Raw genomic sequence first — 132335 nt, 5'->3', positions numbered from 1 at the left:
TTTCAGGGGTCCTGGTTGTGTGATTCTTGTACTATCTTGGGTGATCACTCTATTCACTTTATGGCAAATGGTTGAGATGCATGAGATGGTTCCCGGAAAGAGGTTTGATAGGTACCATGAGCTAGGGCAACATGCCTTTGGTGAAAAGCTAGGGCTTTGGATTGTGGTGCCCCAACAGCTCATATGTGAAGTTGGTGTGGACATTGTGTATATGGTCACGGGTGGAAATTCGCTGCAGAAAGTTTACAAGACGGTGAAGAAAGACAAGGATCCGATCAAACTCACCTACTTCATCATGATCTTTGCCTCCTGTCACTTTGTGCTCGCCCATCTCCCCAACTTCAACTCCATCTCCGGCGTTTCGTTAGCTGCAGCGGTCATGTCATTAAGGTACATCATTAATTTAAAAAGTATTTCTTTAGCTGAATTTTCTGTCAAATAGTGTCACGTACGTGGTGAGCAAGTACTTTGGAATGCAAATCAGTATTCTCAACACGAATTTGTCTATCCTCCCATGTTCCGTGCATGTAATTGAGTATACAACAACGAAAGTAGAACTATGAGAAACACGGAGATTCTTAAACTCATTCTCTTTTGATTTTGATTTCAGTTACTCTACTATTGCATGGACTGCTTCCCTCCACAAGGGTGTTCAGCCGGACGTAGCATACGGGTATAAAGCCAGTAGCACTCCAGGAACAGTCTTCAACTTCTTCACTGCCTTGGGGGACGTAGCTTTTGCCTATGCAGGCCACAATGTGGTTTTGGAGATCCAAGCAACAATCCCTTCGACGCCCGAAAAGCCATCGAAGAAGCCTATGTGGAGAGGAGTTGTGTTGGCCTACCTCGTCGTGGCCTTGTGCTACTTTCCGGTGGCTCTCATTGGATATTACACTTTTGGGAACGCGGTGGAGGACAATATCCTCATCTCATTAGAGAAACCTGAGTGGCTCATCATAACTGCAAACATGTTTGTTGTCGTCCATGTCATTGGAAGTTATCAGGTAAATTTGTACTAGAAACTAGAATATTTGATCTTGGTAAATTTCAAATGGATTTTAATCAAATATTCTTGGTTTTGCTGTGTTACCATATTGCAATGCAGCTATATGCAATGCCAGTATTCGACATGATAGAGACCTTGTTGGTGAAGAAACTGCACTTCAGGCCTACCCTAATCCTCCGCTTTGTTTCCCGGAATATCTATGTCGGTAAGTAGTTCAGCTCCTCATCGAGTAGAGTGACCGCCATAACTTGACTCTTTTCTCTCCATGCACACCCTTGTCTATTTATTTATGATCTTTACATTGAACAAATTAAAGGAGAATAAACAAAAAAGATATACATGGCGTGCAGAAGGGGAAAATGGTGTTACGAATATCGTTTCCCAAACAATATTGAGTATATGCTTTGATCGTGTGTGATTGATTTCAGCCTTCACAATGTTTGTCGCCATTACTTTCCCCTTCTTCGGTGGTCTTCTAGGATTCTTTGGGGGATTTGCATTTTCCCCGACAACATACTTTGTAAGCCCTTAATCTCTTTCTTTGCAGTCAAATTTAAGTTTTACTTTTCATTTGTTCAAGCGATAGTGTAGTCTAATCTAAACTATTGATTCACTGATTCACGATCTCCATCTGATTTCATTCTTTAGCTCCCTTGCATTATGTGGCTTGCCATCAAGAAACCGCGCAGGTGGAGCCTATCTTGGATTATTAACTGGGTACGTGTGTTTGTTCATATTCTATTCTTACATGTTTTTTCGGAGTGCTAATAACATCATCTTTCCATAACCATCTTCATTTCTAAATCGGCTTCCTGAATTGCAGATTTGCATTACACTCGGCGCCATGCTGATGATTCTATCACCTATTGGAGGGTTGAGGAGTATCATAATTCAAGCCAGTACCTACAAATTCTACAAGTAACAAACTTGGCACAAGCATAAGTATTTTTCCCTGAAGTTCAATGCAGTAGATATGGAAATGCAAGCATATGTTACGAATAAGTACCATGAATGAAGACATACAATTCTAGGGCATGTAATTGTAACGAGGTGCCAACGGACTTAACCAGAAGAAAAACTTATGTAACAAGTCATCTCGGTGTGTATTTTTGTATTGTATGTCAGTATGTGTATGCATAAACTCAGAACCTTGATTCATTTATATTCAGCACCTATGAAATAGAGATATCACTTTAGTGGATTGCATATATTGCTGGACACTGGTGGGAAGAACAATGTTACATTGGCACACGACTCTAGTGACATCTTGAAATCTAATATATATAAACTTTCAGCAATATAAAACTAAAATCTATCCAAACCCTTAAATCCAAAAGCATGTGAAGATACTCGCATTTATCCGCCATTATGTTATCGAGTCTCTAAATCTTCTGCGATAGGCCTACGCTGTACTTTATTCTGTGCAACTAATAGCCGTGGTTATAACTAGTCAGGTTTTCTTGTAGCGTTCAATCAACAATGGCATCGTACAATATACACACATCAATTGAACTATCTTCTTTGCCCAAGAATAATTTCCGGCAAGACTGGAATGGCTTATTCGTTGGACAAAACTAGCAAACAAAAATTCTTCAATTCCTGCAAGACTGGAAGCCAGAGCCTTATCTGTTCTCTGCAGCAATGGGACTGGAAGCCAAAGCCTTATCTCTCTCTCTCTCTCTCTCTCTCTCTCTCTCTCTCTCTCTCTCTCTCTCTCTCCTGGATTTTGATTCATTTGGGTGACATACATTTGGAGGAAATATATGATTGTCTTCCAATTACCTCTTCAAGGAACGCAAAATGGTGTGGTACGTACTCTAAAACTTTCCACAAATGTCAACTCCATGATTGGAGCTGGTGTCTTAATTAAAGTCTTCCCTTTGCCATGTCCAATATCGGATCGTACGTTCAGCCCGCGTCCAATCTCGGATGGTACGTTCAGCAAGCACACTGCCTTAACCAACTATACAGATTTTTAATTGCTTGTTTCATTCATCTCTGGCGTCCTGAATGTGTTGTAAATTGTAATGGTGTTCTCATAGGTGATCACTTTATTCACGTAATGGAAAATTATTGAGATACATGAAATGGTTCCTGGAAAGCGGTTTGATAGGTACCAAGAACTAGGGCAACACACCTTGGCGTAAAGCTTGGCTTCTGAATTGTGGTGCTCAGCAGCGCGTATGCAAAGTTGGTGTCGACAGCTCTTGGTAAACTTGGTCATTCAATCGGATTTTTAACAAATCTTGTTGCAATGCAGTTACTTGCAATGCCAGTACTTGACATGATAGAAACCGCGGTGTTGGTAAAGAAACTGCAGTTCCAGCGCACAACTAAGCTTCGGTTCGTTACCAGGAATATATACGTTGGTAAGTTTGATAACGAACTGACCTCCACTCTTGGGACGGCGTTATGTGATTACTGAATGTATTACATCATTTGAATCGATGTTCTTCGTGTGTTATATTTCAGCGTTCACAATCGTCGTCGGAATGACCTTTCCCTTCTTCGGTGGCCTCATTGGATTCTTCGGAGGATTTGCTTTTTCCCACAGCATCACACTATGTAAGTCCTAAGTCCGTCTCTTATTTGCGGTCAAAATCTAAGTTTATATCTCATTCACTCAGTCTCCGTTTGATTTCGCTCTTCAAGCTCCCGTGTGTCTTATGGCTTGCCATCAAGAAACCGTGCAAGTTTAGCCTATCTTGGTTTACAAACTGGGCACATACGGAACTTCTTTCGTTCAATGGTGGTAAAACCAGACCTCCAGAATAATCGTTGTCCTCGATTTCAGATTTGCATTACACTCGGCGTCCTACCGATGATCCTATCGCCTATCGGAGGTTTACTGAATATCATACTTCAGGCCAAGGACTACCACTTCTACATAAACAAACTTTTGGCACACAAACCAGTAGAGTTCGTGAGGAATAAGTGTACCATGAAGGACGTATGAAAATCGGGTTTTCCATCCGTGTCTTTATTTGGTAGGGATTCTGGCCTTCGACAGCCAACCAAGTACTGGCAAAGTTGAATGTCGACGATCTCACCAAAATGCAGCATGACAGCGAAACAGGGCCCGAAAATTCAACCATAACCAAAGCAGTTGGGAGGAATAAGAATATTGCTGAAGAAAGAAAGTCACAAAATTTTGGGTTGCTTCAACGCTTCAACCTATTCAATAAGTCTGGTGGTTGGCCTGCTTCAACTAGAAGATAATGGTATCAACTTATTCATTTCTTTCCTAATAATTGATGCATATGCAGACATGGGTTATGTCAGTTAGGCCCAACAGTGTCCTTGCCCCTTGTTCAAATCCCTTCTCGTAAGTTAGAGTAGATTAGAACGTCATTTTGTGAAGTGAATTCAAGCAAACCTATGCAGAAACCAGCAAATTGTAACAAAAGACAACAAAACCTTATCCCACTAAGTGAGGTTGGCTGTATGAATCTTAAAATGCCATAGCGCTCAACAAATTGTAACAAACATTTGAATGAAAAGACTATGAAACTATGATTAAGAATACATGTTGCAAATATGCGACTTCGTAAATCCTAGAACACCACTACGCTCAACAAATTGTAACAAACATTTTAATTAAAGGACTATGAAACTGTGATTAAGAATACATGTTGCAAATTGTTACATATATAACCACTAATAAGAACAACCCAAATTGTTATTAAGCTTTGAGAAACAGCTCAAATCTTCAATTTCAAATCTCTAATTGGTGAAAAACAAAAACCCCAAAACCTAAAATCTGGGGTTTTATCTAGCTTTCTTTTCCAATTCGCCAGTCCTGGCTCTAAACAATTCGACCCAGAGATTCGAAATCCACAAAATGCTGACAGAAATGGCGGCCATCACTACCACAATCCAGGAACCCCAAACCCACCGCGGAATCAATCCGTCGGCGGCGCCGCTGATGTAAAAGGCCCCCATTCGGTACACGAAATACGGACCCACAAAGCCACGAACAATCGAATACAGAATGTAAAAAGGAGGAGACAAAAGATCATACACCTTAGCTGCAAACTTCAAGTCGCTTCTCCTGGCGTTGGCGAGCGTCCAGACGTTCTGGCAGAGGCTGGTGACCTCGGCGAGGATCAGGAGGCAGAGAATGGCGAATGCGCCGTGGGAGGCGACGTAGCGGCAGGTGAGGAAGACGAAGAGCGTGGCGAGGTGGTGGCCGATGAAGAGGACGTCGCTGGGGAAGAAGACGAGGTAGTGGAGGAGATCGGTGAGGAAGTAGGCGACGCTGTAATCGAGGACGGAGTTCTGGAAAAGGGTGTTGGGGGCGGCGAATCCGGTGGCGGGGTCGGAGAGGATGGCGTAGGCGGAGAGAAAGACGGCGGGGGTGCCGTGGGCGAGGGAGATTAGGCAGCTGGAGGCTTCGGGTCGGATCTTAGGGCTCCAAGTTCGGAAGACGATGAAGTAGGCAATGACGTAGACGATGGAGAACATGAGGAAGAAGATGGGGAGGCATGGGAGCTGGAGAGATGACGACGGCGACAGCGACGGCGATGGCGGGGAGTGGATTGGGTTTTGGGTTTCCATCTGAGATGGAAACGAAATCAAAGGGCTTTGACGAAGATTACGGGAATCGGAGAGAGGGTTTAATTTATAGAGAATTGTGTTGTTTGGGATGGAGAGTGGGACGACGACTGGTGTGGTGTGGGTGTGTGAGTGCGACTCTTGAGACTGACTGACTGCGTTCGAGTTGGACAAAGTTAATAAGAATTTGGTGCGGTGTTGAACCGCTAACTCTATTTTATTGTTTATTTGTACGAAGCGATTTCGTATTTTAGATACACTGAAAAATCTTGGAAATATGAACAGTAAGTTATATGTTCTTTCATAGGTAATAGGAATTTCGTGTTTTGGATACATTGAAAAATCTTCACAAGGACAGAGGAAAAAATTTAAAAAATTTAAAGTCGAAAGCTATATTTTGTAAACTTAACTCAAATTTTCCTCGGTGTATTTAAAAAGTTAGAACCAAGCTAGTGCTCAAACGAGACACCATGGCTATGCCTCTCCAATAGATACTGGCGATGTTAAAGACATATACTTGAATTATATTTTGTAGATCGGATGATGTAGTAATTGATGGTTGAATTCTTTGTTTAAATCATTACAAAATGTATCCAACCATCAAACGGTAGATCATGTGATCCAACCATTAAACGCCAGATCACGTGATCTATCATATTTAAATAGACGGTAATCATTACAGAATGGATCCAACCATCATTCGCCACATCATGTAACCTACAAAATTACCATTCTCCATACTCAAAAGTCAAATTCGATTTTCTTTGCAATTTTGCATTAGAGATGTTATTACTTGCACCACAACATCTGTAATCAAATACGTGTATTTTTGACTTGTAAATTTTGTCTTTGGAGATAGTTTTAAGTGCGAGGGACGAGCACCGGCCTCATGTGAACGGGAATTCAAATTCGGGTTCAATTTCTCTTACCAATGAGTCTTACACGTACCGCCGTGATCCGATCCTGCGAACGGTAGAATTCCGGTAGAATTCCTCGTTGAAACGGCCACCGGGAAAAAGAAAAAGGTTATATCTGGCCCTTGGATGGCATCAAAGGACGGATAGTAAAGTACCAAAAAAAGCATCAACGAGAAAAGTACGCAGACATTTCTTCTTTTTTATCCTCTTTTCATATCAAAATATTCTATTTCGTGCTTCTTTGGTTCGTCCATGAGTACAAAAGCAGCAAACGATTTAATCAATTTCTCCCTCTTCTATATCATTTACAGGACTCGGAGAAGCATTTACCGTACTTGGAGGAACACTAACAGGCTCTGCGTCTTCCTCCTCATCATCGTCTTTCATGTACAAGCCAAGTTGTTCCAACGGGTTACACCCTCCAAAGTTAAAGCCGCCTAAGCCATCCTGCGAGTGATCAGGGCTCGTTTCGTCTACAGAGCTGGGTAGCTGCTCTGCAGGGGCAGTTCTAAGCATCTCCAGATCTTTAAGAAACCGAGAGTTCTCGTTGATTTCAACAGTCTTTTCTATCTGTGCACAACGCAAACAATTTCCCAATAAAGATCCACAGATACTCGAGGGGTAGTATGTATGCAACATATGAGGACGTTTGGCAATTTACCTGCAGCAATGCCTGCCTTGCTGCTTCTCTCTCAAGCTCCCTCTTCCGTTTAGCCTCAGCTGCAGCTTCTGCTTCTGCTCGCCTTCGAGCATCCTCGGCAGCCTTAGCTTCCGCTTGTAACCGTGCTTTCTCTGCTCATATTTTGCAACAAAATACACAAACACATACGAACAGACATTTCAGTTTACTAAACTATAAGAGATGTTTGTGAACATGGTTTGCAATCAAAGGATCGTTGCAAAATTTTATGCCACCAAACCCATACAAAACATGCACACAACAAAGGAATTGATGCAAGCAGAAAAGTAAAACTTTAAGCGTAAGGATCTCCACCTTTCTTCCGTTGCAGTTCAAGTTCCTCCCTCTGGCGCCGCAATTTCTCAGGATCTCCTTTATCACCCTGATCTCAGCCAGATTAAATTGCACCGGATCACATCCAGAGTAGAAAATACTTGCAAAATGGTTTCATACAAACACAGTAAGTACACAAGTAGCGTGACTTTGCAACCCACCTGATTAAGTGTTTTCTCTCTTGCTCTTAAAATGGTATCAGCAAAACGATTCTTCAATACAGCAGCCCTGTACTGCTTCTCGGGGGAGACCGGCCTCTCTTGGGTAGCACTGTCTCCTACATTTTTTTTAAAGATGAGCTATGAGATGGTACCACAAAAGCATAGCTATTATTTTATTTTATTTTATTTTTAACTTTTTTTTCTTTTAAATGAGATTAACTCTTCGGCTTACCATGCTGGCAACAATCTGACTCAACAGGACTTGGCTTCTGCTGGGAACTTTGTTCAACTTGATCCAACCCACTATCAGACTCTGTAAGATCCCATGGATTTGAAAATTTAATCATCAACAAGTAATTCAAAATCCAAAAATACAATCACACCTCAGAGAAGTCTACACCATGTCACTAGTAGAGTACAACCAAGATGGTTACTAAAATGATTGAGAGTCCCAAACGGACTAAATTCAATCCCCATCATTAAGCTGAATATTGTAACAGATGATCGAATGGCAGCATATAAGAGGTCATGTTTATTATAGATAAAAAAAAAAAACCTTGTTTATTATAAATAATAGATGATCAGATGTCTCTTAAAAAATAGATGATCAGATATTATGCATCTGCAACACAAAACATGATACGCTCTTCCAAACCTCTATTTAAGCAGGAAGGTACTTCCTCTCTATTCATGATCCTGTTTTAATCAGATTTCTTGCCCAAGACATTGTCAAAAGATTCCCTATTATCTTCTATATCTACGTACTATATTTTCGACCCACCCTGTGTTTCCCATTTATGGACTGGAAACTGAATATCAAAAATACTTCATGCAACACCAAGAGAATGAAAACAGGAATGTGATTTTATTAAAAAAATTACTCACGATTTCCTTCGAGGGGATTATCAATTGTTGTCTTTACATCTAAACGAGCTCCAGAACTCACAGTTTCTGGTACCTGAAGAAGAATTAAGTATGATGTCAGGCCCGTCAGTCAAACCAATACCCAGTATCCATACACTATTGTACCACACAAACTCAATAGTTCACAAACCATCCATCATGAGAGGTGCAGAAAATTTGATTTGATGTATTTAACATAAAATTTCAGACAGCTTATGCGCATTTACCAGACTTGCGGCCTTCACATCATCACATTCACTCTCAGAAGAACTGCTAGAATCTGAATCTGTAAAACATACACAAGATACAAAATTATTTAGTGTTTTTGAAACTCAGGAAAAAAAAAATCACGACTCTTTTGCAAGCATGCAGAGTCTTTATTTAATTATTTATTTGTTGGCCTCAAGTGAAGTCAAAACTTGAACACTAAATAATTTAGTGCATGAATTGGAGAAACAAAATATTTGCTCCAACAAGCCCTACTCTATTTTTTTTTTTCCTCTCCATCTAATTAAAACTCAAAAATTATACAATTTAAAGCATGAAATTGGAGAAATAAAAAGTTGACAAACTCAACTTACCACTGGAGCTGCTTGAGCTAATGGCTTTACTACTTTTATGGCCAGTATCCATTTCTATCTCCACAGGAGGATAGCTTGAGACAGGAGGCTCATTTCCACCAATATCAACATCTTCATCAGCCGGATCATTCCCTACAAATGCATATAGTGAAAGGAGGAACCAAGTGTTTCAAACATTCTAAAACTGAAGTCGGCACTTATATATGCAAGTAGATAAAGAAGAATATGACCTTTACATGGCTGCATGGATGAATTGCTCAACCCTGATTCATTGACAAGCTGCATTATAGTGACAACAATGTATGTTTCAGGCATATATTAATCTACTTTGATTCCAGGAACAGGAAAAAGGTGAGGTCGAGCTAATACCTCCATTGAACAAGGTTCAGCCCTTGCATGGTTCTTTCGTTTCTCTTGCAAATACTCATTTAAAAGCCTCCGTAAGGTGAACAAAGTATCATCACTTAGAACATCGATATCAATCTCAATCTCATCCTCTCCAGAGTCCTTTCCATTTGAACTGTGCTCCTTCAAGAAATCAATGATGTGTAACGGCATCTCTCCAAGCAAAGACTCCAATTCTCTGCTCAGATTGAGCTTCTCCTCTGTTGTCATCACTCGCTTAGGAGGCTCAGACTTTACTTCATTGTGCACTGACGTGATAGTCCTCTTTTTTGAGGGGGGCAATGGTTTAGGAGTTTCCATGCCTTCGCGAGGACCAGATTTAGTTGGCGGTGGTTGGGAATCAGCCTTGGGCAGTTTTTTCTCGATGGTTTTCCACCTGACTTCAAAAAATTTACTAAGAGTATCAGCCATGGCATAGACCTTATTTTGTGGTGGATTGTAGGTCATAGCATTGGTGAAGGTCATCCTTACATCAGCAGCAAACTCCAACGGGGATGAATAAGATCCCGAAGCTATCTTGCTCTTTATTGTACCCAAGTCCATTGGATGTTTGATAACAGTGAAATAATCTGGAATGTTCAACTTCACCACATCAACAGGTTCTTTGAAAAGCCAACTGGATTGATGGGCCATCAACCGTTTCAACAGTGCCTCGCATTGTTTCATAAGAATCGCACTAGCAGTGCTAGAGTCAAACCTCCCAGAAGCTTCCGGATTCCGTGTCTGTGCTTTTGGAGCCCCAAGATTCAGTCTTTTCCCCGACACAGAAGTCAATGTCGACGACTTTCTAAAACTATCTACATGCGGCCCATTCTGGCCATTGCTGATGATATCACTAGAAGAGGACACTGCAACACCATTGGTTTTATGCATTTCAACTTTTTTCTGAAGTATTCGTATCTGTTCAAGTTCCATTCTCAACCTATGTATCAAATCCTTCCTCTCTGATGACACCATGTTTGACAAGGGAAGAATTTGTATGGGCACACGAAAACTGTCGCGGTTACTGGAATTCAAACTAATACTTTTCCTCGTTGGAGCACTTGAATCCTCCGAGCCAGTAACTTCTGCGTCGATTCTTCCTGAGCTACCCGAGCATTCACCAGCCTGCTCAAATGCACCACCATAGTACCCTCCCCTTCCCGGGTTCTTGTTCTTCTTGGCCATCACCAAAAATCCCAAACAATCTCCTAGCACTATTCTTTATACCAGAACAGTGATTTTCCAGTTAAACAAAATGGGGTCCGTTAGGTTGCTTAGGAAGGAGCAATAATTCAAGTTCGTCTCCAATTTAACCGCCAAAATGATTACTTTTCAATACGAAAAAACACATACGAATAACACAACTTAACAGAGCTTCATTTTAAATTACCTTAAAAAAATAAAAAATAGAAGATAAATCCGAAGAAGAAGAAGAAGCATTCATCAAAAAGTTTACAACAGTCTTGGGTAAGTTCCACAGCTCAATTTTACATCTAGAAGTGAAAATTCGACAAAATTGAATATAAACCCTAAAAACTTGAACAGCAACTAATTCGACAAAATTGAACTAGATAAAGCACAAATTCCCAAGAAAGAAAGTTATCCAAAACCCTAGAAGAAATACCTGTAGCTATCGCTGAGCTGCCTACTAGAGTTCCAGAGCTCTCTTGCGATCAAACAAGAAATCTTCTGCGCGATCACAAATCGAGGTCGAGAACTTCAGAGCAACGAGACCGAGAAACTGCGAGGGGTGGAGCGTGCAGAGTGAGGTAAAACCCTAGAGAGCCCGAATTGAACAGTGACCGGATCGCGACCCGTAAACGCCCGAGGCAACGAAGAAGAAGACGAGCTTGAAGAATGCAAGGTTTCTTTCTTTCCCGCAGAGCAAAGCGCACGAGTTAAGAAAATAATCGGACCAAAAAGAAAAGTTACAGAGAGAATATCGACTGCCCTGACTGTTAAGCCTTCTGATTTAATTATCGATTAAAACAGGTGTCGCCGTGTCGACCCTTGGATGAAACCTACTATTCAGAAATTTTGGGATTTCAGCCGTTAGATCTGATTAAGCGCGGTTTTTTTATTATAGCAAAATTATGTTTTAAATTACTCTACTCACTATAATCTATGGAAATAGGAAATATTGTACTTATTACTGATTGGTAAATGCAGTTACTTTTTTTTTTTTTTTTTTTTTTTTTTGGTCTAAAAAAATGATTAATTCGATAGAAAGTTACAGGCCAACACAAAGGAAGTCAAAATAATCCAAACACATTGGGAGAACAAATAGATAAAAGCCCAGTCCAATTAAATAAACAATAAACAGAAACCCAAATCCCTAATTTCCAATTGCAGAAAGCAGCGTCTGCTGCCGTCACTGCCACAAAAGTCTTGCCAGCAGCTACTGAAGCAGCAACACTAGAGAAAATGACTGAGTGGTGAAAACGAACAAGACATTGTAGCACAAAAGTACCAAACCCGCAACAAGAAGCACACCACATCCAAATTTCTTCACCAATGACCATAACCAAAAGATAGTCACCATATCCAAATCACATTCACGAATCCCTGCAAATATATACAAATACAGTAGCACATGAGTATAAGGTGAGGCTAAGGAGTATGTAAAATACCCTTACTTTGGCCGAAGTCGCCATACACTTGGCCTCGATGGAAATCTAGCAAGCTATTTGGGGAGGGGACAGGGAGGGAAGGAAATAAATCTGGTAATCATATTCTGCTCGGAGTTTGCAGATGAGAGCAAATGATGGGGTGGGGATGGTTATGGGGAAGGGAGGCAGAAGGGAAAAGTGAGGGAGATTAAGTCTTGGGTTTGGAAAAGAACATCCAGAGGAGAAGGAGGGGTGGAGAGGAACGAGATGAAGCTTAAAGGTGAGACAAACTCATGGAAAAAATTTCAGACAAAACTCAAGGAAACTGTGAAAAATTTTAGGGGAAATTGAAAAAGAGAGAAGAGGATAAGGAGAAAGGGAAATAGGAGAACAAGGAACTTAGACAATGACAGTCACCGGCACCCAAGCTAAAGGCTAGGACCGATGGCAAAGGAATTTGCAAGGTTGGGAAACCAGATAGAGTCTTATGTGTTTTCTGCTGGCCCTACACTTGATCTTAGCTGATCTTTTACTACATGGCCTGGTAAATGCAGTTACTTAATAAGCTTATCTCACGGAAACTTTATGCTACTATTTTTGTAATTTTATTCAATGATTTAAATTATTTTTATTTTAGTATATTGTTCATACATTATTTTTGTAAAAAATTAGATAAATATAAAATTATTAAGACATCCAATTACATTGAAAAAATAGACAAATACCTTTTTTCATATAAATACCAAGGGCTATCATTTAATACAATAGTTTAATTATTTCAGATTTGAATGATTTTTGTAAAAATGATCAATGCACATAGTTGCATTTTTGGAATGAGATGAACACAATATATCAAGTATAATAATGTAATTGATTAAAAAAAATTTTAAAAATTACTAATTATATTATGAAACTTAATATAATAGATCATGTTCTCGATACAAAGAAAAATTTCTCTTTTGAAAACTAGGAATTCACATTCGAGCCCATAGTAAATTAGTAAAAGTATCATCAGCTTTTAAAAGTTAAAACCCTTTCGATCAAGACCACCACTCAAACCCCTCTTGCCGCCATTCTCCTCCTACTCAAAGCCTCTTGCCGCAACTCTCCTCCGACTCAACCCCACTTGCCGCCCTTCCCCACCCGGCCGATACCTTACTGGCCGGCGAAATCACACAGTCCCCCAAGTTCCTACTTTACAGTTCTCTTCTTTTCTGTCTGACATTTGCATAGACAGTCTGATTACCCAGAAGCGCAAATCGTTCAAGGTAATCTTTCCTTTTTCTTTCTTTAGCCAAGATCACGTTCTGTTCACAGTTATCATACAAAGTTTGGTGAATTGTTTTCCTTTTTAATATTAAATCTCCAGTTTGTAGGTTGCGAGGGACATGATCCATGCTTCTTATCCTACTGTTTGCAAGGCTTTGTAAGAATTTGAGCTTGCAAATTATTGTGTTTTTGGTTCATTTCCCAACTACCCATGTATAGAAATTGATAACCCCTTATTGAAAAATTTGAACTTGAGTAGATTAGAATGGATGTTGAATGATAGATTTCAGAAATTGTTCAAAATTGGTTGAAGTTGAGGGCTTTATCTTAACAGATTGCATTTGCTTCTCTAGGAACTTTGGAGCCAGGGCGGTACGAAGGTCGTTGGGTTTTCACTCAAACTTTCCCCACAAGGTTTTTATCAGGCGGATTCGGATGGAGAGTAATAATCAGAACTGTAGCCTAAGAGGTGGCAAGGAGGATTCAAGAGGTGCCTTGGTTGTTCTTGAAGGCTTGGATCGTTGTGGGAAGACGACACAATCAACTAGACTAGTAAAAAACTTGGAGAGGTTAGGGCATTCAGCTGAGTTGTGGCGGTTTCCTGACAGAACTACAAGTGTTGGGAAAATGATATCTTCGTATCTTTCCAACGAATCTCAACTGGATGATCATACAATCCATCTACTCTTTAGTGCCAACCGTTGGGAGAAGAGGTTAGTTGTGCTATTCTTTGTTGTGAGGTTTCCTATATATTGCACTTCTTCTGATTGTTGTTTATGTTTCTAACTGATGCCAGGACAATACACATTGAGATATATATTTTATTTCTTTTGATGACTGAGTTGTGTGACAATCTGGTTTAATGACCTAATCTTTCCTTGTTCGAGTTTAGTTTCTGTTGAGTTTAGAAACCAATGTAACGGTAAAATACACAATGAACTCATAAGCAGCAAAAGTTACTTCAGTTGTATGGCTGATAGCGAGGAAACAAGTTATTGAGTTTTTAATTTCTGTATACATTTACAGGATTCTTCTAGTCTTCATGGGCATCCAAATGCACTGTTTTTCTAAGCCCCAGTGCTCATTTACATAAAATCTGTAATGACCTCAAGTATTTTGCATTTAGGTTTCTCAGGAACCTGGCTAAAATCGATCAAGATGAGAACAATGTTTGGTTACAATAAGTGTTGGGTATTATTTCGACCATGCAGACTTTAGTAAAGTTAGAAGTCTTTCCTTGTTATTTTTAACTTAGTTGGTGTTATGCAAAATGTGGAAGGAATAGTTTAAGAGGGGAAGGAACAGTCCATGTCCCATTTTGTATGACATAGTCGTTGGCTTTTTTAGTTTGTTTAATAATTATTTTGATTACTATAAGAGTGTCTGCACTTCAATTTTAGCTGAAGTTCATTCTTAGGGTGAAGAATGAGGTGGTCAAATCATTTTTCTAAGTAATCTATAATTTCCTTGTAGATCATTGATGGAGAGCAAATTGAAAAGTGGAACCACCCTTGTCGTTGACCGTTATTCCTATTCAGGGGTGGCATTTTCATCTGCCAAAGGACTTGATATTGAATGGTGTAAGGTGGGGAAATGCTTCATGTTTTACCCCTGATGATCTTTAAATTCTGTACATAAGGATATTAAAAAGATGAGGTTTCTTTTGCAGGCTCCGGAGATTGGGTTATTGGCTCCAGATCTTGTAGTGTACCTTGACATACCACCTGAGGTATGTAGTCATTTTCATTTTCACACTGAATTTTAGGTATGTCGGTTAATTTTCTGCTTGATTGCATATCTAATACTGAACATGGTTAAGGTGATTCCCTGCTACCTATGTGGTCTTACATATCTTCCGAGATACACAAACAGCCTCTCATAAGAAGTTTCCTAGGTATGCAAATTGATTTTGCAGTCAATAGGTTCTCAAAATAGATAATGGGTGTATATTTTTGGCCCTTCATGGCTAACTACTGATATCTTAGGGTCCTTATTCTATGCTGACATTTATTGTTGAGGAAAATAGAGCTGTTACATTTAGCCTGGCATGATGTTGACAAATTAGCCTGGATGGTTACTCTGCAAATCAGATCGACAGGGTGATTTTTCCCCTTTGTTGATATGAAGTATGAATTTATAATTGTCAGAAAGCTGCAGAAAGAGGAGGCTATGGAGGTGAGAGATACGAGCAGCTTGAGTTTCAGAAGAAGGTTGGTCAGAACTATCAGGTCCTCCGCAGTCCCACTTGGAAGGTAGTTTGTTGATTCATTCATTTAGTTCACTAAAGAACCTTGGATATTTGCTTCCGGTTGTGATGCTATCTTGACCATATCATCCTGGATGCAATTTTTTACTCAAACTTTTAATTTTTGTACTGTAAAGAATACATTGAATCAACGGATGTCCATTAAAAGAAGTATTTAGAGGAACAGAATGAACAGAAATGGAAAAAGATTTCACTCTCACCAAGAGCATAGGTGGGGTTGTGATGCCAAACGTATTCCTCCAATTTCATTTTCTCATGCCCAAGTTTTCTTCTGTTTTCCAACAAACACTGATGTGAAATCTGTTCCTAATATATAATATAGATCCTGGCTGGGCTATCATTATCTGATTATTGTTTACACATTTTATTTTGGAGTTACGCTGCAAGTTGGCAATTTTTTTGTATAGTACGGGGGCTCGTTGAAGCAGCGGTTCAAATACAACTAACCCTGCAACACTGCTAAATTGTTTGGTTTACAACTGTTATTCTCGAAGTATACTATTCCTAGGTGAGTTGAATTACGTGGATACTATGCCGAGGTTAAATTTGTTTTGGCTTGATGCAGATCATAGATGCTTGTTCATCCATGGAGGAAGTTGATGAACAGTTGCAAAACATGGTACTCAATTGTGTAAAAACATGCCAAGAAGGGAAACCCCTCTCTTGTCTCTGGTCTGGTTAGATTTTATCTTCTCCGGAAAGGGCAAGACGCATGTATCTGTGGAAGGTCAAATGCTGATTATTTCATCTCAGATTGTATGACTATTTTACTCTCGTGTTAAAAGAGTTGATTCAGTGTTGTTTACTCCATCAACAGCGAAAAGTGGGGTCTGTGGTAAAAGTCTTCCTTGGTTTCTCGGATTCAGTCCGTTGTTTGTGGTTGTCCATGACTATTAATGTATCGTAATTGTTTTTTTTTCACAAAAATAGACGAGATTGCGAGTTCTTTTGAATGAATTTGATTGTAGTCTTGGCAGTTCTACCTGCATATATTGCATCTGCATTTCCCTTTTTGTTTGGTTTTCCAGCCCTGCGTCAGGAATTTGCGAGGGTTGTAATTTGTAACCGAGGCTTGCAGGAGCAAGTTTTGCTGCGTTTGGTAAGCGGAAAGGAATTTCCGACGTCTTCTATCTGCGGAAGGGAAATGAAAGATCTTTTATTGTGTTCGGTAATTTGGGTAAAGTTTTTGCTCGCACGGCGTTTTTAATTGGGATTGTTAGGATTCATCTTTGGTCGAAATAAAGCTTCGGAAAATTCCAATTTGTGATAAATGGGTCGTAACTCTTTAAGTCCAAACAAAATGCAAAGCACAAAAAACCCTAATCTCAAACAGCGAAACGCCTGCCTTCACTGTTGTCGCTTCCTCCGCGAAGGAAGACATCGGCCCTAACTGAAAAGAGCGCCCGAACCAAAAATTATATTTGTGAATGTTGTGCATAATCAATCCACCAGGAACCACATCATCCATAGCCACACAAGCGAGGAAGGTTACAAAACATAACATGAGGAGGGGGAGGGCAAAGGGGTGTGTAAAACATCCTTGTTCCGACGTGAATTGTTCCACCCTTCGTCCAATTTTTCCGACAAGTCGGTTCAACAGTGGATTGTGAGTGTTGGGTCTGGTGTCAAGATAAAGCCCAACACTCCGAGATCTAATTCATGATTATGGGTTGGAAAAGATGAGGGGGAGCGAGGGAGAGGTAGGAAAGCATGGTGCGATGAGGAGGGAAATGGATCTGGCGGTGAGCGGCTATTGAGTGAAGAGAAGGGAGAAAGCTGAGACCAAGGCTCAAATGGCTGAGACAAATTAAGGTTCAGACAACTGCGACAAAGCTCAGAAGGAAGTATAGATGAAGAAATAGGGAGGAAGAGAAGAATAAAGCACAAAAATCAGGAGGCTGCCACCAACCCTAAAGCGAAAGGTTAGGGTTGATGGCTGTAGAAGCCTTTCGTAATACAAATTTTATAATCAAAATCAAAGAATGTATTAAATAAATAGACGGTTAACCGTGTTACTTGAAACTCAAGTTCGACGTAGTTCTATACGTTATATTTTTTATGAGGTATCTAAATACACTTTATAAATCATGTGCCAAGGTTTCATAGATCATACACCCTTGGAGGAATCTGTATACATTTAAGGCATCAGCTTGATGTTTAGGATTGGATTAGAATGGATAATTTACAACATGTAAAGTACATAACAACGTATATTTTAAGGGACTTAGAATGAGATTAGAATGAAAGTGATTAACTTATCGCTTTTAATCTATTTCAAGGGGATTGAACAGATAAGTTCTATAATAAGCAATCCATATTCTATCTTCAAGCTAAACACAATTTATTTATTTTTCATTTCTTTCTTTTACGTACCTTGAATTGAATATAGTGAATTGTTTGTTCTAATCCAATCCAATCCTAAAAACTAAACAAAACACTTCACTAATTAAGTGAATGGTGGTGCTATCCATACACCCCCTTTACCACTCACACACGCCTTTTAATTTCTGGCGGTTGGATCGAATGAAACAAAGATAAAAGGATTAGTTAAACTAACAAGGGATTCGTGGAAGGTAAAAATGAGTGTCAATAGCTCCACCGTAAATGAATACAAAGAAATAGTAGTCAATGTTCGATCAAGAGAGTGACTGTCAGATAGAGAGACATGCAAAAGGAGAGTTGACACATCAGGCAATCTCCTAGCTTGAATGATCAGAAAAAGTTTCAAGATAATGAGAAACTTCGTACAGTGAAAATGCAAGCTCCATCGACGGGCCAAAATTATGGAAAAACTGAACATAGTAATTAGGTGCATTTAAAAGTTCTGTAATACATGTTAAGGGTTTAATTAGGCGCTGTATCTTTTGGTAATTATTACACCTTCTCAAAGTACTTAAATTATGGATAATATATAGTTTTAAGAACACACACATTCAGAAGAGCACAAGTCGAGAGGAATGTTTGGAGCAACATATATGCAAGAACTTTTGGTAAATGAATGGCCTTCAAGTTTAATTATGATGTGATTCTGAAGGAAGAAAGCCAATGGCTGCAAGCAGCCTTGATGGTCAGTTATGGAGGGTGATGTACGTGCAGGAATGGAGAAAATATTGAGAAGTGATGATCACTAAAAATATCAAGCAAGAAAGAATAAAGGAAGAGAAAATGGGGCATATATTTCTGTGGATAATTCTTGCATTCTCTCTTGGGAATGAGCTCATTTTCTCACTTGCAAATAATGTATTTTCACTGTAAAAAATTTATAATCGGTACCATTCAATCTCTTAATCTTTCTTTGAACATCATCCCTACAAAAATCATTTGAATCGGTGATCGTTTAGTCATCCAAATGAATCAAACAACCCAATGGTTTATCATGAATATGCTACTTGGTACCTACAACTTTGAGTTGTTTGATACATTTGGACAATTAAACAATCGCTAATTCGAATGATTTTTTGTAAAGATGATCTTCAAATTTAAAATAGTGAACGATTCCGATAAAATTTCTACACTAAAGAGAAGTTATTTGTAAGTAGGGTAATGAACTTATTCCCTAAAGGGTGAAATACAAGTATTATCCTTTTGTTATTTGGAGATATTAGTGACTTTTTTTTTTGTAATCATTTTGTTTTTAACTAGTATTTAATTAGCTTTTAGTTTTTAACCTTTGTGTTTGAGATTTTGAAAAACTAAGTGGGAGAAAAATGGAGGAAGGATGCATGAATGATAGATGTTGAAGAAATGTATAAGAAAATTTACGCACAAAATTATTTAAAGTTGTTTTCACATTCAAAATTTTGTTTTCATTCATTCTTCTTTAGTTGTTCTTCAATCCCTCCCACCAACCTTCTTCATTCATCCATTCTCCTATATACTTTCTCCATATCTCAAACACAAAAACCTAAAAATAAAAAAAATAAAAAAGTATCCCTTAAGCAGACTGTATATCCCTGTTTTGTTTGTTTATCTAGCTAAGCAGATTGTATTATCCCCTTCGTTTCAAGTCAGTGTGTATTTTATAAATTTTTCATTTAATTAGTGCATGTTGATGAGGAAACTAGCTACTTACCCACCACAAATTGAAAAATTAATTACAAAAAGAATTGAAACTTCAGAGACAGATCGACAGGCAATATATATATTATTGGACAGCTATCAATCTCTGATGATATGAAGGTGTGCATTACTGCATAAGAAAAATATATATAAACATACCAGCGGGTTTTTTCATAGCTTGCTAGCTTCATGCATTACTGCATTATTAAGTATAGTCTCTTCTCTACATGTACGTACTCAAACCTTTGAGGATTTCATCAGCAGCTGCTTTACTGCTAAATCAAGAGTTCGTACTCCACTTCTCTATCAGAGATATATATATATATATATATATATATATGATGTCATCGCTGTTGCTTCGAGCTTACTAGTATGTACACTTTCAAGACTACTGTTCAACTCTTCTTCAGAGATCCAGAGATGCTAGCTACCTCCTCAGAAAAGATCAAAGCCTGTTACAATAATGAATGTACTTAATTATCGTTTAGCAACAAAGTTTAAACATTATTAACTATTACATGCCAGTGGGTAGCTAAACCCTGTTACATAATAATAACAATAATAATAATTATATAACAAGAAACGAAAACAATGTCTAGCTATTGCCAGTGGATAGTTAAATATATAAGAAAACAAACAGAAGGAAGAAGAAAATAGTCTATATCTACATAAGGTTGGATAGCTAGGAGATTTCGAGGATGTACAATTAGCCTTTTATGGTGAGTTCTCTATTGTCGTTTAATTTAGAGTTAAAAGAATAACACAGAAGATCTGATTTTTATATTCAATATTCTTCAAGTGCAAGCGCTCTTTCTTATTGTCATTTCTTCAAAAAGTCTCTATTTTTTTGTAGTGACTTACACGAGTCGGTCGTCTACTCTCTTTCGATCCATTGTCATCGAGCAGCTTCGCTTCCCTCCTCACTAGAACCTTCATTCGAGCAGTTTCGCTTCCATCTCCTTACTTTCAAAGTTTGTCTATATATATATATATATGTATGTATGTATGTATGTATGTATGTATGTATGTCTGCTAATTATGTTAAGTAACTAAAGTAGATATATTGTTGGTAGTCCACTCTATCTATCTATCTTATACAGTTTTAGCTGATATGATGTCCTTTTCTCAACCTTTGGCGCTTTTAAAACTATATAATTGAGATCACATCAAGTATACAGTATACGTAAAAATATTTTAACATTTATATTATCTATGTTTTTCCTTCCTGCTGGTTCCACGACTCCATATATTTCGGCCTTTTTCTTTTGAACCAATTATTTCACCTGAACAGGGCATGCATGCATGTAATATAAAGTGATGAATGAAAAGACTGATTTAATTATCAGATAAAACAACAAGCGGAAGATGGGAAGTTCAAATGAGTAATAATATTGCAAGGTAGTTGTTACCCTTCTTTTTATAGTAATCACATGCAACACTATATTTTTCTTCATAAGTTAAGTACTTATCAGACCAAAAGAACAAAAAAAATTGAGTGTTCCAAAGTACCCAGTATTTCAAATATTTTAATCGTAAAATTTAACGGTTAAAATATCTGAAATTCGGATACTCTGAAGCACCCAAAAAAGTCCCTCAAAGATCATAATAACTGGGGTTAGTTTAATGACACCAACGTAAGTTCTTCATTTCCCATCAGCAAACGAATGGGGATTTGATCTTGAATGGGGAAATTCTATTTTTATAACACCCAGCCAATCCCCCGCCCCCCAAACAAAACAAAAAAAAAACAAAACAAAACAAAAAAGAAAAAGAAAAAAGAGTTAAAAAAAAACAACAATGAGAAAAAAGAATAGAATTTTATGAGGAATAATTTGTATCCCGATGAAAAAAATGATAGTATACTCACCATCTAATACAACTTTTATGTAAAGAATAACTTACTGGAAACGAGATCCTTAGATTGTCGATGCATGTTTCAGATTAATTACACAATCTTATGTGGAAATTTTAAATTACATAGATACGCGTACGTGACTACCACATTTTTTATGCCCCGTTTCATGTCAGTCTCTTATTTGTATAACAGTATATGTACTCCTCCCAATTAGGTTTATTACGCAACACTAGTTTCTTATTACTTCTGTTAAATGCAAAACTAGGAACAGGAGTTATTCCTCTTATATATGTGCATATATATAAACTATTTTTTCAAGTATTGACAATAAATCATACATCTAGCTAGGGTTCAAAAGTTCAATTTATACTAATTGAATTTCCCATGATTAATTAGAGATGATATTTTCAGATATATATATATATATATGTGCATATATATTTTGTTAATCGCTTCGTTTTTCCTCCTATTGGTATATAAATGTGTTTTTTAATTTGTTTTTGGTATAAACATCATGTTCCTGGCTAAGAATATCCAAGACAACCAGCCAGATGGTTATTCATGGATGGATCCAATTAATTTAAAGGGTTAGATGTAGATGACTGTGACTAAAGGTGGCATTACTAGACAGGACGGAATGAATAGGGCAGTCGAGTTTCCTCTTTATTTACCTGCAGGTAAGAAGAAGAGCAGAAAAAAGGGCATTAGTATTGGTTCAAGCTTAATTGATTAACTAATACAAGAAATGCATAAGAGACATGGAGTTTAATTAACCTGGTGTTTAAATATTAGTTTTTGTTAATCTGAATAATTAGTGCACTGGAGGATCACAAATGCACCAATATTGTATTAAAAAAGCAGATAATTGTACAAAGAGCAATGTTAAGAAGCTCAAAAATGTAACTCTGTGTGGACTCTCAATCATCTTATGTTATTAGCACAATGTTTTATAATGTTGACATAAAAATGAAGATTAAACTGTTAAGCTAATTTTGTCTATTAACACCACAAAGATTGATAAAGTTTTTCCATTAATCCGTGTTTATCCTAATTGTGAACTTAATTAAGTATAACTGCACCAAACTCACTCAAATGTATATAATATACATGTATAGATATACAAACAAATGCAAATGTGTATACCTGAGATCTTCAGCCTTCCATTCCATCTACTGATAATCCATATAAATTTTAAACGGCTTCAAATCAACGACCTAGAGTTAGAGCAGCCTTGACGTCGAGCCTCCATGCAAATCCTCCACCGTCCATTCTCCACAAATCACAAGGCACAATTCGAGAGCACCTCTCCTTACCCACCGTGTACTGCAGCTTTACTTGGCACGTTAACGCTAAAGCATCCGCATACGGCAGCTTCTCTTTCACCACCAACAACACCGCTATCTCCGCCGCACACTTCTGCTGGCTCAGCATCTTCTTAAAAGCCTCGTTCAGCCACTGCACCCTGTTCTGACCGTCCGATATAAACCCCGGACACGTGTCCCTCTCCAGATCACTCCTCAGCCCCTCCACGTCCCTACTCCTAACACTTCCAAACGTACCGTGCGCATTCATGCATGTGCCTGTCACGCACTCCACCGTCACCCAAGACTCCACCGCCTCCATCTGCCGCATCCCCACCGTCGGATCTGATCCTCCTCCACCACCCATGTAATTCCTCAACCACATGGGAATTCCTAGGCGTAAGCCCTCATCTTCTTTTCCAGCAGGATAACTATTTTGATTATTTCTATCGTTATTACTGTCCGTCACCGTAGGATCTAAAGGACGCCGGGATCCACTGTCCGATGAGCTCTCTGTATCGTTCTTCTCCGGCAAGAGCTGCAGCGTCGTCACCACGCGCTTAGGATCCTTATCCTTCGCCCTACATACTTTATTCTTGGAAATCCTGACGTACTTTCTCTTTCTTCTTGCATTTGTCAAAACACTCAAACCCGAGTTTTTGTTACCAACCTCTCCGGCTCCGTTGGCCACCGGTTTCGGTGCAATCGGCCGGAATCTGAGCATGTTCCGGTTCATGCTTGCATGCTTATCCAGCTCACCCCCAGCGCATCTTAGCATGCGCCGCCCTTCTCCGCCTTCCATATCAACCGGCGCTACACCATCTTTCTCTCTCTTGCTTTCTTTCTCCCTCTCGTCGGAGTGGGAGCTCAAGCAGGTGATGATTCTATTAGTAAGCGTGAGAGGAAGCGCGTGTGAACAAACAGTGCACTTCCCCCACCTGCACCAGGAGAGATTTTTTAATGCTTCAGACATGAAATGTCATAATATAAATTGGTTAGAACGCATTTCAAATTATTAGAGAGACATGCTAAACATCAACTACGATAATATTTATATTAATTAACATTTTAAATAGTCCAACATGTGTGATTATCTCAAAAGACGTCAATATTAATTAAAGTAAGGTTAAGGTATTAAAACTTTTGTTTTTGGTCGATATGGGATATTCAACAAGCTCCTAATGTGAAATCCAATTAGTTAATCACACGTAAAAATTTCACACTCAGCAGCCACGTGGAGTAAGAGGACTCACTCAACGCATGGGGCCAAATGACCCACCATTATCGGGCAGAGCCAAGGAGATCCACTCATCATTTGGCAGTAAGGCCCACTCTCTTGCTCTAATATCAAGTCAAATTATTAGACAGACGGGCCAGAGATCGACATTCAACAACACTGATATTATTTTCAATTTGTTAATTACTACATGCACAATTCGACAAGTATGGATGTTACCATAAAAAGTTGGTCTTAGTAGAAATGGGGTTATTATATTCTTTCTTTATCTTGCCGCTGTGAAATAATCAATACCTAGCATGCTGAAACAATTCAATTATTGTATTATAATACTTAACGTAACACAACATATTCGTGACACAGTACATGCACAATTCGACAGGTATGAATGTTATCATAAAAAGTTGATATTAGTAGAAATGGGATTAGTATATTCTTTCTTTATCTTGCCGATGCGAAATAATCAATACCCACGGTGCTGAAACAATTCAACTATTGTATTATAATACTTAACGTAACACAACATGTTCGTGACACGTTAGGAAAGTTCTCCAAGACAAGGACGCGCGGGATTTCATTGGTTAAATCTTTTCCCCCAGTACGGCCCACTCGAATTCATTGTCCAACTGTCTTACCCAATGAGAGAGCGTTATGTGTCAGCCACTGCCGAAAGGAGATGAACACGTGGGGCAGATATCGGGGTTAGCGTAGTAATGTTACCTTTTGGGGAGGTTCGAGATTTCAAATACGTGGTCGCGTTTCATTTGGCACAGAACATCAAAATTCGGTTGCCAAACAGTAACGCTGAAAGTTTGTACGCGAGACACACCGCGTGAGGCGCACTCTCCCACGAACGCCTCCTCGCGCACGACTTCGAAGGGAAGGGGAACGACGCGAGCTTTGTGCGAGTGAAAGAGATAAATTTGGTGCTTTATGATATGGACGCGTGGTTGGTCGGATATGTAAGTGAATCTTAGGGCAAGATATTTGACGTCATACGAGAAAAGTGACATTTTCGTGTCCCAACTAATTAAAAAACGTTTGAAATTTTTTTCTTTTAACAATAAAAATAAAATAAAATATAAAATAAATAATATTATGATTAATTTTTTAATGTAAAAATATGATTTTTCGTAAAAATAAATAATACTACGAATTTTTTATTAAGGTTGTTTTTATTTTGTAGATTATTTTTCTATTTACAGAATGGAAAATTTTCTATTATGGAATGCCTTTCTTCACTCGCTGCCACGTAGTGAGGAGCTACTTTGGACCGGCAACCACATTGGACCGACAAAATACTTCTTCTTTTAACAACGTTAAAATGTTTGGCCAACTTTTGTTGTAAATCCACGAGTAATTATCTTTGGATTCCTTTCACTTAGTCTTTCTTATTAAATAATTTGGATTCTTAAAATTTGATGAAACAGTTAAAGTTATTATAACTTTTAAAGTGTATCCGTATTTTTAATTGTTGAAACAAATTTTAAGAGTCTGAATTGTTTGATGAGGAATATTAGGTGGAAAGGATCTAGACGTAAATCCATAGCATGATCTATTAGTTTTGAGTGAAGAGGTTTATTTAAATAAAAATTAATAAAAATAGTTTAAAAACTTTGAATTTTAACAATAAAAACAAAATAAACAGTAACATAAATAATACCAAAATTGATTTTTTATGTAAAAATATCACTTTTCGTTAAAGTCATCCTTTTATTTAATTGTACGACTCACCAATATATGAAAATAAATATAAATATATGGGTTAAGATGCTCTTCGGATTTTAACTATTCGGATCCTTTGGATTAAACAATCGTGACCGTTCGAAAGAAGATTGCGCGTCCAGGAATCAACAATAAGCAGCAACCCTCCACTGCGGAAACGGAGGGCCACACTGCAAAACTGGGTCAACGACGTCTCTCGGAGATGCCCGGCTGCTTTTCCGGCGAAGGTCGTCGTCTAGTACTGTCGCAAGATGGAGAAGCTCCGGAAACGGTACTAAACTGAGACCCAGCGAGCCAAGTCGATGCCCAAGTCCAAATTCATGTCAAACGGATAGATCTCCGCCAGCTGAGAAGAGGGAGAACGAAATGGGCATCTTTGTTAAGGTTGCTACATGCTGGTTGATCCACATGATTCGGACAAACAAGATGCGAAGAGGATCTTAACCCAACATGTATAACTTCAATGTTTCAATTAATTAATTAAAGACTTCTTGTTCTTATGCGACTCAAGGATAGAGCAAAATATTATGCTAAGAATGTAGGACAATATTTTGTGAATTATATTCAAATAGTATCCTTGCTTTTTTCAAAATAAAATATACATTTAAAATCTGAGAAAATTGTAGCAATAGTTCATCAATTTTAACCTAATTGGAGTAATGGTCGCTTAACTAAAAATTCATAACTGTTGATCTTTTAACTCCTCAAAACATGCAGCTGTGGTCATTTTCTTCAACTCCATTAGAATTTTGGTCAAAGTGAGTCACGTCCCACACACATGTAGCTGAATCGAGGGCAAATATAGAAAACCGAATGAGAAAAATTGTAGCAAATCTGCTTCAACTTTAACCTAACTGGAGAAATAGTCCCTCAACTTTAACCCAATTGGAATAATGGTCCCTCAACTTTAACTCAATTGTAGCAATAGTTATTCCAACATAACTCATTTTGATGGAATTCTGACGGAGTTAACGACAAGGATCATATCTATACATGTTTTAATGAGTTAAGAGACTAATGGTCATGGATATTTAATTGAGAGACTATAGCTCCAATTGGGTTAAAATTGATGTACCATTGCAATAATTTTTTCTTAAAATCTAAAACAAGCTTCATTATTTAATAGTTGCAAAGAGTGTATGTAAGCACTAGACATGGCAATGAAAATATAAGATTTGGAAGAAAAGGTTCATAACTATCATATCTACATGATACGTATTATTTTGTAATTGAAGGTTGAGGTTTGAGGGTTTACCACATTACATGTTTTTTGGAAGTGATTTTAAAATGAATGAAGAAGGGCATTTAGAAAAAAAATATTTTTTAGTTTCAAAAGCACTTAAAGTGCTTTTTATAAGGAGCATCAGTTATGTGCTTCTTCTAATAAGCACTTTAAGAGCTTTTTAATATTCACTTGCATTTTTATAAAAATGCTTTCAGACATTTTAAAAACAATTCCAAATAATACTCGTGCTTTATTTTATTTATTGTTCAAATAAAATTATATCTTCCGAGGTGGGGTCGGGTTGGGGCGGGGTGTGGGGTAAGGATCCTCTTCGGATTCTCTTTGTGAGGATCCTGGAGATCACTTCATCATGTTCGTTCATCGTACATCGTATAACTAGTTCTCATCACTATTTGTGTTCAATTTTAAATAAAAAAATTCAAATGATTTCTAACCGAAGGATGATAGGTGAACGAACTTGATGAAGTGACCCTCAGAATCCTCACAAAGAGAATCCGAATAGAATCCTATTCCAACACGGGAGGGTGGGGAGAGAGAGAGAGTATTGTATTGTATTTTATTTATGTAAGATTAATTTACTAAGTTGGAGAGATGCTTATGTTTGGTAGATCAGGGTGTATGGCATTACTTTATAAGCTATTGGAGGAATGCCTAGATGATTGTCCTTACAAGTGAAAAAAAATATCACTAAACAATAGTATTAAGCGACTACAAACTTATATATTGAACGCATAAGTTTGAATTACTCATTTTAAACTCAAATTTTCTGATCCACTATAAGAATTTGATTCTTATAAAACTAGAATCAAGTTCAATTACTAGTTAATAATAGGTGGGGTTCTAAATGAAAACTTCTCATAATAAGAAAATGAAGGTCGCAGGTCTGCTGTCCCTGAATTTTTTGTCTCTTCCGTTTTTTATCTAATTGCTTCACATGTGTCTTTCAACTTATTAAAAAGCTTGCACTTTTAAATTTATTAGTTTGTATTGGAAATTAAAAAAGAAAAAGGAGAAGTCGTCGGCGAGGGGGGTTCAACCATCAGAGACACATCCATTCTTATGTTTCGCCCAAACCCACAAACAACCCACCTCGCGACAACTTCTTCTTATCTTCGTCAACACTGACCAAGCCCCTCTCTCTGGGTTTCATATGGATTCAACCATCGAAGACACATCCGTTGCTCTTACAGAAACAAGATCGTTGTCTCTCCAACCTCATCAGCCCCAATTCTAATTGTCTGGCTCCGATTCAGATCGTAGCCTTCGCAGGCTATGAATCAATTCGCTTTCAATCATCGGCCGACTCAATTCCATTTCTAAAACGATGGAATTAATCCGCATGTATCGTTGCTCTCGATTTTTCGCATCTTAATTTTGTCCAGGTATAGACGCGCACACAGTTATAATGCTTGCGTTTTGTGAATAGAAGTTGTGTCTATATCATTGGCTGAAAATATTGCACTGTAGTCTCTGTGTCTGTGTGTTTGTGAGAGAGAGAGAGAAAGGATGTTTTGCCGACAGGGGTTAGGTGGGTGTGCACAAAGAATTTTTGGGAACTCTACTTTTAATGAAAACTTATGAAGTTAACAGTATTAACCCTTTGGTAGTTGAAAGACACTTGTTAAGCAATTTGAAAAAAAAAAACACGAAAGAGACACGAAGTTTGGAAAGCACACCTGCGACCGAAAATGCATGGCTCAACGAGAGGAGCCACGTTTTTCTTTCTCTCTGCATATTATTTCTTTGTTTGAACTTCTTTTCCTCTCATTTCTTTCCATCGTTTTAGTAGTTTGCTTTATTCAAAGATTAGATATATATAGAAACAAGAATTAATAAACATATACCTGATCTGTATTTTGTCCACTCCAGCTTTGCTTCTGGTTCACAGACCCAAACTAAGCGCCGCCTTGATGTCCAGCCTCCAAGCCAACCCGCACTCCATCCTCCACACATCGCACGGCACCATGTTCGAGCACTTCTCCTTCTGCCTCGTGTAGTACTGCAGCCTCACCCGGCAACTGAACGCTGGGTGAGTATACGGCAGGCTCTCTTTCGTAGCCAGGCACACCCCAGCCTCCGCCGGCGGCGACTGCCCCTCCACGTAGTTCACCATCCTCTTGTAGGCCTCGTTCACCCACTGCACTCTGTTAAAACCGTCAGATATAAACCCCGGACACGTGTCTTTATCCAAACTCTTCAGTTTCTCCACGTCCGTGCAACCTAAACCTCGTACAACCATGCACGTGTCTGTCACGCTTTCCACCGTCACCCACGAGTCCACCGCCGCCAGCCGAGGCACCACCGCCGTACTATCTGTGCCGGATCGTGTGTCCGCGTTCCAGACGGACCAGTTCATCTTAGGGTTTAGGGTCATCCACGTAGGCAACTCCCTGTTATCCGATGTTTTAACAACCGTAGGATCAACGGTAGTACACCAAGATCCACTACCTGAAAAATCTCTCGGGTCTGTTTTTTCCGGCATCAGCTGAAGAGTGACTACAGCCGTCGGATTATCTTCTGCGGAAGATTTACTGTTTATTATTTTTCTGGCGCTGTTATTATTTTTAGGGTTCTTTGCAACCCTAATGTACTTCCTCTTGACTCTTTTGCTTGCACTAAGAACGGTTTTACCATCCGCCGAAGTCGTACCGGAGGAAGAGCCGCCATCCGCCGGTTTCGGAGCGATCGGCCGGAATCTGATCATTGTGCGGTTGATTATCGCCTTATCCAGAGCACCAGTCTCACCATATGGCACGTGCCATCCATCTCTGGCGTCCATCCACCCTCCTCGCACGATCTTCCTCTCCTCTCCCGCGGATGCCAGATCTCTGTCTTTCGCTCTCCTCCTTTCTCTCAATATCTCTCTCTCCGGAGGGCAGAAGGGATAATCATAGCAGGAGCGTGGTGGCTGGGTGAGGAACCACCACGTGTCTAGGGCACCATTCCAACTGTGTTTTGACAACCCATTGGCTGATTCGTTTCCCCGTAGGGCCCGCCTAAAGTTTGGCGTATCTAGCAAGAAATTTTTATATGAAACGCATAATACGTGTGCTATATTATTCTACGCGTTGTAATAAATGTTGAACAGAAACGGTTGGTAATGTCTTATCTATAAGATACCTTAAAAACAAACACACATGTTAATACATACAATATAAAAAAACAAGTTAGAGATACTATATTTTTAAACTATATTATATAGACACATGACGAGCGGTTAATGGTTACATTTTTTTTAATGATTTAATAAAGAAGAAATACAACCAAACATCCATGATCAACAAAATAAAATTTAAGTAAATGATCTCAACAGTATCACCCCAATATATAATATACAGTGAAAACTTGCTCATATACAAGAAGAAAGACGATATGGAACAAATTTATAATCGCTATAGGTTCCTAATCCAAATTATATCATGTGTAAATTTATTTTTTTAACATAACAAGATATTATTAGATTGAAATTCCACGTGACGGTGAACTTGTTCATACATAAGCTTCTTTCGATACTCGTGGTGTAATTGATTTCTGAGTTCTGAAGTTGGACCCACATGTTGGCCAAGGAGGGACACGTGGAGTCAGGTTTGGAGAAAGTATAATTTTCTCGATTAAGGTTACACTATCCTTCTTGTTGTGTTTCTTTTGTGTCTCTTTTCTAATTGTTGAACACGTGTTCCACTAATTAACTAAGAAAGTAACACTGTTAATAAATAAAATAATAATAAAAACTAAAAATAGAAGACTGGGGAACATAGGAGCCATTCAAATCCCTCACACGACTCTGGTGGCCACCACACTTTTGTCATCCACTACCCCTTCTTTGTCTTCTAACCGAAGTCTAACCATCACATGACCCACCTTCAACCCCCATTCTGCTGTCTACCTTTTCTTCAACCCAACAAAATTCGTGAATCGTGTCCGTTCATTATATATTGTGCGATTAATTTTTGTCAAGTACTATTTGTGTTTAATTTTAAATAAATTAATTTAAAATAATTTCTAATTGTACGATGTAAGATGAAATGACAAGATTTATAAATCTTCGAAATTCTCACACAGAGAATCTGAATTCTTCTTCAACCACCACCACCTCCTCGTCCGTCTCCACCACATCTTCGTATATTTAAACTTAAGGATGTTAAGTTTCGATTTAAGGGGATGGACACATGCAATTAAAAAGGAGACACACAAAAATGATAACAACAGACCGGCGGCGCATTTTCTCCAACTGGAGTGGAAATTGGGGTTTCCTACTTTGTGATTGAGAAAGGTTGGGGAATGTGCACACGTGTACCAACCAGATTAGCCAAAACAAGTAAAATGGCCTTTCAGAATAGTTGAGGAATGTGGGTGGCACTATGGGCCGGCAGCGCGTGAGGTTGCAGCCTAAGATGTTGGTTAAATAGTGCGACTTGATTGGATGGGTGGTCGGAGTGGACCACATGCCTTTTCCATGAATTCATGATGTATCGACGCGTGTAATGTTATGAGAGGTGCCCCTATCTAAAGTCCCAGACAAACGCATCACCTTTTATATACCAAGTTTCAAAATTTTAGTAAAGGTTAGGAAGTTGCTATTCTTATACTTGTTTTTATTAAAGGATGTGATATTTACGTATTTTATTTTCTTCTTACACGTCTTTTTAATTTTCGATCGTAAATTAGATGAATTGAAAAAAAATTAACAAACAAAAATTATTAAAAAGCATGTAAAAAGTAAAATAAAATATATGGATAGCATAACGCTTTATTAATCAATGCACGTTCTTTTTGGTCGTATCGTCTTTTACTTTTCTACTAAGAATGAGTAGTTGTTTTTTTCTTGTTTGTTCGACTTCGAACTGCGAGCGAGTACATACAGAAATGCCACATGTCTTATAATTTAATGACATATTGTGTAATTTAACGTGTTTTACTTTTTTATTAGACCATCTCTAAAGGATATGTCAAATCCTAAGTAGAGTGCTATATAATTAAATTTGAAGTTAAGAGCAAACTCCAACCGATATGTCAATCCCATGTGGAATGACATATGAATTTTCATATGTCATTCATATGTCAAATTTGACATATGAGAAAATGTGATGTCAAATTATTTTTAATTATTTTATTGTGTGGGTCTCATTAATGCACAAATTATAAATCTTTGAAATTTATTTTAATTGATTTATTTTTAAAATGAATCCTACAAATATCATTTATAACAAAAAAAATATCAGTTGGAAGTAGAGAAAATCTAACATTGTCACGTTAGCCATCAAATTAACATTTGACTATCTTTTAACATCTCATTTGGAGATGCTCTTAACTACCTCAGTAACGAATAAGAAAACAATACAGAAAGTTTCCTTGTCTTACGATAATTGCAGTCAAAGTAACCCATTTTCCACATGATATTTCGCCACTTACAAACGAGGGTTTTTTTTTTTTTTTTTTTTTTAATATCTAAAATGGTCTCTAAGATTGGTTTAACTCTTCATTTTTGTTTCTGAGATTTCGAAATTGATAGAAGTGATTTTTGAATTTGTTCACCATTAATCATTTTAGTTATTCCGTAAAACAATTTCGTAAATAATGTTGCCATGTGGGTCATATGACCGATAAGGGCAATGATTCAATTGCAAGATTTATTTGATCTAAATACCACTTAACTTGATTATATTTAACAAACTCATCACTCAGTCAACAATCTCTTGCTTGTGAATAACCACAATCTCATCTCATCTCACACTAACTTTTGTTCAACATGATGCCAAACTTAATTTTTATCAGATACTATTTATGTTTAATTTTAAATAAATTAATTTAAAATGATTTCTAATTGCATAATATACGATGAACGAACACAATTTATAAATATCCGAAATCCTCATAAAAATAATCCAGCAAGAATCCGAATTCTTCTTCGACCACCACCACCGCCTCGTCTGTCTCCACCACATCCTCATATATTTAAACTTACGGACGTTGAGTTTCGATTTAAGTGGATGGACACATACAATTAAAAGGGACACACAAAAACGATAACAACAGACCGGCGGCGCATTTTATCCAACTGAAGTGGAAATTGGGGTTTCCTACTACTTGTGATTGAGAAAGGTTGGGGAATGTGCACACATGTACCAACCAGATTAGTCAAAACAAGTAAAATGGCCTTTCATAATAGTTGAGGAATGTGGGTGGCACTGTGGGCTGGCAGCGCGTGAGGTTGCGGCCCAAGATGTTGGTTAAACAATACAACTTGATTGGAGGGGTGGTCAGAGTGGACCACGTGCCTTTTCCAAGAATTCATGATGTGTCAACGCGTGTAATATTATGAGAGGTGACACTGTCTCAGTCTCAGACAAACGCAAGTTTCAAATTTTAGTAAATGTTAGGACATTGCTATTCTCATACTCGTTTTTATTACGTAATGCGTATTCTTTTATCGTCTCTTACTTTCGTACCAAGTATGAGTGGTTTTTTTTTCTTGTTTGTTCGAATTCGAACTGCGAAGGGGTATCTTCAAAAATGCCACATGTCATATAATTTAATGACGTATCGTGTAATTTAATGTGTTTTTCTCTCTTATTGACTCTCTCAGTATCGAATAAGAAAACAATACAGAAAGTTTCATTGTCTTACGATAACTGCAGTCAAAGTAACTGCGATTTGTTTAATTTCTCATTTTAGTCTCTAAGATTTTGAAATTCATAGAAGTGATTTTTGAATTTGTCGTCCATTAATCATTTTAATTGTTCCGTAAAAAAATCCAGTAAATAATGTTGCCATGTGGGTCCTATGACTGATAAGGGCAATGAGTCAATTGCAAGATATATTTGATTTAAATACCACTTAACTCAATTATGTTTGACAAACTCATCACCCAGTCATTAATCTCTTGCTTGTGAATAACCACCATCTCATCTCATCCCACACGAACTTTTGTTGAACATGGTGCCAAACTTTTGAATATTGAATTGGGATATATAAAGACTAAAGGCCTGACAGAGTTATGTGTGTCCGTGTCAATCCAATCACATCTTAAAACCCTAATCTCATTTAACCCATCAAACGGACCCTAACATCTTTGTAAGTAGGGAGCCCATTTTCGCCAAAGCATTGGTTTTATTGTTTTTTTGGGTATTATAACCGTTCTAGCTAATGTAGTTGCAACCACGTCTGTCGGCTGATTTTATTGTTAATTTTATGTTACATGTGGGACATGCTATGACCTTGATTTCCAATGCACTATTAGCTATCTAGAACGAAAGGGAGATGACCGGGGTAACACCGCCACTTAGTATCAAGGGACAAAGATACATTAATATCAAGATACAAATTTCGTGATGAGTGAGATACCATCAACGTCATCAAGGTAGATACGAAAAAAATTATTCAAAATTACATTTATGCCCATCATTTTTTTTTTTTCTGATATCTTTAATGAATTGTGAATAGAGGTCTACGCTCTTTCGGTTGACAAAATGAGTTTTGTTACTAAGAGAAAATTTGATCAAAATTCACATGCCCATGGAAAAAACATAAATATTCCATCTGTATGGAGTAGCTTTATTATATCTCTTAAAATGACACTCCTAGGGTCAACTCCATCACTAATTTCGGATTCGAGCCAATTTGACAAGGAAAGAAACGAAAGCCTATGATTACAATGTGAAAAAATTATTTCCAAAATAGGTCCTCGCCGGAAGCAAAACATTGAAGGAAACCAAAGTATGGCGGGTTGGCTTAGTTCACAACATCAAGAACCAGCTTGCGGGACTTGAGAACCGACCACTTTAAGCGCCGGTAGTATGCAGCTTGAAGTAGCGCCAGCGAGAGAACAAAGATCCATTTGAATCCCATCTGCATTTTCAAGACTCATCGTGTCAGGATATAAAATAGTTTCCGGCTTTCAACAATGTCAATAAGGGAGATTGCATAATGAAACTTACGAGTTTCCTCTCTTCCATTTCTGGTTCTGCAGCCCATGTCAAGAATGATACAACATCTTTCCCCATCTGCAACATAGCAATATTCGATTAGTTTGGGCAACCATTCAGAAAATAAGACTCACACGCTATATATACAGATACTTCTATCGTAAACCAACCTGAGCCTCAGTTGCAGGAGTACCATCTTCGTATTCAACAGCACCATCGTTAAGCATTTTAGGCATGGCAATTGCTCCACCAGGAAAGTATGGATTATAGTGCAGGCCCTCTCGGATCTACAAAGACCAGAGAAAATTTTGCAGTTGATAAGAATTACATGACATCACCGCCATTTCATAGAACCACAAATCCACGGACTCCATACACAAACATAATTCTCAGCAACATGGAGCTAAACACCAAATTGATGTTCACCGTTCAAATCTAATCTAATTACTCCCTCAAAGAAGAAAAAAAAAAAATCTAATGAATTACAACACTGACATTGATGCAAATACCAGACACTCACAGCCGAACAACAAATTAGCAATGACAACAGTACAACAGGGACCAGAGGGCCAACAAGCATACGAAATGGTATTTCCATTTTAGTCATAACTCAAAAATAGATGGGATAATAGTTGGGTCCGTAAAAGGCTAAATATACATTTTGCAATAGTAGTACAAAATCAGGATAGTGCAAATTCATATAAACATGTAAGCTTTCATGACATCCACAATTTTTTTCAGAATAAATATATGAATAAAAATTACCTGAACACCAGCTGGAGGATCACGGTAACCGGTGAGAAGGGCAAATACATAATTCTGACCATTGTGACGAGCCTGAAAGGACATGGGTGAGATATTTCCACGGGAGATAAAAAATACAAATCAATAAGAATTCATTAGCAGAAGACTGCAAGTACCTTTGTAATAAGACTCAAATCAGGAGGATATGCTCCACCATTAGCAAACCTAGCTGCCTGCTCATTTGCATATGGCTCCGGGAATCGATCACTAAGTTTACCAGGGCGAGTAAACATCTCACCCTCATCGTTAGGCCCATCAGTTACCTCAATTTCAGCTGCCATAGCCTTTGTCTCCTCTTCGGTATAAGCAACACCCACCAGATCACGGTAAGATATTAAAGACATGGAATGGCAGGATGCACAGACTTGTGTGTAAACCTGATGACCACGACGAATCCTGCAAGTAGAATTGAACTTGAACCATCAACAACCCACATTATGATACAACATTTCAGATAGAAAATAAGTATGGGATTCTTGCTTGGGGGAACAACAGAGTGCAGGGCCAGACATATAACCCAAAACATTTTGCAAAAACCAATGAAGCTCAATATATTATAAGATTTGACGCCATTAAGCTTCAGTTGCATCCTGTAAAAAACTTGTATTCACAAGAAATAAATAATTGAAAACACACACACACACACGTGTCATGGATTCTGTTTGAACTTACGAAGCATGATCATATGAGCTAAGGATTCCTGCGTGAGGCCAGGGGTAGTGTGGGCTGTCTAATCCATGTTCAGCCTCATCCGCAGATGCAACAGAAGTTGCAAAACTTAACAGTCCTGAAACACCTGCTCCAAGGAGCGCAAGTGCTCTGAGAGACCTTGTCCCCGCAGACCCAGCATCATCTTTCTTATGTGTTAGGGAAGCCAATAATGGAGAGGCCTGCAATCAAGTAGCATACAACAACCATTATTATGCTAATCTCGAATAGAAATTTACGATATTTCCACAAAAGAAAAGGTAAAGAGAGACTTAAATGATTGTTTTCTTTCTCTTCATTAAATGTGAATGTCATTTACTCTAAGAAGCAAACATGACTCACAAATGAAAAATCATAAGCCTAACTATATCTGGATGTTATCATAAAGTTCCAAGTAAGTAAACAAAAAGGACTGGAAATGTTGAATGCCCAAAAAGACAAACGAAAAGGGCACCGAGGCGGGACAAAGATTCTTACAGTAGATTGAGACTGAAGCTTCCTCCTCAATAACTGGCGGATCGCTCCTCCAGCCATTTCAGTCAATATTCCTGCCAGTTACCAAAACAAAAAAAAAAAAAAAAAATCGACTCATTGGTTAAAACAAAACATCCAATTGAGCAATGGGAGGCACAAAAGTTCTACTCTTTCTCAACTGCTCATCCATACTAGCACAATTACGACTACAAAAATAAGTCCAAAGCGCTACAACAACAAAAGCCTTGTCTCCCATTAACTGGGGTCAGCCGTATGAATGCTAGAACGTCACTGGGCTCGGTTTTGCCAATTCTAAGAGTTAATATGAATTAACACAACCGTAAGATCAATCACCGAAACAGAATCCCGGCGCAAAACGGAAATCAAATTTTCAATCGTAAGCTTATCTTACTGATACTCGTAATCGACTACCATTTCTCGATTGGAACAATCACAAAGTTAAAAGCTTTGACCGGCGCAACGATAACAAAGCATAAATACATACAGATACGAACCCTAAGTCGAGAGGAGAGCGCAGATCTGAGGAGGGTTGAGGGAAGCACAAAAATGAGAGAGAAAGAGAGGGAGAGATTGAAGGAACTCACAGTCGGACGGCGGTTGGATTCCGGGATGGGAAGGTCAAGGAGCCGCCGGAGCTCGGAGATCCAAAGGAAGAAGGAGAGGAAGAAGCAGCTGAAGACCTTAAGAAAATGGGGAACGACGCCTTTGTACCACACGCCCTCTCTCTCTCTCTCTCTCTCTCTCTCTAATCTCATTCGTTGTAGCGTGATTGGTTCTGGTGGGCTGATTGGCCCATTTGTGGGACCCAGCGGGTTCTGTTTTTGGGGTGGGCTTTTTTCGTAATCGTTGGTTAATTCCGCGCCACGGTTTCCTGTTTTTCGGCCGCAAGTCTTCGTTTCTCTTGAGAGACGGTCCTTTTCGAATTATAATTGGGATTGACATCTATTCCGGGTTTTTTGTTCGGAGTCCAGAATTCGCAAATTGAGAGATTCGGATTACTTAATTTCAATTTTATGCTCTTTATTAACCCATTTTACTGGTTATTTGTACAAGTATCTAAAAACTTGAACATCTCGTATCTCTTTCTCTCTGTTGAACAGTCCAAATTTCTCGATTTGCGGGCTCTAGAATCTCATTTCCTTATAATTGTACTATCATTTCCAAACGTTGGGCTTCGTCAATGTCGAATATGGACTTGAAGTTCGACTGGACCTATGCCTATGGTACAGAGTGGGCTTATTATGGATGGCCTGTTAGGGCTTTGGACGTTGCTTGTAAGAAATAAAACACAATGTAGACCAACCATGAGAAGAGAAAAACTTGTGTAGGGGTGCTTCCGTCCGTAGCCGTCTCACGTCAAAATATGAGATATAAATAGTTGGAATCGGAATAAAGGACCTGAATAAAGGATCTGAACCGTTAAAATTTGATTCAACGGCTCCAAATAAAGAGTCTCTCTAAAAGTTATAATAATTGTAACCGTTGGATTAAATTCCAACTGCTTAAATTCTTTAATCCTTAGACTCAGTTTATTTGGGTCCGAAAGGAAATCCAGTTCCTAAATAGTCAATAAAGAAATGACTTTTGTACACAAATTTACATTTATGCTCACTCTTATTTATTTATTTAAATTTTTTTAGATACATACGATGTTATTTATCTAAGAAATAGAAGAATAGGCTAATTTAATTCGAAAAATGAAAACCAGAAAGAAAGAAAAAACAGTTAGCCAAGGGGCCGCCAAGGCACATGAGAAAGTGAATGGAAACCATTGGCGCCCAACTCTTTTGCTCCTCAGAATCTTCGACGATTTTCTCCTCTTCCAATCACTCCTTTACTCTCTATAAATATTTTCCTGCGCATTCATGGCTTCCGATGAAAAATGACAAGATTTACGGCCCCAGATCAAACTCATCATTCTCCTTTTTCCGCGGCCAAATGGGTAGTTCTCACATCTTGCGCGGTTCTGCTCGGAGTGGCGCTCGCTGCAGATTTCCTCTGGGCTTCTTCTTCCTATTCTTCCTCTGCGTATTCCTTGATTGCTTCTAATTTGGTGCTTGATAAAGCTGGGACCTTTGTTGTACCAGATGCCACCGCCAATGAAGCTAATGTGGTGAGCCAATTGCATCAATGCCCATTTTTCTGATACCCATTTGGATTTTTTTTTTTTTTTTGTGTTTTTGAAGTTTGAATTGAATTTTCAGCCACATTGTTTCGAATTGAATCTGGGGTTTTGGGAATTTGGAAGAAAAAGATGGAAAATTTATGCTTGAGACATTTAATTTATGTTGTTTTGGAATTTGGGTAGTTGGTAAATATCTGAAATTTTACTGTTTCCCATATACAAATGGGTTTTCTGGTTTTGTATTTTGGTAGTTGCTGGATGGTTATGAATTTTTTACTCATATGCAGAAAGGAGTTGTGAAAGAAACAAAGGAACGTGCTCCGCAGAGGTTATTGTCTGGAACTTTTGCTGATATAGCTGCACCTGAATTACCATGGGAGCCTATGCCACCAGCACCCGTGCCTCGTCTAGACGGAGCTTCAGCTCAGATTAAGAATCTCTTTTACGTGTTTGCGGGATATGGAACTATTGACTATGTGAGGATCTTTATCTATCTTGCGCTTTTCTGTTCGAATGCCCGATGAATTTAAACCGATTCAATAGTGCAATGTGATGTTCCTTTCAAATTTTTGGTTTTGTTGTTCATGTTGTGTGCCTTGTCGTTATAGGTGCACTCTCATGTTGATATATTCAATTTCACTGACAACACATGGGTGGGAAGGTTGGATACTCCGAAAGAGATGGCGCATTCCCATTTGGGAGTGATCACTGATGGAAGATACATATATGTGGTATCAGGCCAATATGGTCCTCAATGCCGAGGGCCCACAGCTCGTGCATTTGTGCTGGACACGGAGACAAAGAAATGGAGCAGTTTGCCCCCATTACCTTCCCCTCGGTATATATATTTTGGTTAAGTCTTGTGTCAATCATGCTACGCCGTACTCGGTCAAAATACATTGGTTTATTGAGTCGGATGATATCTTCTTTTATCTGCATATGGTTAATTTAACAAGAGAATTTGCAGGTATGCTCCAGCAACTCAACTGTGGAGAGGCAGACTCCATGTGATGGGTGGCAGCAAGGAAAACCGCCATACACCCGGCACAGAGCACTGGAGTCTTGGTGTGAAGGATGGAAAAGCATTGGAGAAAGTGTGGCGGAAAGAAGTACCCATACCACGCGGGGGACCTCACAGGTTTCTTGAGTACCCCTGATATTTGGATTGCCATCAATTTTAATCACCTCAAAATTTTCCTCTCAGAAAAACTTGAATCCCGTGAGTTCGTTTTACTGTCTTCTAATCATGATAATCAATCTTCTAACAGGGCTTGTGTAGTGTACAATGATCGCCTTTTCGTAATTGGTGGTCAAGAGGGTGATTTTATGCCCAAGCCTGGGTCACCAATTTTCAAATGTTCACGCAGGCACGAGGTATTATCGCGTGTTCATTAGACCATCTACCGTCCTTGGATTTTATCAGCTAGCCATAATGTTCATGACTTAATCCATGCTACTATCCTCTTACAGCCTCGGTACTTAATGTTTCAGGTGGTTTACGGTGACGTTTATATGTTGGATGACGAAATGAAATGGAAAGTTTTACCTCCTATGCCAAAACCAGACTCTCACATAGAGAGCTCTTGGGTACTTGTCAACAATTCTATCATCATCACCGGCGGAACAACAGAAAAGAACCCGGTGACCAAAAGGATGATCCTCGTAGGCGAGGTCTTCCAATTTCGCTTAGACACCATGGTACTATTCTTCTCCCATCACTAGAAACTTTACATCACAAATCATTCATTGTGCTTCGGTCTACTTATATGTTGCAGACTTGGTCAGTGATCGGAAGGCTTCCCTACCGGATAAAAACCACGTGCACCGGTTTCTGGAACGGTTACTTGTATTTCACGTCTGGACAGCGGGACAGGGGACCGGATAATCCACAGCCTAGGCAGGTCCTTGGAGATATGTTTAGGGCCAAGTTGCGTTTGTAGTCCAATTTTGTCACCTCAACCATTCACACCTCCTTGGTTGCTAATCGGATCATTTTTGTCGATCTTTTTTTCTCTACCTAGATCGTTGTTCGATAGATGTTACTTTCGAACTTGTGTTCGCAATTATATACGAAAACTGTGAGTAATCAAATTTGCCTTTCATTTTTCATTCACTAGGTGAGTAGCTATGACAATCGCATTTACAGTGTATTGGCTATTTTTATATTTATTTTTTAGAGAAAATTGGAGTAATAGTCCCGAACTTTGATTCAATTTGAGCTTTGGCTTCTGAACTAAAAATTTGTGAGTACTAGTTCTTGAACTTGTTATAATGTGGAGCAATAGTATTTTTTTGCTAAGTTCGTTAGAACTTCTGTCTAAAATAAAGAGTTTAAAGGAGGCAAAACATTGATGAAAATTCTAAGAAAGTCAAAATGATCATTGCTCAACATTATTACAAGTTCACATAATCATAAAAAAAATTAATTCAGAAATTAAATTTCTAAAATTGAGAAATTAAAAGACCATGGCTCCAGTTACCTCTATTTTTTATTTTATTTTTATAATTATAGCGGTTTAGAGTTATTTTGCAAAGTGGACTGTGCAATGTTAGGACAAGAGAAGTTCGAGGACTTGGGTTCGTTTGACATTGTGTTTATTTTTATTTTATTTTATTTTTTTGGAAACAAGGGAAAACAGCCAAGGCAAAGAAGCCAAAAGAAAAACAAGAAAGCCCACAGAGAGGCAAACACCAAGGAGACATACAAGTAGTGAAAAGGGGTAGGACATTAAGACCCCTTCACCGAGTGGAAGCGTCACCCCAATCACCACCACAACAAACTTAATGTGGACATGGCAGACCATCATTGTTCAAAACAAAGATCAACGAAGATGGGGGCCGATCGACCCAAACAACATCACTTATCTTCGAAAAACCAACTGACGCAAGCTCATGCGCCACACCATTAGCTGATCTAGGCACCCAAGACCAGCGACAGTTCTGGAACTTCTCCCACCACCCCAACCCCCCCCCCCCCCCCCCCCAAAACCCAAGTTGCTTGACCCGAGCCAACAAAGGGTAAGACTCCCAACTGCCCATATCCAGAGAATCTGACATTGCGTTTATAGTTATGGACCTTATGACACTTTGCATAGGTTTATCAAGAGTTATATGTGTGCTATCTTAACGTGTTTGACTTGAGATTGGCTTTTTATTTAAAATGATCTTTGAGATTTGACATAACTTTCTACTTCAGTCCTGATAATGAATATTGATAGAAGTGGTTCATGAGTTTGTCCAAGGTGAATCATTTTGGTATTTCTATGAAAATCTATCAATATTCTCGTTAAGAGAGGAGTTGATTTGACAAAAAATACTCTTTAAAAGGTGGTCATGTGATTCACGTGACAATTAACGAGGATATTGACAAATTTTTCACGAAATGATCAAAATGATTTACGGTGGATAAACTCATGGACCGCTTTTATTGATTTTCATTGGCATGGATCAAAATGAAAAGTTATGTCAATCTCAAAAACTATTTTAGATAAAGCCCTTTAAAATTAGAACTTTTAAGTATTAGAGTATGCAATACTCGTGTGAAGTCCAATTATTACAAGACGCAAATGCTTGGTCACCTAAAAAGTGAATTTTAGAAGTGCTAATGGTATTTGAAGAACTTTTATTTAGGGAAGATAAAACATTTACCTCCTCTAATCATTTTAATTAATCAAGCTTAAATAAGACAATATTTAAGATCTTGAGACAAATAAATACAACAGTAAAATATCATAGAGATTGTTCAGTATGTTCGAAAACGAACACACGTTATATGTTATTATATAAAATTTCTTTAACTTTTATTAATATAATAGACGTACTCTTCTGTTTTCAAAATTTTCAAATAATAAAAATTAAATTGTTTGTTCATCAAATCGTCCTATGGCAAGTTCCCAGCTGTGAGTGTGAGACCACAAAACACCACCAAACGGTATCTTCGTTTCCCTCCAATCGGATTTACGGTGCCAAATTCCGTGCTCTTATCCCTCCAATTCCTCCTCAGTCCCTCTCTCTCTCTGTGAATTGTTCAAATCCCACCCCTCCGCCATGGAGCTCAGTCCTCGGCACCACCGGTGCATTTGCTTGGAGAGTGTTGGCTCGTCCTCCTCCTCTCACCGCCCTCTCCTTGTTTCAATTTCGCCTCGGAAGACCAGGCTCCTCAGGTCCGTACCTTCTTTCAGATCGATTCGCCAGAGAAATCTGTGCTCCGCCTCCAGCTCCGAGACGTTGGTTGGGTCGCGGAAGGAGGACGGCGGCAAGCACAGTCAGGTCGTGAGCAAGAAAGACGAGGAGGAAGACTTGAAATCTTGGATGCACAAGAACGGGCTGCCTCCTTGCAAGGTCGTGCTCAAGGAGAAACCTTCGTACGACGAGAAGCTCCGGCCCATTCACTACGTTGCTGCAAGCGAAGATCTTGAGGTGATGAGACTGAAATTTTTGAGATTGAAATTCTGTAATTTAATTCATAAAGTTCATTGGGTTTTAGTACTTTGAGTTTCTTGGGGATGGGTTTTGATTCTTGTGTTCTTTGAATTGTTGTAATTGCTAGGTTGGTGATGTCGCATTTTCGGTGCCGGATTCCTTAGTTGTGACTCTGAAGAGAGTGTTAGGGAACGAAACACTTGGTAATGTGCGTTGTTTATTGTTCGATTTCTCGACTTTTCTAATGAATGTTCGTAGTCAATGGGATACATAATGTGTATTTTGCTTGTTTTATTTTGCAGCTGAATTATTAACTACGAACAAATTATCGGAATTGGCATGCTTGGCATTGTATCTGATGTATGAGAAGAAACAAGGAAATAAGTCATTTTGGTATCCCTATATAAGAGAGCTTGATCGTCAGCGAGGGAGGGGTCAGTTAGCGGTGGAGTCACCCCTTTTATGGTCAGAAGCGGAACTGGCTTATCTTACAGGAAGCCCCACAAAGGTATCTTATGCTACAATCGCTGTACATGCTTCTGTTAAAGTTATGGAATTCTTCCGTAATTCAAAATGTTCTAGCTTACTTTCTTGTGGTGATGAATCAGGCCGACGTTCATGCAAGGGCCGAAGGAATTAAAAGGGAATATAATGAGCTTGACACGGTCTGGTTTATGGCTGGTTCCCTATTTCAGGTATTACTCAAGTGTCTTTGACTGACACTAGTGTTGTTGTAGCCAATGATATGGACTTAAATTTACTTCATTTTACAGCAATACCCATATGACATTCCTACGGAGGCCTTCCCATTTGAGATATTCAAACAAGCTTTTGTTGCAGTTCAGTCTTGTGTAGTGCATTTGCAGGTAAGTTCTTCATTCCATCGGTAATATATTTTCTTGTTACAATTAACTCACACAAAAATAAGAAAAAGGGTATAAATAGTTTCTTAAGGGCTACACATCCCTCTTGGTGCCGTGCATTTCTAAATCAAGCCCTCTGGATTTCTTACATATTTTTCCCCTTTCCAACGCAGAAAGTTAGTTTGGCTCAGAGATTTGCTTTGGTTCCTCTTGGGCCCCCATTGTTAGCTTATGGAAGCAACTGTAGGGCAATGTTGACAGCTATTGATGGCGCTGTTCAACTAGTGGTCGATAGGCCATATAAGGCAGGGGAGTCTATTGCTGTTTGGTATGTTATTTGAATTTTTCAAGATTATGTAGCTATAGTGTGGCCTTATCATGTTACTGCCATGTAGAAATCATTAAAATGTAATTTGGTGAAATATTGCAGGTGTGGACCACAGCCCAATTCAAAGTTGCTTATAAACTATGGTTTTATTGATGAAGATAATTCTTATGACCGTTTGGTGGTTGAGGTAAATTCTGGACAATTTCATAAGCTTGTCAGTTCTGTTTATGTCAAATGTGTGTTTGTTTGAAAGATCCCATATTTCCTATGTGTTCCAGGCAGCTTTGAATACCGAGGACCCACAATACCAAGATAAAAGAATGGTTGCACAACGAAATGGAAAACTATCAGTACAAACTTTTCAGGTGTGTACTTAAAACTATTTCCCTTAAGAAAGTTATAACATGATTTTCTGCATTAGTTCTTTTATCTGCCTCATTGCTTTCAGGTATACGTGGGAAAGGAAAAGGAAACGGTCTTCGATATACTTCCCTATCTGCGACTGGGCTATGTTTCAGATCCTTCAGAGATGCAGTCTGTTATCTCTTCTCAAGGTCCAATTTGTCCGGTAAGTTAACTTTTATGTCTTTTGTCTTTAATGAAGCAAAAGCTTTTATGGTGATAAATGACATGTCCTGCTGCTGGACATAATAAACTTCTAGGTGAGTCCTTGTATGGAACGAGCAGTGTTGGACCAACTGGCTGATTATTTTAGAACGCGGCTGGCTGGCTATCCAACTACATTGAGTGAAGATGAGTCTTTGGTAATCTTGGCTCTGTCAAATTTGTTGCGATACCAGGTTATTGCTAGGTGAATTCAAATTAATATTCTCACTCCTGTGCAGTTGGAAGACGCTAATTTGAATCCAAAGAAGCGAGTTGCTACACAGCTTATCAGACTAGAAAAGAAAATGCTCCATGCATGCCTGAAGGTGGTAGTTGATTTGATAGACCGGTTACCAGATGACACTATATCACCATGCCCAGCTCCTCATGCCCCTTCGTTGAAATAAAAAGGTGTGCACGTTGCTTAATGCTTATGTATTTGTCTTTTGCAACTATATTTGATATGGACGAACTGCGTGCAAAAACAACTAATTTCTTTTTTGTGAAAGACTATGGAACTTCTGTGCACTACGTGATTTAGTTCAAGTGGTAGAACATAATGCGGTTAAGTTGACGGAAATTTGTGAATGTGCTGGGATACGGGCAAAGAAAGAGAGTGCGTGGGAACAAATGTTACTAAGAATCTTAAAAGCAGTGGTATTTTTTCAAAAGATACATGGAAATTGAATGACTTTAGTTGAATTATGTTGGACCGAACAATCTGCAACCTAGCGTGAGGAACCTAAAAAACTATTCGAACTCTGTTTATCCGTATCTTTCTGCTCCACAACATATGATGTCTTGTTTCCTTGAGAGGTGATCATTACTTGTGTTAGTTTCCTCGACAAGATTTTACTGCGCTTGTCTGTTTAAATCCGTTGTCGTTAGGGGATTTCTGGAGTTTTAGGGCTTGTTTGGATGTGCTTTTAAAATAACTGAAAACGCTTTGAGAGTAAATATTTTCTGCAAGAAGCACATAACATTACTTGTGTTAGTTTCCTCGACAAGTTTTACTGCGTTTGTCTGTTTGAATCCGTTGTTGTTAGGGGATTTCTAGAGTTTTAGGGCTTGTTTGGATGTGCTTTTAAAATGACTGAAAGTGCTTTTAGAGTAAATATTTTCTGCAACAAGTACCAGTTATGTGCTTCTTGCAAGAAGCATTTTAAGTGTTTTTTCAGGATTTACTTGCATCTTTACTAATGATTGATTCTAAAAACATTTTCATTAAAAGCGCTTAAAATCCAAACGAGCTCGTAGCCTTATTGCGTTTGCTTTAACGTTAATTTCTGATTGCTAACAGAATAGAAACATTTCGTAGTTGAACAGATGCAGCCTACAAAGTTCCTTTCCAAAACCATTTATTTTTGCAGATAGATCAAAGGAAGTGGGCAACGGACAGGGCAACCAGGAGAACCGTAATATTTGTCTGTCCCTCCATCAGTCAGGCATCAACGAGGAGAGAATCAGGCATATTTGTATTCAGTAAGCTGTAAATTCCTTTCCACTTGCTTGTCAGCATACAATATGATCCCACCCGACAGTCCCCATCGTATATTCCCCCGAATTCATTTTCTTCCTACCTTCAGATGAATGCGGTGTCAACAGAGAACCGCCTTGTAAACGGGCAAAGAACGAAGGGAAACAAAAATGGAATGAAGGATCGATGCCTTGATGATTTTGGTAGTAGATGTAATCTTGGTCATTCTCTGTAAATGTGAATCGGGATGACCACCCTCTTGGTCCAGTCCAGTTGCGTTCAATGTACATTACTGAGTTCAGAATATGCATACCTTTCATGTAAAATATAAGGCTCGTTTAAATGTGCTTTTAAAATGACTAGAAGTGCTTTTAGAAAAAATGTTTTTTTGGTTTCAAAAGCACTTAAAATACTTTATGTGCTTCTTCCATGAAGCACTTTAAGTGCTTTTCCAGAATTTACTTGCATTTTTACTAAGAATTGGTTACAAAAATGCTTTGAGTCATTTTAAAAGCATATTCAAACAAGCACATAATCTGTTGATTCTCTTACCACTGCACATGCATAATTTCGGCCTTCGCTCAAAACTGATCAAAAGAAAAGTTAACATAAAGCATGTTCAAAATTGGTTCCATAAATAGACGGTAGCCAGAGACACCTCTGCCTCGTTTGGGAGAAAATGACTCAGAACCTTCCGTCTCTTTGCACAATAAGTAGCCAAAAAAAACAATTTCAGTGCTGCAGCATCTTTGTCCATCTCCATTCTCAACTTCAAGTCGATATGTTGAGTGATACTGCTTGATTCATATAATGAACTTCTGGGGGACGCCATCAAAATCATCGAAGTCAAATCTCTGCCGCTCTCTTCCAGTCTGAACATGTATGCAGGTATTAGTCTGATTAACCAACTACTAACTAGTTTAGTAACGCTACGGAAACAATTCACTCACCTTTGACATGAACAAAGGATCGGTTGAGATGTTTTCATCAATAGCAGTCAGCTTCCTTGACAGTGCCATTATCCTGGATGGAGAGGAGAGAAAAATAAAATGGTAAAAACGATGTGCCACCGCTTCTCCCACAGACAAAAGAAAAGAATAATGCAAAATTTTATTGATATCCAACCAATTTACCTCTGTATTGATGAATCAATATGTTCAATCATGTGACAGGTTTTATATTGCTCAGGATCCTCAAGAAATCTAACCATTCCATCCTTCTGGTTAATTGTAGCGAATATCTCACCATCTTCAATCTATACTTTGATAAAAGATAACATTAGTGTACAATACAAAGATTTGTGATTCCGATACTTTATTGCTAATACTTTTGATTTACCATTCGTAGCACATGCATTTCTGCTTCCTTAGCGCTGTTTAGTTGAACGCTGTTGGCTATGTCTTGAAGGGAAAGAGTCAAGTATGTTTGAGTCAGTCTCTGAATGTTTCGCTTATACATGGAAGATATAACCTGCTTCACCAGTCCAAGATTGTTGTCCTAGGGAAAAAAAAAAAAAAGAAAAAAAAAACACAATTCCAAAGCCTCGTTAAGAAGACTGAAGAATTCGAGTCAGAGACTCGCAGGTTACAGAGAGATCATGTTGCGTCATCTTTTTCTTTGACATCATGGATCCAACAAACAACCAAAGTGAAAAACAACAGGATGAAATCATCATAAAAAACTCACATTTTCATACTTTTCCCTGTATTTGTCAACCAAGGCCTCCAAATCTACAATTTTTCCACTGACATAGCAGTTTGCCAATTCAATGTAGGGCTGCTCGAAAGAAAGTTAAAAACCAAATAAAGTCATTAGAGTGGGTAAGTTTAAATGCTAGCCTACAATGGAATGAATGATTATATCAGGGTTTAAATAATAAAGTAATCCATTAAAGAAAATACATGTAGCAAAGAGCAGCGCTCAACTTTTGCATTACCTGAGAAAAGTTCTTTAGATTCCTCTGAGCTACTGAAGAGGTGTATTTAGGAAGACTGGTAGAGAACTGTCACCAGGAAAAGAACAATCATCAAATTATCCTCAAATAAATTTACAGCGCAAACAGATGAACTCGTCAAGTCAAAACGATGTCAAATTAAATCTAAAGGTAGATGGATCTATGAGAAGAAAAGGCATACATTCCAATTGTGAATGAGTGAAACTAATATATGCTTTTTGTACGCTTCGACAGCTATTGCATTAACAACAGTCATTGGAGATGTTACAACCTGGGAAATATGATTTGGGTTTAGAATGGACAAGTAAATCAAACTTCTTATAGAAGATAACTTAAATGTATAAGAAGGAAAACTGAATATAGATCACAGACATTGTGAAGAAGCTCCAACGCTTTGCGAAAACGCTTTTGTCCTATGCATATCATCCCCCTACAATGATGTCAAACATGAAATAGAGTCAGAAATATCCTGAGCAACACAAAATCCTCAAAGTGAAACATGACAACAAAGCAAGGACACTTCCATGAAGAAAATGAAAGTAATTTCCTCAAGGACTAAAAATAGGGGCTGGTTTGGTATTGTTGTGCTTTAAAACAAAAAAGTCTTTCTGCTGTGCTGTAAGAATAAGCAACAGCGTGTTTGGTAAACTTTTTTGTGAAAGTGCTTTTGAAAAAAAAAAAAGCAGTATTATGGTGTTTGATCAACTTTTAGGTAAAACAGACGTGAAAAAAAGCTGGTTTTCAAAGCTGGGTTTTGCAGCTTCATGTTTTTGGCTTTTTTTCACCCAAAACTGTGAAAAAAAGCTGAAGCTGAATGTTTATCAAACATAAAAAAGCTCCCAGCTTTTTTTGATAGCCAATTTTTTCGATTTCACCTCAGTACCAAACTAGGGCTTAGTGAAAGCAAACTGAAACAAAGATAACACTGCGTAGAAAGAGCAACCAACCCGTAATAGCAATAGAGAAAAAGATCCCTTGGCTGATCAACCTCAAATATGTCATCATCTAAAATAGAATATCCAGCTTTATAGGATTTTGACAACAAACAAAGAAGAAGAAACTCTGGATGCAAAGAAGTCAAGTGTTCTGAGGAGGCCTGAATTTTCCGAATGGCTGTCAGCATCGGTGCCACGCCTCGCAATGGTGCTTCAAGCAGCATAACTTGATCCTTGAACCTCTTGCAAACAGATATGACTACAAACCACACAAATCAACGGAAAGAGAAACAACAGGTGCAGTTTAACAGCATTTACGCAAGTCGAATAAATAAGTAAAGATGAATAGTGAATACATACATTTATCAGGCTGCAAACGAATCTGCTCTGCAGCACAGGAATTGATAAATCTGGCAATGGGCAAGACCAACGCACTCGCCTGCTCCTTTGAAATCGAACCAGATGAGCATGCCTCCCTGTCACCGCATTCACAAACCCATGACACAGTCAGTTTCACCGATTTTCAAATGCTGGTAACTAGTAACCACGCGGAATTATAAACAAATGAACCACACGCTATAAATGCTTTCGACAATCAAACTTGTGATCTCAAATGCAATTTCAAGCACTGACAGAATTCTTAATTCAGAGTTCGTAGAATTTATTAAAAGATGCATCTAAAATCGTTTACTCAATCACCAAACAGTGGATTAGGTCACAGTTCCCGCTCTCTCTCCCCCAATAACCAAACACATTGCACATGACGCTGTCTGACTGATCCTAGGGCATCCAATACCGAAAACGAAAAATACAAAGATAAAATTCGAAAACCAGAAGTGTTAAGAGTGACGAAGAGGCTCACAGGATGTAGAGGTATCCGAGAGAGTGCTTGGCAGGGTCGAGCTGGTCGAGAACGGGAAGCAACCGAGTCGACTCGGCGTAGAGCGACTCCTGCGCTTGCTTCAGAAGGGCGTGAAGGTGCGGGATGTCGTCTGAGCTCGAAAGCCCTTGGATGTTCGCCACCAGAGCTTGCACGGGTTCCATGGTTTCCGGTCGAGTTTCCGATTTCTGAGAACCCGGGAGCGGAGACGAGAGAGAAAGCTTCGGGAGCTCGCTCTGGGTTTGGGTGTGTGTGTTTTTGGTGTACGATTCGATTCGAAACACGATCAATGAAACACGGGGATCGATTCGCCCATTTAGCTGAGTTGAGCGGGGAAGGTTCGAGGAGTAAAACTCGGTTGTACAGAGGTCGGGTTTTATGACAAATGCTCCTGAAATTGAGTTACTCCGGTCTTTTGAAATTGAAATTATAAATGTAACATTTGAATATGATTGTCGCAAATTAATATGCTTATGTTAAAGTTTTGTCAAAAGTTTTGTTAATACGTTGATGTGGTAAATCTTGATTAGACTTGTAAGGGCTTTTTAATCAAAATGGTTATTAAGATTTGCATAACTTTTTACTTTACTCCTTAAATTTAAAATCAATAGAATTGGTTCATGAGTTTGTCTACAATCAATCATTTTGGTCTTTCCATGAAAATTCTCCTTAAAATAACAAAAATGCCCTTAATTTTTTTTGTCAAATTATTTTGGCCTACGGTTTATTAAATTGAGGATATATTTGTTATTTTGATCCTTGTTTAACATAATTTTTTACCGAATGACCAAAATGATTGATGGTGGACAATATCATGGACCACTTTTATTAATTTCAAATCTCAGGGACCAAAATGAGGAGTTATGCAAAGCTCAAAGATTATTTTGGTTAAAAAACCGACTTGTGAGTTCATATATGACACGTCAACACATGAATAGAAGTTTGACAGAACTTTAACAGAATGATTGCATTGATTGGCGCCACTCATATTCAAAAACTAGATTGCTTATCAACAGACAACCCGCATTGCCCTCTTCACGTTGGACAAAATATAGAAGTTCTCATCTATTTCTGCTTTCAAAATATCTTTGATATAATGAATATTCTTATTCAAGTTAGTCCTTCCTATCAAACAAGCCTTAGAGTCACGTTTTAAAGAAGTTATTCACAGACTATCGTAAAGTGAGACGCAAAATATAGTCAAGAGAGAAGGGAGGATTATCTCACTTTAATTGAGCCTATAAAAATCACCTTCCAAACTAAAGCCCATTCAATAGGCCTAGTAATTAAAAAATGCCCATTTGTTCGGGGCCTAAAAATCAAAGTAGGCCCAAAGTGAAGGGATATCTCTCTCTTTTTCTCTCACTGGAAGAACTGGATCCTTCTCTTCCCGCTGTCGCTCCTATTTCTCTCCTCATAGTTTTGCTCCCTCTCTCTCTGTCTTCGAATTTGAACCCCAATTCGAAATTCACTCCCAAATTGGTCGACGCCATTGACGACCACAGATATCAATTTCGAGTTTTTCTCATCTACTTGTTTGGTGACGAATACCGGAGAGTGAGAGAGAGAAATGGCGGACTATCACTTTGTGTACAAGGACTTGGAGGGAGCATCGACTCAGTGGGACGACATACAGAGAAAGCTCGGGAACCTTCCCGCGAAGCCACCGCCGTTCAAGCCGCCGAAGTTCACACCGGCTCAGGACGAAGCCTCCCTTCCCAAAGACAAGTCCTGGATCGATGAGAAATCCGAGCAGGACCTCGAAGACCTCGAGGACAATCCCGATCTCGACGACGATCGCTTCCTCGAAGAATACAGGTCCTCACAGTTCAATTTTTTTTTTCTTTTTTTTTACCTAATTACTGCTTTATTTACTTGAAATTGAGACCGTAAATGTGAAAAATTTGGCGGTTTGGACAGGAAGAAGAGGCTGGCGGAGCTGAGAGAAGCAGCCAAAGTTGCGAGGTTCGGATCGGTGGTGCCGATTTCGGGATCGGATTTCGTGCGGGAGGTGTCTCAGGCGCCGCCGGATGTTTGGGTGGTTGTGATTTTGTACAAAGAAGGAATCGCCGAGTGCGGGGTTTTGATGCAGTGTATGGAAGATTTGGCAACGAAATATCCCGCTACAAAATTCGTCAAGATAATATCGACGGACTGCATTCCGAACTACCCTGATCGGAATGTTCCGACTGTTTTAGTGTACAACAGTGGGAATGTCAAAGCTAACTACGTCGGCTTGCAGAGCTTTGGCCGCAGATGCACACCTGAAGGTATTTCATATTTCTTTTCTTTATACAAGTGATATTTACTTTAAACCAATCTAAACGGCGGGATAGAGTTCGGACTCTAGTGCATAGAGAAACATATTATGTAGTTACGCTCATGTCTGCAATGAAATTTTAAGCTTTTAACTCGATTAGGTTAACACAATGTGTTGTTTTGAACACGAATTACTGTGAGAAATGGATTCAAGTTGACATGGACTGTGAGGAAGTAGGCATTTTTGGTTTGAGTACTTGGCGCCAATTGAAATCCTTGGCGCAAAAGAGCGCAGTGGCGTTCTAGGATTCATACAGTCAACCCTGCCTAATGGGATAAGGCTTTGTGTTGTTCTAATCTACGGGGAGGGGGATTGGAACTTGGGTGACTGGAGCAGATACACTGGAAGTTGTGGCCTTTTGCTGTAATATGAGATCGTTTTGGTTTGGATCCCGTCCATGATTAGTATGCTGAGGCTCTTGATGTGAACCATTGTTCTATTGAAACGCTTAAAACTCATTTTAACGAATTTTTCTGTGCTGTGCTGAAATATCAGGTGTGGCATTACTTCTGTGCCAATCAGATCCTGTACTTAATGATGGCCTGAGTGGAAATGATCGGTCGAGGCAAGCTGTGATCGATGGAGTTCGCAGGAGGTTTATAGAGAAGGTTGTGACAGAGCATGAAGACATTGATGATGGGTCCTCGAGCGATTAGAACCCCGGTAACTTTATATTGGTTTCTGTAATAGTTTGGGTTTATAACTTTTTGCATTGGTTTCTGTAAGAGTTTTTGAGTTTACAAGTGAATCAGATGACACTCGTTTGTGCTTCTTTCTTGTTCGTGTACGGCGTGTATGGTTGCACTGTTTGTGAAAGGTTATGATTCTGATGTGTTAACTTGAGTGGAAGAATTGAATGAATTTGATTTTTAAGAATCGTTAAGCAGGTAGATTAAATCAAACTCATCCGACGACAGAGCACAAACCAAAGAATAAGCTTCAAAGAAACAACAAATTCGTGGCGAATAACTGAATCGTTTTTCATTAGAATTCGAAACTGCATCCGAAGAATCACCTGAAAACATTATTACTCGAAAAATGCCGGCCAATTTCCACAAGACAACTAAACTTTTGACAGCTCTAACAAAAAATTAAAATTCTGACCAGGCAATGATCATCAAACATAGTTATAGTAAAAGTGCTCCAAATAAGTCGTGAATCAAGCCCCATATATGGTAGCTATACACCAACAGCTTTCGAAACAGGAAATAAGCTCAAATACTTCTTCATGCGGTCACTTCCGCTCTATCTTTCTTCCTCCCCCTCCGTGGATCACCAGCATCCAGTTGTTGCTGTTCAGCCTTTTTCTGCGCACGGACCATGGCTCGTCTTGCACGGGGTCGCATTTCCCTTACATTCCGAGGGGGCATCAGGTATGGTTCAAGGGGCCTATCAGCAAAGGGATGTTCATCGCCAGCAAATATCCTCAACTTCCTATCTCTATCCTACATCCATTTGAAGCATCATTGAGAGAGAATTCAGTACGCCAGCAACAAATTCTATGATAAAAGTTAAATATAACAGACAAGAAAATCTACTACTATAAAACTCACATCGCGCAGTTTGTTCCTCGGCAGCATGCGCATAACAGCTTTGCGAATGACTTCTGTAGGATCTTTAGCAAACTGATCCTTCAAATTCCTTTGCTTGAGGTGACCCACATACCTATACAGGCCATAAATGATTCAGTACCAAAACCAACGGATATCACGGATATGACTTTATTTAGAGGGTCTCAGGAAACATCGGGAATCAATTCTACTGATATCCTTCACTCGTTCATAGAAAAACTGAGTAAATTCGATGATTCTCAGAACTGAATTAAAAAGGCTAAATTTTTTATTTCAAGGTTGTTTTGGTGATAAATTTACAACTACAATGAAGACATATATTTATCATATCGAAGGACAGATCGATCGACCGTGCACAAGAATTGAATGACGTTAATCCCATGAAGTCCCTCCATAGTTTTAGCAACTAAAAATTTTCACAATAAGTAATGGTAATGCTAAAACAATGGCACTTACCCAGTATGCCAATAATAAACCTTATCGGTCATTTTTCTCCCCGTGACACAAACATCCTTCGCGTTAAGCACGATGCACATATCGCCATCATCTCGGTTTGGAGCGTATGTTGGTTTATCCTTTCCTTGAATCACAGTAGATATTTGAGCTGCTAATCTTCCAAGAACCTAAAAATACGCTTACGTTATCATTATCCGCTGCAAAGGCTATTACTTCAAGTATTCGATTCAAATTCATTAAAAACTGAATGAAAAATTCACCAAAATTAATTCCGTAAACAAAAATACAACACTATCTCCCATTCCTACAAGTAATGCTACCGTAAAAATCGAAATAACTGTAAACATCAATCACCAACCTGGCCTTTCGCATCGAAAACTTTCCACCGCAGACCGTCAAGATCAATACGTCTCAGGCCAGCAAGAGCTCTCTGTATGAGCATCAAAGCACAAATTCCGTTAAACACAAGGTCTCTCTCAGGACATCCCACAAACAGTTGGTGGGCATTCATTGATATACTAATTCACACTCCCACGAGGTTATAAAATCAGCATATTAAGAAGAAATTAACAATTAAACACAACTTAAACACGATTAATCAACGTAATTAGAAGAAAACATTGCCTTCATGTTGCCACTAAATGCGGCAGCTGCTTGGCCCGCCATTTCTCTCTTTCGTTTTCTCCGATTCGGGCTTTTTTCAAACGCGAATCGTCCACCTGGGAAAGCAGATCAAAGATTTAAGCAAACAAGCAGAAAGCTCGAGAAGATTTAATCACTTCAAATTCTCAGAAGAAAGGAAAGAGACGGACCTGTAAAACCCTGCGGAGGTATAGGGTTTGGGCAAATGAATACAAGATGTTGGGTTGCTTCGACCGGGTTTTTCTCTATTGCTGCGGGAAGCCTCTGAAGTAGACCACGATTGCTGGAGATTAATATCAGCCGTTGGATTGATCTGACGGTTTATTATACATCCAGTTTAAAACATATGGACACTGTTACTCAGTACTACAGTCTAGTGATATTTCTCTTCACTTGGAAGTGATAGGTCTTATGTTCGAACATTATGGATGGTAAATTCGATACCAAATTAGGTTGCCCATTGTATGGCTTAACTGAATACCCTTTTTCCCTAGTATAAAAATATATTGATGTACTCAAAAAAAAAAAAAAAAAAAAAAAAAAAAAAATGGACACTGCATATGACCCAAAATGAAAGCCGGTATATTTTCGTGTCACGCATCTTTGTTTTTATTTGATTTATTCAATTTAATACAAATGTTTGTGTGAGGCTAAACAAGATTGAGATCCACTCCGGATCTCTGTGTTCGGAGTATGCGAACTTAAAGATCCAGATCATTCAATTTCAATCTTACTTTACAATAACCGAAAATGTTGAACGATTCAAATCTTTTTCTCTTTGAATGGTCTAGATTCCTTATTTCGGAAGCTTCGAACACAGATCGAGAGTGGATCTCATTACGTAAATGACGTTAAAAACCGGCTCCCCAAGATCTTTTTCAGATTGAGCACGGTTCGAACCGGTTCCATTTTTGTTACAATCATTCAAGATTTTTCTTAGCTGGGCACGGTTCAGGCCGGTTCGATTTGGGTTACAATCTTCAAGTAGTGATTTACAAAGTAAATTTGGATCTGAATTAAGATGAACAAATTCAAATAACTATTGAATTAACATTTATTTGTCAAAATCCGAAAAATTGGTGATGTTTACAGAATTGGAGATTCAACAAAACTAAGCTCAATGGTGGGTGCTCAGAGTCCACCAGAAAGCTTTAAAACTTGAACCAACAACTACTGTACCCTTTCTATCTAAAATTCTTCTAACGAAAACTTCGAAAAACACTAAATTTACAACTAAAAACTTGCTGCAAGGGGACTGTACGACTACGAAAACTTGCACCATCTACAATGTATGCAGGACTCCGTATGCTACGCACACAAGTACATAGTTTCCGAGGTGCCTTTGTTGTCCGTATCGTCGTCTCCCCACGTTTGGTCCCATTTCGGACGTCTTGAGATCAGTATATCACCATAGGCATCATGTTGCTTCACATTCACATACCCTTGAGTTTTCAACACCTGCAGAAAAAGAAAAGATGATGATGTGCTACGCATGGTTTTGCATCGGCATGTTTGGAAGTTACAATTTCGGTTCATGAATTCTAAAAGAACTGAAAAGAAGCTGGCTTGTGGACGTAGTTAAACGAAGATTCTAAACCATGTAGTACAGACAGATCATACCAGTAGCTCATAAAACAGCCTTGCACTTTCTTTCTTAGTTCTTCTATCCGAAACCTCCAACAAGTTCACTTTCTCCTCTCCTCGATTTTTACAGTTTGGAAAGTGTCTATGAAAGTACATTGCGACAATTCTGTATACACAAAGTTCAACATGTTGAAGAAAAATTTGTATAAGAATAATTTAACCCCGGGGGAAGGGGGCGATCCACCATACCTTGTTCTCGCTGACAATCCCTCTGCAACAAAAATAAGTTTCAAGATTCAATTATTGCAAAAAATATACAACTCAAACAGAAGTTTAGCTTAATGAAATCAATTTGAGGCTCTTACCCAGTTGTGGGTTAACTCCTTCGTACGAATCAATGTCCTGAGGCAAGATACAACTAAAAAAGTTAGGAAAAATAAGGAACAACGAAAGATACGAACTAGTTCTATTCAGGAACCAAATGAGATGCAACATAATAACGTGTAGCAGCATCAATATCCTACATACTTGTTTCCGCTCTTTTAATTTGGTATGTGCGAGCTTGTTACGAGCTCTAAAGATGTTTGTGGACAACAAATAGAAAGGTTTGGCTGTATGGCTATGCGGTATACTAGCACAACACAATAATCATTACTGTACCTCATTCAACAAATTGAAATCATGTTCCTGATCCCTGTCCATAAATCGTACTTCTTCTGCATATCCAGATGGTGCAGCTTGTTCACTGTCAAGGGGTGGCTCCTCTTTCTCTACCCTTCCAGATGTCTCAGGTGTTACGATATCCATATCAGTAGCATCAGGGCTCTTTGGACTCCCAAATGATTTCATTGCTTGTGAGCAAAGAATGGGTGTTTCTGGTGCAATTTCTATTTGCTCTGACCTAACAACACTTGGAGATTCAGGCGCATCTAACTTTTCTGGAGGGGCAACTGGTTTGGCAGGTACTGTAATCTTTAATTTCTTTTTGCAGAAGAGGGATACAAGTTCTTGCGAAACAGCAGCTGAAAATATATAGTTAGCAACGATTCGACAACTGGTGAACCGTAAAATAAATAATGATAGAAAATTACCAGGTATCAATGGCTCTGAGAAATCACAGCAAAGATTTACAATTCGACTGGCTTTCCAGACAGCAAGGGCAGTTTGAGGAACTTTTTTTCTTTTAGAAACCAAGTCACTTGGATCATTTATGCTTTTCCTGATTATCCTGTGAAAATTTTTGTTTCAAATTTACATTCCATGGTCAACTTATAATCCATTAAAACATAATTAAAGTCCAAAGCGTCCTGAACGATTTTATCATCAATGACAGCGCTGTCATATCATCCCTGACACATTGTTCTTCCTAACATTTGAGCAGACACCTTAGACAAAATACAAATGATTCATAGCCTGGGTTTCTATCAATATGTGAAACAGAAACACTTCAACTAACACATGTAAAGGGGAAGTAAACTGTCACGTACTCATTAGGCAGGACTGTCATATCATCCATGACACATTTTCTTTTCTTAGAAAATCGAGCGAACTCCTTAGAGGCTGGTGTACGAATAACCATAAACTTTGGTGCAATAACACCTGCATTAGGAGAAATTTATTTAGGACAAAAGAACACATGAAGGTTTTTGCAAAGTATAAGAAAGACCTTCGAAAAGTGACAGACTACGCCAAATAATGTCCAACTGTGTATGTTATGGTGCAAAAGCAGCCCTTTACCAGTACGAAAACAACTATAGGAATTGAAGGATTAAGAAGTTATAAGAAACATAACAGTAAATTCCTTTATTGACTGTGTTGTACCTGCATCGGGGATTTTGACACCAGGAGTTCCATCACATGAAACAGAGAGAGGATCTGGATCTTCTTGCATAATAATTTGACATTCTTTACTATCTGGTGAAATCATCTCGGGTAGTTTTTTTGGCTCTCCATCATTATGATTTGTTTCACCAGATGGACAAACAAGTTCTCGAGGTTGCTTCACCCCATTAAATGTATCAATGTCCATGTAGTCTTCTTGAGATACTGTACAACTCTGCAACTTTTCCATGCCAGCTTCTACAGTGATTAGATTATGGTCTTGTACTATACTCGGACATGTCTGACTTTCTGGTTGTACCGACTCTGGTTCCATAACCTCCTCACGATCAATCTGATGATCTTCACTGGATGTTCTAACATGGTGGGAAGGTTCTCTCTCAGTCCCATCGAATGTCTCAAGGTTCAAACCTTCATGAGACAACCTATGGTCTTCAAGTTTTTCTGCCGGGATTGCTTCTCCTCGAATAGCATCTCCAAGAAGTGCTATATCTGGAGCCCTTAACTGCTCTCCATGAGTTTCTTGACCTTCACCAGATGATTTAACTTGTCTTGGAGGTTCATCCTCAACTCTACAAAATCTTTCTAGGTCAACGCATTCTTCTTGAGAGAACCTATTCTCATGAAACTCCTCCATAACTGGTGCTGACTTGGCTCCACTACTCGATGCTCGTAGCTCCATGTCAAAGTCCAACCAGTGAGATGAAAGTACACTGAAATAAGATATACTTATCAAACATACGATTAAAAGATAATATTGCAAAACTAATCTAAAATTTCAGTATCGGAATGATTTTGCATACTCTTTGACTGGGGTGTCGCAGGCATCAAATTCCTCATAATCATACTGCACCAACACAAACACAAACACAGTCTTACATGCATGTTCGGAATACAAATTAATCAAGCCTATGAAAATGCGTATCAGGAAATTTTGCAATCATTAAGAACTAATTGTTATATAAGAAAATGAATAACATGAAAAAGATAAGCATTAGAATCTTTAAGTGACGTAAATCTTAGAGTGACGTACCATTCCTGAATAAAATTGTCCTCTTCCATATGCACTATCTGTTTCATATCATGCTGAATCAGGTAAACTTATACAAATAGACTAAGTAAAATAGTATTCGGGATCATATACACAATACCTTTAAGTGTGATATCTTCATGGGACACCACATTGCCTCTGTGAATTAAGGGAATCACACATGTTAAATATGAATACTAAATACAGGAATATCCTCACACAGTTTTATGAGTTACACAGCTTACCCACTGACATCTTCAAATTCAAGGATCCCCAGATCGAAAGCATCAAGTTCAAACCTATCAGGTAGGGTAACAGCGTAATAAGGTGCACGCAGCTTATCTGGGCCTGCATTCTTTTTTGTACTGACTACAAATTTGTTGATTTTAACCAGCACTTCATTGCAGTCATTATACAGATATTCAACTTTCTTGGAGTATATTCGAACAACGCCAAGAAGAAGGTAGGCCAGCACCCTGTAAGCAACAGCATCCCATTCATCCTGCAAAATTTTATCTGCAGCAACACAATACGGTTTAGGATATTTCCCAACACTAAACGGTCTAAACCTAATAAATTCGAAGCAAATGTCCTCAACCCATATGAATGTAACTCTTTAAAACGATATGAATACCATCTGGACAGCATCCGAAAAATAACACTCTAAATAAACATGATAAAGTTGAAATAAAACTTTACTTTAGAAAATGTAATCTGTTAATCATCCAAGTTCTGTTCCAAAACTCCAGATATCATATCCACTTCCCCCTGGCATTACAAAAACCCGAAAAACGCAAGTAAGAAGCAATTCGAATTTTTCTTTTCCCAATAAGTGAACCAATCCTACTCTTCTGTATATAAAATTTGGTTTTCTCTACTGATCCTAGTCACCCAATTTCTCTCACAACAAAAAAGCCAACAAAATCTTTTCTTTTCGAATTAAATTCAAATTTCAAATTTAAAAAAAAAAACACCTAAATGTCAAAAAAATTCCCAAATTTTCTGCCATCTTTTTACAATTTCTGCAACCAACAACAATTACTAGAGCAATAAAATTTTCCTAGATGGTTGATAACATTGGTTAATGGAAAACCCAGAAACAAGATAACAAAATTGATCAACGTCAATGCAAATATACATAATACAGCAACAAAATATGAGTACCCATGAACAGGAAACACCCTTTCAAGAACATAAATTAAATTAAATTTTCAAATTTCCAAATTTCCCTCATTTGTTATCAAATGCCAACCGAACGGAAAAAAGAAGAGAGAGAGGAAACGAAACGAAACGAACCGACGGAGGAGGAGATGTCGGTCTGGTTGACCTGCGACTTCTTGAGCTTTTTGAAAGAGTAGGCGGCAACCCAAATGGCGCCCAACGGCCCTTTTCTCGACAGCAAGCACTGCGAGTAGAACATCTTCGCGTTTGAAAAGCTTCAAGCTTTTCAGTCTCTGCGATTGGTTGTTGTACTCGCTTCTCTCTGGGAGTCGGAGAGAGAAAGGAGAAAGAAAACAGAGGAAAGCGGTTATGTCAGCAAACGGCTGACAAATTGTATGTACCGGACACGGGAGGGAGGAAGTTAAAAGGAGAAGAAACGGTCGAGTGGCGGTGTAGTGCGCCTTATAAGCCTCAGACCAAAAGAAAACAAAATTACTAAAAGCTTTTTGTATTTTTCAAAATTTAAATTTTAGATTTTACTAAAATCTTTTGTTTACATTTACCCATTTAGGTTATTGGACAAAAAATGGGTGTTTAGGATTCGTATTCGTGAAATCGTCGGTGCAGTAGTGGACGTAGCGTTATGGTTAAGACATATGTGTTTCAAAATGAGTTTGAATCTTTATGTTTCAAAATGAATGAGTTTGAATCTTTATGTTCATAATTTGAATTGATTTAAATAATTTGTATCTTGTACAAAATAAATAATTTACATTGGTAATTAGTTTGGTGGGATGCCAAATTTGGTAGGTGACAATCTAATTCCCATGTTTGGAGGGATGCCAAATTTATGTGATACACCATTACATTCCAAATACATAAATGATTTTCCTCAAAAAAAAAAAAAAAATTATAGAGTAAAGGCAAAAAAAAAAAAAAAAAAAAAAAACTTTTATAATCACTAAATCGTTTAATTTTCAATTAATACCCGCGTATGTATGCGTTGACAGGAGACTAGTAAATGATAGAATGAAAGGGAAATTAGATAAGACAATACCATATTTAGATTAAAAAAATTCAACGTAGATTCTTTTCTTTTTGGAGTAAAAAGGTGTAATAAGTGATAACACATTTTAAACAAAAAATGGAAATGATTTGAATTTGTAAATCCAAAGTTAAAACGTTATGCAAAAATGGGAAAAGACAAAACATTGCCAGGACCGAGACGATAAATAGATAAAGTTGTTTGAATTGAAAGATCCTGTTCGGATCTCTCTTCAAAATCTAAGATCAAATGATTCGAACTTTTAAAATTTAATCTAATAATTAAAAACAGATAAATTAGTAAACAAATATAATGATTATAATAATTTTTAACCATTAAATTTAATTTTAAAAAATCTCAATTACTTGATAATAATCTTTTCCATATTAACCGACAGAAAATGCCAACTCATGCACGTCGTGTCATTCCACCTTCAACTTTAACCAGACCAATCCAGAAAAGACTGCATCTTTGTGCGCTGACCTCGAATTTGAAAAGCAAACTTAAATGGCACAAGTAATTTATAAAAAGTACAGAAGAGGTTTTTTAGTGTACAGAAAATAAAAAAAATTTAATGTGTCAAAATACTGATCAGTATATTAAGTGTAATGATATAATTAATTGAAAACTTAATTTCCAACCAATTGTATTATAATACTTTGTGTACCAAACATGGTCTGACACACTGAAAATTTTCTGAAGAACTTACACATTTCATCAATTATAACGTGACATCACCCTTCATCATATTATAAGCACGGAAAGCCACAATGACAATTGTAAACACGAAACATCGCGAAAACATTAATATCTGTATCATGTAAGTACTTCGTTAACTATAACACACAATAGTCCCGCTGTGAAACGAGAATCTAAAGAACGACCGTTGAAAATGTGTCGACGCAACTGTTAGTCTGTTACTAACAAAATGTATTGACATCAATGCAGAACCAGCCTTCCTACAGATATTGCTGGGTGCAATGTACATAAAAATGCAAGCAAGGGAAACGTTTTACGACGGCAGATGATTCATTTGGAGGATGTCAATCAGCAACGCATGATCAGCTCTCAAGTTTTTAACGGAAAGTTGACAAAACCCCGAATAACTCCGGTCTGCAGACACAGCTGAGAAGAATCACATAGATTATCCGGGTTTAGAAACAATGCACTGACTGTATTGCTCGGTGAAAGCATCCATTTTTAGCTTCGATGTGGCAACTGAACTGCATCTGCGTTCATATTGCGCGTGTGCACCCTGTATTGTTACCATATCATGCTCAGGAGTTTCATTCTTCAACCTCCGATTCATCGCTGCTTGTATTTGGATCTTTCCCGGCATTCAATTTCTTTATCTTCTTTGCAAGAGCCTTATCAAAGTTACTACCTGACAGTGATAACAATTGGTTCAGCAGCAGCATCACTCCACAATCCTTCATTAGTGCATATCTTGGTTTGATCCTGTCTTCCAAACTGTAACCGAAATACTGAGGAAATTTAACCAGCTCTGATTTCGAATAATCCATGGTCAAAAAGAACTCCCATTTCGGTATCAGATTCTCTGCCAAGCTGAAAGTATACAAAGCTCCGTATCTTGAAAGCATGATCCCAATTTCACCCATACTGTATCCCCTCTCAACGAAAAATTGTGTTACAGGCTTCAAGTTGGCCTCAATACTAAGACCAAAAACCGTGGGAGATCGATGGAGCAGAACACCAACATCCACCCCCAATGAGACAATGTACTGAGCTGTTGGCCGTAACTTGTCCTCTACACTGTAACTTATAATATTCGGACAGCGCGTCAAAACCTTACCTATCATCTCAGCTGAAAGTCCCATTTCATATAGGAAATCTATAGTTGTCTTCACCTTCTGCCTACTGTAAGTGAGAAGCGCTGGAAAGCGGTAAATAACTTTTGCCCATTGTTTCTTGTCTACACCCAGGCCTTCTAAGAAACTCATGGTAGGTATAATATTCTCGGATAGACTGATTCCACACAACTGTGGCCTCTTGTTAAGGATCGATGGGATATCAGATTTTGGGACCCCAAGTTCGAGAAGAAACTCAACAATCGGTTTTATTTTCCCCTCCAAACTGTAATACGCAAAAGATGGAAATCTGCGTGCAATTCCCTTGATTTGATCAAGATCCATGCCAAGCTCTAAAAGGTAGACAATGTGAGGTGGGAGCGTCCCAGCTGTGCCTATCTCACTTACTCGAGAAATGGCCTTTAGCTTCTTCAAGTTCAAATCCACAGGCGGTTGAGATTTAGTAACTGGTACAATGGGCTTTTCTTTTACAGGTTCATCTGGAAAGCTTTCCACCACATCTACCAAAAACATTCCATGCTCCTCAAGAAGGGCTTCAAGGTAAGGGATTAGGGCCTCCCTAATCTCAAGAGTTGTTAGCTCTCGTCCTACAAGAATATTTGATCAAATAATTTAGAGTTTACAATATATAGGTAAGCTGGATCAAGGGAGAAGAAGTAACATGTTGAATTCGAACCTACTAGATACCGGGATTTATGCACAGAATGAAGTCTATCAACCAGGTGGTCAACGAAATGCTCTGATTTGTTTATGGTTCTCGCAGCAACTGTAGGGCTAAGCCCTTGTTTCTTTAGGAACAAGGTTAGGACAGCCCTAGCTTCTTCTTTTTCAGCTGCCAATAGAGCTGGAGATACCAATTTTAAGCTAAACGAGCCATCTACACCCGAGTCAGCTGTACAAATGTTGATATGTATTGGTTAAAAACAGAACTAGATAAATTGTGTGCAGAACTGGTTGCTTATATGGTTGTTACTACAAAAGCTGCATTAGAGGAGTGTATAATAAGTTGCTTACCAAACCTTGCTTGACAGAAAAAGAGTTTCTGAGGGAAAGCAAGTCTGGTCCTGGAGAAAAAGTAAATAAAATCAGTATCCATCATGACAATTATTTAAGAGAACAGAGAAAATAAACCAAAAAACACCATAACTCTGGCCGACCAAAATCTACTTAATCTAACAAATAACACCAAAATTCCCGCCTATCATGACCTGCTTAATCACATTGGATGCTTCCAGTACACAATCTGGAAATATCAAAATCTTCCACCATATACAAGTTGGTACTGAGCACCAATAACACATTAGTGTTAACTTATGACCAATATATCTTCATTTTTCTTCCTCTCTATCCTCAGCTTGCATTTCTACACCTCTTTCTACTGGTGCCAATATACTAACCATCCCCCAAGTCCTACTTTCAACTAAACAATTATCCCAATCTCCGTTATATAATCCACTTGAAAACGTCTCAGTCTGCAAGTAGGTAACTTTAATTTTTTACATCATCCTAGTTCCCTATTACAAAGGGTTTGAGACTTTGAGTTGACATATGAACAAAGATTAAGCTTTAGGACTCGTTTTATGACTATTTCGTTTTTAGTTTCTAGTTTCCCCATCACAAAATTATAGCAATTCACGATCACAATGAAATCTTTTACTCCTTAGTCTCCATTCAACCACATCTAAGTTGGTGGTGCACCAATTCACCAAGGCAACGAGCAATACATTACCAATAAACCTTTCACTTTTTTTCTCTTCCCCTTCTCTCCTCAGCTAGCATTATTACAACACTTCTTTTTACTGATGACAGAATCACTAACCATCCCTCTAATCCTCCTTTCAACCACACTAAAGGCAAACCCAAGCAAACAAGGCTCCCGCTTAGCAAGGGTAGGGAGAAACGTCTATCATATGCAGCCTTACCCTTACTTTGTAAAGAGGTTGTTTCCACGAATCGAACCCGGGCCTCCTTCAACCGCACTACTACGACAATAACCCATAACAAAATCCACTTAAAAATGTCTTAACATGCAATTAATCACTCTAACTTTCAATTTTTCCACCACCCCATTTCCCATTACAAGGCTTTGAATTCACATATTTAACAAACATTTAAGCTTTATTAACCTAAAGAAGATAAAAAAGTAAGCTTTAACCTCACAAAATTTAAGCATAAATAAGCTGAGGGAGAGTGGAGTGAAAACCTGGTGCTGATGAACGATACTTTCAGTGGAGCTGCGAAGTGGGCAAAGCGGATGGCGCAGAAAGCTTCCATTTTTCAACTTAAATCCAACAAAAAAATCACCAAAATTATTGAATTTAGAGGATTTGAGCTCAAGAGAAGAAGAGAGAGCGAGTGGATTTCTCGGCCTCTCTTGTTGTTTGGATATGCTGTGAGAGTAGTTTGTTGCCACGTGCAAAATCTGCTCTGATTTGCTTCCAAAACCTGATTATACAGTTAGTATTACGATCGTGATATTTCATTTCTCTTGAAAAATGAAGTGAAATATCTTAGGTTCAAATTTTATGGATGATAAATTCAATACTAAATTAGGTTGCCTATTATGTAGCTGAGCCTGAAACGAACTCTCTCTTCACTTGTTAAAAATATGAAGTATTCAAACAAAAAAAATAAAAATACCGAACCACCAATACGATGCCGTTCGAGTCTCATGTCAATGCGTGCAATATTCGAAGAACAATTCCGAATGTCTTTTCAGGTTCGGTAATTTATGCCGAACGCTTCGTTAGAGAGTTGGTAAGCTTCTTCTTTTTACTGTTTTACCCTTTAGAATTTGGATATTGATGCTTTCCCATTTCTCTTAAGGAAGGGCATATTAGTCAACATAGTGCACCCAGAGGTTGACTTAAGTTCTTAGGTCATCTCCAACTGAAGAAAAGCCAAAAGACCTCCTTTAACCTTATAGTCTTACAAGAAATTATATTTTAATGAACAGTACCATATCATATTTTATATCATCTCCAACCAAGATAGCCAAAGAACCATAGGCCAAACATAGTCATTTGACAAAAAATTATCTCCAACCGAAGTGACCAAAGGATCATACGCCAAACATAATTTATTATTTTAATTTAATTAATATGATTACTTAAATTAAACTACCATATTAAAATAAAGTTTTCGAACATATTTTGAGTGTCATTTGTCACCAAAGGAATAAGTCTCTGGATTTCTTATCTTTATATAATCTCAATAATTTTTTTAATAGGATTTTGAGTGACACATGTCGCCAACGTGAGTAATCTCCTGATTTATTTTCTTTATGTAATCTCAATAACTTTTCAGATAGGATTTCGAGTGACATGTGTCGCTAAAGTGAGTAACTCTCTAGATTTCTTATCTTTATGTAATCTTAATAATTTTTTGGATAAATTTTAGATAGGATTCTTATTTATGTGGTACTTCTTATCTTCAGCTTCCATTGTTAATAAATTGGCTAGATATTGGGGTAGAATTCACACACCTCCAAACACCTTCACTTGTTTGAGAATTACCATTGACACTATCTTCTAAGACCCATCTATAAGCCCTGCAAAGAGCTTCATTTTCTTTTCGGGTCCAAGCCCTTTCTTTCATTGCAGATGTGGCCATTTGAAAATTATTGCAAAAATTAAAGGAAATATTATTAGAAGAGGTAAGAGAATAGAATGTGAAGAATTGAAATAAAATGAGGTAAGATAGTATGAAATGGTGAAAAGTATGTGATAAATGGTGTAGGAATGGCTTAGGTATTTATCGGAAAAAAAATTTCGTCAAAAAAAAAAAATTCAAATTCCAAAGGTAACCTAACGGCAGATTGACGTCAGCTAGTCGTTGCTAGCTGGCGTCATGCTGACGCTAGGTAGCCGTTGGCATTCAAATGAGTTAAGCTTGAGGGCTGGCAAAATATCAAGCTTGACATTCTGGCACTAAAGGGTGGCAAAACGTCAAGTTTGACATTCTGGCGCTGGAGGGCTGGCTGCTTGGCCATCCATTTGGCCAATTCTCCCATTTTTGGCTGGGTGGGGACCACGAGCCCTTTGGTCTAGCCCTCGGTTGGAGACGATTTTCATGTCGAAACGAGCTATTTTTAGCCTTATTACCTTGTTAGCGGATCGGTGGGAGATGTCTTACTATATTATATGGCCCAAATCCCAGGCTTGGAGGCCCAAATCTCAGGCCTCACTGCGCGCGGGGGTTTAACAAAAATCTAAAACCCTAGAGAGCTCCACCCATGGCGATCTTTCTGAGACGCGCGCTCTCATTCCGGAACGTCCTTCTCCTCCGTAGCTCCGCGCTGCTCAGTCGCGAGCTCCGGCAATGCAACTCCGCGCCACCGCACAGGGTTTTATCTCTTCCCGCCCTTGAATTCGTCAGAGAAAGCCGCAGAGGCTTCGCCAAAGGCCGCAATAAAAGTACCTTCTCTCTCATTCTCTCTCTCTAAAATGTAACTTCTAAAATTGCACTCGTTTGATATGATATTTCAATTTTCTTGCACATATTCTGAAAAAGAAAAAGAAGATGAATCGGCTGCGAGTACAGTTGAAATTTTGCCAAACATGGGGCCGACGATCAAGGCAAATGCCACCTCGCATATGGAGGCGGCGATCGCAGCGCTAACGGCGGAATTAAGCAAACTGCGCACCGGAAGAGCATCTCCTGGTACACTTTCAGTCTCTCCGGTGCCAAATCGTTGTTCATTTGCTCAATTTTGGTTCTTATTGTTCTAAGTTGTCTGAAATGTTTATGCAGGGATGCTTGATCACATCATTGTGGAAACCGGCGGTGTGAAGTTGCCCTTGCATCAGATAGCCGCTGTTTCGGTCATTGATTCGAAAACTTTATCCATCAACCCTTTTGATCCTACGGTAATGAAGCAATGCAAGCGCGTTTCAGTAACATTGTGTTGTATTTGTATGTAGTCACTTTTGATTTTGGTAAATCTTAATTACATTTTCTGTTCTTCGGGTTGGATTAAGCGAGATCCTTACCATACCTATTGTCTGCAGTGATATATCTAAACTCAATTCTGGTAAAAATATTCCAATAACGTGACGATCTTGTGCAGGCCTTATCGAACTTGGAGACTGCCATTGTTGAATCTCCATTGGGGTTAAATCCTAAAGTTGATGGGGACCGACTGATTGCAGCTATTCCTCCGTAAGCAAGCATCTGATTGTCACTTATGCTGTCATGAATTTTTGGTTTTCATGGTTTTTTAGCTTCTTAGTTCTTAATAATAACTCGAAAATACTCGCCAAGCTAACTTGGATTCAGCCGTGTGTTTCATTACTTGACTAATTTTATATTTTTCTAATTTTTATGATGTCCAGATTGACGAAAGAGCATGTTCAGGTGACGTACAACTGCTTTTCCCCTCTTCGTTTTTGCCTTGTCTGATAATTACCATACCTTATCAGTGAATATATTCTACCAGGCTATTTGTAAAGTGGTTACCAAGTCCGCTGAAGATGGCAAACAAAGTATTCGAAGAGGTCGCCAAAAGGTAACAGAAGTCAATTTTGTTTTTTATAAGGTTCTAAAAGATGCTAGGCGCTAGTCAGGCACCGGGCTGGGGCCTAGCGTTTAAGCAGCTAGGTGGGCCTAAGCGGGGACCTAGGCGGACTAGGCAGATTTAAGTAGATTTGTTACTTATCTTATAAATAAGTGTCTGCTTATAGTTAAAAATATATAATTGCATTGGGATACATAACTTGCAAAACTATAGATTATAAAGTATGAGAACACAATGAATATATGAAGAACAATCTAAACATTCAACAGGTCTCTTACAATTTATGGAAAGAAAAAAAAATGCAAAATGAAAGTTATCTATTTTCTGTCTAAGTGAGAGTCTTTAGTCGTAAAAGCCATAAGGCCAGGTCATTGATTCTCATAATCGTTGCACGATATCCGTCTAACAAATTTACTAGACCATCTTCTGAACATTTACCGTCACTTGCTTCAATTGCAAGTTTATTTATGGTAAAACTCGAAATACTTTTTTTGTAAGATATGAGTCTTTATAACGATATCAATTTTACCAGTACTATTGGATGATAAGTTAAATCTTTAGTTTCCTGGTTTCTAGTCTCGTGGTCTCAGGAAGAAATGTATCATTAGTAGTACTGAAGACCAAAACAATGAGGGGTGTAGAACGATCCAACGTGCTTGATATGTGAGTACGGACTCTAAGTTTGGTGGCTTTGCACCACAACTAACTAGACTGTTGGTTTCTTTTACAGGCAATGGATACGATAAAAAAGTTGACCAAAAACTACCCAAAGGACGACTTAAAGAGATGGGAGAAAGAGGTGAGCTCTAACTTAAGAACTAACTGCTCTTAAATTAATATGAAGTTTCGCTACAATACTACACCAGAGTATGGCATACTCTGGCACCTAGAGCCGTTAGATCCAGTTAGGTTCAGTTCACAACTTGGATCTAACGGTTCTAAGTGCCCCAGTTGATACGATGCAAGTTTTTGTATTGCTCATTGGTTGTTTGGAATGGCTACATTTTGCAGGTTGACGAGTTGACTAAAAAGTTTGTCAAGACAGCAGAGGACTTGTGCAAGGCAAAGGAGAAAGAGATCAGATCTGGCTAAAAGGTGGTGTTTTGTCAGAGTGTATTTTGATTCTGGTTGGCGCTCGATCCCACTCCTTTCCGAAAGATGTCTATCGGAGTTCCCTTTTGTAAAAGAGTCCTTTAGTTTATCGTATTTATTTCAATTTCATTCTCCGTTCCAGAAATATTTATAGAGTGAGCTCACTTCGATTCAAATCAGCTAATGGCCCGCTTGGTAATCATTTCATTTCGTTTTAAATTTTTGGTTTTCGTTTTTAAAATTTGGAATCCATATGGCGAACAAAGCTAGCTATCGAATGCTCAATTTTCGTTGTCCCTTTAGACGATAACAGATTTACAACTGCGGGATAAAAACCTCTACAACGAAAAGAAACCGACTCTACTTCTAAATACTTCAAGACGAAGTATTCCCGGAAACCTCTCTATACACCATCCTACTTCATTGACGCTATTCTCGTCGGTCACCAACGTTCATGACGCTCCGATTACTGAAAGAGCCTCCTTGGTCACAAGCTTTATACCCCTCACCCAAAGCTCGGCGCTTTCACCGCCTTCACACACAAAATGCACCTCCTTGTTCTTGGTAGTCACCACCCTAAACACTCCGGGTTCATCTGCATCGCTCTTGCTCCTTCTATTCCTCCTAAAGGCTGGACTAGGCCCCACCTCCGCCTCCCGGCATATCACATTTCTCCGGTTTGATTTCCCCCAGCAGAGCACCCCTACAGTTCCCACCATCCTCATCTCTTTCCCATGAGGGCTGCCCTTCCCTCCCTTCGTATGCTTCTGGACACGCGCCCCACCTAGCACCAGCTTGCGAGCTAGCTCATCTAGTATCACCTGCTCTGCCTCATTTTTCAAACCACCGCCGCTTTTCCTCGCAAGAGAAAGCGGTGTTTCTCCTTTGGCATTCTTGATATCCAAGTTTGCCCCGTGAGATATCAAGAGTTCACACATGAGACCGTAACCTTCCCTAGCCGCTAACATGAGCGGAGTGTAACCATCTCCGTCAGGGACATTCACATCATATCCCCTACTTGTTAACAATTTGACTGCATCCACATCCCCACGGCGTGCTGCGCAATGCAGAGCATAGAACCCTCCAGCGTAACGATTGCCCTTTTCTAGTGCATATTCGAGCATTACCTTCTCAAATAGGTCACGGTTTTGGCTTATTTCTGATAGAGTAATTGCAGTCTCACCAGACTTGTTACACAGTTTTACATCAGCCCCTGCATAAACCAGAAACCTGAATGCTTCCACGTGCCCCTTCAAAGCAGTGATCATAACGGCCGTGAAACCTTTATCATCTTGATAATCGATGTCAAATTCTCCTGAACCAACTACGGCTTTCAAGGCCTCAATATCGCCGGCTTGAGCTGCAAACATTAGGGGAGAGAAAACAGAAAAGTTGCTGGATTTTGGCATCTTTCCGCCACTCATTATACACATCAACGCCTGCTGAAAACCAAGTGACCACCTAGCTGCCCTGGCAATCAAACTAACAGACTGACCAGCAGCATTAACCAAGCCAAAATCAGCACCAGCTGCCGCCAATACTCTGAGACATTCTTCATGCTTGTATTTTGCGCAGATCATTACAGCTGTCTCACCAGAATCAGTCTTGGAGTTCATATCACATCCAGATTCAGTTAAACATTGAACGATTGTTGGCAAACCAAGGCGGGCAGCCATGTGTATCGGATTAAACATGGTACCACCAGTTGCTTTAACGGGTGATTCTACATTGGCACCACAACTTAAGAGCACACGGACAGCTCCTGCATTACCGCATAGAATAGCGTGGTGCAGGAGAGTTCTTCCACAATGAGGGGTATCCGGAGAAAGGCCTTGGAGGAGCATGTGCAAGACAGAACCGCTTGCTTCAAAATACTCCACTGCACACCAGGTAATGGGATATGGCTCCGCCAACCCTGCCCCAACCCGAAACTCTTCCCCCGTAGTTGGGTCCCATGACCATGCTCCCAACCTCACATTGACATCCGTCCTCACACCGGCCTAATTTTTAAATTTTGAAACAAAGAACAAACGAAGGTTGTTAGTCATGTGGAGTGAAAAGTAAAAGGATACAAGGAGAGTAGTAATTACAGAAGATGAAACAGTAACAGTACTATTGTCCTGTCAGAAAAATATAATCAGAATCATTTTCTGTTTAGATCTTACTGCAATCATAGAGATGTGTACCACTCTATCCCTATGGAAGGGTACAAATCCAGCTGTCCAGGTTAATGCACCTCCTTAGAGGGGACCTACAGTTGGAATCTCAGTTGAAATTTACTTCTCTACTATTCCTAAATTATGGCTTTCGGGGTCGTATCTGATCAATCTAATGATACATTTTAGGCTTAAGAACGCAGGGTAATTGACAGTCAAATAACCGGGCTCCCCCCGAACTTGTACATATGTCTGCATCACCATTGATTTAAGCTAAGCAAAATTGTATGTGATGTGGGAATCACCTGTAGCAGCAAACGTACGATTGGGACCTGCCTACTCACAACTGCAGCCACAAATGCACTACAGTCAACATTAGTGTGAAGAGCGGGCTTAGACGATTGAAGCAGCATCCTATCAGCTGCACTTGCATCCACACCACACTGCAATTGAGCAAGACGAACAGTGTTATTGTGCTAATAAAACTCATTGAGTATCGTAACAGATATGATTCGATATTTGTTATCTTGAGCTTAAACAGGCAGATTATCATTTTTTACTGATGTCAAGTACAAGCAATTATTAACTGTTGAATCCTATTTTACTCTAATGCTATCTGCTGCGGGATTCAGAAAGTTGTTGAACAGATCTTACTGGAAAATGAATACGATGCTCTACCTTCATGAGAGTGTCCACCACATCAGCAAACCCCCTGCAGCTGGCTGTGACAATAGCATGCACAGCAATATGGGGCCGAATCAAATCAGAGGCCATAAGCCGCTCAATGAGCCTAGCATGTCCATGACAACTTGCCTCCAATAGAGCTTCCTCACAGGCTGGTTGAAATGCTCCAGCTTTCAGTAGGATCTCTAGAATCTCAAGGTGGCCCTCTCTCACCGCTGCTGTTGTCGTGAAGCCCCTGAAGAGTTTCTGATTTACATCAGCACCAATGCTCTGTAATTCAAGAAAACGCCAATCCTTAGTACGTTATAAAACCAGAAACAGTAGTAATTCCGCAAGCAGACATAATACTATTCAATCTACCACTTCTTTTCTTCACTTTAATTTCCAAACAAACTTTGTTAAGGCCAGGAAGAAAAGATTAAAGCTAGTACACTAGCAGGTACATTGTTTTTTTTCGTCGGAGACAAAAGGTCAGAAAACACATTCAGACGAAATGGGGCAACAAATATGACGTGATAGGCATAGAAGCATGGAACATTCAACAAGCAGTTCACTAATTTGGGGGAAGGGGGGATGTTTAATTTTAGCATAGCGTTATGTCCCTCAGGCTCAGAACATATAATTTGAGAGAAGTGATGTGGGATCTCCAGACCATTCATTAATGTAAGCTATCTTATAAAGGTATATGAGCTTGCTTGGAAGTGCTTTTAAAATGACTGAAAGCGGTTTTGGTGAAAATGTTTTTAAACTATTCCTTAGTAAAAATAAGTGTTATAACTAATATAGTTCTTTTGGGAAGAAGCACCAGATAACACTATGATTGGTTTAAAAAACATTGCTTTCAGTCATTTTGAAAGCACTTCCAAACAAGCCCTATATTTTCAGCAAAGCAAGGCCCAAAGTAAGAAAATCACAAACTTTCGGCTCCAAAAACTAGAGAACGAATAGTCACCTGCCCTCCAAACATCTAGGATCAGCAGTGATTTAAAGTTAAAATCCATAAAGTAGTACTAAAAAATAACATACAACAACAGCAACGAAGCCTTATCCCAATAAGTGGGATCGGCTGTATAAATCCTAAATACAAAAAATATGGTTTAGCAGTTATTTCTTGAGTTTCTTCCCTTTGGGCGAGCAATTAAGCATATCGAAAACAAAACGAGATGAATTTCTTCCGGCAATGTACTGAAAACAGAGTTACAGTTGAAACAAAAATTCAAAAATGCTGGATCATGAACTAATTTGAAAACGTAGATAACATTTCACTTTCTAAACACATAAAACATGCTTCGCAGATCATCAAAACTCGACAATGTGATTAAGCCGAAAACACTTCAATATTCTTTAATTAAGTACTAAACACCTTCAAAATCAGTTCTAATTCTATGCAAACAGAAATAGCTTCAAATCAAACAATATAATCGTAAAAAAAGCATAAACAGTTCAAAATAATTTAAATTAAGCACAACATGCTTTCAAATTCGGTGAAAGATCAACGATGTGAGCAAAAAACATTCAAATCTCAACTTCAAACACAGTGATTTGGCATCACACGGTTTAAAATCAAAGATTGAAGTACACATTACCAGTAATTTCTTCACCAAAGCGACGTTTCCAGTATGAACGGCGAGGAACAGAGCCGTGACGTCGGTTTTGAACTCCTCGTAGTCGACGCGGACTTCGCTCGGCGACTCGTCGCGCAGCAACAACTCACACTTCCTCGTTTTGAGGAGCACAGCGCCGACGAAGTTAACGTCCACGAACGGATCGGCGACGCACTCCAGCGCCGATTTCAGATCGCCGGAGAGCGAGGCTTCGAGCAGTCGCTGCGAAACCTCGGCCTCGTAGTCCACCGGGAACACCTGTTTGCCGGAGAATACCATTTCCGGCGAACACGTCGCGGAATTTGAGCTTGGAGAGTGGCGGTCTTCTTCTCTGGTGCTGCAAACTCGAATGAGAGCTCGCATGCGTTTAAATAAGACGCGAGTTTCGAGAGGGAGAGAGAAAGTGAACAGAAAACTTGAAATAAGTGAGCGCTAGAGGGAAAAGGTAGAGGCTGCAAATTTATCCGGACCGTTTTAACTTTAAATTTTTATTTAACCATGGTTAGGAAATGGGTTAAATTATTTAACTCAAGGGTCGTGGGGTCCGAAGACTACTGCAGTATTGTGAATCGGTCAATCTATTTGAATTAAGATTCATTTCGAATTTCTGTGTTCATACTTGAAAATATAATGATTTGAATAACTTAATTTTAATTTTACGGTCTCTATTAGTACATCCCATTAGTCTACTAAAAACTCAAAAATTTGAACGACTCGATTTCTATCTCTCTCTTGAATGATGAGGATATCTCGTTCCTCGGGTTCGGACACAAAAATCTAGAATGGCTCTCATTCCAATATTTTTGGACTTGGACTTGAGTTGGGAATGATTTTTATGGCACAGTTACAAAGTCACAATTGGTGACTTGTGCCTAAAAATTTCAACACATGTTTTCTTTTATAAGGTGGTTTCATTGGTAATAGTTGTCATGGTGACAGTGTATCTGTGTTATACAAAGTTGATTTTCTTAAATTGTGTCGGTGTTACTAGAAATAAAACTTTGATGCTTATACCCTAGTCAAGATATTGTAGGCATATCTTACAAAAGTAAGAGACTGTATATTTTGTTCTATTCAACCCCATAGTTATCCCACTATAGCTTGCTTACTTACAATGATTGAGAATATAGGGTAGGAATATCATTCTTTCACACATATCTAAGTGAATCTCACATTAAAATCCGCATTTCATTCTTAATAATTCAACCATGTATCCTTATAAAAAAAAAGACGTCTTTATGTTATACATGAAATATTGTGTAACATTCTCATATCACTCTTATACCTTAAAAATATAAGTAAATGTTCTTTACAGTGAGTAAGCAGCTCTGATCAAACAGCCTTATCGAAGATTTACTCATTACTTTAGGGTTGAAGGATACACTATTTGACTTTAATCATAACTAACACCATAGATACTAGATATGAAGGGCATATCCCATACATTTAATATCCATTAATATTATTCTCTTAAATTTATTAATAAACTTATATACTGTGAAGAAGACAAAATTCGCCGGTGTGGTCGCATGGCCTTGTACGAGTATCCGATGCAAAATTGAATATGTAAATATATACATGCCAAAAATATGAAATATAAAAATACAAGTCGGTGTCGTCTAATACGGGGACAAAGGCACACACAGTCCATACTAACACCGTTATGTACGGGACACGAAGAGATATTCATGTATATATACATTACAGGCAGCCCATGCAATGTCCAGAAGATCTTTAACAGCATCAGTACTCGACAGTCCATGGTCTTGGGTAGTCCTCATCCGAGTAGTTGACGAGCTGGTCAGAGGTCTTAATTTGGGAACCGGATCCCTTCTGGATCCAAAAAATCTAAGCCTAAGGATCAAATGATATGAGCTATTGAAATTTGATTCAACGGTTACAAACAAGGGGTTCTCTAAAAGTTATAATAATTGTAGCCGTTTGATCAAATTTTTTAGGTCCGAATCATTTGATCTTTGAGTTCAAATTTTTTAGGTCCGAAGGAGATCCGGTTCCTTTAATTTGACCTACCTGAAGCCATGTAGAAAAGAGAGTGAAAGCAAAAGGGCAGAATAAAGTTACCTCCTGCATGGTTCTGTATGTCTCCCATGCAGTCAATTCAATACGAGTACTGGAGAAGCCACCTATCTCAATTAAAATTGTCTCCCCCACCAAATTTTCCTCTCCTCTCTTCTCTTTGTACAGTAACAATTAAGTTATGTTAATATTTTGTGATGATTTTTTTATAGAAAAAAAAAACAAAAAAAATGAGAGAGGAGGAGAAAAAAGGTGATTTGGAGGAGTGATAATCCTAGTTCACCCCTCTCACTCTCTCTTTATGTTTGGAGTCGCATTTTCACTTTATTAACCTTGAAGACTCACCACCACATTTTTAAGAGATTTAGATTCACCCGTCAAATTTATTAGAATTATTCAGCGTAAATCTAACCGATATGTATATATCATGCATTAGAGATGAACTTAAACAAAATACGTTCATCTCCAGTGTAGTGTATTAGATCAGCGATATATGTACGTATAAAGGTCTTTTACATGCATGTACGTATAAAAGTCTTTTACATGCATGACGTGGAATTAAAACACCACAATAATAGTGACCCTGCTACATACAAGAGCCTCTTCATACATTAACGTAAATTGTACTCTTGTACAAGACTGACCATCCAATTAGTTAATTTAGAAAAACTACATTCTATGTCTACGTGGAAAAGCACTGTAAATTAATCCTGACAAACTAAAGTTGCTCTTTCTTTTTTGGGTCAATAAGGGACATGACAAAAGGTGAACCGAAAACTGCAAATTAAGAAAACTAAATAAGATAAAATTCTGTGAATATATATTTGATAATTTCGATGGAGGCATCTTTGATCTGATCCATGAGGGAGGAGGGTTTTTTTGTAGTTTCAACTATTATATGTATACACACGTGCGAAGCAACATGCAGTGTGTGTATTAGGTATGGGGTCTTGTTCACATTGAACTTCAACGACAAACTGTTTATTTTGTAAGTCTCGATTCATAGATCATTCTTGCAAAAATTCAATTCAATCCGAAATCATTTGCCTATTTAATTATCAAGATAAAAATTTCATTGTTTCTTATATAACAAAATATTCATTAATTTTTTTTAACTCAGTTAGATGTCTTAAATATTTCCGATTTGGTTAATATTTTGCAGCGATGATCTATGAGGTGCAACCTAAAAAATAGACGGTTTGGATTGTTAAAATTCAATATGGTGTGTATCCCACAACTAATCTAAAAAATAGAAATCTCTTCTCTTCAAGGCTTCCCTTATATATATGTGTGTGTGTGTGTGTGTGTGTGTGTTCAACGCCTTGTCGCATACAAAACTGCTCGCGAGATTAGAGACTCGGAAAATAGAAATTAGGGATATGAAATAATTAAACTGAAAGTTCATATGACAACTTTGACACACGTTATACTTTAATTAGAGAATTAATCAAAATCCGAGACCAGACGTGGCTGTCATGCAGCTGCTTGTGGACATTCCAGGATCTGCAATTACGTACTAATTTACTACCAACAAGGTATAACTTGATCGGAGGAGGTGGAAGATTTCACGTACAAGGGACACTCTAAAGTTCTCATTGATTCAAATCATGGATATTCAGTTCAAGCATGTCTTTCGTGAAGCAAATTTCGTGACGGATGCAACTGCAACCGGAGGACATGCTACAGATGATTTGCAAGTTTCAATGTTTTGCCTCATGAAGCTTTGCATGCCTGACAATTTAACTGCTTTAGTGAGAGTTGCCGTCGTGGTTTCTTCTTGTAATTTTATTCTTTTTTTTTATCAAAATAAGATCTAACTTATTTGGACCGTCGTCTAGCTTCCTCTCTCTTTCTCATGTGATCTTATTTGATTTATTGACAATAATTAACTTATTATTTATCAATTAGTATAATCTAATTAGTCTCGAAATATGATAAAGGGATGCTTCCACGAATGAATCCAACAATGTCCTTATATAGTTGTTAACCATAGCTCCTCCTTGGTACTGGTGACAGTTACAAAACAGTTTACGGCTGAGCTGATCTACTAGATAGTACCAACCATGTAGAATTACATAAATTTCTTTTTAATTAATCTTAATTAAAAAAGAAAGAAATTAGATTATGGGTCGCGCGCGCGGGGAAGGGAGCAACTTATCACGTTGAGAGCAGCAAAACCGAGCCCTCTCGCGTGGCATGCAGTACCACACTAATATAATAGCGATAATCACTCGTACACCTCTTTGAATTAACTTAACCTAATTAACCCTGATTCCCTGACAAAGCAGATGAAAGCATACGGCTCATTCCGGATAAAATTCTAGCTTCCGACGCACAAATCACGTGTCTATATGGCTACACATAAAACTATCGATTCGGTGTATTTTGTACCACCTAAGTCCTAGTGTGCATTTGTCTCAAGAGTTTAGAAAATATACATGTGAACGTCTTTTGAAGACCCTCTGAAAGTTTTGTATGGGTTCGTTTGTGCATATTAAGTATTTGATGTAATACCTGCTAGGCATATACTCAACAGGTTTCGTGGGCAACATTTGATAAATTCTCTCATATAATTCATCAAGTGTTTGATGAAATGTCTCAGTGAATAAACTAAAATTCTTTTTGCGTGCTTCGTGCTCTATTCATATCTAAAAAACTTAGATCATTAACACTGAGATCACCCAAAATTCAAATTATGGATCCGTCATTGTGTGGGACTGTAGAGATTTCTTTATTCAATACAATTATACAAGGGTAGTGTTTTTTACTTGGAAGTTGGAACAGGATAGTGTTTTTTTTTTACTTTGTCTGGAGAATAAGAGAAAGCTTATTCAATACGAAGAATGGGTTAACATGGTCGACCCATGCATGCTCAAACACTAAATTAATTATTTAACAAAGTCGACCCATATGCAATATATGTGAGACGCATTTGACTACTAGGAGTAAATATAAAATCTAAATTTTTGGCCGGTTGTGTCTTCAAATACGCAACAATTCAGCCGCATGATTCGATCTAGATGATTTAAATCCTCGATGGAGGGTATCAAATCAAAAACATAAAGAAATTAAAATTGTTTGAATATTCTAAATTTATGAACAAATTTTATAAATTTAAGCGTGAACTAATTAATGTGAACCACTAATTCTTTTATGAAGATCGACGCAGATAGTTGAAATATGTGATAATACATGTGGATGGAAGGGTTAATGGTAGTACGAAGTTTCCTGTCTATGTTCGAATTTTGTAACATTACGAGTTTTTCTTAAATACTATGGTCCAAAACTATTTTGATCAACTACAATTTGATCTTAATTAAATGGTGGTAGAGAAAGTACAAAATCGAAGTTAAAATGACCACTTATTGTTGAATTAAAAATCAAACAACGGATGACTACAATTTCCTTGAACTATAGGGTATAGAACGGGTATGATAATGTGCATATATCCATAGATTTTCATGCACAGGAACCTACGTTTCCTTAAACTTACGTCATTATACAAGTTGAGGAACGCTGAAAAAAAAAAATACTTCTTTGTACTTATGTAATAATATACGACATGTTGTTCTATATTTTGAACACATTAAAAAATCTCTCATATCAATAGCTCCTTAATTCTCTTCCTCCGAATTTCGTTGAAGGGACGTACGGATGTAATAGAACATACTTGTTGCGTGCATGGACTGCCAACTTAATAGCTGTAGCATAAAAAAAACAAACCTTTTCTGTCCACCTTATAAATGCACATTGAGTGCTATTCAATTGGCAGAGACCCTTTATTTATTCGATGGATAAACTACAAGAACGGAAATTTGAAATTCGGGTGCAGAGCATGGAGTGTAAGGATATAAAGGTAAAAAAATCTTTACATCGGTGAAATAAGAAATCTTGCAAAGGTTTATAAGTAAGTTGAGATATTCTTCATATTACTAATTGGTTTTAGGATCCAACCTTTTTTTTTTTTATGGTATTAAAGCAGGTTGACTTAAGTGTGAAGCTCAACAGCTACATATGTTCTACGTCACTTAATTTGTGTTGTTTCATGTGTTTGGCTTGAAAATTCTCCACACGTTAAAGGGCGTGTGAGGATGTGAAAGTAAAAAAATTCGAACTCAAGTAGAATGAAGTTACTCTGCATATTGCAAATTGTTTTCACAGTGAAACCTCAACTTACAATATTTTAGTCATCTTATCTGTAAGCTTACAATTTTTGTCCAAGTCTGCAAGTAAGTATTTCTTTTAGTTTACGAGTAAATTAATTCAAAGCCAATTTTGAGATTAAGATGTTAAGAAGTGTTCAAACTCAAGTAGGATTAATACAAAGGTTCTAATTAATGGGGCAATCAACCACATTATTTGGAAGTACTTTTAAAATAATTGAAATATTTTTTTATGAGAGTGTTTTTGGAACCAATCTTTAGTAAATATACAAGTAAATCATAGAAAAACACTTAAGTGCTTCCTTATGCAAGTAAATCATGAAAAAACACTTGAAGTGTTTCCTTCAAGAAGCACATAACTAGTATTTCGTTCAAGAAGCACCTTAAGTACTTTTAGAAACCCAAAAAGACTTTCATTAAAAATAATTTTGATCATTTTAAAAGTACTTCCAAATAAGTCATGAATTTGTGTTATTACAACATGGAACTTTTCAAAATTCAATTTTCCACTAGTTTGCTTCGGCCCTCAAAATCCTGGGCCGGCCGGTGTGTCGGTTGTGGAGGCTGGACATCATTCAAGTTGTCTTTCACAATTGGGACAACAAATGTCTTGCTTCTTTACCAATTCATAATCCCTAGCTTTGCTCCTTTTTAATTATTTCTTTTTCTTCCTAACTAAGCCTAACCACTGTCCACCTGGACAAATCAGTCTCAACCTAACATTTTTTTCAGTGCGGATTTTTTAAGAAAAGTGTTATTAACACTCAAAAAATTTCATTCTACACTCCTCACAAGTGTATTTTTCTTTCTAAATATAGAAAGTTTAGAGTTTAGAATGAGAATTTTGGAGAACCAATAACAATTCTCTTTCTGAATTCAAATCATTAGTTTTCAAAAAATCATCGGCGCCAAACTTTTTGGGGACCATTTTGTTCTTGGTGTGTACATCATCTCACTTGCCAAAAAGGCACAAATGAATATCATACAAACTCTTTGTGACCTTTTCAAATGCCAAATGATAACTACATTTTTTTTTCTTGGTAGTGTTATCTAACACACTTATTTTTACTTTTCACACATCTTTTTCAATTTTTTACTGTCATTATCGAATGAATTGGAGAAGATCAATGACAAAAAATTAGAAAGGGTGTGTGAGAGGTAAAAATACGTTTGTAAATAACACTATTCTTTTCTTTTCCACATTCACTTTAATTTTGTCTGTTGTTTCCGTTTAATTATTTAATTTAGTAACTATAAATAAACATGAAAATGCAAGAGAAGCAAATAATGTTTGTTATAGTAATTTCTATTTCAAATAACGAGTTTAGTGTTTGTGTTTTTCCTTTTCAATTACAAATGATGTGCTACACTGCAAAAAGGAAATATTGAACTTGAAATGCAGTATGTTGAAGATGAATATTCTATCCACCAAGGCAAGCCACCAAAGGCAGCTTCTTGTTCCCTTTCCTTGAGTTATATTTAATCAATTTGCAAGGAACAATAATCTTGATATATCAAATTGATCAAAGAAAAGAAAAAAACAAAGCAAAAAATTTGAATCAACTAAAGGGTGCGATCCAATTCAAATATGAAACGACAATCACCTCCAACTTTGCATAAGTAAGAGTTGTCTTTTTTTTTCCTTCTTAAAAACTAAAAAGGAGATCAGCTGGTGGTTTTATTACGGCAGTCCACCTTTATGAGAACCGAGAAAACTTACAGAGGCATTACAGCCTCCCCCTAGCCACATCATGTGATTCATAAGTAAGAGTTGTCTTGAAGCCACATATCTCTTATTACTAATCAATCATAACTATGTAAATGATGTTATAAGTCGCTTTGATTTGCTTTGCTTATGGTTCAAAGTTCACGTCTAATCTCAAATGTAATCATCTCCGGGAGAGCATCTTTGTCTTCTTTTAAGAAATTAATATTGGGACCAATTACCACCAAATCATTCACTAATTGAATTAACATGCTTGTTTATTTTCTATGGCCCACATATCGTTTTCTATACACAATCTTAGAAGCAATAGCAAAAGCGATGCTTGAAGGAGCCGAAATCCTTAATGAATGGTCCAAAAAGTGGAAATGAATGGATAATGATTGTTTTGGTGGGGGGAAATGTTTGATAAAAGAGAGATTCTGTCAATCGTGTATTTCACCAGCAGAGCACATTTTGAATATTTGACGAGTGTTTATTAAACTGTTACGCTATTGTGACTAAAATTTGATTGCAACATCCAAGTAGGAATCGTTTCATCTATACCAACGTAATGATATCAATTCTTGTGTCTTCCATGCACTATTCTAAAAATTCCCGCCTAGAGCCATCTAGGCGCTAGACGGCTGATCACTGCCCTGATTAATGCTTAGGCGTTTGAAAATTAAAAAAGGGCGTCTACCTAGACCGCCTAGGCACCCGCCTAGCCTGCCCAGACCCGCCTAGGCACCTGTTTAGGTTGCTACTCACTTAAACAGAAAATAGATAACTTTCAATTTGCATGTAATTTTTTTCAATAAATTGTAAGAGACTTGTTGAATACTTAAATGAGCACACACTATATGTTTGTTCCCCATGTTTTCATTATGTTCTAATACTTCATAATACATATATCATTCTATTTTGTAGTTTATTATGAAATTATATATATTTTAAATATAAACAGACACTTATTTACACGAAATATAATAAATTTACTTAAATCAACCCAGGCACCCGCCTAAACCCCGCCTGGTCACCTAGGCGTTAGGCTTCAATTCGCCGCCTGACTAGCGCCTATCGTCTTTTAGAACATTGCTTCCATGTTTTCTTTCAACTTGTAATGATGACAACGACGGTACACATCCAAATCAGTCTTAAAATGCATGCTATTGATATATTGGAATATTAAGTAGATGAGGAAAGCTTGGCGACGGTGTCGCTGCGGATGGGGCGGATGAAGGCGTGGTCGAGCGGAGACTTCTTCGAATTTGTTGGTTTGACGGATAACTTAAGGATACCAGAGAATTGGTCTCGTTTCTCTGCTAAACAAATCTCGAGCTCGAAATAGCCGAGAATTGGTATCAATTTTCCGCCAAACAAGTCTCGAGCTTGCATTATACAAAATCTTATATTGAAGCTTGTTTAATTATTCGTCATTAGCAAATTGGAAGCTAATTAGTTTGGGGCTAACACAAAGTCGCAAATAGAGGTAGTTCGTTTTGAGGGATAAAAGGGTGGAAAAGGGAGGGTCAGCCTAAAATGGAAAGCCTGCTGAATACAAATGAGAAAGTGATCCAACGTGAGAAAGGTGTCCTAATCCAAAAAAAAGGAAGTTAGACCAGCTGTTGGCTTCGTCACGACAATCTACTCTTCTGGAGGTCAGCCTCCCCTAGTCATTATCGTGTGATTCACCAGCGTCAGGAATCAAACCTAGGACATGGCGTATAGAATGCGAGCCTGAAATTCGTCCCCAACCACTAGATCACCCTGCTTTTCATAAAAACAACTTTGTTCAATTCGATGATTTATGAGTGTGACAAAATTGAAACCTATCTTTGATATAGATAATTACATGATAAGCTAATGAGTTTGAAGATAACTAGAGGCGTAATGTTAAGGATGCGATGACATCGCAAACTGCAGACTAAAGAAACTTGAATTCTATTCGATCGAATGGGGTGGGCAAAACAGAGAGTACCAGAGTAGGAATTAAGGGCAGATATATGGATTGATGGTGTACCACAGCTGAAATTGTGCGCAAACTTCGGCCAACAACCTCATACCAATCGTCTCGTGTTGCCACCAAGTTGTTGAAATTCTCCCTATATAAATCCTCTAAACTCCATTGGCAGGATTGGCAACATGAAACCTATAAACTATGTTTCTCGTGTTGACTATCATTTGGCTTTCATGTCACATTCCTTAGATAATCATTTAGGGCTTGTATATTCCGTAAGATCTCACATTTTACAAACAAGTGCGCAACCTCTAAGTATGGAGCCGTTTGCGGAGAATAATGTTGTGCACGTGTGCATGTAAAACGAAAGCTTCTCTGGAACATACATGCACTGAATGATTATCTAGGGAATGCGACCTGAGGTCAAATGATAGTTATTGATTTTGGTTAAGTGACCTCGACGCGAGAAATGTAATTTATAGGTTTCATGTTGAAAATCCTGTCAATCTAGATGGTAGGGTTTAGAGGATTTAGATGGGGAGAATTTCAACCGGTGGTGGCGACATGACATGATTGGCACGGGGTTGTTGGTCGGCATTTGCGCAGAATTTCAATTTGCAGTTTGCGAGTATCCCATCGAAGATATTAAATTACGTCTCCAACGACGATTCGTTTCGTATTTAGGACCTGTCAGTTTTCGAAATTGCTTGCACTTCTGCCAAATTCTGTCGCACAAGATTCTATGTGACATTAACCGCTCCATGCTGATCATACCACTCCGCTATAATACTTGCAAAAAAATCCCCAATGTTCCTGCACTGATTTATCCAAACAGTCTCAACACACAAACCGTTATGCATTAGCGTATTTGAAAGAAATTATAGTTATCTCTAACCACACATCTCCAAAACATTATTTAACCCTTCTTATATATGACGAAGGTATAATATTTTTTGACAAATTTCGTATCCACCAAATGAGAATAAAGTACATAAGCAGACTATAATTCTGGACAGAATTATGTTTAACCCATTTAGTTGGAGATAGGCTAAGGGTTGGTTTGATATTGTTGTGCTTTGAAAAAAACTGCTTCTAATGTGCTGTGAGAATAAGTAGCAGCAGAGTGTTTGGTAAACTTTTTTTTAAAAGTTCTTTTGAAAAAGAAAAAGTAGTATTATAGTGTTTGTTAAACTTTTATGTAAAACAGATGTGAAAAAAAGCTGGTTTTTCAAAGCTGGTTTTTCAAAGCTGGGTTTTGCAGCTTTGTGTTTTTGGCTTTTTTCATCCAAAACTATGAAAAAAAGCTGAAGCTGAATGTTTACCAAATATAAAAAAGCTCCCAACTTTTTTTGATAGCCATTTTTCTTTTCAGAATCACTCCTGTTCCAAACTAGGGCTAAGTGTGTTTAAATTGGTTTTGGGCTGCAATTGAGAAAGCACTTCATGTCGTGGAAACAGAGAGATGGCAGGAGTCAGCGGTCCAGGTCTGCGATTGCCCAGTCCAGTCCAGTCCAGTCCAGGTATATTCTAGCTCAATAAAAAAAACCATTAGCCGGCCCAGTCTGGTTCATTTATTTTCTCTCTCTACGATCGTCGATAAGTGCCCAACTCCTCTTCTTTCATTTCTGGAGTGCCAGTCTCAGAGAGCATCACCCCAAACAATGAGCTCACCCACCAAACAAGATCAACAGAGTCAGTAATCTCTCTCTCTCTCTCTCTATATATATATAAATGCAAAATTATTCGGAATTTCTTTGCATTTTTTTATTTATTTTGTGGAATTTTCATTTTTCAGGCTCTGTTAAAAGAGTAGCTGTTGTTGGTGCTGGTGTAAGGTAATCTTGTTCAATATTTGCATGCAGATTTTGCTAAGCATGATTAATTCTCAGATATAATTTGTTTGTTTATTTTTGGTTGATTTTTTTTTTCTTCCGAGAATTTGACTTTGATTTTGTGTTGCAATTGCTCAAGCGGGCTTGCTGCAGCCTACAAGCTGAAATCACATGGTTTTGACGTCGCGGTGTTCGAAGCCGAGGGAAGAGCTGGAGGGAAGCTCAGAAGCGTTTCGCGTGATGGTCTTATTTGGGATGAAGGAGCAAACACAATGGTGAGTTTTGTAACCAAATAGTTTGAATCAATGCCGGGCAATTCTGAATTTTCGTTATGATTTTATACTGACATAAGTTTTTTTCGCAGACCGAGAGTGAAACGGAGGTCCAAACTTTGCTTGATAATCTTGGACTAAGAGAAAAACAACAATTTGTAAGGATTTCATTTGTAATAGTTTCACATGTATTTTAGTTTTTTTTTGTGCTGTGCTATCGTCGGCTGTGCTTTCCGTTATAAAGCAATGTGCTTTTAGCTTCAAACTTATCTTGGAATTTAATGGATGGAAGTGGCTGATGCTTCTATTAGTCTAATGATTGAATTGATTGTTTTCCGATGTTGCAGCCGATTTCACAGACTAAGCGTTATATTGTAAGGAATGGGTCGCCTGTGCTGGTATGTCTTGCTAGTTGCATCTTGTTATAGTTATATAGGAAAGCATATGAAATACATTTTCATTCGTTTTCAGTTTTTCTTCCTTACGTAGTTGAATATTTCTGATTGTGGTGACTGTCACTTTTGCTCCATTTTTCACATCAGTTACCTACCAATCCAATCGCGCTGATCACGAGCAATTTTCTTTCAGCACAATCAAAGGTTTGTTTTCTACAATACATGGCATGTCTGACGAGTTAATTTCCTAGTTTTTTAATCATGTTGCAATGCTATTTAGTAATGACCAGTATCAATGCAAAATATCGTGTTTGTGCACGTGCATAAACCATTTACATTGGCATCAACTTTGATATGCATTTCTGTATTGCAGCTTCAAATTATTCTAGAGCCATATTTATGGAAGAAAAAAGGAGTTTCCGACGATAACACCCAAGAAAGGTAGTAGTCTTCTCTGTCTTAGGACAACCACTGTCTCCTCTTTCTTTGTTAGGTTTTTAAGAAGTGATTTCCTTAGAATTCTTCTTTTCAACCTATCGTTTGCAGTGTGGGTGGGTTCTTTCAGCGTCATTTTGGGCCAGAGGTATATATTACATTGCAATATTCTAGTAAACAATAAATCTTTTGAATATCAAAATCCTCATATTATGCGTTTTCTTGATATTTTCTTATCATTTTTGCTTGGAAGGTTGTTGATTATCTCATTGACCCCTTTGTTGCCGGCACAAGTGGTGGAGATCCCGAATCACTTTCTGTGAGTAATGTCTCAATCTTTGTGCATATTTCACACTGAGTGGCTAATGGGATTGTTTCTTAACTAGTCAATTGTTACCCAAAATCTGTATTTATGCCTTTTCCATGCATTTATCTCATGAATCTTCTTATGTTTTCAATAATTCTTTTGTGTTGCCATGTGATTCTGTTTGAAGATGCGCCATTCTTTTCCGGATTTATGGAACATGGAAAAAAGGTATCTAAGTTTTCTTTTTTCATTTGTTAACAAAGACCATTTTTGCTTATTATTTTCCTTGCCTATCCTACTTTTAGTGTAGGTTGTGGGAAATTTTCCAAATTATTGCTTAGGACTAGAATAGGCATTGTGATTCTTTTAATTAGATTAGTTGACACCTTTTTCTTTCATAAGTTTATGTTCATTCGGAAAATAGGCCAGTGTTTTCGTTATCCACTCATTGTGGATAGAAATCCATACTAACCCAAGGGTTTAGAGTCGTGCTTTCTATGACTTTTCTGAAGTGAACAGAAAAAGCTCCACATTCAACCTGGTTAGGCTTCAATCAACGAATCACTTTAATGCCCTGTTTAGTGACAAGCCTATGCCAGTAGCTAAAAAAAAGATTGGCGTTTTTGAAAGTTGAATGTTAAATAGGGAACTTCTGTGTCAAGTTTTCTTATCCTTCAAATAAGACATAATTTGTTTAGCCTGTTTGACTTCTTTTCTTGTGTAGTTGATGCTTGTTGCATGATCTACGTTTGATGTTAGGTAACACTATGCTATTATGTCAGGTTTGGTTCCGTTATATCTGGGGCAATTAAATCAAAATTATCTGCCAAAAAGGAAAAAAGTGGACAAACAAAGGGTTCTGTAGAAAAAGGGAAGCGTCAGCGGGGTTCATTTTCCTTTCATGGTGGAATGCAGGTTTCAATTTATTGGTTGCTTTTCTTATTCATGGTTCATGACTCATGACTACTTTTGTAGTTCATGTTTTCTTTTTGATACCTTATGTAGAATGTTCCTCGTATTCTGTTATGTTTTCCCTATTAAATTTACAACTTCAGTTGCAATAACATTTGGTTTAGATCTTAGAGGCAGAGTCTATTTTCAAAACTAAATGTTTTACCCTGTGTTCTGTTTTTTTGTGCAGACACTCACCGATACCTTGTGCAGCCAGTTTGGCAAAGATGAGCTTAAACTGAACTCAAAGGTTTTGTCGTTATCTTATAGTCATGATGGGAAGTCTGCATTTGAAAATTGGTCTGTTTCCTCTGCTGCTAAGGATGACAAGCATTCACAAAGTTTATCTGTTGACGCTGTAGTCATGACGGTTAGTATATTGTAGTACTCTAAAAACATGGCCTTGGTGGTTTATTTACTTTCTTGTTGGGGCACCTGGTGGTTACCATATCGTTTTGCTTCACAAAATGTGCCTTCTCTGCATCTGGCATGGTTACTGTCCGAAAACAATTATGTTTTGGGAAGATCAAGATAGAGCTAGTAGATTAAAAGAAACATATGTGCTTAAACTGCTTCATTGCAGTTGTTAGATGCTTGCACAGGTGCCATGACCAAGTGGTACCAATAGAATAAATATATCTCGCATGGTTCACCTTGTTCTACATTTTGACATGCAAGCGAACTTTAGCTTTACCATTTATTCGAGTTGAACTGTAACTGCTCTTTCTGTCTAGTCTATGCATACACACACACCTGCCCTCCTATACTCCATATAATGTTTACTTTTTTGGAAGGAATACTAATATTAACTGACAAGGTTCTTCTCTGCCATAGGCTCCACTGTGTAACGTCAAAGAAATGAATATCACGAAAAGAGGAACTCTCTTCCCTCTTGATTTTTTTCCTGAGGTATTTGTGACATTTTGGTTCTTTACCCAAAAAAGAAGTTGCTGAAGTATTAGCAACATCTTATTTTTTGCTGTCTATTGCAGGTGGCTTATATACCACTATCAGTGATAATAACGACCTTCAAGAAGGAAGATGTTAAGAGACCCCTTGAGGGATTTGGAGTTCTTGTGCCCTCTAAAGAGCAGAAAAATGGCTTAAAAACTCTTGGTAATGCTTGGCATGGCCCGGTGACATTGAGTAACTAATACATTCTCCTAATATGCTTGCTACTGCTGCACAGGCACTCTTTTTTCATCCATGATGTTTCCAGATCGTGCACCTAGTGACCTGCATCTTTATACTACCTTTGTTGGGGGAAGTCGAAACAAGGAACTAGCAAAAGCTTCAACGTATGGGAAATCTCAATAATTTTTCAAAACAGCCATGTTCTCTGTCCTTGATATTGTGTGATTGGTTCTATATTATTTATGCACACATTCATACACATAGAAGGACGATATAACTTTATACAGCTAATACTCTTCTACTTCTAACTATTTCTCTAGGGATGAATTGAAGAAGATTGTTACCTCTGACATTAGGCACTTGCTGGGAGCAGAAGGCGAGCCTACATCCGTGAAGTATGTAATCCTCTCTCTTTTCGCATCTAGTGGTTTAAACAAAGCAAATAATGGAAACGAATATTTTTAGAGCCTACGTGTTTACCATTGATTTGAATAGTCATCTTATAGCTTGAAGTACACTTAATGGCAGCCATTACCACTGGAGCAAAGCATTTCCATTGTACGGGCGTAACTATGATTCAGTTATAGAAGCAATTGAGAAGATGGAGAAAAATCTCCCCGGGTTCTTCTATGCAGGTAATTACTCACCAACTGGGTGTTGTGGACGCAGTAACTCGAGATCTGGATGAGTGATGCTGTCCTTATGGTGGTTAATTATTTTCCTTTGGTATATGTTGGTGTACAAATTATGAATATTGCAGGTAACCATCGGGGCGGACTCTCAGTTGGCAAAGCAATAGCTTCTGGATGCAAAGCAGCTGAACTTGTAATCGCCTATCTGGAATCTCCGCCGGACGAGAAGACGCGTCGGGAATGATGATTGTTTTAGAAACAGAAGGTGTATCCTTTGCTCTTGGATGTAGGATCCAATACTGGTTTATGAATTATGCTGGCAGAGTTTTAGTTGTAAATGTCGAACATACTACATTTGAGCTTTCTGATGTAAAATGCATGCTTTCGTGGATTTCGTTTTCAACTTCATCTGTTTATGCGACTACCAAAACTCGGCTTTCTTTTAATGTTAGGCATACAATATAGGTACGAGGACTAACATGGTACGGGTACAATATCACGGTTATGTCCTGCGCCAAGAAATAAAGATGTGTAACATTTTGTATACATGTTTTTATTTCATTAGCATGGGATGCCACATAACGATGTACTCGTGTTATGTAAATTATTCTAATGAGAATAAATTATAGCATGCAGATGTATGTTTGCAGCACTTCCACGTGTAAGGTGGGCGCCCACACATGGGTCCCATGCGAGCGTCCTATCAAGAACTTCACCTAATATAGAGCTATGATAGTCCTCTATCAACATTATTTAGAATGCAAACGTGACATGTCGAACCAGTAATCCGACTTTACATATTTTGAGTTTTTCATATAGCATTTCATGATGTACTTGAAACAGTGTTACCTTAGTGTTTCCTCAATTGAAAGATAAGGCAGTGGAGTTGGGAAGATGGGCTTACAATTCAATTGATGCATGAAATTTACAGAAAGTTTGGAATGAACCATGTCATAATATGTTCATGTGACTAAACACCATCGACCGCTGAATGTGCGGTCAAATATCCAACAACTAATAATCCAACGATCAAAGATCCCAATGCATATAATGCTCCGGTGTATGCTAGAAAAACAAGAAATTTGGGTTGATGAGTATGGTTGTATTGGGTATGGGAGCATAGTGGCCACTTTCGTGCGTTCATCGATGGCTTCCAATCTGGTCCCCCTCCTGCCTGAATGTCTTGGCACTTGTCTTCCCTTCGTGCTTTTCAAAATCCATCATTTTCATATTAATTATTATACTTTTTGTTGGTTTTTGCGGATTTTTCCTTAAAAATAAATAAATAAAATTGTCGTTGCCTCACCTTCACATGCAGTGACTTCCCTTACTGTTTTTGTAATTATAATTATTGTTTTTGTCACACCTTGTGCCCATAAATGGAACCGAATATGTCTTGCTTTACTTTGGACTAATATGCATATGGTTAGTTGTATAAGAAGGTAGTGACAAATTGACAAATCAATTCTCAAAAGCCACATTAATATGCTAATCATGCCGAATGTCCGAGAATTCTACGGATTTGTTTGGAAGTGCTTTTAAAATAATTGAAAGTGTTTTTTTGAACCAATCATTTGTAAAAATGCAAGTGAATCATGGAAAAACATTTGAAATACTTTCTGCAAGAAGCACCAGAACATTAATATACTAATTATGCCAAATGTCCACGAACTCTATGAGTTCGTTTGGAAGTGTTTTTACAATAGTTAAAAGCGCTTTTAGAAAAAAAAATTTAACGAAGCGATCCTTAGTAAAAATGCAAGTGAATTCTAGAAAAGCACTTGAAGTGATTCCTGCAAGAAGCATATAATGGAATATATGCTTCTTGCATGAAACACTTCAAGTGATTTTGAAAATATTTCTTATTTTTTCTAAAAATATTTTCAATTATTTTAAAAGAACTTCCAAACAAGCTCTATATTTTTTGGTACCAAAGCGATATTTTATATTACTTTGATTCACGAAGAGCAACTGGGCTGTAAAGGGATGGTGCATTGTCTTGACTAATACTTGCATACCCGTTGAAAGAATAAACATATTCTACCCCTACGGATAATCACAAGTTCACAACATCTCAAGGAATCATCTTTTAGATAAACTTGGTCAAAAATTCAAAAGTTGGTCATGTTCCAAAATATACAGATATAATTATTTGCTTTCCATGGAACTACTTTATGCATTATATTTTGCATAAATCATCCTTTAAATTAGCCACAGGGAATTCCATAGTTCTGTACCAATTTCAGATTCATACTTTACATGATATATTATGGGTTCAATTTCTGACCCGTGTGGATCACATGATAGTAGCTAGAAGAAGGTTAAATGCATCTGTGAGTCTTCCTAACTCCACACGATAATAGTCAAGGAAAGACTGAAATGCCTTTGTGAGTTTTTCTAGCTCCTAAAAAAGTAAATTGCGGTGTTGGTCCCCTTTAAAAGAAAAAAAAAATCCTTTAAATTAAAATACACTGTTGTGGATGTCGAATCTCCAAGTTGCTTTTTTTAGGGTCCCAAAGAAATGACATATATAGTTGTAAAGCAAAAGTTTATCATGTTATGCAAAATGCACTTGGGATTGACTGAGTGAGATGCCAAATCCAAACACAAAAAAGAAGAAATTCAAATTCCAAAGGCAAAGCCAAAACCCAACCAACATGCCTTTGCCTTCCTCTTCCTCTTCCTCTTCCTCTTTGTCTGGCCCAACGACAGCATACAACCATTAGCAATGCTCCAACTTCTATGCGCCTTTTTAGGCGCTCGAGTGGGATCTCCATAGTGGAAACCTACCTCCACAAGTACAAATTCCTGAGATTAAATATTCTGCATTTAAAATTAATGTTTTCTTTTTGCCCTTCATTGATTGATACGCGTTTATAAACTTAACTTTTTTTAATTTTGTTGTCATAAACTTAGTATGTGTCAAACAATAAGAGATTAGGTTCACAAGGAGGCCACACCTATATTTTGGGTGAAGAAGAATTGATCTCACAACGTCCAGAATGGTTATTGTTATTGAATCTTAAGTCAATAACACATAACATTGCATGAGTTATTTTAAATGACCTCAACACTTCATAAGTACATATCTCTTCTCTAGTAAAAGTGGAGAGAGGCATATTGGGGAGCATGTGTGGAAAATGAAGCCTACCACCACGAGAAGTATGTCTAGACTTGTTCTGATGCGTTATTGACTTAAAATGTCACATTAAATAAGTTTATCTACCACCACACACCACAGAATGTGGCGGCAGCATAAGAAGATAGTTTTGGGTTCAGAAAATTTGAACTCGCCTCTTGATGGGTAAAATTTAACTTTAGTCAATTCTTTCCTCTTTATACTAATCATGCCCTAATTATAATTATAATAATTTGTAATCAGAGTTTCATGGGATTCTAAAAGTGTACAGCTCTGCAGAGCAACGTGCTGTGGCTGTGCAACTTGCTCCAACGGTCCCATTGCCCTACCAATTCCTTTCTTCCTTTTTTACACTAAATGCTCCACTTTAACTCTAACTCTCAATTTCAGAGCCTGTGATTTTCCTTTCGACATGCTTACTATTATTTTTTTTACTAAATTGCCCATTTAAACTCGTTTAGGCATATAACATTACGTGATTAGTTTGATATATCGTAACACATAGCATCTTTTAAGTATAATTTGTAATTAGTTTGATATACTGTTACAATAAACGGGGACAGTTTGGTCATATCAAGCACCGATCAAATGGCAGTATGGCACCACCGAGAGAGAGGGAAAAACCATGTGGTGCCGCTACTGCAATTACCAGCGGAATATTAGGCAGTTCACGAGAATCAACGAACTAAATTTCCCTGAACACCAATAATTGAAAGAACCCAAAGTTTTTCTATTAATTTACAGATTTTGTGCCATTTTTCCTCAACCTTCGAGCCTTTGCTTTTCCACTTGCATTTCTGTCTCTCAGACAAAAATCGGCCCCATTAATGGCGCCTTGTCAGTTTCCACCCTCACAGAAAAACCAGAAGTAAATGCTTCGCTGCTGGCCTTTACGGCCTTCTCCAACTACCATTCCATTATTTCCTCTCTACACAAACATTCACTGACCAAGAACATCACTGTGGGAGCTACCCTTTAATGGTGTTTTTGGTTCTTGCAACTCCCAAGGTTTGTCTCTTCTTCCTCCTACCTTATCTGCATTTTATTTCTCTCCCCATTTTTTCTTCTGGGTTGTGCTTTTTTCTCTGTTTTTTTTTCCCAGAAAATTTCTTAAAGATGCTTCCTTTGAATGATTAATCCTTGTTTTTCACATGGGTTTTTAACTTTTTAACCAACTTGTTCATTCATTCAACATTATCCAGGAAGAAGGAAACTTGCTGTGTGAAATTTGCATAGAGGGATCACAGAATTTTGCGCACTGAGGAACTTTCATGAAACTTTGAGAGTATCAGAAAGCTTAGAATTTAGGAATTGAGCTGTAAGAATTTATACTGCAATGAGATACTTTTACTTGTTAGTTTCAGTAATTGTGTCATGGGTTTTGTTCCTTCCAAGAACCCATGAATTGCAAACCTCTCAGAGCCAAGTGTTGTTGCAGTTGAGGAAGCATTTAGAGTACCCTCCCTCATTAGAAATTTGGGGAAATTACAGTGGAGACCTCTGTAACCTGTCTTCCACTGCTCATGTGAGCATTTCATGCCAGGGCAATTCAGTCACTGAGCTCAAAATTATGGGAGATTATAAGCTTGTTAATGTGAGTGGTTTCAATGGATTTGCAATTCCCAACCAGACTCTGTCTGAGAATTTTGAGATTGATTCTTTTTTCACCACATTGTCAAGGTTGCCTAGTTTGAGGGTTCTTAGCTTAGTGTCTCTGGGGATTTGGGGTCCGCTTCCTGATAAGATTCATCGGTTGTCTTCGCTTGAAGTCTTAGACTTGAGCTCGAATTTCATGTTTGGTTCCATTCCGGCGAAAATATCTAGAATTGTGAAACTTCAAACTCTAACACTGGAGGGCAATTATTTCAATGAAACTGTCCCTGAGTGGTTGGACTCGTTGTCGAATCTCACTGTTTTGAGCTTAAAGAGCAATCGGTTGAAAGGCGAGTTTCCTTCTTCGATATGCAGAATCAAGACACTCACTGTCATTGCTTTGTCTCACAATGAGCTTTCTGGAAAGTTACCTGATATGGCTACTTTAAGCAGCCTGCATGTCTTGGACTTGAGAGAAAATCAATTAGATTCCGAACTACCAAGGATGCCGAAAGTGTTGGTTACAGTTCTTCTTAGCAAGAACTCATTCTCCGGAAAGATTCCTGCACAATTTGGTGATTTGGGTCAGCTTCAGCACCTTGATCTCTCATTCAATTATCTTAGCGGAGCACCGCCCTCTGCTTTGTTCTCTTTGTCAAACATCAGTTATCTGAATTTAGCATCCAATATGCTGAGTGGACCATTCCCAGACAAGCTAAATTGTGGTGGAAAACTTGGGTTTGTTGATATTTCTAATAACAAGTTAATAGGTGATCTTCCGTCTTGCCTAGGCAGTCCTTCAAATGAGAGAGTTGTTCAACTGAACGGAAATTGTCTGTCGGTTGATTCTCAACACCAGCATCAAGTTTCATATTGCAGAGAAGCTCTTGCAAGGAACAAACAATCTAGAGGAAGAGGAACCGTCGTGCTAATTGCTGTTATCACTGGAGCTGTTCTTGTTTTACTACTTTTGGTACTCGGGGTTCTTTTCTTTTGTAGAAGATACCGTTCTAGGAGGACAGTTGAGCACAACATATTTGCAAAGGCCGTGCCAGATAATTCACCAAATGGTTATTGCTCTGAACTCGTTGCAAACGCAAGTAAGTTATAACTAATCAGGTTACTTTGTTATTATTTATGTTGCCCCAAACACAAGGCATGACATTTCATAACGAATAATGCATATCAATTTTATGCTCTGAAATCTATGAATACAGACAACAATCATGTTTGAGTAGCTACGAAACTTAAGATGGTAACATTTGTATTATACCCTTTGTAGGATTCATATCTCAAGCAGCGAAGTTAGACACACACGGTACCCCAGTGAGTCGTATATTTTCGCTTGAACAGTTGAAGGACGCAACAGACAACTTCGATTCATCTATGTTTATGGGTGAAGGCTCAATGGGAAAGGTACCCTTCTGATTTAGAAATGCTGTAGATATAATAGTTTGCTTGAAACATCCAATTTTTTAACTATCAAGCTCAAAACTATGAGTAGTAACCGGGATAAGAGTTTAATGGGCTTGGAATTATTTATTGATCACTTAAGCTCTCCAGATTCTTGATTTTGATCTGCTATTTTCATTCTTTTGCTTTCAGCTTTACAAAGGAAGGTTGGAAAATGGGACCTATGTTGCAATCCGATCTCTCACTGTATTGAAGAAATATTCAATTCAAAACCTTAAAGTTCGGCTGGATTTGCTCTCCAAGCTTCAGCATCCTCACTTGGCTGGCCTCTTGGGTTATTGCATCAACACTGGTGGACATGATGATTCCAGCGGCAACAGAGTCTTCCTTGTAAATGAATTTGTCTCTGGTGGGAACTACCGTACCTATCTGTCAGGTCAGTTTGCATGTGTGCGTGAAAGCGTATTTTTAAAGTTTATCATAGGTTTCGTATTGAATTCTCTCAAATTCTAACCAAGCAGTGTGCATACGTGTAGAAAACTATCCGGAGAAGGTTCTCAAGTGGTCTGATAGACTGGCAATTCTAATGGGAGTTGCGAAGGCCGTGGACTTTCTTCACACTGGGGTTATTCCAGGTTGCTTCAACAACCGACTGAAAACAAACAATATATTGCTTGATGAGCATCGGATTGCAAAGTTGAGTGACTATGGAATGTCCATCATCACAGATGAAAGTGAAAAACTCGAGGCACGTTTCTTCACTCATTTTACTTTTTGACTTTGCATTCGTAAGTACGGTTCCAAGTTGTTATTCTGATGCCATTCTATTTCTTCTGCAGGCAAAGGGAGAAGGCCCGAAAACAAAATCGTGGTACGAATGTAACCTATTGTCTACAAAGTAGCTTTCCAGCAGATTACTGCAGTTTTAACAATTCAAAAGTTGAGTATAAATAGTTAGTTCTGTTGTTCCATTTTGCAGGAATAAAACAAATATGGAGGGTGATGTTTACAACTTCGGATTTATCCTACTCGAATCACTAGTTGGGCCTATCGTGAGCGGAAAAGGGGAAACATTTCTGCTAAATGAAATGGTATGCCGAAGTAAAGTTTCGATTTTTATAGAATAACATTTCGAAATGTTTCATGTGGTACTGTAATTTTGATGTGTGTTGTGATGAACCGAAAATGCAGGCATCGTTTGGCAGCCAAGATGGTCGAAGAAGAATTGTGGACCCGATTGTGTTGACGACTTGCTCGCAAGAGTCTTTATCGATTGTGGTATCCATAACAAAAAAATGCATATCTCCAGAAGTGGCAGCTCGTCCCTCGTTCGAGGATGTTCTTTGGAACTTGCAGTATGCAGCTCAAGTGCAAGCCACTGCTGATAGTGATCAGAAATCTGATTCTACGTCTTAAGACTCCTCCTAGTCAGCCTATGCGACAGCTGAGAAGCAATATCACGTTAACATGTGGCAGTGTGACGGTCACATTGAGAAATTTCTCCAAAATGCGGGGATTGTAAAGATAAACTAGGCTGTTGGCTGCATAGCCGTGTGAAAATGTAAAGGTTGTTGAATGCTAGGTTTGGGCTTTTCATTAGTACAAATAATAGTGAAATCGTTAAGTTTAATGTTCGAAAGTAATGGGGCTTTGGCCCTTGGGGTAATATGTAAGCTTACAAAATTTTCACGACTTATTAATGCAAAACGAAATGATATGAAAACAAGGTTTGAAACACCTTGCTAACGAATCGGATTATTATTGGGTTACTCGTTAATAATTCATTTATGAGTCAAGTCGTTATAGAATTATTTGTTAAGAACTTGATAAGATATATTTTTTGAGATCTGGTCATTAGGTATGTCAATTTCTTACATGACTCGTTAATCTGACACGAAAAGAATGAACCGTTTGAGTCAATATCAAATCATATGTTACGAACCCGTTGAGATAACAAGTTTGACACAACACGACCCGTTAAGATAACATGTATGAAACAATAATGACAAACACAACCCATTTGCCAATTCTAGTGATATAGGTTAAAGTCGGTATACGAAAGCAAGCAGATTTGTAACTCAGTTAGTTACGAACACCCGCAACTAAACATGAGGTCGTGTTTTTATATTCTCCGAACACTGCTTGTATCAAGGAAAAAAAGGAGTCAGTAGATATTAACATGGTAATCTAAGATGCACGCTAATTACTAAAGAAAGGTCATTGTTAATTGTATGATTAAGTTAATCAAGGTGGGGAATTAAACAAAATATATAATAATAAAAAATAAAAATAAAAAGAATGGTGGCTCTCACGTTACAAGGACAGGTGAACAATTTCTCCACTCACGTGCGTTGCTTTCTTTCTTATTTCAAAAGAAATCTGCAGGACTGTGTGAAGAGGTAATGTGGGATACTTACAAAATAAGATTAAGGACGATGAAGAATTCGATTCAACAAAAAATAATAATAAAAATAATAAAGAATTTGAATTTAATTTTCATGCACATTGTTGTTTAACAAATTCAATTATCGTCTAACTTTATTTAATTAAAAAATTAGACATAAAGAGAAGTATGCATGAAAAGAAAAATGAGAGTTATATCTAGGGGTGTGCTATCCACACACCTTATTTTACTTCTCACACACCTCTTGATAATTTCTGCCCGTTGATCTTCTTCAATTCATCTGATCCGACGGTCGAAAAGTAAAAAGGTGTGTGAGAAGTAAAATTGGTGAGTGGATATCACACCCCTGTGTCTATTCGAGAATAGGATCTCATATGAGTCAAATGACAAAGTAATATATAAGTTACGGGAGTTTACACTCCTAATTTCATTGATGCCTTTTTTGATAAAACTGAACACCTAGTAACAGGTGGTTAAGTTGGAATAATAACTGTGATATTAGTGGCAGACCATGCTTGGGCTTAGGCCTGACAATTTATTGCACGACACGTTAACCCGATACAAACGACCAAATAATAAGTTTCGGGTCAACCCTTTAACATGCTGGTTCGTTCTGGGTCACCTGCTAAAAACTCGATAAGATATCATTTGCCAGATTTAGACATTAAAATGACAATTTCTTGCATTACCCGTTAACCTGACACGACCCATTGATGAATTGGGTTGTCATTGGGTCACCTATTAAGAGTTGTTAAGAAATTGAGTTTAACACGACTTGCCTTCTTAAGATAACAAGTATGACATGAAAACAATACGAACACGACAACCACGACTCTTTTGTCAGGTCTACTTCGACCTACAAGGTTTATCATTATCTTACTCTAAATCATAATCAAACTTTATGAAAAATCATTATGAGATTATTAGAATATTAAATATGAGAATCCAACCAAAGGTTGGTTGTGTTCCCCAACCTTAATAATAAAAATTGACTACCTTGAAGTGGACAATGTGTTCTTGGTAAAAGTGGACATTTCAACCTACTCCTAACTTAGCTCCTCCTCCTTCTCTAGATACTATATATTAATATGCCTTGTAGCATAATATACTTACATTTTAAGCACATACAAACTTGATTCCATTAGTAGGCAGTTTGGTGACAGACTGACAAGTAAAGGGTCCAATTCTAGCTCCAGTTATATGATACTTACGCACTGATGATCACTTATTTGAGTAGGCCGTTTGGTTGACCCGTCAGTTGTAAAATTACGCTATCTGTGAACATGTTATAATTCGCAACTCCAATTTTCTTTGATCAAACTTCTGCAATCCAAGACAAGACCATAGAGATGATGATTAAGGCTAGGAGAACTGTAAACGAGAGAGACTACCAAAGCAGAATCAACCTCTGCATAAGAAGTTTCTAACTTTAGTTATTTTCAACGTGTAAAACAAAACCCAAAACTCAGCACAAAGAACTTTCCCAACTCCTTTTTCTAGCAACAAAACCAATGAGCCAGTTACCATGCCAATCTCTAATTCATCCTCCACTTCCAATCCAGACCATCAATTCACCATCAATAGTATCTCAATATCATTATTCTAAAAATAACATATTAATATACACTTATTTTTTAAAAAACGAACGTCACGCACACATAATTTTACTTCTTACACTCTCAAATTCGGCCGTGGCCCAAAGTCACGATGGTCGGTGGGCCGTGGCCCAAAACAGAAATGTAACGGCTATTCTGATGGGAGCGCGGGGTCCACTATCTCGCGGGTTGTGTTTTGACGATTTGACCGATTAGTATCCGATGACAACAGCATTGTGTCGGCGAGTACAGTCCAGCCGAGCAACAAAGCGCGGGCATCACCACGACAAAAAGTATTCGCGTGCATTTCACGCTCGGATTCAACTGAGTCAGTTCGCCGAGTCCGACCATCTTTCATGCGCGACGGTTACACACACTCGCCGAGTTCCAACGACGAGTTGTAATTTATTAGGTGAGAGGCGCATTTCAGCCGCGCCGTCGCAATCAGCCAACGTCAAACGACAACGACCGTCAGACACCGAACCAAAGTCCCGCCAGCACGACGCCGTTTCATCACTACTCCTTCGGACAGATAAATAATAAATTTTCTCGCGCTTATGAAAATAATAATTATTTTATTAATTTTTATGGAAATTCCCAAATCGCTACTGTCAGCTTCACCTTTTTCAACATTCGCACTACTTTAAATTCCTGATCAGTTGCGCACTCACTCTCACCCCGTAGAACGATTCGTCTCTCTCGTCTCGCTCCCACGCATTTCTCCAATTTTTGGCCACTGAATTTACTGGTAAATTATCTTTATTTTTCTTAATTATTCATCTAATTTTTTAATTAATTTTTCATTTGCTTCTGATAATCTGCAATTTTTATTGCTTTTTGTTTAATTTGATCGCGTGCATTGTGATAAATCTGTTTGCTTTGAGCTTGCGTGAGTTTGAGTATGTGGATCGGATGCTTAAGCAAATTTAGGAAATAATTTAGTAGCTGAGCTCAGTTTGTGATCTTTGAGCTGTTTTTGTGCTAATTAGAGTCGCATTTTCTTTAAAAATTATTAATTTCCATCTTTTGAGTGTCGGCAGCGTTTGATATTCAATGAGTTTGGCTTCCATCAAACATTACCTTTTTGGTCACCGGTTCTAATCGTGGAAACAGTCTCTTTGTAAAACAAGTGTAATGCTGTGGACGATAGACGTTTCCTCCAACACTCGCTATGTGAGGAGCATTGTTGGCTTGGGTGGCCCTTTTTTATTACCATTTTGGTGACGAATGAAATATTTTTCTGATCCTAAATTCCTAATTTATTGCCATTTTTTGTGAAATATATTTATGCATTATTGTTACTATTTTTCCTAATGATGCTTATTGTTGTGGTTGGTGAGCTCAGTTTGTGATTTTTGAGCTCTCTTTTGCCAATTTCAGTCACATTTGTCATTAAAACTGAATATTTTTTAATCGTTCGAGTGTTGGCGTTTGATCTTCAATGGGTTTGTTTTCCGTCAGATGTAACAGTTTTATTCATATTTTTGACATTTTCGAATTCTAAACTCATAATTTTGTTGCTGATTGAAATGATTTTCTGGTTTTGTTTGTATCTCTAGTGTTTGGAGTATAAAGCTTTGTGAATGTGAATACTTGAACGCATCGGAGAACAAGTCTGCTCTGTCTCTGCAACCATGGGTCTAGGAGTAAAAGCCAAGAGCCGCCGGGGCAGCACGGTTCAAATTGATTATCACATTCATATTCAGGATATTAAGCCTTGGCCCCCATCACAGTCGCTCAGATCACTTCGTACTGTGTTGATTCAGTGGGAAAATGGCGACCGCAATTCGGGGACCACCAGCCCTGTTGTCCCCTCAATTGGGTCCATTGTTGGTGAGGGAAAAATTGTATTCAATCAGTCTTTCAGGTTACCGGTGACTCTGCTAAGAGATATGTCGGTTAAAGGTGGTGGTGGTGGTGATACATTTCAAAAGAATTTGTTAGAGTTACATTTGTATGAGCCTCGGAGGGACAACCCTAAAGGCCAGTTGTTGGCCACTGCCACTATAGATTTAGCTGATCATGGTATCGTGAAGGAGACCATAAGCGTTACCGCTCCAATGAACAGTAAGAGGAGCTATAGGAACACTGATCAACCAGTTTTGTATGTCAAGATTCAGCCTGTTGTGAAGGGCCGCACTAGCTCCTCATCTAGGGGTAGCTTGTCGAGAGGAGTATCACTGGACAATGCTGGCAGTGAATCTGTTTCGGCCTTGATGAATGAGGTATATGCTGAGGAAGCGGAAGTTGCCTCTTTCACTGATGATGATGTTTCCTCACACTCATCTCAAATTATATCTTCCACTTTAGAAACAAATCGCACTATGTCTCCTCGAAAACAAGAGGTAATGATTCACCTAGTTTTTATTTTTTCTGTTTTGGATGGAAACTTGTCACTGTGACTGCTAAAATGATAATATACTAATATGTCATTTAACAATTCCGCATTGGATTGCAGACGGGACAAGAGACGGGGCTTCGTAGCACTGAAGGTGATAACGAGAAACAGGCCTTACACTCAAAACTAGGACTCGAAAAACCAAATTTAATGGCTCAGAATGCACTACATGAATATATGAAGGGAAGTTCATCATGCTCATCATCAATCGACCTATCTTCTGACCCTGGAAGCCCAGTAAATGGTAATGCTTCAGCAGCCAACTCTCCCAGCTCAATTTCAAGAATCCTAAAAACTGTTGGTGCAGAGGCTTCTCCATCAGCATCTTTTAATGGAAAGGCCAAAGATTCCAACTCCAGCATGGGAAGCAATGGCCATGATCACTTAGCTCACGATGTTAATGATAAGGTTGTTGATGGCAGGGGTTGCCTGGAGGCTGCAGTTAGTGATGATAGTTCTACTGAGGACAACGAAAGAAAGCAACAAGAAGAAAATGGAGATGGAAGACAAAGTTTTGATGAGGAAAAGCATTCTTGGGAACGTGAATCATCCATTGTGCACGAGGCTAATGGAAAGGAAATTCCTATTGGCACGAAGGAAAATATGAAGCATGTTAAGTCTGTTAGGTCACCGATTGACTTGGCTAAGAATGCATTAACTGGTATTCAGGGAGAAGCACAGAACGGCACAGGTATTGTAAGAAAAGATGCTAAAGTATATCCTAGGGATTCAAGAAGTGTGATCTTAGAAAGCAAAATCCATCAGATGGAAAACAGAATTAAGTTGCTTGAGGGAGAATTGAGAGAAGCTGCGGCTGTTGAGGCTGCCCTTTATTCAGTAGTTGCTGAGCATGGAAGTTCCATTAGTAAGCTCCATGCTCCAGCTCGGCGCCTTTCTAGGCTGTATCTTCATGCTTGCAAAGAAAGTTCCCATTCTAGGAGGGCCAGTGCAGCTAAAAGTATTGTCTCAGGACTAGTTTTGGTTGCAAAAGCGTGTGGGAATGATGTCCCAAGGTACGTTCTAGCGGTGCTTATTTTCTGCATTTTCTTTGTCTTATTTACAGTCATGTCGCCTTTGAGATTGATCCTTTGAAGCAAAAGTTTCCAGAGCTAGTCAGATTTCAATCGTTAAGTGTGAACTTTTAACAAATTGATGGAACTTTGGTATTTGAAAATCAGGGTACTGCATGAAGATCCAAAGAAGAACTGCATATATGAATTGCATGAATTAAGTTTCCATGTTTGTTTGATGCACTCGTTCATTTTCCTTCTCTCTCTGATTACAGGCTAACATACTGGCTGTCAAATTCTATTGTGTTGAGAACAATAGTAAGCCAGGTTGCTGGTGAATCAAAATTACCTATGTTGGCAGGGCCTTCTATTGACAGGAATGGTGCTGGAAAAGTGAAAAATAAGGTATCGTCTTCAATTAAATGGAAGGCTCCATCTTCTGGGAAGAAAGAAGGAATGAAGCTCTTGAATGGAAGTTTTGGTGACTGCGAGAACCTGCAAACCTTTATGTCTACACTGGAGAAGATTGAATCGTGGATCTTTTCACGGATAGTTGAATCTATCTGGTGGCAGGTCATAGGATAACTCTTTTCCTCTGTTTTTCCGCATTGAATTTTCTTCAAATCTACAATTTCAAAACTATCTTATCAAATGAATTTCATGAGGTCTTGCGTCTGATTCTTTCACTGTTATATTTTCAGACTTTGACTCCACATATGCAGTCTGTCGCTGTGAAGGCAAATAGTGAAGGTGCCAATTCTGGGTCGAGGAAAAACTATAAAAGGACATCTAGTTCAATTGATCAAGAGCAAATTAACTTTTCATTAGACCTTTGGAAGAAGGCTTTCAGGGATGCTTGTGAAAGACTCTGTCCAGTACGAGCTGAGGGACATGAGTGTGGCTGCTTGCCTTTGTTGGCGAGATTGGTATATCCATATATCACAGATATTTCCATCATTATGTATTGATATTAATAAGTATCTCTTTTTTTCTTCGAAGATATCTGAATCTTTGTGAATAGCAATCTCACAGGATGATTTTGTTTCATATGTTTTTTTAACAAACAGTAGTGTTAATGTGTTAAATTGTTAGTTGTTAGGGGTGAGGGGGCTCGGTGGGGATTGAACCCGCACCAGGGTGCATAGGCATGATTGCTTTCCACCACTGCAATAAAGCGCTATCTGCTGTTTCATATGTTATTGATCGATGCAAATTTCTCTCTTTTAAATTTGGCATTGTAATTGCATGATATCTCTGCCACTGTCATGTGTTTAGGTAATGGAACAATCTGTTGCTAGACTAGATGTGGCAATGTTCAATGCTATTCTTCGTGAATCTTCTGATGAGATCCCAACCGATCCAGTGTCCGATCCCATTAGTGATTTGAAGGTTCTTCCAATTCCAGCTGGGAAGTCAAGTTTTGGGGCTGGTGCACTACTGAAGAGTGCGGTAAGCCTTATTCATGAATCTCTCGAGGCAAAAGTATATACGTGTGCACTAAATCTTTGATTCAAATAGATAGTTATGTGCATTGGACTGAAAGCCATATAGGACAAAACACTTCTGAGTTCCATCAAATTCGCATCCTGTACTTCATAATCCCTGAGTCTCATTATTCTGAGTGTACCTCGTCAAATTTGCATCTCTATTATGTTATATGTAAGGAATACTAACTTCTTTTTTTCTCCATTTATGGTCATGGTTATCAGATTGGGAACTGGTCAAGATGGCTAACTGACCTATCTGGTATGGACGATGATGACTCACTTGAAGATGTCAATGACGATGATGACAATGACGAGAGACAAGATAAATCGTTCAAGTCTTTCCATCTCCTTAATGCATTGAGTGATCTCATGATGCTCCCGAAGGATTTGCTCTTAAGTAAATCCATCAGAAAAGAGGTTCAGCACAATTCTCAGACCTTTCTATTAGACTCACCGAGCATTGTTCAGTTCTTATTCATGGTGCTTGGATTTTGTTTTGAAGGTATGCCCTGCATTTTCTGCACCACTGATCAAAAGGATTCTCGACACTTTTGTTCCAGACGAATTTTGCACTGACCCAATTCCAGGCGTAGTGCTTCAAGCCCTAGAATCTGAGGTAATCATCCATTTCAAAATAATTTCTTTAGAGGAGCTGCATGTTTCTGGTGGATTTGTAGTTACAATCATAAGAAGGATGCAGTCTTTGTTAAATCAAAACCAATTTTGGTCTCTTCTGTTGTAAAATAGGACGCTCTTGAGGCTGGGGAGGACACTGTCACAACCGTCCCCTACACCGGAGCTGGTACAGTCTATTTGCCACCCTCAACAGCTTCTGTTGCGAGTATTATCGGAGAGGTTGGAGGCCAATCACAGCTGAGAAGAAGTGGGTCTTCAGTGCTCAGAAAATCATACACCAGTGATGATGAGCTTGATGAACTGAACTCACCCTTGGCCTCAATCTTCATCAATTCTTCCCGATCTTCGCCAGTTGCAACGAAGCCCAGCCGGGCATCAAATGGAAATGGCAATCAAACTACTGTCAGATATGAACTCCTCCGGGAAGTTTGGACAAACAGCGAGTAGCTGTAATATATAGAATTATGTCCAAGTATACACAGATGAATAATTTGTTTCTGTTCCTCAATGGAGTTTGTAAATCCGTGCTCCGGTTTTGGTCACAACATTGTATCTTTGATGTCGCTGTACAAAAATAACAGAAAACGCTGAAATTCAAGTGGTTAAGTGTGTCATTTGTGATCGAATTCTAGTAGAGAAAGTGTTCAATTTATTCTTTTCGAAGAAAAAACGCCGATAGAGGGGGATTTTTTCATGTCTCACTCAATACATTACAAACTTGTAGCTCTCGTGCTGCAAGCCACGGGTGACAAAAATAACACTTACAAGACCAAAATTTCAAAACTACGTTGGAACATTCAACACTCATGAATTCCAACCAAACTCTAACTCTCACATCTTAAATATATACTTATACTCCCGGAATGCAACCGATAAGGAAAGCCGAAAAAGATACAGATGTGTAATCACGCAGTGAGCTTCTGGGAAGAACTGACAGCGTTTATATGCTGAAGATGTAATGCAGCCAACAGCCCCTGCCAGGTTTCTCCCGGCGCAGCTTTGACCTGAAAATCGATGAGTTTGTTCTGTTTTCTGTAGTAATCTTCCAGCGACTTGGACTGAGATAAGAGAGAAACAGATTACTACCCATTTTTCGATGGAGATAAACTAACATATAAAACAGAACAAGGTCGAAATCATCAAACAGATGTGAACAGAGAACAATGGCAGTACCTGCTCTGCATCAGCAGGGGGAGATTTCAGAAGTTCTTCCTTTGACTGCAGATTCAGATTTCGAACGGAGTTGCCCATCCTAAGATATTCTCGGCAAGCAGAGAAGTTTCGGGTTCCTAGATTATTCTTCACCAAGTGCTCATTTGAGCACTTGAAATTCACCACTAAATCAATCTCGGCAATTTGGCCAACAATCTCCTGTAACAAGCAAAACATCTCCATCAAAACAAAAAAATTCAAAATTTCCACAGAAATTACAAAAATTCTCCGGAAACATGTCGCGGTTTAGTTTCCCTCGAGGCTTAATTAAAAGTTTGTAACCAGTTCTATTTGCGTACATTGCATATTTCCCGAAATTCTAATCATAAACCATGAAGCAAAATTATGATCTTGTCATAGAAGTTAAAACTCACAGCTTGTGTTCTTGTTCGAGGAATCCCATCGAGAATGAATCCGATTTCGCCGCGGTAGTATCCTTCTTCCAACCTCTTCGACAACAATGCAAATATCACTTCGTCCGGAACAAGCTTCCCTTCATTCACTGCATTCGCAATCTAAATTACCAAAAACGAGAAAGCATTAAAATTTCTTCCCTCAAAAATGGGAAAATTAATATTTTTACCCCAAAAAATCCTAATTCAATTGGAAAAAACAGTGAAATTAACCTGCTTGTAGAGAGAAGAGCGAGGATTGAGCTCCTGGCGGACGAGGGATCCCATAGAAATGTGCGGAACTTCCAGAAGCTTCGAGAGCCTCTCGGCGTACAGGTGCTTCTTCGCGCCTCTGTCTCCGATCAGCACCCACTGCACACCTCTTCCCGGGACCCACCCGTCCGAGTCCAGCATCCGATTCCGACTTGTCTCCCTCCGTTCCTCCTCTTCGTCCTTATCGTCGTAGTAATAATCGTCGTCCTCGTACTGCAGCTGAGCCGCCGCCGATCCGTAGGCTCGGCGCTCCAGATTCCCGAGGCCGCGGCGCGTGAGCTGGGACGCAACTACTTGTAGGCGGCTGAGTACGGCCATGGTGGCGGCCGGTGGTGGCTAACTGACTTTCTCTAGGGTTTTAGAGGGAGAGAAGAAGGAAGAGAGAGAGCGTGCGGGGCTTTTGCTGATGCCACCCACCTTATTTACTCTTTGATTACGATGTGGGCGCAGATCACATGCATCATATGCAGAATTAATCATGCACCATCTACATGTCAGCACACTACAGGATGGTTGGACTGGTAAGTGTTGTAGGCAATGAATCCCAGAGCGGGAGAGACACGTATCAAATGTATGTGACCCAGGACTCCACAGATGGTGGAGGGTCGTTGTCTGGGTGCCACGTGGGTGATATGCTGTGGTCGGTGCTTTCCATTGGACTAGAACTGCTTTCTGTTAGCCACGACTCTATTCCTTCTTTCATACTCATGGGCATTTTAGGAAATCGATTTTCATAATTTAGCGGGCGAATTGATTAAATTTTTAATATTTAACGACATTTGATTGATATGTGAATAATATTTAACGACTTTTTAATGTTCATTCAAAAAGATAAATATTTACAGAAAAATTATTAAAGTTTGTTTCTCCAACGTTAAAAGAAAACTCAATTCACTAAATTCAAAATGGATCGGTGAACTCGGTCTACAAATATATCATAGTTATCAATGGATTCCTAAAATTTAGGTGGAATGGGGGTTATAATTCTTTCTTTCTACTTTCTCGAGGTATAATGACAGACCAAAAGACTCGACTAGAAGGAATCGGCGGAGAAGTGTCCCCCTACCCTCCTCAAAAACGTTTGTGATTGTTTATCGTAGATCGTGCGGTCAGTTTTTGTTAGGTACTATTTATATTTAATTTTAAAATTTAAATTTTGAAATGATTTCTGACTACACGATATACGATGAATGATCACGACCAAACGTGACCAAACGATGGAGGCAATCTCACTGGCACTGTGAATCCTGCTTTTGAGGGTTTGATTCAACACGACGCATGGTCATGTATATGATCAATAGTATTGTGCACCCCTACTGTGTTGGCTGCTCTAATTGGCTCTCAATCTGCATGGAACTGCCTGCGCGAACGCTATGCATCACACCACATGCCGTCTCTCCAGATTCGAAGTGAACTCATGAATACCCACCATGGCGACTCTTCTGTTGCTGACTTTCTTGATCGTGTCAACTGCATTGCTGACACACTTTCCTTGTCTGGTGCACTAGTGTCTGACTCTGACTCGGCTGCCATCGTCCTCAAACGTAGCCTCTGCTCAGGCTTGCGAGGAGCCATATCTTACAGTGCTTTGGAAGCTCTCCTTCTCAGTGCTGAACGTTGACAGAAAAGCCACAATCCTCCTCTTTGAGGAAGGGGGGGACTCTTGCTGCAGCCATCAATAAATGGGACGAGATTCCTGCTACGAAGCAAGGGAAGCATCGGCGCCTGGGTAATTGGTACGATCGAGTTTGATGGTGAGAAAGTTGGACACGTTGGGTTGGGTAGGGTTTGGGGTAGAGGAGGAAGAACCGATGGGAATTTCCCAAAGTCCTTGGCTTATCAAGGCTGTGATGAAGCGTTGATCGCAGAGGAAAGTATACCAAGCTTTGGCAACACACTTGCATTGTAGTTAATCTTTTGGTGGGAACCGTCCAACGATGCTACTTGTGAGTCAATAGCCCGGCAGGAGATTTTGTATGTTCGGTACTCACACCTAAAATAACTTTAACCGAACTTCTCTAATCTCTAATAAGAAAGTCCTACCAAAATTTCTCTTAAGTTGCCCGGTATCTCGTATGTTGTCATGGTCCAACCAATCTGTTAAGGAATTTTTTTTTCCGCATTTGCAAAAGATATATTTGATTTCAAAACTCTGCCTTTTTTTGTAGGATGCCAGAAAATATTGAAACAAACTGAAAACACGCACTTTTAGTGGGGTTGAATTTTAACTTTAAAATTAAAGTACATTCTTAAAGAGTAAGAATTGTTCTTTGGTTCAGCAAAGCAAAAGAAACATGTCTGTGCTGCCTTTGTAACTTTAATGTTCACTGCACTTTCCCTTTGCGTCTGACGAAAGACTACATGACCACCAGACGAGATCTCTTTATTCTAACGTCCTGCATTACTGCATTTGCTTGATTTTCAGGTACATGTTTCCGGTATCTTCCCATTTTATTTCATTGTTCTGCACATTTGTCAAATTGTGATTATCGGAAATGTATGAATGCCTATAACTAGTTTCTAAAAATACTTCAGAATTTGTTTCATTTGCAATTTGTTTCAGGATTTTTTAAAATATATAGTCATGGAAAGTGAGGTTGACGACAGTACTTCCATGGAATCCGTTTGTATAGACACTGATGGTATCATTGAAGAATTGACAAACACCATCGGAGCAAAGCTTCTCAACCATTCGCCATTGCCAGCATCCTGCTGCATATTCAGAGTTCCCCATCAGATTCGGCGACAAAAAATACAGGCATACGAACCTGATATCGTCTCAATCGGGCCCTTTCACCGAGGCCGCGGTGGCGATCAATTCCAACTCATGGAAAAGGTGAAGCGCTGGTACTTGCAGTGCCTTCTCGCAGACGCAAACATAACTTTGGCAACCTTGATCACAGGTGTCGTGGATTTCAACAAGCGTGCTCGTGATTGTTACGCAGAGCCATTGGATCATTTCAACAAGAAAGACTTCGTTGAGATGATGGTAATCGACGGATGTTTCCTAATCGAACTATTTCGAAAAGGACTTTCCGTCGATCAACAAGACGAGAACGACCCCGTTTTCAATGTGTCCTGCATGCTGCAATATCTTTACCATGATCTTCTCCTGCTAGAAAATCAGCTGCCATGGTTTGTTCTCGAGCGGTTATACAATTCAACCGCCATGAAGAATACTACTTCCGAAGGAAATGCCTCCTCCCTCACCGACCTTGTCCTCAACTTCTTCAGACAATCCGTGGCGGACGATGGTATTTTTATTTTCAAACCGAGTCCGAATCTCCCTCCCGAACCCCTGCACATACTTGATCTCATAAGAACCGTGATCGTTGTTCCTTTTGAAGATTTAGGCTCCAAACGAAAAGAAGAGGGTGAAGACCAACAGCAGAGCAAGGAGAGAGAGCTGCCGCAGAGGGTTCCGAACGTGACAACTCTGTCCGAAGCCGGCATTAAATTCCAAAAAAGTTTCAAAACCCCGGACTGCATAATGAACATAAAGTTTGGAAATGGGGCGTTCACGATTCCACCACTAGCAATCGACGAGCGGACAGGGCCGCTCTTCAGGAACCTCATCGCCTTCGAGCAATGCTGCCACAGCCGCCTCCACAAGATAACATCTTACGCCGTCCTGATGGATAATCTCATCGATTCGAGCAAGGACATCGACCTTCTTTGCGAGGTGGGAATACTGGTGAACTGGCTGAGCTCGGAAGACGCTGCGCAGTTCTTCAACGAGCTGTACAAAGACACGACGGTCATCGGATTTTACTACGAGGGACTTTGCAACGATGTGAATAAGTATTACAAGACTGACTGGAACAAGTGGATGGAAAAGCTGAGGCGCGAGCATTTCGGTACGCCGTGGGCGATTATTTCTTTGGTCGCTGCGTTTATTCTGCTGGTGCTCACAATGTTGCAGACTGTATATGCAATTCATCAGTATTATCATCCTCCTAAATAGTTGTATCAATTTGTTATTTGCCTTGATTTTCTTTCGCTTCCAACGCTTAAGGTTTGGACATGTGATGGGTTGTGTGTGTGTGTGTTAGAACCTGTGAGAGCTGCGAGTTTTGTCGTTTGAAGTTTTTTGGGACAACCATGTAGACAGAATTTGGGTGTGATGGCTTGATCACGTGGCTTGTCCTACCACAAAATAAGATGTTATAACATTGTCATTTATCTTTTACCTAAACTTTTATAAATATATGACCTTCCTGATCTATTCTTCTCATTTTGATTCTCTTTATCTTCCTTCAATGTTTTCCGATGACCGGAATATTTATTTTTTGATTCACCCTTTAAAGATTAATTATAAAAAAAAATCAACTAAATTATAAATTGTGCAACATTGCAGTTGAGAAAAAAAAAAGCCAAGAATGTTCAAATTGAAAGTCGATAGCATACTTTATCCGGGTATCGATACTGTGGATAGTTGATAAGTACGTCTGTACATATCTATATAAAGTAGTTGATAACAATAACATATCGAGATACTGTTGAATAGCCAAACTAACCACGGGTTGACGTGGTTGACCCAAGGTTAGCCTTTATAAGATTAAAAAACAGAACAAGTGGCTACTTGTATAAAATATTTTCACCAAATTCACCAATCCGAGCTCTTAAAATTTGATACAACGGCAAAAAATAGAGGTCATTTTTAAAAGTTATAATAACTTTAATCGTTAAATCAAATTTCAAAAATCCGAATTGATGAATTTAGTGAAAAGAATCCGAAGAGGATCCTTTCCCAAATATTTAGGGCACTAGTGGATAAAGAAACCGTTTAGAAATTTGAATAGAATCACCACCAAAACCAAAGATCTAGAATGTATTTTTTTAAGATAATAAGAATTTATTAAAAACCAATCGAGAAGGTATAGAGAACAAGTATGTTCAACATAACTAAGAGGCCACATAGGCTAAAAAAACCACATAAATTTACAATTACAAATCATTATGAAGACAATATAATTGTCGAACCACCACGAAGACCTGTATCTAATCCATAAGAAAGATAACAACCTGCGAGTCATAGAATCATCATAACAACATCATGAGAAAAAACTGCACCACCTCTGATGATCTTGCAATTGTCAGCAAAAATGTACTTCTATGAGTCACCTCCAACAAATGTCGAGTTTCCCCCCCATAGTTCTTCGCTGTGTGCACAAACTAAAAGAAAAACAAAAATCAACCTTAACTGTGAACAATAGCCGCTGCTTAAAGATCTGAGTTTGATTCTTAATCATAGCCATCACAAAGACTTTTCTCGGTAGAGCAAGACAATAACCTTAATCACGAAAACTCTTCTTGTGACAACAAAAGAGCAACCATAACTAAATAGAAACACAAAAAAAGAAGAAAAAAAATCAAGAGAGATTGTCGTCAACTCCAAAGTTAACGGTCAAAGTCGGCTGTTGATGATTATTATTATTATTATTATTATTATTTTATATAGGTTTTTCTCTCGATAGTGGCTATCCAAAGAGCTAGAATTTAAATTCAAGGAAGTTGCTTCCCACTTTCGTATATTTCTTCTGGTGGTTGACGTGGTTTTGGCGGTTGGCAACGGACGGCATCCAAAAAAATATTTTGCTTCGAGCTGCTTCGAGAAAGCTCGAATTAAAGTCAGTCGGTCACTAAAAGTCCAAAATCCAATCTGTGTGCAATAATAAACCAACAACTCCTCTGTTTTCGCGTTTTTTGTTTTTATTTGGCCGGTTTTTGAGATTCCTTATATACAGAAAATTGTTAGAATAATAAATGTTTCTTTTGTCTTCCACTCGTTACGTGACAACCATTTATTCGACAAATAATTTATTTTTTAAACATATAAAATTATTTATAAATGAGTGATATTATTGAGACTGAGCATTATTATCAAGTAATATTTTTTTTATTTATAAACTGAAAATATTAAATTCAACTAACAAATATATTGAATTTGATATTTAAATATTAAAGTCATTATTCACGAAAGTACTACGTGCGCACGGAAGTACCATCAGGTCGGTTGGTCAACCACGACACGCGCATTGTCTTATGTATTTAACCCAGAACCAAGAGCACAAACTTCCAGAAAGAAAAACGGTTTCGAGCTAATGGATAAAGTAGCACAATACGAGCGCGTTTTCAAGCAGTTTGATGCCAACGGAGACGGAAAGATATCACCTATGGAGCTGCAACAGTGCGTCGGGGCGATAGGCGGCGAGCTCTCGCTGACGGAGGCGGAGGTGGCGGTGGAGTACCTAGACTCGGACGGCGACGGGCTGCTGGGGTTGGATGACTTTGTCAAGTTCGTCGACGGAGGATGCGACGAAGAGAAGGTTAATGTCTTGAGGGAGGCTTTTAATATGTACGTGACGGACGGGAGTGGGTGCATTACGCCCAAGAGTCTCAAGAGGATGCTGAGTCGGCTCGGCGAGTCCAAGAGCGTCGACGAGTGCAAGAACATGATTGCGAGATTTGATCTCAACGGCGATGGGGTGCTCAATTTTGATGAGTTTAAGGTCATGATGTTTTGATGGATGGTGTATATATGAAGTGTGATTTTTGTTTGTTTTTGCTACTTTTGTAGTCTGTTCATTCGATGTTGCTTGATTTTACGACTCCAGTGCTGATTTTCGGCAAATCTAACATGAGACAGAGATTATTACATTCATTCATTTTCTTCTATACTGCGTATTTGGATTAGGCTGGTTCATCAGAACATTGTTTCTACTCTTTGTTCCTGAATTCGAATCGCCTATTTATATATACAAATTAGTTTAGAATATTGCATTTTTGTGTTGAAAAATTGATTTTCTTCTAAGTCGTCTACCTTTTCTCTCTTTACAAGGGTTGGTGTTACTCCTTGTTCATGCAGTTTCAATTGTCTACCTAATGCTTAACTAATCGGAAATTTTCAACTGTCTACCTAATGCTTAACTAATCGGAAATTTTGAATTAGTTACGGTATTTTAAGTCAATCATGCATTGTTATGTATTTTTATCTTACTTATCTTACGTTTTGTCGTTGGTCTGGGATACAATGACCACGACATGCATCCCATGTGCAAGAGGGCCTTCTCTTGTTCAACATTTTGAAATATGAAAGGGAAAAGTTGTTACTTTGTGATCGAAATGTCATGGGTTCAAATTATGAAAACAGTTTTTTAACAAAGTAAAAATAAGGTTACATATACTATAGACGTTCCCTCTCCGATTCTCACAAAACAAACGAACGACCTTGTTAGCTCGGGTTTGAATTTCAATTGACTGATGTTTGAATGAGATAGTAAATGCAGCACATGCTCCTATACAACAAGGCAATAAGAAATCATGTAAATATAGAACCAACCACCATTGAAGCTCTGCACCTATAAACTAAGTAGCTAGTGCCTAGTAGTACCAATGCCTTCTATTATTTGAGGAAACAAAGATGTTACATATATATACAAGCAGAAGAACCCTCTGATATGCACCCATAAACATTTCTTCTGTTTGCAATGCATCCTCCCAATGCTTTGTTCACACATTGTTTGCCGCCGCCGCTTTCACCAGCGGCTTACAAGAGCTCTCACTGATCAAAATATTCTCCCCCTCCACGCTTTTCGACTCCTCCACCAATCGCGACAACTTGTGGACAACTTCCCCTGCACTAGGCCTCAAACTAGGGTCTTCGTGGACGCAGGCCCTTGCTAGATTTGCCAGTGTGACAGCTGCGTCGAACGAATAGTTATCCCCCAACGCGCTGTCCATCCACTCTCTTAACTCCTCTGCATTGTCCGAATGCAACACGGATTTGATCTTCTCTGAGAGGTAAAAGTTTTCTTCTCCCTCAGCGCCCGGCCTGCTTATTGGCGTTTGTCCACACAAGACCTCTAGCAACACGACGCCATATGCGAAAATATCAATGCTTGGAGAAATCACACCCTGGTGAACATATTCGGGTGCCATGTAACCCAGGCTCCAAGACGCGGCAGGGCTGGTTGGACTACAATGTTGATCGTCCGAGTCATTTTCAGCACACTTTGCCATGCCGAAATTCCCAATCTTCGCGTTGAATTCTTCGTCTAGGAAAATGTTTCGGCTCTTTACATTACGATGGACATAAGGGGGTTTCATAATGTGGTGCATGTACTGCAAACCCATGGCTACATCAAGACATATCCTCAGCCTTTGGCTCCACGTCAAGAAACAATAGCACGACGCAATGAACTGGTTTTTGATTGCCAATCCGCCATGGAGCCAGTCCTTCAAAGATCCATTGTTCGCGTACTCGAAAACCAGAAACGATTCTTGCCCCTCTGGCCTTAAGCAAGTTCCCAACAGCCTCATTATGTTGGGGTGATGGTGAATGGCATCGTGAAAAAGACCAAACTCAATCTTCGAAATTGTATCTGGCTGTATGCGCTTTACTGCCAAATTCTTCCCGCTTAGGCGGCCATGGTACACAGATCCTTCAATGTGGTTGCCGGAACTGAAGTCCTCGGTTGCTCTGCTCAGCTCCTCAATTGTATACATCTCCACCAGCACCTTTCGCGGCGTGGTTGTATCGATGATCTGACCGTCAAAAGTATCTTGTGATCCCTCAAACGAGACTTTCTTGTCACTTGTTGTCCTCACACTTAGGCTGAGCTGTTGCAGCTCCACATCACGTCCTTTTGGTGAAGTCTTTTTCTTTTTCTTCATCTGAAATAGCAAGAATGCTGCCGCGACCGCAATGCTGGCTCCAACAATGACTCCGCTAAGCGTGACATACAATCCGATGTTCATTTTTGCCTTCTTCTTGTGTGGACTAATTGCCGGGATGCTAGTTGCTGGAAAGCGCAAATTGGGTTCCCGGGGCTTTGCTAGAGGACCGAGTATAGGTTTTCCTTCAAGCGGAATCAAAAGAGATGTGAGAGGTGTCAACCTTTTGGGTCTAAAGCTTTTGAATGATCTGTTATTTGCAGATATGATAGCTTCTTGTGTTGTATTGAATTTAACAGCCAAATCAGGAATCGTGTCGCCTTCACTCACAGGATATGTAATCAAGAGTCTTGATTGTGTCACAAGTCGAGATGATGAAGAAGGACAAGCACATCTCAAGGGGATCACCAACTGAAGCTTATCAGCAAGCCCCCACGGCGAAACGCCTGGATTCTTCTCTCGAATAGCACTGCAGGTTGTCAAGCCCTCTAATGACTGAGCAATGCCATAAAAGCTCTCACCTTTCACACTAGTCTTTGTCAACTCGGCACAAAAAACACCACCATTGCCGCACCCACAATCAATTGGTATCAACAAAAGCTCATCTTTAGGAAGAAACTCCGTGTCAGCTGAAAATCCGTTCGCATCTGCTATCACAAACGGACTGATGCCCAAGTAAGAGCTCAGATTGGAGAGAGAGGAGTAGTACGCGTTGGTGCGAAGAATCGCGAAAGTTGCACACTTGTTCTCCACAGATGATGCATTTGTAGCGTTGCAGTAGTAGCCGGAAGCGTCAGGAGACGTGGACTCGCAGCTCAAAATGTTGTGAGATTTTTGTTCAAATGCAGACACAGTTAGAAGTGAGAAGAAAAATAGGAAGGAAGAAGCAGAAGAAGCAGCTGCTGCAGCCATGCCGATGAACCACTAGGCTGACCACTCAGTTCCACATGAGCCTATAAAAAATAAATACAGTTTAAAACACTTTGAGGGAGTGAATATTTTGGATCTATACAAATATAATTTAGACAATTGAACTGGAGAATTTTACCAAAGTTGTTCATGAACAAGATTCTTGGGGATGGCAAGGAATTTGCATATATTAATCTCTCTGATTCCAGCTGTTTAATTAGTCCTTACCTTGGGCTAATCCATCCATCCTACATTACCAAATGCTAGCTAATGGGCAGCTACTTATCCCCAAGTTCCAAATGCCACTTATCAGTTACACTTTTCTCTGGATAAGACTTGTTATCGATACATTATCCGTCAGTTAGCAATTAACACTGATGACAAGCAGTTATTCTCTAGACAAGAGTTCATTAGTCACTTAAAACGACGAAATATTTGATATAGTGTTGATAAGCTATAGATAACATAGACCGGTAGCATGTCAATAGCAATCGTGTGCAATTCAAATATTATCCACATAATTGATACAAATATTGACATTTTCGATACAAACGAAAGAACAAGCGTGAATCATTTGGAATGAAAAGATGGAAGAAGCTAAATTGGCAGGCAGGCAACATCAGTAGGGATAAAAATGATGCAAGATTTGGAGAAATTTGAGGATGAAAATGAACTGAAATACAATGGAAGAGACTGATGCAGGTCAAAAGTGAGGCATGAAATAAAGGCCTACGTGTTATTGATAGGTCAAGTTGGTTATGAACAACCTAGGTTGACAATCCCCACCCTTCACCAATAGATCAAATATTCGTTTTCAGTCATAGCTCAGAGATGAAAACAATAAGCGTGTACACAATGAGGTAGTGGAACATTGGAACACACTGATGTTGTGAATTCTCTCAATTAGACTCTTTTGAAGAAATTAGGTTCAGGCAAAAGGGGTAAAAGAAGATTTAGGAATATGGGAAAGAGCCTCTAAGAAAAAACATGGAGTATTTTGAGCTAACGAACGACTTGACACAAAACCGAGTTCAGTGGCGTTCTAGGATTCATACAACCGACCTCACTTAGTGGGATAAAGCTTTATTATTGTTATTGTAGCCTCTCTGAAGAAATTCTTATGGGTGACAATAAGACTAAGATAAAAAGTCCAACCCACTCACAATGTAGTCTGCCTTTTTGCATTTAGGTACCACTTTATCTCATGTAGTTACAAATCCAATGTAAGGGATCACTCCATTGTGAGGAAATCAAACAATTTACCTGATCCGACTTTCGAACACAAGAATTTTTCAAAATTTTGGTCTGTCAAGTCCAACCAAGAGTTAGTTCAGTTAATTTGTTTGGAAAATCCAACTATGTATGAGTAGCAATGCCCATATTTCACAAAAAAGTTCGAGCACATCCCAAGAGGGCCAAAGTCGAATAAAGATGGAAGGCACTTTTCGTTCAAAACAAGATTAAGAAATACAAGTAGCAATGGATGAACTAAAGAGTCCCAACAGTGAAGGGCACGTGATAACACATGCTGACCACTTCCCTTGGTCAACAATGAAAGATTTACCAAAGTACCAATGTAGGACTTTGGAGCATGCCCAAGTTCTAAGTTTCTATCCGAGTCTAAGTTAACTCGGATCACCTATTAAGAACACGTTAACGAATCAGGTGGTTATCGAATTATTTGTTAAGAATCCGTTATGAAATGTAAAAGACACGACATGGAAATTACTTGCATAACCCATTAAGGCAACATGAAACAACACGACCTTTTAACGAGTTGGATCGTTATCGGGTCATCTGTTAAGAACTTGTTAAAATAAAATGTTTGACACGAAGTAGTCCGCTAAAATAACATGTATGACACAAAAACAATACAAACACAACAAACGCAACCCGTTTGCCATGCTCAAGTGAGATTAAACTTATTAATAAAAATTAAGAACTAGATTTGCCCATTTCTCATACGCATCGATCCGATCTCGCATTTTTCTGTTTCATTAATTATGTAATTAAGCGTTTAATTATATTCTAGTTTATGTGTTTTTATAGGTCTTCCGAATGTAATTTCTTCTCTCGCACATTTACGCCTTCCTCGAATAAAAAATAAATAGTTTCATGCAACAAGTCAATAGTGGATGCCAAATGCAAACATTGTGTTCAGATCGCATATGATGCCTGCTGCACGTGCTCTGTAATTCACAGATCAGGAGAACAACATAATCTTGATATCAAATAAACATGCGCTGACGTGGAATACGGGATTTTCTGGAGAAAGTTTTCTGAGAAAACAATTTTAGCCAAACAAGACCATATTCATACCAAATGTAGGCAGATAAAGATTTTCCCTCATAAAGAGAGCTTTCATGCACGGAAATGCTACCGAGTTAGGGTTGGTTTGGTATTGCTGTGCTTTTGAAAAAAAACTGTTTTTGATGTGCTGTGAAAATAAGCAGCTGTGAAATAAAACAGCAGAGTGTTTGGTAAACTTTTTTTGTAAAAGTGCTTTTGAAAAAAAAAAAGCAGTATTATAATGTTTGATAAAATTTTATGTAATACAGATGTGAAAAAAAACTGATTTTGCAAAGCTAGGTTTTGCAGCTTTGTGTTTTTGGCTTTTTTTCACCCGAAACTGTGAAAAAAAGCTAAAGCTGAATGTTTACCAAACATTAAAAAACTCACAACTTTTTTTGATAGCCATTTTTTTCAAAATCACCTTAGTACCAAACTAGGACTTAGTATCCCAAATCAATTACATATCGCCATGTAAAAAAGTCAAAACAGATGACAGTGAGTGAGATACCACCTCAGTGACACCCTGGTCTCCTGTACGTCTATTTACAGGGCGGCCATAGTAAGGCCAAATTCACCTTATACCCATTCGATAACTGACTACTAAGACAAATAATTTCTGAGTACGTGGGATTCTGTTCTCACCCCCCACAGCTGATCTCAAAAGATAAAACCATGACGATTTGCAACACCAAAATCAGCATTCATATTTACGCAGAAAACGGGGAATCCCTAAAGGTAATGAGCATGTCATCACAGCCTCAAGCAACCCGATAACAAATAAAAAAGATCGACAGAAATGTATGCAACGTATCAAGGGATTGCCAGCTGCAGGATGTCATGATATTCAAGTATGAAATGAAAGTTGTAAATAAGGATCGCAGACTCGCAGTTACTTGTCATGTTAAAGCAGTTGTATGTGTCAATTCATCGCTCAAGTAATTTTATTCCATAAGCCTGATTACACTCGAGAAAGTAACATACATGGAGTGAATGTGCAGATAACACGTACAAATTTTATTATTTATAGCGCAGATAACTACAATTCGATCATAGAGGTGCACTGCACTGTAAATATATGTTGATAAGAAAAAACAAATTGTGATGTGTTTCCCATACCAGTATCAACTTTTTTGTTGAACTCCCTCAATGCTACTTCTCAAAAGGGATATTACTGTAGCAGGTTCAGGGGCTCCGAACACAGAACTTCCTGCAACTATGCAGTTGGCTCCGGCTGAAGCTGCCACATCAATCGTTGAAGGCCCTAAGCCACCATCTACCTGTGACATGAGATTGAAAGTAACTTTAGTACCTGTCCCTGGAAACCCAACCCTTAAAAAATGTCTGTCAAGAGATGCAACTTACAGAGGGCAAACTAATATACAGCAATAGACAAAAAACAGAACAGAACTTCTATATAGAAAAGTTCAGAAGAAACATAACGGATAATTAACTTACCTCTATATCTAGCGAAGGGTACCTTTGTCTCAGTGTGCGCACCTTCTCCATCATTTCCGGCATGAACTTTTGTCCACCAAACCCAGGTTCTACGGTCATAACAAGGACCATTTCCACATGATTTTCACCTTCAATCTGTGGATAACACAACATCATTTGAAAATCTTTCTGGAGTAGACAGCTACTGAAAGCTAAGCAATGTGCACGATGACAAAAGATGAGATTTTCTTTCTTATGTCACTGAATGTCATGCAAGTAAGCCTGGCCAATCAATACATACACAACTAAACAGAACAAAATATTTGAAGAAAAAAGGAAGAAGAACCAGTTAGATTGAAAGAAAGAAAGAAGTAAGACCAGAGGATAGACTTCTTCAATTGGCGTTCCTGGCTTTAATGCCACACCTGGCGTCATGCCCTTGGACTTAACTCTTTTAACAAGTTCTTGCCAATTGTCTGCAAAAAGAAGGACGACGAAAGTGAATGAAGGAAAAATAGCGAGTCCCTCCTGTACCAAGAGAATACCAAACGAACAGGGAATGGAAGTAAAATAGGAACATCTCAATTCCCGACTACAACCAACCTTTAGATACTTCAACATGAAATGTAAAACCTGAAGCACCGGCTTTTCCCATAGGTTCAACATAATCAAGAGGATTTGTGACCATTAGGTGACAATCAAGATACGCCCTGTAGGCGGAAAAAAAAAAAAAAAAAAAAAAAAAAAAAAAAAAAAACGAATGATACCACCAACATCCATTTACGCTCAATAAAAATGAAAATAAAACAATGTCAAGGTAGTTACTTTGTGTGCTTTCTCAAACTCTGAACGACCGGAGCACCGAGTGTTAAATTCGGGACAAAGTGCCTGTTGGTAAGAAACATAAATGAATTCAAGACCGCCACTTTTTAAATTTGTGAGAAGCAAACGTTGCGATTAACATAGAACACAAGTTAATTACAATGTCTTCAGTAAGCACATAAGAAATTTTTCATAATAACAACAGAAAAAGAAAGCAACTTCATGGATATATTATGCAAAGATGTCGAACTTGAACAACAACAACAACAAAATCTTATCTCTAAGTGGGGCGGCTGTATGAATCTTAGAGCGCAACTAGAACGCCATTGTGATTGATTTTGCGCCAAATCTTCCTTTAGTAACTATTAGCTACTTCGTTGTATCAAAATTCAACCAAGTAAATAAACTAGCTAAACAAAAAAGGAATTAGCAAACCTAATTCGTTTGCAGCCACTTGAGATTCATGGGAATTACTAAAAGGGCAACAAAAAAGAATCAAACCTACCCATCCTGCAAAAAGTACGAGAATTTTGTCAAACATTAGACATGGTATTAGTGACAAAACATTGAAAATCATCGGACAAAGACAATAGAACAGATGGGCTGAGGGCGTACCATGATGTCCATGTGGAGCCAATCGGCGCCATATTTGAGCATGCGCTCGGCCTCTGATGCCAAATTAGCGAAGTCCGACGACAGCATCGACGGTGCTATTTTCGCCGCCACACCCATTTTTTCAGAAGCCGACGGTCTACTAAACTTACTTTTCAGTTTTTGGTGGGAGAGAAGACACCACAAATCCGTAAAGAAAAATAGCTGCTGGGGTTGGTGGGAGCGCGACCAGTCGTTAAGAGCACTTCCACCATGCTCTTGACCTGTGGACGGCCCCCATTTGCAATCCAATCCCCTTCCAAATTAGCTTTAGTCCATTCGGGTAATTGGGCTTAAGGGAAGCCCGTGGGACAGGGCAGGCGAGAGTCCAAAGCTTGAGTGTTTGAGGGGGAGTGATGCAAGGTTGACGTCAGCTTCGTTATAAAAAAATTTACGTCAGACTCGCGTTATTGATAAGATTTCAAGCGGTGGGACCCGTGTTGCAGCCCTTTAAGTAACAGTCGAATCTGGACCGTTTGATTTCCAGATCAACGGTCCAAAATTTTCCAATTTTAAACATTAAAAAAAAAAAAACAGAAATGTTTCCGGGGGGACACGTATCACAATCTGGACTATTGGATTTCAATTTTTTTTGTAATCCGACAGTTTAGCTTAATTAAGTTAATAAAAAAAATTAAAAATCCGAAAAAATTTCAAACAAATTTTAAAAAATTATAATTTTTGTTCGATAAATACCTTACAATTTTCTCCCACCTACACCACATTTCAATATTTTCAACAATTCTAAACATGGAAGGACATGTCGCGCGACAGAATTGGTTAAAAATCTTATGAAAATTTATCCACAAAAATTGTACTTTCGGATAATGACACATGGACGTGAAGAGATAGGTTAAAAATCTTATCCGAAATTTAAAAAAAATATTTTTTATTATTTTAGAACATAAAAAATACTAATATTTTATTGCCTATTGTCATAGCTATTCAGTTTAGAGGTAGATGTCACATCCCCGCCGGGGGTCCACCACATCCCGGGCCCGCTCTACCACCGTAGCACGATATTGTCCGCTTTGGGCCCCGACTACGCCCTCACGGTTTTGTTTCTAGGAACTCACACGAGAACTTCCCAGTGGGTCACCCATCATGGGACCACGCCCTCACGGTTTTGTTTCTGAGAACTCACACGAGATATTGTCCGCTTTGGGCCCTGACTACACCCTCACGGTTTTGTTTCTGGGAACTCACACGAGAACTTCCCAGTGGGTCACCCATCATGGGACCACGCCCTCACGGTTTTGTTTCTGGGAACTCACACGAGAACTTCCCGATGGGTCACCCATCCTGGGAGTGCTCTCGCACGCTACTCGCTTAACTTCGGAGTTCCCATGGAACCCGAAGCCAGTGAGTTCCCAAAAGGCCTCGTGCTAGGTAGGGATGGGAATATACATATAAGGATCACTCCCCTGGGCGATGTGGAATGTCACAGTGGAGATGTAAAATGTAATTACTGTTCATTAAAGGCAGTTACTATTCAGTGGAGGGGATTCAATTGCCAATTGCCATTGAGGGTGGGAGGCCTTCCTACACTAGAAGTGCTATAACATTCAGCGCGGCTCTACTTATGTGTAGTTTGGAAGTATTTTTTTTTGTTCAAAAAGTTTTTAAAATTAATTTTAGTAAAATGTAAGTGATTTTGAAACTAGTTTGAAAGTGTTTTTAAAATGATTGAAAATGTTTTTAAACCAATCTTAATAAAAAATTCAAGTGAATTTTGAAACTCGTTTGAAAGTATTTTTAAAATAATTGAAACTGTTTTTGATGAAAGTGTTTTTAAAGCCAATTCTTAGCTAAAATACAAGTGAATTTCGAAAAAAATATTTAAAGTATTTTCTGCAAGAAGCACATAATTGATATTTCTTCTAAAAATCACTTCAAATACTTTTAAAATTCAAACACTTTTAAACAAAAGTGTTTTAACTCATGTTAAAGCGTTTTCACTCAGACCTGCCCCTTGCAGTCTAACTCCACTGCATTTTGTCGAGCAAACACGTGGTGCAGTTGTCAATTTTATAAACTTTCTCCAGAATACGTAGCCTGCATTTTTCACGCATCTTCCCTCTAATATTATGGAAACCTAACCCTACCTAATACCCGTGCAAAGGATTCTTGGAACACAACTACTACCATTTTGCATGATTTTTTTATTCGTGCATGAGTGTGTTGTGCTTTTACGTGCACACATGTATAACTTAGAATCTAAGCATTTTTCTTTTGTTTGAGTGATGAGGTGCGATTGATCTTGCTGGACTTGTACTACACATTCCCATCCGGAATCAAGCAGATGAAACTTGAGGTTCAGTGTTGCATGCCTGCTACAATTTACCAACTATTGCCTCTCGTGCATGAAGAGAAATTTTCAGTGTCAAGGAACACGGCCTAATACACTAAATGTCATTATTCAATTGGTTAAAAAAAAATTTTCAAAATTTCAACCAATTGTAATATTAAATTTTATGTATCGGATCAAGTTCTTGACATACTGGAAAAATAAGAGACGTCGTCAATGTGTTAAAAAAGAAAAAAAAAAAAAAGACAAAAAATGGTAAATAAACACAAAAGAAGGAGAACAATCGAAACGGAAACAGTACTAAACTTCTACGCAGGGCAAACTGAAAGGAACTTGTCGCATTAAAAGGAAAAGCAAATGAACTTTGTTTCTGTTACAAGACGAAAGACTTGTTGGTGATTTGTGGCAGAAGTTACACCCACGTTTCTATACTTTTCTTAGGTGTAGGACCCTAGATCCTTATCTTCATTTGAGCTTAGGTTAACAAAAATCTAGTATATAGGTGGAGGCTCCTTCTGACTACAAGTTTGGCTTTCACACTAACAGCAGATTTTGAACGTGAGTTTTGAAACATTGTTATAAATATGTAAAATATTTAACATCGAAAACAATAACATGACACATAATAGTTTCACAACTAATATATATCGTATAGAAACCTTGTATGATAAAGTCTCACACATACAATACTAGTAATACTAGTATGTGGTACATACAAGTGTGTGACAATATTGTGCTATTAGTGGTGGGTCACTCTTAGAAGTTAATTAGGTTATGGTCAATTTTGTAGCAGCCTTGGCCCTTGGCGTTGGGTGAATTGAATTTTATCGTTTTCAAACTTTACCCAACTGATGTTCTTAGCCACACACCTCTTTCAATTTGTCTTTTGTAATCTCATCATGCAATATTAGATTATATTAGATTTATTAGATTAGTGGTGAGATAATACAAAATTGAAAGGGCAAGACGTCGGCTAAAAAGAATATCAAGTGAATTCATTAATAAAGCAAATTATAGTAATTTTCTTGTCTGCTGTCAATCAAACTCAAACGAAACACAGAGAGGAGAGGTGTCCTGCTGATCTTACTAAACTACAAACCGGATCTTCTTCGGATTTAAAGGAACTGAGTTTAATGATCAAATAATTCGGATTATTAAAATTTGATCTAATGATTACAAAAAGAGGATTCTTCTAAAAATTATAATAATTGTAATCGTTGGATCATATTTCAATAGTTCAGATTATTTGATCCTTGGCTCAATTCTTTTCAATCCGGAGAGGATCCAGTTCCCTAAACTACTAGTTTCAAACTAGGGTTTAGTGGCTACGTTCCGTCTTGTCAAAAGCACGGCACTCTCTACAATCAGCACGATTTTAATTTTTTATTACGTGATGCTATTTACGCTTGTTTTTTTTTAACTTTTTATATACCCTGTTAATTTTTGTTTTTTAATTTTTTAATTTAATAATTTATCGATTGTGACACATTCCGACCCGAGGGGGATCACTTCCCGGGTCCGCTCCACCACCGTAGCACGATATTGTCCGCTTTGGGCTTACCGTTTCCTCACAGTTTTATTTTTGGGAACTCACGAGCAACTTCCCAGTGGGTCACCCATCATGGGATTGCTCTAGCCCCCTTCTCGCTTAACTTCGGAGTTCCTACGGAACCCGAAGCCAGTGAGCTCCCAAAAGGCCTCGTGCTAGGTAGGGATGAGAATATACATATAAGGATCACTCCCCTGGGCGATGTGAGATGTTACAATCCACCCCCCTTAGGGGTCCGACGTCCTCGTCGGCACACACGCGACCAGGGTTAGGCTCTGATACCAAATTGTCACATCCCGACCCGAGGGGGACCACTTCCCGGACCCGTTCCACCACCGTAGCACGATATTGTCTGCTTTGGGCTTACCATTCCCTCACGGTTTTGTTTTTGGGAACTCACGAGCAACTTCCCAGTGGGTCACCCATCATGGGATTGCTCTAGCCTCCTTCTCGCTTAACTTCGGAGTTCCTACGGAACCCGAAGCCAGTGAACTCCCAAAAGGCCTCGTGCTAGGTAGGGATGAAAATATACATATAAGGATCACTCCCCTGGACGATGTGGGATGTTACAGATTGAAAATTAAGAAAAATGTGTACAAGTAATGTGAATTCGATTGACAGTGTTTTTACTATCCTGGCCTTGAGATGAGTTTGGTATGCATGTATATTTATTTGTATTTGCACATACAATAATTAATTTGAACGTGATTATTGTAGTAATCACATTTAATTGTGCATTTTCATGCTCGTAGTTGAAGTCAGGTTTTGACCGGTGGCCTGCCTTATTAAGCTTCATTTTTAGCATGGCAAATTAAAGTCCTTTTTCAATCAACAATTTTATAAGAACATTGACTTTGTAATAAAAAGAAAGAAGAGTGACACAAGGTAAGAAAAATTAAAGCACGATTCAAGGACTTAATAGTGATTTTATGCCCTCAAATTTCTGTTCAGGATTTTAAATAAAAAATAATTTAATCACTTTCAACATTTCATCTTTATTTCTAAAAAACCGATGTAACAGCGATTTTCATCACAGTATATACAATTTTCTGAAAAATTAGCACTATCACATACCATAACCAAGCACTCTCATATTAGTAAATTAATCAAATGACAGTGCGATGGATTTTAAGTTAACTACAATGGCGTCTCAGTTACAGGTAAGTTTTTCGATATTAAAAAAGTTTTCAACCCCAGAGCAAGAAGTTCAGAGACTCACCGGTCAGCTTTGAGTTTTAGAGAATCAGCAGGCGCCACAAATTTCCCCCAATAGAAAAGAGAGGAAAAGCTCAACAGTAGAAAACTAACACCATAACCAAACCCTATAAACCCACTTTTCCACACAAACAGTAGAAAACTAACACCATCTCGTAGCGTTACCTTTCAATTCCTTCCTCTCTCTCATCTCTATGTGCGCCAGAAAGGCATTTGGGCACCCAGTAGTCCCAAGCATAACGCCAAAAAACGCCCTCTCTCCTCTGCCTCTTCCTATTCCTCTTCCTCCTCCTTATACTTTACTCTCTCTCCAAAAAAGCGTGGTGTTGGGAGTGGCACTGAGAAAATTATTGGGTTTCTAGAGAAATATATAGAAACAGAGATACATATTTATACATATATATATAGGCAGATGGGTTCATGTGTTTCGGTTCATAAGGACGCAGATTCCGTCTTGAAGCTCCGACTTTCATTCGGGTCCAAAACCGACAACAAGCTCGTCATCCCACCATTCCCAGTCAAGGATGATAAACTCTCTTCCAATGGTGACCGTCCGATCGCCGATCTTCCTCTTAAATCTCAATGGTCGCCCTCTCTCGCCACCGCCACCACCTTCCGGGATTGCGGTAAAAAACCACACTTTTTACAAAAAGACTTCGTTTTTTGGTCTTCTCTGGTCAAACTAATCAAATGTGCCGTTTGTATTTCTCATATTTTCACGCTAACTTAGGTAAAACTTTTTGAAAATATCAAAACATGTGCTTATGCTTGGTTTTTGATCTTTTGGATTCTAAGATGTATTAAAGGTTTATGGATTGAGTGCTAAGTGATTTTCGCACGCACTGTCTCTGCGTATACATGAGAATCAAATGACAGAAATAATCAGAGATGCGTGCAACTAGAAAAAGGATATTCGAAAATCATTTTACTTTTAGCTTATCCATTTTGTGGTTAACTACTTTTTATTTAACTTTTTTGCGTTTAATTCAGTGTAAATCTGGGTTTCTCCTCGTTACTTGTAGAAGCTGTTAGAAATTGCTTTCACGTTTATGACACCGTCTATTTAGTTGCCTTTTTAAGTATGATGCTATTGCTTTCAAGAAGGGAAGGCAATAGCCCTTACATTCCTGTAGGTGGATGTGGATTTAATTGGTGATGTGATTTCTTTAAAGATTTCTATTTTTGAGGAATGTCACAATTTAATCCGTCACGAATTCGGATGCCAGAATAAATGAGAGAGCTTTTTAATCCGTCACGTATTTTTACAAATTCGACTAGAAGTGTGCCTAAAATTTTCGATCATGCCCTTGTGTTTCTTTTAGGACCATTGGTTTGCCCAGATTACACAAGAGATTGGTAGAAGTCAATGTCTTCCAATGAGACGTTCAGTAGGTGTGCGTTTGTTGCTACAACTAGGGTTAGGTTGTTTTTAGAGAAACGCTAAGCGGATTCTCTTAAAAGTGGAACTTTCTGTGGATTCTTTGTCACCTCATGTTTTTTACATAATATTTTTTTAATGTTAGCACAAAAATTAAAATTAAACTGTGAATAGCAGACAATCCATGAAAAGTCTAGACATGGTCCTTAAAATTTCTCTTTTGAAGAAATGATAGATAACTTATTGAGATTGTGGTCCCTCTGCATTCCCTTCATTTCAAAGGGATGAATATCGATGAAATTATTGACTAGGACCAGTTTTAGCGTGAAGTATCTTGTGAATCTCTAAGCGATGGATGGACCGTGTGTGGGAATGTGTAGTGTTTAGAGACCAACTAGCGTCTGGTATAGTGGTAGGTGAAATGTCCGCACACTTCTCCTTTTTACTACATGCTCATGTTTATTGGCGACCCTTGTTTCTTCCTTCATTTATTTAATTTAAAGGGGGTAAATAATAATGGTGTGTCGACGATGTAAATGGGTATGCGGATCACTTCCCTGATGGTAGTTGACTCTACTTGGTTGGAGCATATCTCTAATTTGACTCATGCGGAAATGAAGATGATGTATATTTGTGATGAGTTTGAATTGTTTAATACCTAGACGTCGCTAGTGCATTGAGATGGTGTAACTTTGCGTCTTTCGTATCTCATTGAGTCATCCATGGTTTTGAATCGACTCATGTTGTTCCTAAAAGTCGTGAACGTCACATGGTGTACCTAATTGCTTCTGTTCCAACTTAGTTGTATCTAATTAACTTGTGTTTGGTTTTCTATTTGTTTGCTGGTGTTGGTCAGATGGATGTTTTAGGCAAAGCATTTGGAAGTTTTTATTAAATGGCTATAGCAGTACCCTAATTTTGTTTCAGCCTAGAATTTTGAAGTTCCCTTTGTTCTTGAGCAGGTAGTAGAGAGGATTCCTATTTTGATACCCGGCCGTGGTTGGACTCGGATTGTGAAGATGATTTTTACAGTGTGAATGGGGGTAAGAATTTAGTCGAATGCTTCGAGCCATTTTTTCTTGCAACATTACGATTTTCTTTACGTTTTTTCGCTTCGATGAGCTGAAAGTAAAAGTTCATGAGAAAATGGATTGTTGGTTTTGCTTGTGCCACAAGAAACATAAAATGCAGGATTGTTGTTCGCTTTCGTTTTGAACTTTTTGCGACTTTGATGGCCTCCCGTGCAGATTTTACTCCATCTCGCGGCAACACTCCTGTCCATCAGAACTTACCCGCTGGTTCCTCTCTAATCGACAAAACTCCTTTCGAGAACAGAATTCCTGTTTCCATTCCTGGTCCAACTCCAACACCAACAGAAAAGAAGAAGAAACTACATGAACTTTTTTTTCAGGAGAGCTTCAAAGATGATGAAGACGCGGACAATGAAGTAAAACCGCCAACTGCAGTCAAGCTCCCTCCAAAGTTTGTCAAAGGAACGGATTCCGTGTGTAGTAGCGAGAGGACAATAAGTGGAGACGTTCTAACTGAGATTGAGACGAAGAAGCCATTTAGGACCTCGCAGTGCTGCCTTCCGAGCTTAGTTTCTTGCCGCAGCTCGAGTCAGAAGAAGAAGACGAGCCTTACCATTGCTGTAGGTTATAAAGCTTGATACTTTTTCCTGAAATCGTAATAGTGTAAATTTGAGAAGTTAAGAACCCGCTCGAGTTGCTAAACTACGAACCTCAATATCTTGTAAAGTACTAGAGATCCTTGCTGCTGCTGTTGAAATTAAGAATTTTGAGGATGGAGGGCATGTAAAGAGTAAGGATGAAAATGTCCTATGCTGTGAGTATTTAACAACACCACTGAAATCTTAGCAGGAAGGTTGTTACTGCATATTTAATTAAAGAGAAAGAGAAAGCCACGTTTATTTTGTCCGTTCATTTTATTTTGAATTTTATCTACAATAAAAAAATAATTAAGGTTTTCGAAAATCACTTTCCTGTAGTAAACTAGCCAGAGAAGCGTACATAAGGACGATTTTTCCAAACGTTTAATTTCGGGCCTTGGGGCTTTACTTGAAAATCAAGGGAGATGACTGAGTACTCATTCTGGACTGAGTACATTTTAGGTTGAATTGTTTCGTTAAGCCTTCCGGTATCTGTTTTGGTTCATTTCATTTTTCTAGATGCAACAAACAAGAAAAACTTACACGGAGCAACTTCATTACATGCAAGCCCTTTCGCTCGTAGATGTCAAGTGGTGAGGGAAATTGAGAAAAAGATTACATGAACATGTGATAGACAAAGCTTTTCTAGATGCGATGAACGAGAAAAACTTACACGAACCAATTATATTTTATGTAATCCTTTTATTTTCGTAAATATCAATTAAGATCGAGAGATGGATTACGTGAACGTGTGATAGACAAGTTTTTTTGTTAGCGGAGGAGATGGGAAGGAATCCTTTTTCAAGCCAGTGTGAAAAGTTATATTCTGATTCCTTGGTAGGAGTCTTGAAGATATTTTTGCCACTCGACAAAAAGAAAGTGGAACCTGAAGAAAGTGGTTTAATTACCGGCGTTGATTCTT

The 132335-nt window shown here is 38.5% G+C and overlaps 25 protein-coding genes and 1 long non-coding RNA gene across 40 annotated transcripts in view; 13 read left to right on the top strand and 13 right to left on the bottom strand.

Annotated features, from left to right (window-relative positions):
* Positions 1-2209, top strand: part of LOC103959750 (lysine histidine transporter 1-like) — a 3201-nt gene extending 992 nt beyond the window's left edge. Inside the window, exons 3-8 of the mRNA XM_048578826.1 lie at positions 7-390; positions 611-1004; positions 1106-1211; positions 1435-1526; positions 1655-1723; positions 1830-2209. Coding sequence (XP_048434783.1) covers positions 7-390; positions 611-1004; positions 1106-1211; positions 1435-1526; positions 1655-1723; positions 1830-1928 — 1144 coding nt within the window. The 3' untranslated portion in view covers positions 1929-2209. The remainder of the gene's footprint in view (positions 1-6; positions 391-610; positions 1005-1105; positions 1212-1434; positions 1527-1654; positions 1724-1829) is intronic.
* Positions 2210-4583: 2374 nt separating this feature from the next.
* LOC103960923 (TLC domain-containing protein At5g14285-like) lies at positions 4584-5632 on the bottom strand. The gene has a single exon (XM_018650822.2). The coding sequence runs from the start codon at positions 5561-5563 to the stop codon at positions 4775-4777; it is 789 nt and encodes a 262-aa protein (XP_018506338.1). The 5' UTR covers positions 5564-5632; the 3' UTR covers positions 4584-4774.
* A 1098-nt stretch (positions 5633-6730) lies between these two features.
* On the bottom strand, positions 6731-11458 carry LOC103960922 (transcription factor GTE8). Of its 3 annotated transcripts, none has more exons than XM_009373419.3 (11): positions 11146-11458; positions 9504-10849; positions 9365-9413; positions 9135-9266; positions 8781-8839; positions 8536-8608; positions 7883-7963; positions 7651-7766; positions 7472-7538; positions 7139-7269; positions 6731-7047 (listed from the first exon to the last, which is right to left on the bottom strand). In XM_009373419.3, the coding sequence occupies exons 2-11, from the start codon at positions 10704-10706 to the stop codon at positions 6754-6756; spliced, it is 2205 nt and encodes a 734-aa protein (XP_009371694.1). In that variant the 5' UTR covers positions 10707-10849; positions 11146-11458; the 3' UTR covers positions 6731-6753. The 3 variants fall into 3 exon arrangements, with proteins under 3 accessions (XP_009371694.1, XP_018506337.1, XP_048434782.1); XM_018650821.2 differs by having other exon boundaries at positions 9504-10740; XM_048578825.1 differs by having other exon boundaries at positions 9504-10735.
* Positions 11459-13146: 1688 nt separating this feature from the next.
* Positions 13147-16678, top strand: LOC103960921 (thymidylate kinase). Of its 3 annotated transcripts, none has more exons than XM_009373417.3 (7): positions 13147-13398; positions 13507-13556; positions 13753-14112; positions 14873-14984; positions 15069-15128; positions 15547-15651; positions 16231-16678. In XM_009373417.3, exons 2-7 carry the CDS (start codon positions 13519-13521, stop codon positions 16345-16347), a joined length of 792 nt encoding a protein of 263 aa, XP_009371692.2. In that variant the 5' UTR covers positions 13147-13398; positions 13507-13518; the 3' UTR covers positions 16348-16678. The 3 variants fall into 3 exon arrangements, with proteins under 3 accessions (XP_009371692.2, XP_009371691.2, XP_009371693.2); XM_009373416.3 differs by having other exon boundaries at positions 13148-13398; positions 13500-13556; XM_009373418.3 differs by lacking the exon at positions 13507-13556 and having other exon boundaries at positions 13150-13398.
* A 3114-nt stretch (positions 16679-19792) lies between these two features.
* LOC103960920 lies at positions 19793-23938 on the bottom strand. Of its 3 annotated transcripts, none has more exons than XM_048578823.1 (3): positions 22723-23938; positions 20586-22250; positions 19793-20176 (listed from the first exon to the last, which is right to left on the bottom strand). In XM_048578823.1, the coding sequence occupies exon 1, from the start codon at positions 23851-23853 to the stop codon at positions 22786-22788; it is 1068 nt and encodes a 355-aa protein (XP_048434780.1). In that variant the 5' UTR covers positions 23854-23938; the 3' UTR covers positions 19793-20176; positions 20586-22250; positions 22723-22785. The 3 variants fall into 3 exon arrangements, with proteins under 3 accessions (XP_048434780.1, XP_048434781.1, XP_009371689.2); XM_048578824.1 differs by having other exon boundaries at positions 20586-21007; XM_009373414.3 differs by lacking the exon at positions 20586-22250 and having other exon boundaries at positions 22723-23937.
* Positions 23939-26400: 2462 nt separating this feature from the next.
* Positions 26401-29867, bottom strand: LOC103959659. The gene is made up of 2 exons (XM_048578822.1): positions 28933-29867; positions 26401-26626 (listed from the first exon to the last, which is right to left on the bottom strand). The coding sequence occupies exon 1, from the start codon at positions 29865-29867 to the stop codon at positions 28971-28973; it is 897 nt and encodes a 298-aa protein (XP_048434779.1). The 3' UTR covers positions 26401-26626; positions 28933-28970.
* On the top strand, positions 27908-30203 carry LOC125474803. Its single transcript, XR_007256200.1, has 2 exons — positions 27908-28470; positions 28958-30203. It is a non-coding gene; the product is annotated as an uncharacterized LOC125474803 (long non-coding RNA).
* Positions 30204-34610: 4407 nt separating this feature from the next.
* Positions 34611-37760, bottom strand: LOC103960918 (cytochrome c1-2, heme protein, mitochondrial). The gene is made up of 8 exons (XM_009373411.2): positions 37605-37760; positions 37003-37073; positions 36490-36707; positions 35934-36213; positions 35779-35850; positions 35184-35300; positions 35026-35091; positions 34611-34936 (listed from the first exon to the last, which is right to left on the bottom strand). Exons 2-8 carry the CDS (start codon positions 37057-37059, stop codon positions 34820-34822), a joined length of 927 nt encoding a protein of 308 aa, XP_009371686.1. The 5' UTR covers positions 37060-37073; positions 37605-37760; the 3' UTR covers positions 34611-34819.
* A 993-nt stretch (positions 37761-38753) lies between these two features.
* On the top strand, positions 38754-41258 carry LOC103960917 (kelch repeat-containing protein At3g27220). 2 transcript variants are annotated; one of them, XM_048578821.1, is made up of 7 exons: positions 38754-39133; positions 39433-39621; positions 39754-39983; positions 40113-40283; positions 40414-40519; positions 40637-40843; positions 40931-41149. In XM_048578821.1, exons 1-7 carry the CDS (start codon positions 38903-38905, stop codon positions 40931-40933), a joined length of 1137 nt encoding a protein of 378 aa, XP_048434778.1. In that variant the 5' UTR covers positions 38754-38902; the 3' UTR covers positions 40934-41149. The 2 variants fall into 2 exon arrangements, with proteins under 2 accessions (XP_048434778.1, XP_009371685.1); XM_009373410.3 differs by having other exon boundaries at positions 38756-39133; positions 40921-41258.
* Positions 41259-43064: 1806 nt separating this feature from the next.
* On the top strand, positions 43065-47167 carry LOC103960916 (actin-histidine N-methyltransferase). Of its 7 annotated transcripts, none has more exons than XR_007256198.1 (13): positions 43065-43564; positions 43695-43770; positions 43870-44075; positions 44176-44262; positions 44341-44433; positions 44604-44758; positions 44861-44945; positions 45037-45123; positions 45207-45326; positions 45421-45522; positions 45604-45775; positions 45874-46846; positions 46951-47167. XR_007256198.1 is itself a non-coding variant. In XM_009373408.3 (12 exons), exons 1-11 carry the CDS (start codon positions 43193-43195, stop codon positions 45769-45771), a joined length of 1551 nt encoding a protein of 516 aa, XP_009371683.1. In that variant the 5' UTR covers positions 43065-43192; the 3' UTR covers positions 45772-45775; positions 46683-47167. The 7 variants fall into 7 exon arrangements, 3 of the variants coding, with proteins under 3 accessions (XP_009371683.1, XP_048434776.1, XP_009371684.1); XR_007256199.1 differs by having other exon boundaries at positions 45874-46853; XR_007256197.1 differs by having other exon boundaries at positions 43066-43564; positions 46735-46846.
* A 262-nt stretch (positions 47168-47429) lies between these two features.
* LOC103959655 (COP9 signalosome complex subunit 3) lies at positions 47430-51021 on the bottom strand. The gene is made up of 11 exons (XM_048578820.1): positions 50593-51021; positions 50091-50206; positions 49743-49989; positions 49168-49225; positions 48977-49066; positions 48778-48843; positions 48528-48617; positions 48180-48338; positions 47975-48096; positions 47792-47864; positions 47430-47713 (listed from the first exon to the last, which is right to left on the bottom strand). The coding sequence occupies exons 1-11, from the start codon at positions 50772-50774 to the stop codon at positions 47645-47647; spliced, it is 1272 nt and encodes a 423-aa protein (XP_048434777.1). The 5' UTR covers positions 50775-51021; the 3' UTR covers positions 47430-47644.
* A 968-nt stretch (positions 51022-51989) lies between these two features.
* Positions 51990-53702, top strand: LOC103960915 (phosducin-like protein 3). Its single transcript, XM_009373407.3, has 3 exons — positions 51990-52428; positions 52531-52880; positions 53426-53702. Exons 1-3 carry the CDS (start codon positions 52181-52183, stop codon positions 53584-53586), a joined length of 759 nt encoding a protein of 252 aa, XP_009371682.2. The 5' UTR covers positions 51990-52180; the 3' UTR covers positions 53587-53702.
* A 187-nt stretch (positions 53703-53889) lies between these two features.
* On the bottom strand, positions 53890-55915 carry LOC103959652 (50S ribosomal protein L13). Its single transcript, XM_009372000.2, has 6 exons — positions 55770-55915; positions 55582-55676; positions 55316-55387; positions 54958-55124; positions 54484-54595; positions 53890-54375 (listed from the first exon to the last, which is right to left on the bottom strand). Exons 2-6 carry the CDS (start codon positions 55621-55623, stop codon positions 54157-54159), a joined length of 612 nt encoding a protein of 203 aa, XP_009370275.2. The 5' UTR covers positions 55624-55676; positions 55770-55915; the 3' UTR covers positions 53890-54156.
* A 708-nt stretch (positions 55916-56623) lies between these two features.
* LOC103960912 (sister chromatid cohesion 1 protein 2) lies at positions 56624-61650 on the bottom strand. Its single transcript, XM_009373402.3, has 13 exons — positions 61349-61650; positions 60298-60568; positions 60174-60211; positions 60056-60093; positions 59826-59869; positions 59005-59735; positions 58671-58782; positions 58275-58411; positions 57844-58205; positions 57549-57585; positions 57433-57454; positions 57220-57349; positions 56624-57057 (listed from the first exon to the last, which is right to left on the bottom strand). The coding sequence occupies exons 1-13, from the start codon at positions 61470-61472 to the stop codon at positions 56908-56910; spliced, it is 2196 nt and encodes a 731-aa protein (XP_009371677.2). The 5' UTR covers positions 61473-61650; the 3' UTR covers positions 56624-56907.
* A 1327-nt stretch (positions 61651-62977) lies between these two features.
* LOC103960913 (transcription termination factor MTERF5, chloroplastic) lies at positions 62978-66527 on the bottom strand. The gene is made up of 4 exons (XM_009373404.3): positions 66291-66527; positions 65102-65151; positions 64764-64979; positions 62978-64674 (listed from the first exon to the last, which is right to left on the bottom strand). Exons 1-4 carry the CDS (start codon positions 66359-66361, stop codon positions 63545-63547), a joined length of 1467 nt encoding a protein of 488 aa, XP_009371679.3. The 5' UTR covers positions 66362-66527; the 3' UTR covers positions 62978-63544.
* A 1731-nt stretch (positions 66528-68258) lies between these two features.
* LOC103960910 (ribosome-recycling factor) lies at positions 68259-70896 on the top strand. The gene is made up of 8 exons (XM_009373401.3): positions 68259-68502; positions 68600-68749; positions 68840-68955; positions 69156-69247; positions 69421-69442; positions 69525-69593; positions 70333-70401; positions 70614-70896. Exons 1-8 carry the CDS (start codon positions 68322-68324, stop codon positions 70692-70694), a joined length of 780 nt encoding a protein of 259 aa, XP_009371676.2. The 5' UTR covers positions 68259-68321; the 3' UTR covers positions 70695-70896.
* Positions 70897-70969: 73 nt separating this feature from the next.
* Positions 70970-75553, bottom strand: LOC103960909 (ankyrin-3). The gene is made up of 4 exons (XM_009373400.3): positions 75121-75553; positions 73529-73804; positions 73156-73293; positions 70970-72694 (listed from the first exon to the last, which is right to left on the bottom strand). The coding sequence occupies exons 1-4, from the start codon at positions 75499-75501 to the stop codon at positions 71147-71149; spliced, it is 2343 nt and encodes a 780-aa protein (XP_009371675.2). The 5' UTR covers positions 75502-75553; the 3' UTR covers positions 70970-71146.
* An 11019-nt stretch (positions 75554-86572) lies between these two features.
* Positions 86573-91361, top strand: LOC103960908 (protoporphyrinogen oxidase, mitochondrial). Its single transcript, XM_009373399.3, has 18 exons — positions 86573-86692; positions 86796-86835; positions 86972-87107; positions 87197-87262; positions 87452-87502; positions 87647-87703; positions 87873-87940; positions 88046-88082; positions 88188-88253; positions 88429-88469; positions 89024-89156; positions 89383-89562; positions 90027-90101; positions 90185-90308; positions 90382-90490; positions 90647-90721; positions 90855-90961; positions 91087-91361. The coding sequence occupies exons 1-18, from the start codon at positions 86662-86664 to the stop codon at positions 91200-91202; spliced, it is 1512 nt and encodes a 503-aa protein (XP_009371674.2). The 5' UTR covers positions 86573-86661; the 3' UTR covers positions 91203-91361.
* A 3375-nt stretch (positions 91362-94736) lies between these two features.
* LOC103960907 (probable inactive leucine-rich repeat receptor-like protein kinase At3g03770) lies at positions 94737-98840 on the top strand. The gene is made up of 8 exons (XM_009373397.3): positions 94737-95105; positions 95300-96790; positions 96973-97106; positions 97296-97539; positions 97640-97851; positions 97943-97974; positions 98083-98194; positions 98295-98840. The coding sequence occupies exons 2-8, from the start codon at positions 95434-95436 to the stop codon at positions 98517-98519; spliced, it is 2316 nt and encodes a 771-aa protein (XP_009371672.2). The 5' UTR covers positions 94737-95105; positions 95300-95433; the 3' UTR covers positions 98520-98840.
* Positions 98841-101458: 2618 nt separating this feature from the next.
* Positions 101459-107259, top strand: LOC103960905. The gene is made up of 9 exons (XM_009373395.3): positions 101459-101850; positions 102662-103447; positions 103561-104513; positions 104786-105083; positions 105212-105436; positions 105786-105959; positions 106220-106414; positions 106500-106613; positions 106745-107259. Exons 2-9 carry the CDS (start codon positions 102737-102739, stop codon positions 107078-107080), a joined length of 3006 nt encoding a protein of 1001 aa, XP_009371670.2. The 5' UTR covers positions 101459-101850; positions 102662-102736; the 3' UTR covers positions 107081-107259.
* Positions 107260-107265: 6 nt separating this feature from the next.
* LOC103960906 (probable adenylate kinase 7, mitochondrial) lies at positions 107266-108918 on the bottom strand. The gene is made up of 4 exons (XM_009373396.3): positions 108472-108918; positions 108220-108360; positions 107807-108004; positions 107266-107691 (listed from the first exon to the last, which is right to left on the bottom strand). The coding sequence occupies exons 1-4, from the start codon at positions 108826-108828 to the stop codon at positions 107539-107541; spliced, it is 849 nt and encodes a 282-aa protein (XP_009371671.2). The 5' UTR covers positions 108829-108918; the 3' UTR covers positions 107266-107538.
* A 1941-nt stretch (positions 108919-110859) lies between these two features.
* On the top strand, positions 110860-112500 carry LOC103960904 (UPF0481 protein At3g47200-like). 2 transcript variants are annotated; one of them, XM_048578650.1, is made up of 2 exons: positions 110860-111764; positions 111858-112500. In XM_048578650.1, the coding sequence occupies exons 1-2, from the start codon at positions 111095-111097 to the stop codon at positions 112472-112474; spliced, it is 1287 nt and encodes a 428-aa protein (XP_048434607.1). In that variant the 5' UTR covers positions 110860-111094; the 3' UTR covers positions 112475-112500. The 2 variants fall into 2 exon arrangements, with proteins under 2 accessions (XP_048434607.1, XP_009371668.3); XM_009373393.3 differs by having other exon boundaries at positions 110862-112500.
* Positions 112501-114579: 2079 nt separating this feature from the next.
* LOC103960902 (calcium-binding protein CML38) lies at positions 114580-115174 on the top strand. The gene has a single exon (XM_009373391.3). The coding sequence runs from the start codon at positions 114615-114617 to the stop codon at positions 115035-115037; it is 423 nt and encodes a 140-aa protein (XP_009371666.2). The 5' UTR covers positions 114580-114614; the 3' UTR covers positions 115038-115174.
* A 616-nt stretch (positions 115175-115790) lies between these two features.
* On the bottom strand, positions 115791-118425 carry LOC125474679 (protein LYK2). Its single transcript, XM_048578649.1, has 2 exons — positions 118235-118425; positions 115791-118139 (listed from the first exon to the last, which is right to left on the bottom strand). The coding sequence occupies exon 2, from the start codon at positions 118096-118098 to the stop codon at positions 116023-116025; it is 2076 nt and encodes a 691-aa protein (XP_048434606.1). The 5' UTR covers positions 118099-118139; positions 118235-118425; the 3' UTR covers positions 115791-116022.
* Positions 118426-121302: 2877 nt separating this feature from the next.
* On the bottom strand, positions 121303-123541 carry LOC103960899 (ribulose-phosphate 3-epimerase, cytoplasmic isoform). The gene is made up of 7 exons (XM_009373390.2): positions 123259-123541; positions 123149-123153; positions 122647-122709; positions 122425-122531; positions 122200-122297; positions 121843-121977; positions 121303-121664 (listed from the first exon to the last, which is right to left on the bottom strand). The coding sequence occupies exons 1-7, from the start codon at positions 123373-123375 to the stop codon at positions 121509-121511; spliced, it is 681 nt and encodes a 226-aa protein (XP_009371665.2). The 5' UTR covers positions 123376-123541; the 3' UTR covers positions 121303-121508.
* Positions 123542-128446: 4905 nt separating this feature from the next.
* Positions 128447-131687, top strand: LOC103960898 (uncharacterized protein At3g27210). Its single transcript, XM_009373389.3, has 3 exons — positions 128447-128992; positions 130707-130787; positions 130992-131687. Exons 1-3 carry the CDS (start codon positions 128779-128781, stop codon positions 131411-131413), a joined length of 717 nt encoding a protein of 238 aa, XP_009371664.2. The 5' UTR covers positions 128447-128778; the 3' UTR covers positions 131414-131687.
* The last annotated feature ends 648 nt before the right edge of the window (positions 131688-132335 follow it).

Source organism: the organism of the source record quoted next, unplaced genomic scaffold, assembly GCF_019419815.1.
Source record: "Pyrus x bretschneideri cultivar Hongxiangsu unplaced genomic scaffold, Pyrus_bretschneideri_v1 Contig13, whole genome shotgun sequence".
Lineage (NCBI taxonomy): Eukaryota > Viridiplantae > Streptophyta > Magnoliopsida > Rosales > Rosaceae > Pyrus > Pyrus x bretschneideri.
The sequence above is the reverse complement of the archived record's forward strand: the minus strand, read 5'-3'. Positions and strand labels throughout refer to the sequence as shown.

What these genes read in the sequence shown, in the direction of transcription:
- LOC103960921 (XM_009373417.3), top strand. Translation starts at nt 13,519, where the DNA reads ATGATCCATGCTTCTTATCCTACTGTTTGCAAGGCTTT. An exon ending in ACCTTGACATACCACCTGAG is followed by an intron (nt 15,129 to 15,546) that starts GTATGTAGTCAT and finishes TATAATTGTCAG; the next exon opens with AAAGCTGCAGAAAGAGGAGG. An exon ending in TCCGCAGTCCCACTTGGAAG is followed by an intron (nt 15,652 to 16,230) that starts GTAGTTTGTTGA and finishes GGCTTGATGCAG; the next exon opens with ATCATAGATGCTTGTTCATC.
- LOC103960915 (XM_009373407.3), top strand. Translation starts at nt 52,181, where the DNA reads ATGGCGGACTATCACTTTGTGTACAAGGACTTGGAGGGAGCATCGACT. An exon ending in CGCTTCCTCGAAGAATACAG is followed by an intron (nt 52,429 to 52,530) that starts GTCCTCACAGTT and finishes CGGTTTGGACAG; the next exon opens with GAAGAAGAGGCTGGCGGAGC. An exon ending in CCGCAGATGCACACCTGAAG is followed by an intron (nt 52,881 to 53,425) that starts GTATTTCATATT and finishes CTGAAATATCAG; the next exon opens with GTGTGGCATTACTTCTGTGC.
- LOC103960908 (XM_009373399.3), top strand. Translation starts at nt 86,662, where the DNA reads ATGAGCTCACCCACCAAACAAGATCAACAGA. An exon ending in TTCTTTCAGCACAATCAAAG is followed by an intron (nt 87,704 to 87,872) that starts GTTTGTTTTCTA and finishes TCTGTATTGCAG; the next exon opens with CTTCAAATTATTCTAGAGCC. An exon ending in AAATGGCTTAAAAACTCTTG is followed by an intron (nt 90,309 to 90,381) that starts GTAATGCTTGGC and finishes ACTGCTGCACAG; the next exon opens with GCACTCTTTTTTCATCCATG.
- LOC103960904 (XM_009373393.3), top strand. Translation starts at nt 111,095, where the DNA reads ATGGAAAGTGAGGTTGACGACAGTACTTCCATGGAATCCGTTTGTATA.
- LOC103960909 (XM_009373400.3), bottom strand. Translation starts at nt 75,501, where the DNA reads ATGCGAGCTCTCATTCGAGTTTGCAGCACCAGAGAAGAAGACCGCCAC. An exon ending in CTTTGGTGAAGAAATTACTG is followed by an intron (nt 73,805 to 75,120) that starts GTAATGTGTACT and finishes CTTGAATTACAG; the next exon opens with AGCATTGGTGCTGATGTAAA. An exon ending in TGGTGGACACTCTCATGAAG is followed by an intron (nt 73,294 to 73,528) that starts GTAGAGCATCGT and finishes GCTCAATTGCAG; the next exon opens with TGTGGTGTGGATGCAAGTGC.
- LOC103960910 (XM_009373401.3), top strand. Translation starts at nt 68,322, where the DNA reads ATGGCGATCTTTCTGAGACGCGCGCTCTCATTCCGGAACGTCCTTCTC. An exon ending in TCAACCCTTTTGATCCTACG is followed by an intron (nt 68,956 to 69,155) that starts GTAATGAAGCAA and finishes GATCTTGTGCAG; the next exon opens with GCCTTATCGAACTTGGAGAC. An exon ending in TAAAGAGATGGGAGAAAGAG is followed by an intron (nt 70,402 to 70,613) that starts GTGAGCTCTAAC and finishes TACATTTTGCAG; the next exon opens with GTTGACGAGTTGACTAAAAA.
- LOC103960902 (XM_009373391.3), top strand. Translation starts at nt 114,615, where the DNA reads ATGGATAAAGTAGCACAATACGAGCGCGTTTTCAAGCAGTTTGATGCC.
- LOC103960898 (XM_009373389.3), top strand. Translation starts at nt 128,779, where the DNA reads ATGGGTTCATGTGTTTCGGTTCATAAGGACGCAGATTCCGTCTTGAAG. An exon ending in CACCACCTTCCGGGATTGCG is followed by an intron (nt 128,993 to 130,706) that starts GTAAAAAACCAC and finishes GTTCTTGAGCAG; the next exon opens with GTAGTAGAGAGGATTCCTAT. An exon ending in TTTTTACAGTGTGAATGGGG is followed by an intron (nt 130,788 to 130,991) that starts GTAAGAATTTAG and finishes CCTCCCGTGCAG; the next exon opens with ATTTTACTCCATCTCGCGGC.
- LOC103960916 (XM_009373408.3), top strand. Translation starts at nt 43,193, where the DNA reads ATGGAGCTCAGTCCTCGGCACCACCGGTGCATTTGCTTGGAGAGTGTT. An exon ending in CTCAAGGTCCAATTTGTCCG is followed by an intron (nt 45,327 to 45,420) that starts GTAAGTTAACTT and finishes ATAAACTTCTAG; the next exon opens with GTGAGTCCTTGTATGGAACG. An exon ending in TGAGTGAAGATGAGTCTTTG is followed by an intron (nt 45,523 to 45,603) that starts GTAATCTTGGCT and finishes ACTCCTGTGCAG; the next exon opens with TTGGAAGACGCTAATTTGAA.
- LOC103960913 (XM_009373404.3), bottom strand. Translation starts at nt 66,361, where the DNA reads ATGGAAGCTTTCTGCGCCATCCGCTTTGCCCACTTCGCAGCTCCACTG. An exon ending in GTATCGTTCATCAGCACCAG is followed by an intron (nt 65,152 to 66,290) that starts GTTTTCACTCCA and finishes CTTTTTCTCCAG; the next exon opens with GACCAGACTTGCTTTCCCTC. An exon ending in TAAATCCCGGTATCTAGTAG is followed by an intron (nt 64,675 to 64,763) that starts GTTCGAATTCAA and finishes ATATTCTTGTAG; the next exon opens with GACGAGAGCTAACAACTCTT.
- LOC103960912 (XM_009373402.3), bottom strand. Translation starts at nt 61,472, where the DNA reads ATGTTCTACTCGCAGTGCTTGCTGTCGAGAAAAGGGCCGTTGGGCGCC. An exon ending in CTCAGAGCCATTGATACCTG is followed by an intron (nt 58,206 to 58,274) that starts GTAATTTTCTAT and finishes ATATATTTTCAG; the next exon opens with CTGCTGTTTCGCAAGAACTT. An exon ending in GGCTGTTTTATGAGCTACTG is followed by an intron (nt 57,058 to 57,219) that starts GTATGATCTGTC and finishes CTTTTTCTGCAG; the next exon opens with GTGTTGAAAACTCAAGGGTA.
- LOC103960905 (XM_009373395.3), top strand. Translation starts at nt 102,737, where the DNA reads ATGGGTCTAGGAGTAAAAGCCAAGAGCCGCCGGGGCAGCACGGTTCAA. An exon ending in TGCCTTTGTTGGCGAGATTG is followed by an intron (nt 105,437 to 105,785) that starts GTATATCCATAT and finishes TCATGTGTTTAG; the next exon opens with GTAATGGAACAATCTGTTGC. An exon ending in TTCAAGCCCTAGAATCTGAG is followed by an intron (nt 106,614 to 106,744) that starts GTAATCATCCAT and finishes GTTGTAAAATAG; the next exon opens with GACGCTCTTGAGGCTGGGGA.
- LOC103960907 (XM_009373397.3), top strand. Translation starts at nt 95,434, where the DNA reads ATGAGATACTTTTACTTGTTAGTTTCAGTAATTGTGTCATGGGTTTTG. An exon ending in CTACCGTACCTATCTGTCAG is followed by an intron (nt 97,540 to 97,639) that starts GTCAGTTTGCAT and finishes GCATACGTGTAG; the next exon opens with AAAACTATCCGGAGAAGGTT. An exon ending in ATGAAAGTGAAAAACTCGAG is followed by an intron (nt 97,852 to 97,942) that starts GCACGTTTCTTC and finishes TTTCTTCTGCAG; the next exon opens with GCAAAGGGAGAAGGCCCGAA.
- LOC125474679 (XM_048578649.1), bottom strand. Translation starts at nt 118,098, where the DNA reads ATGGCTGCAGCAGCTGCTTCTTCTGCTTCTTCCTTCCTATTTTTCTTC.
- LOC103960906 (XM_009373396.3), bottom strand. Translation starts at nt 108,828, where the DNA reads ATGGCCGTACTCAGCCGCCTACAAGTAGTTGCGTCCCAGCTCACGCGC. An exon ending in GCTCTTCTCTCTACAAGCAG is followed by an intron (nt 108,361 to 108,471) that starts GTTAATTTCACT and finishes TTGGTAATTTAG; the next exon opens with ATTGCGAATGCAGTGAATGA. An exon ending in CTCGAACAAGAACACAAGCT is followed by an intron (nt 108,005 to 108,219) that starts GTGAGTTTTAAC and finishes TGCTTGTTACAG; the next exon opens with GAGATTGTTGGCCAAATTGC.
- LOC103960920 (XM_048578823.1), bottom strand. Translation starts at nt 23,853, where the DNA reads ATGTCTGAAGCATTAAAAAATCTCTCCTGGTGCAGGTGGGGGAAGTGC.
- LOC103959659 (XM_048578822.1), bottom strand. Translation starts at nt 29,867, where the DNA reads ATGGACGCCAGAGATGGATGGCACGTGCCATATGGTGAGACTGGTGCT.
- LOC103960918 (XM_009373411.2), bottom strand. Translation starts at nt 37,059, where the DNA reads ATGGCTGGAGGAGCGATCCGCCAGTTATTGAGGAGGAAGCTTCAGTCT. An exon ending in AGCTTCAGTCTCAATCTACT is followed by an intron (nt 36,708 to 37,002) that starts GTAAGAATCTTT and finishes ACTTGATTGCAG; the next exon opens with GCCTCTCCATTATTGGCTTC. An exon ending in ATTTGAGTCTTATTACAAAG is followed by an intron (nt 35,851 to 35,933) that starts GTACTTGCAGTC and finishes ATGTCCTTTCAG; the next exon opens with GCTCGTCACAATGGTCAGAA.
- LOC103960922 (XM_009373419.3), bottom strand. Translation starts at nt 10,706, where the DNA reads ATGGCCAAGAAGAACAAGAACCCGGGAAGGGGAGGGTACTATGGTGGT. An exon ending in ATGTGAAGGCCGCAAGTCTG is followed by an intron (nt 8,609 to 8,780) that starts GTAAATGCGCAT and finishes ATTCTTCTTCAG; the next exon opens with GTACCAGAAACTGTGAGTTC. An exon ending in GTCAGATTGTTGCCAGCATG is followed by an intron (nt 7,767 to 7,882) that starts GTAAGCCGAAGA and finishes AAAAAAATGTAG; the next exon opens with GAGACAGTGCTACCCAAGAG.
- LOC103959652 (XM_009372000.2), bottom strand. Translation starts at nt 55,623, where the DNA reads ATGGCGGGCCAAGCAGCTGCCGCATTTAGTGGCAACATGAAG. An exon ending in TTTTCGATGCGAAAGGCCAG is followed by an intron (nt 55,125 to 55,315) that starts GTTGGTGATTGA and finishes GCGTATTTTTAG; the next exon opens with GTTCTTGGAAGATTAGCAGC. An exon ending in GTTTATTATTGGCATACTGG is followed by an intron (nt 54,596 to 54,957) that starts GTAAGTGCCATT and finishes TGGCCTGTATAG; the next exon opens with GTATGTGGGTCACCTCAAGC.
- LOC103960899 (XM_009373390.2), bottom strand. Translation starts at nt 123,375, where the DNA reads ATGGGTGTGGCGGCGAAAATAGCACCGTCGATGCTGTCGTCGGACTTC. An exon ending in TTGAAGAAGTCTATCCTCTG is followed by an intron (nt 121,978 to 122,199) that starts GTCTTACTTCTT and finishes TGTTATCCACAG; the next exon opens with ATTGAAGGTGAAAATCATGT. An exon ending in ACCCTTCGCTAGATATAGAG is followed by an intron (nt 121,665 to 121,842) that starts GTAAGTTAATTA and finishes CTCATGTCACAG; the next exon opens with GTAGATGGTGGCTTAGGGCC.
- LOC103960917 (XM_009373410.3), top strand. Translation starts at nt 38,903, where the DNA reads ATGACAAGATTTACGGCCCCAGATCAAACTCATCATTCTCCTTTTTCC. An exon ending in GATATGGAACTATTGACTAT is followed by an intron (nt 39,622 to 39,753) that starts GTGAGGATCTTT and finishes TTGTCGTTATAG; the next exon opens with GTGCACTCTCATGTTGATAT. An exon ending in CCCCCATTACCTTCCCCTCG is followed by an intron (nt 39,984 to 40,112) that starts GTATATATATTT and finishes GAGAATTTGCAG; the next exon opens with GTATGCTCCAGCAACTCAAC.
- LOC103959655 (XM_048578820.1), bottom strand. Translation starts at nt 50,774, where the DNA reads ATGGAACCCGTGCAAGCTCTGGTGGCGAACATCCAAGGGCTTTCGAGC. An exon ending in CGTTGGAGCTTCTTCACAAT is followed by an intron (nt 49,067 to 49,167) that starts GTCTGTGATCTA and finishes CATATTTCCCAG; the next exon opens with GTTGTAACATCTCCAATGAC. An exon ending in ACAGGGAAAAGTATGAAAAT is followed by an intron (nt 48,339 to 48,527) that starts GTGAGTTTTTTA and finishes TTTTTTCCCTAG; the next exon opens with GACAACAATCTTGGACTGGT.
- LOC103960923 (XM_018650822.2), bottom strand. Translation starts at nt 5,563, where the DNA reads ATGGAAACCCAAAACCCAATCCACTCCCCGCCATCGCCGTCGCTGTCG.